This window comes from Leuresthes tenuis, unplaced genomic scaffold (genome assembly GCF_036924035.1).
Source record: "Leuresthes tenuis unplaced genomic scaffold, fLeuTen1.0.hap1 SCAF_5, whole genome shotgun sequence".
Classification (NCBI taxonomy): domain Eukaryota; kingdom Metazoa; phylum Chordata; class Actinopteri; order Atheriniformes; family Atherinopsidae; genus Leuresthes; species Leuresthes tenuis.
Genome location: NW_027325359.1, coordinates 15,721,100 through 15,863,018, shown reverse-complemented (window position 1 = coordinate 15,863,018; position 141,919 = coordinate 15,721,100). Strand labels below are relative to the sequence as shown.

The window sequence follows — 141,919 nt, the reverse complement described above, 5'->3', positions numbered from 1 at the left end:
TTATCTGCAGTGGCTGAACGCATAGCCAGCATATCGCCTTACAGTGAAATGATCAGGAGGGAACCACAAATGGATCATGGTAAGTTGGCAGTGTTCTTCAACAGCAGCTTATAGCAGAGAAGGAGTTGATCCTGTGACAGAATATAAAAAGAATCTCTAAATACACTCTCTCATTTTAAAGCCTCCTAAGCCAGGTCCTTCACAGCCATTATTCACGACCATGACACACATCTGACTTCATTTACAGCCCTTATATGTAAATTATATTGTAGAAAAAAATAGAAAACAACAAAATCCCGACCAAACTGGTCGAGTTCTTTGAAATGATCTTATTTGTATGAACTTAGGTGACTGTTTTTTCTCCTTTTCCACCTTAAATCAGAATTACATTGCTATAAGAACATCTATACACATGTTGGAGGTACACGCAGCCTGTGTCTGTTTGACAGATCAGTCAGTATAATATATTTAGTGTTTTTTTCCCCCAAAATTTAATGGATTCTAGCCTTTTTTTATCAGATAACATGGTTGGCTGGGTAGAATAAGTTTGCACGCTGGAAGGCTACAGAAAAAGCAAAAGGGCTGATGGAAACACAGTGACACTGTAGGACCTGCTTCTCATTCTTCTGCTGACAAAGCACTGGCGTCCTACTTCCATTCACTTTTTCCCCTCAACCAGAAAGCCAAAACAGGCTTTTTAAGTAACTTTGTGGTCTGATGCTCCTGTATTGCCAAGTACGTTGGTGTCCAGCTGAGCAGCCTCTCTAGAAATGTGTCGGTACATAAATTTGTGTCATTTGCCCATTAAAAGCATATGATGGAATTGCACTGATTGATTTTTGGATGTGTTGTATGTCTTCTATTTTAAGCCTTGAATATTCTGCCTAGTAAAAATGTCTTTCATTTGTCTCAAACATCTTTCCCCAAATCTGAGGAAATTTTTCAAATGTCCATGGTTACACAAACAAAGTGACAATGTAGGACAAAGACAAATTAAAGACACCACTCCTGTTTAAATGTGTTTAAGTACTTCAGTTTCCTCCATCTATCCCAACAGCCCAAAACTCTCTCTGTCTCTTTATCATCACAATGGCAGATACACTTTTTTCCCTCCAGACTTTTCATCCACACTGACAAACGACTGCATGTCCACGTCCACACAAACTCACATCACACAGACCAAGCTCACCCAGCACCCGTTTGCAACTTTGCTGATTTGACATAAACGGCTCAGAGAGTCTGCAGGCAAACAAGCCCGGACACATCACCTCGCTCAATTTTGCTTTCAGGCTTCGTGCACCAAGTCTTCCGATCATTTGCACCAGGTGAGGATGTAGATGGATTAAAGAAAATTTCATGAAATTCCCAATCTGCCAGAAAGGATCACATCAAGAAGCAAACTCTTACTCTTATTTTCCACTTCTTGCCTAATCTTTTTCTCTCCGGTCTGCTTAACTTTTTTTCTCTGCTTCGCCCTCCGCGTCTGTCCCTGAGGTGTGACTTTTATTAAAAACACATGTGGTGATTTGGCCTTTCATATCATTTTTAATTCATAGTCCCTGCAGAGAACACCTGGGAAGGTTTTAAGATTGACAGGTCACAGTAAAAGTGGAGCAAATATGCGTATACATGGAGTGGGGGGAAGAGGTCACCAAAAGAGTGACATTTGTGCCATCTGAGAAAATCTCAGTGAATTTTTAACTTGCCTCGCTTTCGCTGCAGAAAGTTACTGTGGACGCACAATTGTGTGGCGTGATGTTGCTACCCAGATCTTTTTGGAACGTACTGCCAAACCATGTTGCTACGCAGACATTCTGTGATTGAAAAGTACACTGACAAATAAACAACTATCAGACACAGAAGTAATGCAGTGGAAAAGTCTACAACATAGATCATGCTTGAACCACATATTAATTTACCAGGAGGATCAGATGATGAAATATACACAAATAGATTTCAGGTGCTTTCCTTTGTTCCTGTTAGGGATTATCAGAATGTCTGCTTATTGTGCCAAAGTACAGTGTGAAATATCTTTAAGAGCTTCAAGTTATACAACTCTAACAGCAGTCAAACCCAACTTGTAATAAAAAGATAAATAATTCCTTTAATCTTTATCTTTTGCTTTGCTATTAATCTTTTTTTTTTTAGCTCATGAACCAGGAGCACATTTCTTGAAATGGATTCTGCGGCTTTTCTTTAATCAGATTTATTTCAATATCATTGAATTCTTTCTGCCAATGATTGCATAAACAGCCGCATTTTAACATGCTAGCAGAGCTCTCCACAGATCCTGTGAGCGGTGCTTTGGGACATGTTTGTCCCTTCTGCATCAGCATCTCTAGTTATCCTGTTTTTTGTGTGAAATCTAATTTAATCTCCGTAATTGATTGTTATTCATCACTGCTATTGGTTTACATCTCGTTTGGTGACCACATCTGCGGTGCTTACGATGCCATCTGTTTGGCTTTGAGGAAAATCCAGTTAACCGCCATGTGGCACCTATTCCCTGCTGAAATACCCGCACGAGGCTCCAATGACCTGGTCATCCAGAACAGAGCGACTCCTGCCCTCCGGCTCATTAGTGCGTTCCTGGCCGGAAGCTTGTGTGCGTGGATAGGAGTGCAGGAGCGGGGGCAGGTGCTCAGCTCTAATTTGACCCCATACATGCATCTTCCCTCATTTTTGAGGAAAAAAAACCCAAAACATTTGAATATAAGTTCTATATATTCATGTCTCCAGTTTTGTTTAAATCTGGGGTGTGGGGTGATAAAACACAATCACAAATCTCACACTAAACCATATCACTCCACTAAGTTTTCACATATAGAAACTAAACAGGCAAACGAAAAAAGAAAAAAAAAAGCTGTGGCGACGAAAAGCTGAATTGTCATTGAGGGCTGGTGCTCATAGCAGAGACACTGACATGATAATAGGCCCTCTGTGCTGTGCTTCATGGCCTGTAGTTTTACAGCTAGGAGAGGAGGCCTTTTACTGTCTGGTAACCCAGCATCAACAGATGTGTTTACACAGCCTTTATAACCTGTCATTAACGAGCTGTCAGCATGTGTGTGTGGAAACAATTGAAGGTTTACCTCGGAGATGTTGGCTGAAGCCACAACTTACAGAAGGTTTGAACTGTGGATTTGACTCTTTTTTTCTTTTTCTTTTTTTATTTCATTGACAGAAAAAGGAGGTCAATTGTGACAATACCGTCATGGAGGGAATTTTATGTTGCTTCAACATTTTAGAAGATTACCTCTCTAAATAAGACTGATGGTGTCACCCCTGATCAAGAAGTACTAAATCGAAAACCTGTTGAGGTGGGTTCATTTTCCATCCTTGCATTAAACATATCTTTTGCAATGACCTTGCAAAACATTTGTTTTTGTTGCTTTTTCTACAAATGCTGCATGTTGCGATACACAATATGAAAAACAGCTTTTCAGCGTGAAAAACTGTTCATTTTCCCCCACAAACTGGTTAGATAGCAAAAAAGATGGCTTAAAGTAACCCCTCCCCCAAAAAGGAAAATTGGGGGGGTGGCATACATTGTTTTGCTAATATATCCATCCATCCATTTTCTATACCGACAGTCCGTTAATCGGGTAGCGGGTGGGCTGGAGCCTATCCCAGCAGTCATCAGGCGAAAGGCGGGGTACACCTTGGACAGGTCGCCAGTCCATCGCAGTTGCTAATATATGTTTTCGATAAAAATATTCCTTAATATTCTCGCTTTCTCTTATTTTGCCTTTTTTTTTTAAACTTATGCTCTTTAGAGGAGGAATTTACTCCTCAGAAGAAAAAAGTTTGCATATTTGTCTAATCCAGACAGACATCTGAAATGTAATAACAGCAAGGTTTTATGGGGTTTTTGCACTATATATCCCTATTGTAAAGTGACATATTCATTTACCAGAACATAAATTTGTTCACTTTATTGTTGGGCCAAGATTTCGTAACGACTAAACAGAGCTAAGTAAATATTTCCCCTTTTCAGGTCTTCATAGTCAGCTAACTGGCTTACTGACAGTAATTTAATCTTTACTGGACAGACGTGAGACCAATAAAATTAACCCAAAATGTGACAGGAAATAATGTGTAGACGAGAAATGATCTAGGCAGTGGAAAAACTAAAAACGTAAAAGTCATGAGCAAAGCAAACTGGAAGAGAAAAAACAAGAGCTGCAAGAGGACAAAAATAGTTCCAAAAAGAGAAGTGAAATTATGACTATGGATTCATAAAGAGGGAACTTAATGACTTTGCTATATTGCTGCATTCAGCTGCACAACAGTTAACTGCTTCCTTCGCTCTCTTAGCAGAATAAGCTTAGGACTTATCTCTTACAAATACAAATACCAACATCAAAATCTTCTTTGTTAGAAATTTGAATGTGGTTTAACAGACAGAAATGATTTTCACCCTCTTTACTAGCCAACATCATTGTATTCAGAGAACATAAACAAAACGGATGTCAGCAACACACTGAAAATGTTTACATGTGTCACATCGCCCTTCATTTGGAACTGGACATAATGACTGGTGCAGTTTTACAAGCAGAGCCTGTGTTCAGTCTTGTTGTATAAAAGATTTCAGCAGCTCGACAGGCCATGATAGTTGTTGCTGTTGTTTGATTCTTCGCTTTGTAACGTGCCACACATTTTGTATACATGTTCACAGTCTTTCTGTCCTTCTGAACTTGTGGGCTTGTGTCCAGTGAACTCAACGGTGTTTCTGTGCAGAGCTGACATGTGGCTTCCTCCTTGTCTAATACAGTTTCAGATTGCATTTCTGAATGAAGTAGTGGACACCTGTAGCAACATCGAAGGACTTGAAGGTACCGTACATCAAACCAGGGTTTCTGGCCTGAGCCTTGACACATAATTTTCACAGACTTCATGAATCTTTTCATAATATTATGCACTGCAAGAATTGGGAGGTATTAGATATCTTTTTGAAACCTATTCATAATTCTCTGACCAGTTTTTACACAAAGTGGTGAGCAATGACCCATCCTTGCTTGAAAAGACTTAATGTTCCTTTTATACCCAATCTTGACACCCTCACCTTTCACCAGTTACTCTACCGATTGCAGACTCTTCCAGATAGATGTTAACTTGTATATTCTACATAACTTTTCCGTCTTTCTCTACCTTTCTCTCAACTTCTTTTGAGTGTTTTACTGGCATCAAGTTCTAAGTTTATTTGGTGATTGAAGACACTGAAAATGATTTTTTTGTTTGTTTTGTTTATCTCTGTTAAATGAAGTTTCAAACCAATAAAACACTTATTGATTTTAGCTTTCATCGCATTTTCAAAAGATTTCTCAACCTTTGTGGGCATGGTGTTCATTCCACAAACATGCTTTCATATTTCTCTGTATGTGCTTGGAGAAGATCTGACAATAGAAAATGCAGAGGAAAATAACTGGAGAGGCCACGCAAAAGACTAAACGTGTCTGTTTATTTTCTGCCTGTCCAGAGTTTGTTGCTGTTTCTGCTTGGCTGCAGTCGAAGCTTTGGAGAGGTCCACAGCTGCAGGCTGTTGTGTACCATACAGACCACTGCAATTAGACCACTGCAGAGCATGTCAGCCAAGCAAACAGCAACAGTGGATACTTCAGGGAGTGTGTGTGTGTCTGTTCTGTTACATTGTGTTTGGTTATGGACAGCTGCCAACGGAGAGATCGGTGCGGGAGGGGAGGGCTGGTTGGATATCAGTGTGCTCTGGCTCTGCACCAAAAGACTCCTCTGTTTTTCTCAGCTGGCGATAATAGATGGAGAGGACAGACAAGGAGAAAGGAAAAAAAAAAAATAAAGCGAGACTAGGGAAAGAGAAAAATATGGTCATGTTAAAGGGAAAAGAGGGAGATAAGAGAAGCAAAGAATGCAAGAAACATAAAGCATGGTCCTGAATAACTAACGGAAAGAGGAGGAGGAAAAAGACAATAGCAAAATATAAGGTATAAGAGTAGGGATGCGTAGAATTAAAAGAAATGACAAGTGATACTGACTAGGAAATGACAGGCACAGGAAAAGTCAAGAGAAAGTGAACAAGAAGAAGGAACAATAAGAAGAAGAAGTTGCAGTATGAAGGAGTATGGCCAGATGTGAAAGTTAATTGGAGTCTGTGTCCTCAATAAAGAGTCTTTCATTTTAATTTAATCTCGTAAATTGTTTTAATGTTTCCAACAATCAATGAACAGGTTCAGCTGACTGAATTTATTCCAAAAGTTGGACACACCATCTCCTGTGACCTCTTGTCTGTGTTGTAGTTACATTCAGTGCTGTTTTCAGTTAAGACTTTTAAGAAAGAGACGTCACCAACAAATAGCCCCTCAGTAATCTAAGAGTAGAACGATGCTGGTGCACAAGCGTCAAAGCTTGCAATGTTCAATAATGCCTTTTTACAGTTCTAGAAACCACAAATATGTGTCATCTCAACGTTTCTCATGTTGCTATTCTATGTTCTTTGAGGAGCATGCCATTTTCTGCACGACTGTGCCAACACATCAGTCCAGCTTTGAAAGTCAAAGGGATGGCGTAGGTTATGGTGCAGACAACACATACCTTCTACACTGAAGTAAGCTTTAGGGATTGGTTCTGTTGCACAATGGCCACGTGAACATTTGACTGCAGAGACGTATAGGATCTTTTCAATTACAAACAAGCAAAATGGTCCACATAGGGAGGTTTGAAGGGTGGTTGGGACATTAATTGCAAGTATTTCATTCTAGAAATCCCAGTTAGAGGGCAGGGTGAAATCTTTGTGTGTGAGGGCGTGTGTTTTTCCCACTCAGTTTCACTCTAAAAACTGTGGTTTGGGTCACTTATGAGTGCCATGTTAAACCAGCCTTTTTTTACACTTGTTATCAGTGATGTTAGTTTAAGTTGAGGCACAAGCAGTATTGAAAAAATGTGATGAAAAGATGATGGCTTTGGATAAAATCTTCTCTTTCACAATGTTAGCCCTGCAAAAAAGTGGACCAGATCACCTGGATCCGTTTTTTTTATCAGTTCCCAGAGTCAGAACCAGATATGGAGAAGCTGCATTCAGCTTCTATGCTCCACATGTCTGGAACAAACTCCCAGAAAGCCTCAGATCAGCTGAAACACTCAGTGTATTTAAGTCCAGGTTGAAGACACATCTATTTTCAGCTGCTTTTGAATAAAGCTCCAAATAAGCTTGAGTTTCAAAACGGAATCATATTTTAACTACTGATTTTATCTTTCACATATATATTTTTATTCTGATTTTATCTATTGTTCATATTTCTTTCTTTTGTTTAAATTTTAAATCATGCTTTTATTTCTTGTGTTTTAATGTCTTTGTAAAGCACTTTGAACCTTGTTAAAGTTCAAAGTTCACCTTGTCCTTGAATTGTGCTATACAAATAAACTTGCCTTGCCTTGCCTTGCCTTGCCTTGCCTTGCCTTGCCTTGCCTTGCCTTGCCTTGCCTTGCCTTGCCTTGCCTTGCCTTGCCTTGCCTTCCGTGCCAGAATTTGATGCTCAAGGTTACAGAGCATCTGACAATGTGAAGCCAAAGGTTTGCTTAACCAGCAGGTCTTGTGAAGTCGATGTTAACTTCAAGGAACACTTGCACTTAAAGCAGCTGATGAAAAGTGACCCATGCAGGCATGAGCAAAGACTTTTGCACTTTCACTCTTGGTAGGAAACACACACTAATGCACAAACATATGTGGTGTCTCAGTGCGTCAGAGGGTAGCATGTTAGCGTCATGTTCGCTTATCAAAGCTGTACCGCACTTGCAGTCGTAAAGAATTACAACATAAGAGACCATGCATTACCTCCACAACGACACACACACCCACACACACACACACATGCAGCACTGGACCTATCATTCTCATTTGTGGCTTTGATCGCTCCGACCACAAATCCAGCTGGGGTGGTGTTTATAGTGTGTAGTTGTCGCCTCTGTGTGACTTTAGAGTGGAAGAGGTGGGCGTTGCACCAAGAGACACAACTTCCAACTTCATAAAGATCAGCCAAGCGCAATTAGTTGTGTTTTGACACTCCGGCACAGCTACACAACGGCCCCCAGCTTTTTCATGTAGATCTCTCTGTCTGTCTAAAGGAGGGAAGCAGCCATGGATCCTAATTGAGGCCCACATCTGACAGAGGCCTCCTCACTGATGTCAGAGACTAGCCCAGATGTGAGGCTGTGGGCAGATGAAAGAGTTCTTTTTTTTTTTTCCATTCGCAGTGCAAGGAGCAAGGGGTGGTTTTGTAGAAGAAGCGATAAAAGATCAGGGGATAATTCTAAGCTTAATGGTTTGATAACACTGATCTCTCTGTGTTTTAAACAGAATCACAATTCAAACAAAGAGCGGATGGGAGGGAGGCAGAAAAAAGAGGCCGGTCAAGTTTGTTGTTGTTCAGTTTGAAGTTTTCTGTTGATGATAAGAGCCCCCTCTGATCATGAGGCCTTCTTGGTGAACTATTCAGGCAGCAGCTCATTATGGCCATCTGATAAAAAAAAAAAAAAGAGCAAAACAAAAAGCTGATTTGTGTTTTCATGACAAAAGATAAACACACAATATCTTAATCCCAGTGGGTTTGTTTGCTTACTTTGCTTGCCTCCCCTCATGGCTGAGCCGCAAGTGTCTCTTAAGGCTGATAGTGTTCCTTCTGAGGCTTTAAAATCCTAACACTCTCCCTCTTTGTTGAGGGAATCCAGTGAAAGGAGTGAAAATCCTCTTGGACGCAGTAGAAGCAGGGATTGGAACTGTTAGTGAGACTTAGAAGCCTCTCAGCTACTCATGAGTGAAACCTTCTGATCCACGGTGAAAAGACATTATTTGTTCCCTCGCCGGTTTTCTGAAGGGAATATAGAGGGTGAGACAGTTACTATGATAGATTAAGTGTCTTGTGTAGAGCATCTGCACTTTTTGTCTTCGTCATTTACAAGTGCAATATGCAAAGGCTGTTACTTTAAAAACTATTTGACAGTCGACAAAAATTCTGAACATGTTTTTAAGAGTCTATGGTTCTAATACATAGATACCATTTGTATTAACAAAAGAAAACAATGTTTTTTTTCGACGACTCGGGAGGTTTGACAGAAAAATACAAACCATTCTGAAATGGAAACTATTGCAGCAGATTTATGGATGACATTCAGCTCCAGGGGAAAGCAAACCTTTTTCCAGCTATATACCAAATATCTGAGAGAGACAAGAAAAGCTAGAAGGCTATAGTTAGCAGTTTAAGCGGTCATTGCTGGAAGTGTCGTACAGTGCCGCAGATTTATGACAACAACACTCAATAACGTGTGTGAGCCACATGGAATCATCACTTATGTCGCATTGCCACATATGAGATATAAATCTGATGTCGGACCACATACTGAAGTGACAAAAATTTGATTTCTGTGTCCACAGAGCCCGGAAAATGCTCATATAGGAGTCACATCAACAGAAAAAATCTGATTCAAGTCACTTCAGCCTGATGATGTGAACATAGCTTGACATAATGCAATGTTAGTTCGAGGACTGGAGGTGTGGTTATCTTACTCATGCAGCTCCGCACCAGTAATGCAAGACTCTTTGGGTTGTGCACCAACTTCTTTGTTTCCATTTTGTTCATGTGAAAGTATTGACAGTAGAGATAAGGCTTACAGAGATTTTCAGCACTCTTGCTGCTGCAGCTCAGCCTGCAGGTTTTCTGCGCTGCTTTTTTTGTTTCTGTCCCCAAGTTGTGTCGCAGTGTACAAGACACATCTTAACATAAAAAGATGAAAATAAAAATGAAAGATGAAAATGAAAAGACACTCTTCTAACTGATAGATTTTTTTTTTCATTCTTAGAAGAAACTCAGCCTGATTTAATTCATTCTTTGAGATTAGTGAAAGATCAATTGGCACGTTCACTTACAGAGCAAACCCTCTCCACAAAGAGTTTCTACTTGCAGCTGTGCTGTATTTTCATACTTGTTTGTTATTTTATTTTACTTTGATTTAGTTCTTCACATTTTCTGTGGTTACCCTGGATAAGGTTGCACTTCAGTATTCAGTTGTGAACTGCATCCCTGCTCTGCTGCCTTCTCACAAGTTCAGCGTTTACACTGGAATCAGTCCTGGTGTACCATCAAAGACGAGGTAGGTTTAGTTAGATCTTTAATAGGTTAATATATATATATATATTTCTATTTTATGTGATAGGATGACAGTTGACTCTGGTTTCCTCCCTCCGTCCAAAAACATGCATGTTAGGTTAATTGGTGTCTCTAAAAAATTGTCCTTAGGAGTGAGTGTGAGCGTGTGTGGTTGTTTGTCCCGTTTGTCTCTGTGAGGCCCTGTGATGGACTGGCGACCTGTCCAGGGTGTACCCTGCCTCTCGCCCGATGACCGCAGGGATAGGCCCCAGTCCCCCCCGCGACCCGACCGACGGATTAAGCGGGTATAGAAAATGGATGGATGGAGGTTGACAGTTGCTCAATAAGCTTAACCAGTGAAAACAAGCCAGGTTTGAATTCAACAGCAAAGCAAATCTTAACCATTCTCCTGAAAAAAGAAAGACAAATCAGACACAGTTCCATTTCATTAATTAAATCCAGTTTTATTTATTCACCAAAATCACAACAGATGTTTTCTCACAGCGCTACAAAGATACAGTCTAATTCAAGCCAATTATAATCCAATTCATTGGAATAAAATTGTGATCCAATAACATCAAATTTATCAAAATCCAAATTAGTCAAATTTATACAATGCCAATTGGAAAAATGGTTGCCCAGCTAAGGAAACCAAGATATTGCACTAAGACTTCTCTCCGATTCAGACCCCCATGTTGAGCATGCACAAGGCAATGGTGGAAATGCAGGGAAGAAAAAACTCCCTTTTAACAGGAAGAAACCTCCAGCTGAACCAGATTCAGGAAGGGCGGCCATCTGTCTCGCCCAGTAGGGGGTTGAGAGAACAAGAAAGAGGGGTCAAAAAGCACAATAACCAAGGATACCTGTTCGAAGCGAAAGAAAGAAAAAAAAGTAGTTGTCCTAACCGGAAATAAACTTTAATGAGGAAGATGCGGTGGATATCCACAAGATGAAACTCTTCTTCACGAATGACTTTAATATCTGTGAATAGCCGGGATATCTGGGAAGATGCCAGTCACTCAGAACTGACTCAGAGCAAGAACAGGTAATGAGTCACTTAATTTGAACCTTTACCAGGTCTGACACAGTTTGCAAAGTTGTTTCCATTCCCTCTAATGTGAATCCTGTCCGCTTAAAACAAGCCAAACAAACTTCAAACAAATGCTAACTTTTTGCTCAGTAGTGGAAGTTTGCTTTCATTTCTATTGTTTCCATTCACCATTTTTTATCTAAATCTTTTAAATACAAATGAAAAAAAACCAACTTATTTTTGTGACCTGTGTTGTGTGCTTCAGTCGTTCAAGTTCAACTTCTTGTATGTGTCTTCTTGTATGGCCTTCTGTAAGCCCACTGTAGCAAAGTATGACCTTGGAGCTTTTTAGAATCCATTAGCCGCTGATGGTTTGGTGCTCACTGCAGGAAGGGTGTGTGCTTCAAATTTGCCAGCTAATGGTCATTTAGTTTTACAGTTGTGTCCCCTGTGTACATTTACATCAGCGTTTATGGATGCTTAAATGTTAACAAAATGAGTGTCTTGTTTTCGTGTAATGTTGTGGAGAAGCTGGTCTGTCACTGGTGAATCACTAGAAAAGTTTAACTCTGTGTGAAGACACAAACTTTCATTGTGTGGTTGTGAATAGAGGTTTTGATCACTGTGTGAGCCTTTCCATTTGTGATTGGTCGCTTGTGTTTTTGCCTCACTGAGTCTTGGGAATCTAATAGCTTGTTGTGGTATTCAGCCATTTAAGTTGTAGTGACAACTGTTCACTTTTAATTTGGATTATTTGTTGAAACTTGTTTGGTGTGAGTAACTCATTTGGTTTGTGGCTGTTGTGCCGTATGTTGTATTGTTCACATCTTGCTGCTTTTTGTGTTTTTAGATCCTCATAATCAAGTGCATCCATTTATGTTTGGATAAGTCCTGATCATCAAGTACAGATAACAGACGGGGAAATGTTAAAGTGCCGTATTAGAGGCTTGGAATGATCATATTTTGGAGGCAATGGTTGTATGTGAGATATAACTCAGAGAACAAAACAAAAATCACCACCTCTAATTAAGAAAGGGTTAAGCTACTTCATTTTGTGTAGTTCTGGTATGGGAGCACCTGAGAAACTGTTGAGTTATTTTGTTATTTAATCAGCGTGATTGACTGGAAAGATATAGGAGCGATAGGAGGACAAAGACATAGGATCAAAACTTTCATTCATTCAGTAATTAATTTTCTATACTTAATTCAACCTATTCAGGGTCGTGGAGTGGCTGGAACCTATCCCATCTACCATTAGATCGTTTTTTATCCAGCAAGCAGGGTAAAGCCTGGACAGTTTGCCTGTCCACAACAGGGCTGGATCTATATTCTATTCTGCTACAAGACGTTTCCTGCGTTGAGTACAGTTACAATGGATCTCAACCATTGTGATCCATTGATTCATTGTGCGGTGAGTGAAATAATTTCAGAAATACAAATCTGGTTCTTTAAATCTTATTTTCCCTCAGTCCTCCCCTTCTCCATCGCTTCATGAGACCCAAAGAGTCCCATCCTATATCTCAGCTACCTGCTAACTCTGTTCATCCCCCACCATCAGTTTCCAGACTCCGGGGGTCTTGTTCTATCCCCTTCCTTATTCATATATCATATTCATATCATTGGAGTCTAATCATCAAACATCAAACTGTTTTAAATTAGTTCTCCATACATCAGTAACATCAGTAACAGTACATCCATCCTTAGAGCTATGATCATTTCTGTGTCTGACACAGATTTAAGTACCCTTTGAGTCAGCATTAAAACATGAATACAAACAAATCATAATAAAAGTCTAGTCAGTATCTCTGGACTCTCTCATAGCAGAAACAACATCATCTCACCAATTTCTACACATTGCACCTTTAACAAAGATCTTGTTCACCATGTAATCAGCTGTAATCAGACATGTTGAGGCCAAAAAATATATCCACTTTATTAAGAGGATAAGAGTTTAGTTAAAACTAAAAAAAGAAATATGTACATGTATATATATATATCTTGATATATATATCAAAGTGATCAGGTCCCACTATATAAAGCTATATAAAACATGTTATATACAAACTGAGCAGTTCTTTGGTCATAATTTCCACAAGAGATAAGACTTGACTTGCAAAGTGAAGGGCTGTGACCTTGACAGCAGAGGCATATAAATACTCAAATGATCATACTGGTTCCAGCTGACTCTTTACTGTACTCAACACTCAAAAGTGATCACACAAGAAATGTTGGTTATAATCATGCATAAATGCAGAGAGTATGTGCATAACTACAGCAGTTGTGCTCAGTTGAAGATGAACCCTTGCGCAATAGAACTTTGAACTTTTTCATAACCAATTCAGTGATGGCTAGAACTATGAGTGTAAGACTCAGGAGACAATAAGGACGCTGCTTTGCCAAAAGGCAGGAGAGGACACATCTCACAGGAAGAAGAAATATAGAGTTAAACTTGAAAATGAGGATGAAACATTCGTCTTCCACTGGTCTCAACCCTTTACTTCTTCCAGCAGTCACATGGGGGCATACTTGAACCGACAGAGTGCTCCATTTAACCCAGTCTGGCCTGCTGCGAGACACACATTCACACGTGCGTACACACACACACACACACGCACACACACACACGGCTTCACTCACAGAGGCCTTGGACATTCACGCTCACTCAGGGAGACACCCCCTCTCTTTTGAAAATACACAATCGCCATTCACTCTGTAAAATCCACACACACCACGTCCTGTCTGCATGGGTACGCTTTATCAACACACACGCGCTCCTGCTCACGCACACACACTCTTACCAACATGCACACTTCAGCGAGGGCCCCCTCGCCTTATTGCCTCTCCATTTGGCTGGTGTCATTTAGTCCACAGTTTTTTGCTGCTGGCTGACAGAAAGCTGCTCTGAGCTGGTGGTGCTGTTAGGCCACATGATGGAAGCCTTGTCCTGACTTGTTCAAGACTGAATTCATGACCTGACACATTAGCAAGCATTTATATATTAGATTGAAATATCTCTCCAGTAATTTAATAGAATATTATGGTGCGTTTTTTTTTTATTGATGTAGCTACAGTGAAGTGATTTTGAATTTCAAAGCCATGTGTTTTTAGCTGGCTTGCTGATGCTACATACAAGTCTACATTCAACAATTGAATAGTTTTTTTTAGAGTTGATGGGCGTGGTGACTGTGCCACTGAGGTCATGACTTCTCGAGGCTAAATTTACTGCTGCTGGAGGCCTGAATAGTCACCTTAATAGAAAGAGATGCCTCCTTTTTACCACAATGTAAAGGATTTGGACTTTGTTTGGAGGAGCCTGCAACAGTGGGACCTAAAAGGCTAAAGGCCAACAGCCAAAAGGTTGCAGGATTCTGGATAAATGATGGCATGAGTGTAACCTAAACTGAGCTGTGGACACCGGGACAGGTCCATCCTGAAGCTCTTCTCACTTGCCAACATAGATTCTAAAAAGTGCGACTGCTTCCAACCCATTCTGATTACCCTCTTTTTTTCTTTATAAGTTTGAGCCAAAGCAAATTATATACAAGCAAGCTTTTTGGATGTTGCATCATTGGTCTTTGTCCTGAGAAAGTCTGTCTCTAAATACAAACTAAAAACAAGTCAGCAATCTTGTTCCATCCAAGACTGCTCTGAGCCGCATTTATTGTGTTCTCTGTGTGCACATGCAGGCGCACACGAAACTGAGAAAACCATCTCATTATGGTTATAGGAACTGGACCACACACATAAGCACATGTGGTGAACACACACCTGAGCCACGCTTGGCTCAGTGGGTGGCAGGGTACTGGCCAGATTTCAGCCCATCAGACAGAACAGAAACATACAGCAAGATGTGGAAGGACACGTCGCATATTCAGGAGCTTCAAGACTGAGAGATAATAAATAGCATCTGACGAATGATACATGCTGGTGCCGTCCACTGACCTCTCTAATGTGGTTTTAAATGTCCTTTTATTATATTCTGTTGAATAGTTCTGTGTTTGCTCCTTTAATGTTTTTACCCTTTACACCCAAAATTTAGACAAGTAGTATATTACTTATACATATATATATATATATATATATATATATATATATATATATATATATATATATATATATATATATATATCACTTATAAGCCTCTATTGTCCAAATATACACACAACTCGTGTAATTTGGGAATATGATCTATAAAAAAAATGAACCCTTTGTTCTCTGAAGAAGAACAATAACGCAATGAAATCAAACAAAAATAAACCTTCATTTATCTATTTGTTTACTTTGTCTGACATGTAACATTTGACATACTGGAGATCACTTATAACCAAATTGTTTATTTAGAGAAGAAGCCTTCGAGTCTGCAATATCAAGTCTAATACAGTTTATTCGCCATGTGTGCTTTTTATAGTATGTATCCTAATATCAATTGGCCAGCGGCATACGTAAATCAATAAGTCTTTCTCTGAAATAAGCTCTCCCACTTTTTAGTTTATGAAAGTAAACTTAAGATTTTTTTCAGTGTAAAAGCAGTCAAATGTGAGCACCCAACTTATTTACATCTAAGTTTAATTTTGCACCACAGCTATACTTTAAACTATACAACCAGTTTAAATGTTTTTTCTACCTGTATGTTTCCTTTAACTGAACAAAACCTCATAATCATAGTTCACTATTTATGCATTAATTTGCCACTTTAAAGTATATATCTAGGTTTCTTTTAATGTTCTTTGTTTATATGTTTTTTAAGCTTATCTCGAGGTATCTCGAGGTTCTCAAGAAGTGTAACAATAGAAGACATGATAATAGATCTTGTGGGAAGATGTGAAGATTCCACTACAGAAGGTTGCATAGATAGAGAACTTGTGACATATCTGTCATGTGTTATCCCTGAGAAAAGTGCGCTCGGACTGGTTTTCTGCACTGACTTGCTTCCAGAGCATGAAAACGAGCAAGTTTGTGCATATTTGTATGAAGTGTAATTTTATATTATTCTTAGATTTGATGAAAAGAATGAAGAACTAGAGGATGAAGACTACAACAGATGGGAGTTTTACACAAGCCTCGCCCCAGCCGTTATTTTTAAACTAAATGCCACTAGTAGCTATTTGACTAATATATGACACATTTTTTCTTTTGCAGTGTGTGATGAGAAGAAACTGGTTAATATCGCTTTGTCTCTTTTAATCTTTTTACATTTGGGAACCACTACTTTATACATGTGCCATTAGAGTATGCCACACTTATTTTGGTTCCATTTCAATAAGCTACAGAGCAAAACAGGACCCAGTCATCATGACATTACTCAAATCAAATGATGCTGGTTCTGGCCCCAGTGCCCCTCTCAAATCACTTTCTAGGAATGGTTGATGGATCACAGCAAAGTTCTGTGGGGTGGGGGGGGTTGGAAGCTAGAAAGTGTGTTGTGGGGGGTGAATCTGGAGGACACATAGGAAAAGGGGGCTGCCCGTGGTATCTGGGAGCAGATGGCGTGCCTCTCCCTGTCTCTCTTTTTGGTGACGTCCACTGGGAATTGGAGAGGCCTTTAAGCATTCCTTTAGAGGCCAGAGACAGATAAGTGAGTTATGCAGTTCGCCACCATCTGGGCTCAGACAACGCCTGGCCCGCAGCTGACAAGTGTGTGTACGTGTATGTGTATACTATAGTAATAGTAGTGGGGAGGGGTAGGAGCATGTTTCCATAGCGATAGGTCCTATTCCTGGAGAGAGCTCTCTGCATATACACTTGCACCCTCCTCCACGGTGGTGTGCCGTCATTGTTAACTTGGGATGCTGACTTTGGGAATGTTTTTTTTTTTTTTTTACGTCTTTTTTTTTTTTTTTTTTGTCCACCGTCATTGTCGACAAATTCGGCCCATTCTTGTGCAGCTGACAGTGTCTTCATGGAACATAGCATCTGTTGAGAAACAGAGGGAGGGGGCGAGGGATGATGGCAGGACACCACGTTAGGTTTGCCAATTTTCCTGTTCCCATCGTTAAAGGCTTTGTGTGCATTGTGAGATGCAGCAGTGCACTGCCAGGTCTGATCTGTGCTTAACCTGCTGTACATCCAACTCTTGATCCTTTCCTTTTACACAGAACAACACTGTTCAAATCTTTGCGAGTGGGGTAAGATTTTTTTTTTCTTTCTTGCAATATATTTTGTACTTACCTTGTTATTAAAAAAAACATTTTAGGAAAATAACGCCACTAAAATCATTCCTACGTCCAGCACCACAGTCAACTCAATCACAGTTAGGCCTGACAAAACAGGCTTATGACTGAAGTGACGAAAGAAATATGAAACACTGCAGGGTACGAATGTGGAAACAGTTCATATTTTTACTTATGACACATACAACCAGCACACTGTATGAGTGATTACTCAGCAGAGCAGATGTCATTCTCAAGTGTTTCCTTTAACAAGCCACAAAATCCTCATATGTTGGTCAGCAGCTGGCTATTTTTATTTTTTTTTTAAATTTTGAGTTGCATTCAGTCAATAAGTTGACAGCATTTTGCTAAAAACCCATTTGTTACTTTCTCGGTTGGTCGAGACAAAAACATCACACAGTAAAGGATAGAAAATGATCATGTTAGAGCTTAAATAAACTGTTTTAAAAGCACAAAAATTATCTTTATGAATGCCACTTTGCATATTCTTCAAATGTAATTCTTGGTAGCTTTGAACCTGCATGAGAAAACAACAGATGGAGTTATTATTTGGGGAAGAGGACAGTCTTGTAAAAGATTGACGTTTTCTCATTCATGAATTCACAGCTATGTTCAACCTCAGTATTTCCCGGCAAAGTCTGCAGTAACGTGGCCAGCAAACCATATTTGGAAGCTGAAGAGATGCTGGTGGGAGAAGTTGTCAAAAGTTATCCGCCACATACAGCAAACTAACCCCAGAGGAGTCGAACACTATTGACTTTACCAGATTAGATATTTTCCCTCCAGTGCCAAAGTTGAAATTGCTTTTTGCTTGAATGAACTTGTAACTTGAAATGATGAGCAAATGCTTCACAAGAAACATGAACCCAGTCAGGTATGTGATCGAGCTTTAATTAGAACACTCTAATTTTTTCAAAGGACCAAGCCTGATTTGAGATTTGACATGACTGCCAAACAAACACCAACTTGGAGTATGAAATTATAAGCCTGAGCAACACAATTCTACTACAAATGGTGACGCCATAAACACTGGAGACGTTTGTGAGCCTTACAACTACATGCTTCTGACTCATTTTGAATGACTTACTTTTGTTGTGCACATTCCTGGGCCTGGGACTAATCTAGAGCGTCTAGCTGAGATACAGCAGTTCATGACTTTGGGTTCCAGCCCTGCACCACACTGTTTTTGCTCTAAGGTCATTTGATATTTCCTTTCTTTGGGCTTTTGATGGCGTCTTTGTGGCCTCTTCAACATGACAACAAATTCATGTGTATGGCTGCTCATTTGCAAGGCTCAAACGGAGATTTGTTTTTATGACAGCGGGGTTACATCCTACAACTGTAGGGGAAGCTAAAGAGCAAAAATTAGCAAAATTCTCTTGTATTGCTTTAAACCTCTGAAAAGTGACAATTTGATGGTGATGCTCATTGAAACAAATATAAGTCTGACTTAACCTGAAAGCAACCACAATGAAGTTTTTTCTAATTTATGTAACTGAAAAGTGCTTTTTTTATTTTTGTTATTTTAAAAGACAAATTAATCAGAAGCCTGAGCTGTCAATTTGCTAGTTGATCTATGTTTCAACCCTTACCTACGGTCACGAGCTGTGGACAGTGACCAGAAGAATGAGATCGCGATTACAAGTGGTGAAAATGATCTTCCTCCGAAGGGTTGCTAAGCTCATCTCTAGGGAAAGGGTGAAGAAATGGGTGAGGAGCTCAGTCGTCCAGGAGGAGCTCTGATTAGAATAGCTGCTTCTCTGCATCAAAAGCAGCCAGTTGAGGTGACTTGTGCAACTTGGTCAGGACGCCTCCTCAGTGAGGTGTTTTGGACATGTCCCACCTGGAGGAGGTGACTGGGGAAAAGGAGGTTGCACCTGTTGCAGACTGTTGCACCCATGACCCGGACCTGAAGCGTCAGGAAAAGGATGGATGGATGGATGGATGGATGGATGGATGGATGGATGGATGGATGGATGGATGGATGGATGGATGGATGGATGGATGGATGGATGGATGGATGGATGGATGGATGGATGGATGGATATTTCATTAGTCTTTAATGTCTCGCTGGACTGAGGCAAAGAAGTGAAAATAAACATAATAATGGCTGCCTTTGGTGAAAAATGTTTACGAAGACTGTTGCTTGGTCTGAAATTGACCATAACTGAAGCTTTCTTAGAGCAACCTGAATCTCAGTTGATACCTCCAATTCCCTGACAAACACACTAACTTTGCAAGGCTTTGTCAAGCTTGTAATCATCTTGTTGCTGTTCATGTTCTTGATATTTGCATGACTCAACAAAACCTGTTGGGACCCTACTTCATAAACTACATTGACAGAAGAGATTCCCCAACCAATGGGCAGTCAAAACATTTGGCACTTACTTTCAAAGGGTATTCCAATGATTTAAACAGTTCCCCCAGAGACACATTTGAAAAGTAATTCCTAGCCAATATACCAACATGTGAGATTTCCGAACAAGTTACTTATTTGAGACAGACATCTAGACTTTCTGAAATGTGAAACTTATTACGGTAGGCCATCTAAACCTGGTAATCGCCCAAATTATCATTTCAAAACTATTTTGAATGATATAATTCAATATTATGGAACTTCTCTTCTAAAATCCTGTACACTGATAATTGCATGGTCCCACACTTCGAATAACCTTTCAATTTCAATTTGAAATATTTTCATTTTTGCTAAGGTTCTGTTGGCATTCAGATGCCCTACTCTAGTACAGGGCCGTAACTGAAGATAAGCTGCATCTCAGCTGCATCTCAGCTCCTCGATACATTGCTTTCCACAAACACAGTGTAGGCTGAATACCCACTCTGTAAGTACAAAACCCCAAAACACACACTGAGACTGTATCCCTTCCTCGGCTCTTTCAAAGCAGCCTTCCAACAAATTACCTGCCTCTGCTTTTCCCTTCCCAGCCAACTGGTCATCCACCCCCGTATCCATCCATACACTTTAATGCATGTTTGTTTGCATTAATTCATATGAGTGTGTCTCATAGCAGGCTGTTCCTTCTGTATAATTGCCGACTGTGTATTAGTGCATTGGCTCTGCCCTGCGTGGAGACCAAAAGATGTTGCTAATCCGCCAGGTCAAGCAGCCAGCAGTGACTGAATTCAACCCCAGGACCACAGCCACAAATTAGGACAGGCTGACAAGGCCCTGAGGCGTTCTGGGTATTGTTGTGAGTTGCCAACAGGCCTCTAAAGCTTCAGCTCCTGTGTGAAAAAAAACAGGAAAGGTGAAGATTAATAGCAGCTCGCTGACCTCAGAGTATTGCTATCTATCTATATTGCCACCAGACACTTTCTGACTGTGCACAAACAAGAACACCCACACATGTCCACAAGTCCACAAGTTCTGGCACAAAACCCAGGACTGATCAAAACATTAAGATTTTTTCAGCATTTCTCGGCCTGCAAAAAAAGAAAAAAAGAACAACATAAAAGGTAGGAGGAGGATTACAGATGCCACTGTTTTGCAGTTATGCAGTTTTTTATTGTATTATATATGGCTTCTCTTACTTTAAGACTCCCACCCCCACCCCCAACCCCCGCAAAAAAAAAAGCCAACATAAAAGAAAAGCTGAAGATTACAGATGCCAGTTAAAAACATCCATTCCTAAACATGATGCTGGAAAAAGCAAGGATCTGAGAGCTGGCAAGATGAGCCTGGATTCAGCCACTCCTGGATGCTCTGCAGCCTGATGAATGATGGTTCTTTGTTGTGTGTCCCATAAAGGCTGCTGTGGCCATCCCCTTTCATGGGACCTGGAGAGCAAATGTGAGGCATGAATGGCATTAGTCCGAGTCAGTGCACACATAGCAGTGTAGCCAGCCCTGAAAACACAGCCTGCTAGCCCTCCTCCTCGAGTTTTATGAGCCAAGATGATTGAGGGAGAAGAAATCTGTTCTGCCAATAGTGAGGGACAGGGAGGAGAGCAGCGAGGAAGAAGAGGCGTCACAGAGATGGATGGATAGACAGATAAAGCAGAGACAGCAGCCGCTCAACAGAAGACTCTCGTCCTGAGGAAGAAGAGTTGTGAAGGGGAACAGGTTTGCCTCTGAGCCACTGAAAAGGATTCACACAAAGGGAGAAGGGGAAGAATGGAGGTGGAGGACTCTGACTGTCAGGACTGGCGCTGGGATAGAGTTAGATCTCATTTCTCAAGTGTCATCGCACTATCTGCGTCTCCTCCTCTCTCCTGTCTGACCAATTACGGCACAATGAGGCAGACCTGTTCCTGCAGAGCTGCATGTGGTTCTCTGATTGAAAAGCAACCACGCTCGAGGAATGTCGTGTGAGACACAACTTTTCTATGAGTTAGAGTGAGCTCCTTCAGCTCGCCCGAACACGATTTCCTCTGAATGCTTACACGAGTCCCATAATTATAAGTGAGTCACCTGCTTTCTGTCTCAGCATCACCCTGAAAGATGAACGGTTTACTCCCGTGACAACAGTCTCGATTTCAGCTTCTCTGAAAGCGGCTCTCAGTAATTAAGCTGATAGTTTGTTGATACGCGCAGATGTTGCTTTAAATGTCAAATGCTGCATCAGAAGTACACACAGTCTCAAGCCACCCCTCAATCAGGAAATAATTGTTGTTTCTGAAACATGAAAGGTGAGATCAGACGGAACCAGCACCAACCAGTCCTGACTACTTGCTGGGTGATGCTCGAGCAAGCTATACGAAAAGCTAACACAAGCACGGTGGGGAAGCCAGTCAGTGTGTTTTTTTCTGCTTATTAAAATGTCAGATGTTACATGTTCTTTTTATGGCTCTGACAACATGAAATGAGATTCTGTAAGCCCTTTTTTCCCAAAGATGTTAAACTATGACAGAGGTGGATTCAGTTTGTTTGGAGACACTGAAGTGTCCCATCGAAAATAAGGCTAATGCAAGCTGACATGTCTGATAAGTCCTTTTTTTTTTCTTGTGTTTTCTCACAAGAAAGACGAGATTCCCCATGGCGGTCGTTGGTCCTGTATGACTGAGACAGTAGCTGAGATAGTTCTTCTCCTGGGAGAGACCACTCTCACACAGGATGTGAGTTCTCTTTATCCCTGCTCTTGAAATGGAGAAAAGCAGCTGGGTTTTCCACTAACCTTTTTATGAATACTGATGGTACTCCAGCTCTTTATCTGGGAGACACCATAAGTATGATCGGGCATTTTGGTAAATTCATTTTTACTAACGTGATCTCTCTCTACCATTCTCATTTGCTGTTCATGCTGTCACGGAAAAAGCAGCAAGCAATGCCGCAAGCAGTCCAGCAGCAAGCTATCTGTATTTCTAGTCTGTGTGGCTCAAAAAGACACAGGGAAGCAGTCTTTTCCCAGGAACAGCCACCTTTCAAGTGATGACTCCCAAGCTGACTGTGAATTTTGCCCAGGCAGACAAGCCCATGCAGCTGCATCGATGCGAGCTAAGTGCAAGTGGTTACTACATATTAAGTCAAAAGCCAACAATACTGGTGCTCAGTAAGTGAGTTACCAGCCCTGATCTTTATTTTTCACTGTTTGTTCTTTACAATATGAATGTAGCAGCGGGAGTTTTTCATAGAAGGAGGAGACTTTGAGGAATTGCTGTGAGGCTGAGATTGTGGGTGAAGCTCATTAGCATACTCAGAGATTCACACTCTTGATGAGGAAGAAGTCATGTTTCGTGCAGTATTAAGGCCATGAAGGGTTATTCCATGGCAAAAACTCTTCAGGAAAAATGATAAGTTGATAGGGGATCAGGAACTGCTGAAGCAGACCTTTAAATTACTTATTTGCTTAGCTGAACACAACACTGGTTCATCCCTGAAGTCAGGTGCCTTCATTATTCATAAGTCAGTGCTGAGTGGCTTATCAGACAAAAACTAAACAAAAAAGGTTCCTCTGAAAATGTCCTGGTACAAGGACTGGAATAAAAATTTGATTAGCCAATGTCCAAAGAAAAACTCTGAAAGATCTTCAAAGACTCCTTGGAAGCAAAATATAAGGAAATAAGGGGTGTCTCAAGACTTTTGCACCATAGTATATAATATCAGAGCTAATATTTAACAGTAACTATCTAGTAGTAGCTCTGATGAAGCATTCTCCTAACATCCAAGATCTGAAGGAATTCAGTATTCAAATAGCACCACTGGCTGCACTGGTGTGTGTCCTGTAGGAATGCAACACCCTCCATATGTTGATGGGATCGATCCATGGTGTCAGAGACCAGAGAACTAAAGCTCCCGAGCTGTCAGCCCGAAAGATCACCTCTGCAGTTTGAAGGCTTGTCAACATGAGCAACTCCAACTAATTTTGATTGTTTAGCATTGAGTCAGAAAAATATTTTTTTACAAAAAGCCGCTGCTTTCCATGATACCATGACGCCGGCACTTAAAACTCTTGCGTTATAAATCATTAGTTTCACCTCAACGTGTGGTGCTACCGTCACGGGAGCTAATAAAAGAAACAAGAAATGAACTGATCGCTTGACTTCATGTCACATCTAATTAATAAAGCGCAATGATATGACATAGATTTAGCTAATATCATTAACAATGGCTCCATTTAGATGTGTCAGTGCAACAGCAGTGGCATTGTATTGTGCCTGCTGAACTGTCATGGCTTATTGTGACACTCTTAATAGAAATGAGCTAGCCATGACGTTATTAGTTACACCTGCTTCTCCTGCAAGACAAGTTAAGTTGGAAGTCTTAAGGGAACAAAGAAGTCTGCATCTGTGTGTAAGTGGTGTGACCAGAACAGCTATGAGTAACTTTGATTGTACTTGAAACAAAAAGTTGACAACATGCTCTTTTTTTTAAAAAAAATTAAAAAATTCTAAACAAGGTTTATGTTGATTGAAAGTGTTGTTGGAGCTTAGTGCTTATTGGCATCAAGGGGGAAAAAAAGAGAGAATATGGAGATGAAAGAATCCCCAAACCAAAGTTCCTTATTTCAAAATATCTTTATTTAAGCCTCTTGCCCAAAAATGTATTTGCCATTTGTCCATTAAGGATAATTCTGATTAAATATCTATATTTTGAAGGGCCTTGGTTTTGAGAATCTCCATCTTGTCTCTACACTTTGGATATTTTGGACTTTACTCTTGTTTAATGTAGATGGTGGAAAGTGTGCTGTTTTGGCACCAGACGGCGCTGACCTTTTCACCTTTTAAGGGGTAAACAAGAGGGCCCATAGAATGTAGAAATCCTTTAATTGGCACTATTCGCACTCAGACATGTTCCACTTTAAGTCAGTGTGTGTTGTCTTGTCAGGTTTTGACATATCTGGGACATACCACATAGTCACAGGAACTTTGTAGTGTTTTGTACGTAATTTAATGTATTTCAGGGGTGTTCGAGAGGTTAGCTGTGATTTACTTTTTTTTTTACGTTTTTCTCAGTTAAGATATTGAAAAACATGTTTCGTGTCCATGTTGGGAACCTGGAAGGCTTAATAACTCAAACAGTTACAGCCTGATATGTCTTTCAGTGTACCTACATTGATTTCAGTATATTCTTGTAAGCATTTCATTTTTTTTTTAAAAACATCTTGAGTGGTGTTTAGCCTAACTATGTATTCTTCAGTATATAACCCAAACCATACAAAATAATTTTATGTAACATGTTCTCCAATTTGTACAAAACGGCCAAATAGGTTGTGTGTTTAAACCCTTAAATATGACCAAAATTACATCTTTTCACAGGAGGGAAGTAAGATTCATGTGAACATTTCCACCTAGAAGAAAACATCATTCTCAAGTACTCTTAGGTAGCTGGGATTCGATGGTGTGGTTCTGTAAAACCTTTTAAATCATTAATTTCCCTTTAGCTGTGGGATATATTTTTTAAACCACTGTGTGGTGTTTTTGGTTGTTATGTTTTGTTTTTGTTGGGTTGAGGCATTAGCATAACTTGGTTAGGTTCAGAAAGCAGTTGTAGTTAGACCTAAAATATATTAATTTCACAACTTGACCTTCGCTCTGCTGGTTTTACTTTACTTTTAAAATCTAAAGGATGAGAAAGTAGTAGAAAAGTGAAAGAATGTCCTCCTACTGTCATATAAGTTTTTGTAGCTAGCATTTTCATTGTTGACTTCACACAGGCTAATGTAAAACACAACAAGAGGTGTCTCAATTCTGTCTCTTCTTCTTCTTTTTTAAAAATCAAACGTGTAACACTTTTGAGGCTTTCACACAGTAGAAATTTGATATGTTTTTAGCCTTAATTGTGAAACTGCTACAATTCTTGCTGTGGACCAAGTATTAGCTTACAGGTACTAGCTTCATTATGCTAACTATTTCACTGCATTATGCTAGCTATTCTGCTATGTGAACTGTTATGTTAATTGTAAAGAAATTAGATTGTTGTAGTCCCCACCTGAACAAAAAACCAAACATTCGGTCTAAAATTGACAGCTATTTATTTATTTTACATTTCTAGACTGAACAGGCCTACTTTACTTGGCCTTCCAGTCTTACGCAAGCTATTTTGTGTTCACTAATGCAGGCTAGACTGAAAGTGCGCCATCACGTTGTGAAACTGTTGTAAAGGCTCTGGCTTTTCTTGTGCGCAACATTAAATCCGATCCCCTTGATGCGTAGGGTGAGCAAAGTGAATTAGAGATTGAGGTGGAAGGCTGACTCACTCCCCCTCCGACCGAGACCAAAGTCGAGATGCAAAGAAAGAAAGAAAAAAGAGGAGACACAGAAAGAAGATATTTGAAAAGCTGCCACGAGTTCCCTGTCACACCGCCTCCTGCGTGGATTGAGCCTGCTCTTTGTTATCCAAAGGCATGAATACTGAGTGGATGTAAAGCGGAAAAAAAGCCCAGAAGAAGATAAAAAAAAAGAGAGAGAGAGAGCAGTGGTGGCACGTCTGCATTTAGAAGCCAAAGTAAAAGTTATTTGATCTACAGATTATCTTCAGCGGGCTAATTCCCTTATTGCGGGATTGGATGGTCCAGAATTTCGTTTTTGTGACCCTTTAATCAAAATTATAAGAGGAATGTGCACGTGACACCGGCACAAGTTTTACATTATTACTTTAGTCCCAAATGAATCAGGTTAATTCGATGGAAGTCTCTTTTGTTGATGTTGATTTGATACCATTAGTTAGTGTTCCATGAATTGGCTCGGGTTTTGATAACCCAACATCTCTGCCTCTTTCTGTCGATTCTGTTGACTTCGACTGAATTATATCCGTCTTATTTGATCAAACACACACACGCACACACTTACACACACACACTTCATTTGCGGGTACAGCCGCTCTGTCTGCAAACTCCACTCATTCACATTCAAACCCTTGAGGAGGACAGGTGTCCAACAAGCCGATGGCAACCCACCAAAATACACCACCCACACACGTACGAAAACACGCACGCGCACACACACACACGTCACTTTCGTCAATGGTGATCCACGGACGCAGACTTCAACCAAGCTCAAACAGAGTTTGGCCTATTAGAATCATTTTAATTGCCACAAATCACCCAAAACTGCATTCTTTAATTGATAAAAGTCAATAATTGTCCCAGAGAAGCAACACACACACACACACACACACACACGTGAAAGAGGCGTTTCGTAAAGCCTATGGTTCCGAGAGGCCCGAGCAAGAGGAGGTCAGAGTCTGCAATGAAAAAATCACATCACGCACATGGGCGACATCATAATATCATTAATTCATTATCACTCATTATTTTTGGGGGGGGTTTGTTGTTGTTTGCTGTTGATACAAAAATCCAGCTGCAAACTCCAGTTGCATCATCACGGAGCCTGATGCTACCTTGTGGATATCAAAACTCCAGCGACACGGACGGACCTGCAGGCTGTTGGCGCTTCATCACCAACTCATTTATGTTTGCTCTGCAGCTCCTAAACACACACAGACCTGGGCTCATGCTTCCTTCCATTCGTCTCGCTATAGGTTTAAGGAAAAAAAAAAAATGTTTTTTTTTTTCCTGAGCCGCTGGGGGCGGGGGTGCAAAGAGGGTCAGGGAGCTTTAACTCGGTGACAAAGCCTCATTTGCAGGTCAATGCGATGGCACACTCGCCTCTCCTCTCCATCCAGCTCGCCTTTGTTCCCTGTCGCCTGCGCCGATGCCAGATGGTCATGGAAAATGCTAATTCCCCCCCACCCCACATACACACACACACACACACACCCCTGGCTGATTTTCCTCCTTTCTATATTTAATTGCAGTCTTTGCAGGCTGTCTCGTAATTGCGTGTTTTGAGTGGAAAATGTGTTCTGTCCAATCATATTTTTGGTTGCTACATGTGTTCAGACCCCCTGAACGCATCACTGTTTGGAGGAGACAGTGGTGCGTTTCTGTTTGATTTTTATTAGACGTCAATTCTCTCTATTTGTGCCAAAAACGGTACTTTATTTGCTTATCTTCTTTGGTCATAGAGAAATATCAAGAGGCCCGGGTCAGATTTAGGCCTGTCATGTCTTTCTTTTCCCAATCAAATGTCATTTCTATGTCTGGAAATCTACAGACCTGCTACATCTTGACAGCTTTAAGAAGAAGACAAACGTTTTGGTTTTCAAACTTAAAATGTGACATACCAACGGAAAGGTGTATCAATATAAGCAGACATATATAAAAAGCACATCTGTGCGTTTGATGGAGAAGAAACACTTTTCTGTTAGTTTTATTGATGTTCAATGTCATTCCTAAACGCTGCTCACCAACAAAAAAACGTGTAGCCTCGTCCACGTTTTTTTTCCTTCTTACCCCTTTAAAACTGATATAGAGACATTGTGCTATCTGATTAAATAGATGCTAATTTTGTTGATGACGGAGACAAATGAAACTGTGGATGCGAGTTAAAGGTCAGATGGGGTCTACAGGGGCCCATGAGACTGATTCTCTCCATCAGCAGCTGCTTGTTGAATGATATTCTATTGTAGAGGGCCTTTTAATGAGGTCTGCATGCTGGCTGTCATCTCTTTCCTTCATGTCCATCATACTTATAACGGGGCTAAATTAAGTTATAATTGTCATACGGACCATTCTGTGGAGCCAGTTGGACCTTCGAGACTCCACCCAATCAGAAACGAGTGTAGAAGCACATATTTGAAAGATGTTTTTCCAGATATGTTGAGTAAAATAATTTACAGGACATTTATCATAGCAAAGGCCAAAAAATATTCAATTTTTTCCCTCTGTTTAGAGAGAAGCTTACCAGTTGGTTTTCAGGCCTTAACCTCTGACCTTTCCCAGAATGGCTCCAATTGAATCCCTTTTTGAGAAAGTGAATACAGCTTTAAGTTCTATTTACTGGGACAAATTTTATATAGTTACACAGCTGCAAAGACAAATAGGGGAAGATGACCCGTTTAGCACTACAGGGGGACTGAAGCCCCCCGAATGTGTCCAGTCTCCAACATAGCAGAGACTTCATTAAAGTAACACGTAAACAGCTGTTGTCTTTAACATGTAAACTATTGAGAATTTAAAACTGAGCTGAATGGCGTCCCGGCTCCCCCTGGGCATATGGGCGTTAATTAGCTGGATATAGCCATAGATTAATTATAATATTTTTTTCGCCCATTGGTATCAATGGAGCAGCCAGACAAAGTGTCTTTTGTTCCCCGATGCAGGACATTCTGTGGCTGACTGAATAGGTCTTGGCTATGTCTACATGGATTTGCCATATGGCAACAAAAAGGAAAGAATGGAGCCGGAGAGCGCTTTGTGTTGGAAATCAGAACAATCTCCCGTCACAGCTTATGGCTGCGCAGAACCGACAAAGTCACTCTACCCATCAAAAGTCTCCAATTTTTTTTTTTTCATCTAAACACTCATGTCAGGACAGTCGAGGCCATCCAAAGGCGTGGAGGAACTCGTGGATGAGGATGAGACGTGTTTGTTTTGTGCGCGCACACACAGGCGGCGGCGCAGGCCCCGCGCGCATTCACGCGCCACGTTTGGCTTCTTTCAATTAAGGGTAAACTTGCAAGTATGACCTGTTGAATGGTTTGTTTCAATAGGCGAGGACAATTACAAAGACTAGTAGTTTTCTTTTTCCAGCTCTGGCAGGTGGCCTCCACGCCCGGTGTATCTGCGTGCGGCGGGGTAAACAGTATGCGTGTGTGTGTGTGTGTGTGTGTGTGTGTGTGTAAGTGAGTGGGTCTTTAGAGGGCTTGTTGAGTGCGGGTGGATGTGGGGGTGTCTTCGTGGCGGACAAAGCGGAGATCCAAAGGCAGCTGCTGCTTCTTTAGAAGGGGCGAAAAGGGCCTTTAAATCCGAGCCTATATCCCGCAGCTGCCATCAAGGTTGCGCTTCTGAATGCGTCTTTTACCCCAGCAAGGTCTGAGTATGCGTAAAGTTCAGGAAAACCTCTCTAAATAACGGCCTAAAACCAAAAGGAGAAGGGTTTTGGTTTCATTATGCTGCTGTTGGTGCCGGACTGCGGAGTCTGAGACACCACGAACACGTCAAAAGCCTCACATCACATCACAGTTTCGGTTGTCTTTTAGCCTTAAAAAGAATAAAGTACCTGGAAAACCAGACCACAAAAAAAAAACCAAAAAACAGGCAACGAATCTTAAAGCTGAAGTGAAAGATATGTTTTATTCCCATTTTTAAACAAGACATAATTAGGGCACTTGGATGAAAAACAAACGGCTCAGAGACACAAAGAAACCTATTTTTTTTTTCAAGTGTGTACAACTATGGGGAAGCTACATGATTGCAAAAATATCAAATATCAAATAATAATAATAATAATGTAAATAATAAGATAAAAATAAAGACATGCCCTCTGGCTAAATCAACAAGGCATCTGACAAATAAACAGAAACTTAAATAGAAAACAACACAAATAACTTATAAGTTAGAATAAACTTAAAAAATATACATTTTACAGAAAAAACAAGAAAAAAAACGGAACAGAAATAAACATTTATATGCTATTGTCTCTATAAAGCTGTACACTTTTGGCCAGTGTATTCTTTAAAAGAAATCTTTTTTTTTTAGGATTGCACAGATGTTAAAACATTTAACACTGTCGAGTGGCTGTATGCAAAAGCAACAATGAATGCTACATTTGTACTGGATAGAAGTCATTAGGCGGATTTTTCTCTCTCTCTCTTTTTTTTCTCAATTTCTTTTTGTTTCACCAGCACCTCTTCTCTCTCTCTTCCATTCGCAAACCCAAACCGTTCAGTCCTGAGAGTCCGGTCCGGCGTTCGGTCCGCGCTCCGCCGGGGAGCGCCGAGCCGCGGCCGACCTGTCGGGACTTCTTTGTCCCACACCGTCCCCCCAGCTCTCCAGAAATCCTCATTTTCCAAAAAAAAAAAAAAACGCGCAGGGAAATAGTGCAAAAAAAAAAAAGAAGAAGAAGGGGAAAAAAAACACCTGAGGAGGAAATGGAAAAACAAGAGTTGTGAGGAACAGCCATGGCAGAGAAAAAGCCTGTGAGTCAGCTCTCTGAGGAAACAGGAGACGGAGCTCCGGGCAGCGGCAGGCGTCACCCTTTACCCGAGCGTTTTCCCGCCACATCGTGACGCACGTCTCCCCCTCCCCCAACCGCTGCTGTTACTACAGCTACTACTATCACTACTACTGCGATTTCACCACCACAAACGCCACCCCCGCCCAGATAAGACTGTCTGGCTCGCGTAATCCCGAGCAATTCCGAACATGACAGAGACCATTTGGAAAACAGTGATAGTGAATGGAGTTGACGTCCAAAAATGGAACACAGTTCTAACGGTCTACCTGAATTAGAAAAAACAAAACGAACGTTCATTTATATATATACAGGCTATATATACCTTCAACGGATCCTCTTTCGCGGAGTTTGTTCCAGCGGGATTGGAGACTTGGAAAGGTGGCAAGAAGCGCTCATGTCATTCGATTTTCTATCAGCAGCCCTCTTTCGTTTCACGAAGAAGTCTGTGTGAAATGAGAAGAAGAAGAAAAAAAAAAGATCAGTTAACCTTCTGAACAGATTTCAGGAGAAATGAAGATGCGCACGTAACGCAGCGGCTTGTGAGGGGATATTTAAAGAAAAATCTTAGATGGAGCCGCTCTGAAACCAAAGGCTGACTCTATCCCAGATGAGATTTAAAATGCCCTTTAATCACCTGGGATGTGCGTGTTGCTGTCAGCAGGAGCAGTCGTCTTGTGTCTAACACACGGAGCCTGTGTTTGAGTCCCTGAGTTGAGTTTGTCTGTGCGGTTCTCCTGGTTCACCTCCACCGGACAGGGACCGCTGCTGCTTTCGGGGGCCGCTAAACGCTCCAGTACATCCGCTTGGGGGGTCTCCGGGAGCGGAGAGTCCGAGGAGGGCCTCTGCTTCACGGGCGTCGCCGGCACTCGGCTCCTCTCGTTCGGCGCGGACTCCTGATAAAACGCCGGGGTCTTATCCACGGGCACCTCCTCCCACTCGTAATCCCCGTCCAGGGGTGTGTTGGCCTCGAAATTAAAGTTCCATCTCTGCTGGTCCCGGTCAGAAATCTCCCGCAGCTTGGCTTTCACATCCCGACTCAACTCGTCGTGATCCACCGGTCCGAAGAGGTTGCGGCAGACGCTGGTGCGCCTGTGGAGAGGGAAGGTCCTCCGAGCCACCAGCCTCTCCAGCGCACTGCACGATAACTGGACGTGGGACATCTCCAAAACGATCACCAAAAAAAACAACCAAACAATTACTAAAGGGGGACCCACTGTCCGATTCCTAATTTGACAGAATTGAAGTGTTGTTGTGTTGTGGGAGTATGAGTGCGTGTCTCCTCTCCTGTCTCTCTCGGGTCCCTTCCCCTCACAGCTGTGTTTAAATGTACCTTGAGTGGCGAGCACCGGCATATATAACCTCCCAACGTGTCGTGACGTTCTCATTGGTCGCCTCCAGGGTCCAACCCTCCCCAAACACACAGACAACCCCCACCCTGATTTTCCCATCAAATCTGTGTCCTTTTGGGTACGAGCCGAGCAGAGCGAGGTGTTTTGCTTTCTGTCCCGGAGTCAAAACGTCGGGGATAAAACCGTGGACTTTCCCGGAGTCACGGGGAAGGTGTTTGGGGGCTGAGCAGAAGGTCACCTGGGGAAGAATTTGAATTCGATCCTCTCATTCGTCTCATCGCAGTTATAATGATCTTGCTCGTCCGATCACGGATGCTCAAGGAGTTGATTCTACATTCAACTCTCTTCAGTTGTAATATTTGATCTCAGTCAGGGGCAATCCTAATCTCTTGTTTTTGTTTCCACAGGTTTGACCTCTCGACGTTCCTAAGCGGAACTGCAGGTAGCCCAAATCCACATCATTTACCGCCCAGTTATTTCTTTCCTCTGTCCTTTTTATCACAGTATTATCGTTGATGAGCTCCAATTAGGAAATCGCAGGAACTTTTAGAAAGAGTTGTTTTGGTTGGGAAATAGTACTGGTCATTAATAACAAAAACAAAAACAAAAAAACAAATGAAATAAAAATGCTTTGTTGCATTTAAACCCAACTGTTCAATCTGAATAGATGCACAACGTGCAGTAAAGTGGTGGACATACATCTGATAATATAACTGCTATCAGTCGGTTACCATTAAAGTGCGTGTGCGCGTACTGCCTTTACGCGTCATTTTATATTCCCAGAACAATAGCCAGTTTTAATTTTGAATGGTGCTTGCGGAATCTGTTCTCCTCGGAGCCGAACCGTCTGGGGAGACAGACAACGCCTTGTGCAGGAGATGGTTGGTGCACAGCGACCCTTAGCGGTTTATAACTGAAACTGCAGCTTGGAGCAGCTTCAACGACCGGCCACTGATGTCATTCGTGTGGCTACTTTTCTACTTAGTTGAAGTAAAGTATAAGGGCTTTGTTTCTTATTTTGCCATATGCTCATTTGCGAATGGAGTAACATAGTCGTTGGTAATATTTGCCCATCAATACAGCGGAGGCGGTAGCAGGTTTGGAGTATAATTAATGTTAATTAAAGGACCGTTCAAAGTCTTTAAAGACATCAATGACAACCCACTCATGTAACACACTAAAGTTGCATAGGAGTCACTTGGTCGGGTTGTAGGTTGAGTGTCATTTACATATGGGGGCCAGGAGAGTCACTACAAGAGAAGGATAGATGGAAGGAGAGATGTTTCTGTGTGTAGCTGCTTATTTTAACTGACCACGTGACTCTTTTATGGCGTTGCAACAAAGCTGCCCTGATTCTACTTCACTTAAATGAATGGGCGAGGGCTCACAAGATATGATGTATTCAATTTTCACAACGAGTTATAAACAAGTTGATGAACTTGATTTTCCAAGAAAATATTCATTTGCACATAAGACGTAATTTCCTTTTCTTCTTTTTAAAAAAAATATGTAATGGCTAAAGCACATTTTCTTCATTGTGTGAAGTGGGATGTACATCTACTCATGTGCTGTTATTAAGTACAACGTTTAGATACATGTTCATAGTCTTTTCATGCTTCTTAGGCCCAAAATACATCTGTGTGTTCAGAGAATATAAACCGAGCAGAGCTCTTATGTACAAAGACTCAGGTCAGCTGGTCCAGTCCAGAGTCCAGACTTTTCCAAACAAGTGGAACAAACTGCCAGTCGAGATTAAACTTTCACCAAATATAGACATTTTTAATCCAGGTTAAAAACATTTATTTTTTCATGTGTCTATGCATGAAATCTGCACGGTATCTTTTAACTTATCTAGACTGTTGCTTGTTTTTGATCATTTTAATTCATTTTAATTATTTTATTTGTTTCTCTTTATATTGTTTTACGTATTTTCAATGCTTCTTCCACTCCCTGCTGCAAAACATTTATTTTATGTAAGGCACTATGAATGGTTTTGTACATGATAAATACAAATAAATTTGACTTGACTTGACTATTTTCTTACTTCATCTCAGAGGCAAACATTGTATCAACCAGTTATCTGAGCTGACATTCATAGAAACAAGAATTTCTTCAAATTAATATTAGAGATTAAAATACATTACATTTCCTGCAATTTTAATTGCAGTTCACAGGAAGTTGATATTATGGTTTGGGTTAGGGTACAGTGGCTAAAGGGTAGGTTAATAGCTACATAAACAATAGCAAATAGCATGAAATGGTAAAATATAGTGTAAAAATACAATGCAGGCTGTCATCCTCTCACAGTGCTTAGAATGAAAAGACATCCAAATTACAAAAACAGCAGGCCATGTGGAACCAAAACGCTGATATCGACAGTAGTGCCACAGCTAAGCTAGCCAAACCAACATTAGCTTAGCTTGCTTATAGACTAGTGTTAATGTCAGCAATTGTTGTTTTCCTAAAGATAATAGATAATATTTATAGTTTTGAACATTTTTGTTTTTAAGTAAATGAACCTCTTCAATTACATCAACAACAGAACATGAATTACTTTAAAAAAAAAAAGGAATTCAAACTGTTTAGCAAGCTCTCACCATTTTATTTTTATATTTTATTTTAAAGCAAGATGCAACGAGTGGTGGGTAATTAAGTCATTTAATATAATGTGAATTAATGAACCATTGTTCAGTTCTTCCCTACTTAGTTTATGGTTTACTTTGCGTTTGAGCTCTACACAGATTGAAATCTTACAGTGGAGTGATGGTGTCCAGAGAGGTGGGAATAATCCTACATTTATTCATACAGCTTGTTCATCAAAAGATAGACTTTTGCTTAGCCTATAAATAATGACATTTAATGACATTTTGTTGACCCAAAAAGTAGGCAGGTAGGAATTATACATTGTCACCTCCTGTTTGATGCGTAACATTAGCATTAGCATCAGTATGAAATCAATGTCCTGAATCTCATGCTCAATTCTGACCAGTCAATCCAAATATAAGAACAATAGAATAAATTAACTTGGAGCACAATACTGAATCTGATACACATCCGATAGGATTTAGAAGTGGGTGTACTCTGTGAGGTGAAAAATAAATTTGGGTATAGTCCGTATACCAACACGGAGCCTGCACAGCATCACTGCTGAACCTCGTGCAGTCCACTTAACAAACTGAATTCAGTTCTATGGAAACTTATAAACAGAGTTCTTCCACAGCAGAGATTTCATACTTTTTTTTTACATATTCAAGTAAAGAATTGTAGTGCCACCTCCTCCACTGTTGAGCGTTGCTGTTTGTCATTACAATGAAACCTTTTTTGGGGGGGGGGAACAGAGCAGGGCAAAACGTGAGACAAACACATTCACTTCAGAGAGTCAGGGATCTGACTCCCTCTGATGGTGACTAGTACTTACTGAAATCAATCCATTTTTATAACCAAAAGCTGTGTTAATCATTTAAAAAAATCCATCACGATCAGATTTGATCCATCTATTTGTTATTCATACGACATTTTACTAATTAAGTACTAAACATTATCTTGCCGTGGATCACAGATAATGATGAATAGACTGAGTGACTGAGTTTGATGACAAGTGCCTTTGTTCTAACCTTGCACATAAAACTGCTCAAATAGACATTTATCTCCTTTTTACTCCCCTTCAAGGTAGTTACTGATTTACTGGAGGGGGGGACTTCTGTTCCTTGGGCATACTTATAAAACAGATACTATCAGCTGGTGGTTTGAAGGCCATGAAAATGCAGGGAGAGAGTCTGCACTCACTATTTTTCAAAGGAGGCGCGATTTTGCCGCTTTCATCAGGATAGCAGGTTTGGGCAGTGAGCAAGTACGATGATCTCTGACCTGTCTGACAAATGCTGGGGTATGATTCTTTCATCTTTAACATGCGCACACATGCCCATGTACACTCATGCTTAAGGTGGCTTAACTCGTGCTTTGAAATAAATGAAAATATCCAGAGGGCTCAGTTCCAGTTGAAAGCAACCCACAGGCTAGCCAGACTTCAGACAGAAAACCAATTGATGCAGTGGACAGAGAGCAAAAACAGGTTTAGAAGTGTGTGAGGGTGCTCTTGTCAACGGCTTGAAAATAATAACGAGAGTATGAAAAAATAAACTGAAATGCATTTAAAAAGCAAATTTAAATTGAAAATGAAACGTTGAACTGAAAGCCTGTCTCAGGAGTACTTTTTTTGGATTGATTTGCTCTTTTTATTTGATTTAAAGGTTCATTTTTCTATCGATCACCCTGAAATGACCAACTAAAAAATAACGTGTATTTATTAAGTAGGCCCTTTATGATATGAAAAACAAAAGAATAACAGAAAACATGTACAAAAGAGGAAACAATGCTCGAATTTCATAGATATTATTTGTCTACTTGGTAATTATCCTTGTTTTTTTGTGTTTCTGACATCTTGTGCTCTTTTTTTCAGAAGTTGAATCTGTTGGGAGTTGCTGTTTTTGGCCCGTAAAGACATTAAAGGCCATTTTCCAGGCGTTGCTATCCATCCCCTCCCCCACATAGACCCCTCACCTGAACAAACTGATTCTTTTGATGTTGTGGAGGAGCTGTAGGCATGACTGCTGGGCCTTTTAGAAGCGGAATAAATGGTCATTTGATCCCACAGTCTCAAGTGAGACCATAAAACTGTCCTCTCTGCATGCCGCCTATAAGATTGAAGAAAACAGACAATGCTGGGGTGGTTTCCTTTATAGGTTAACCACTAAATCCAACCAAATGGATGTACTCCAACAAATGCTATACAATGTGACTGTGTTTCAACATTTCAGCTGTTGTAAGAAACAGATTTATCTACATTAATGATATGCAGAATCTTGTAAATGTACAGTCATGGGATAAGGTGACCCCTCTTAAAAGCCTAAAACGTTATGTGTCAGGAAAGAATAAAATATAAAATAATATTTTAATGCACAGCTAGCTTAAGGTCCCACCACAGCATTTAAATCAGACTGAAGTCTGGACGTTGACTTGAACGTTGCAGCTCCTTCATACTTTTGTTTTTCAGTCATTCTGTTGTAGATTTGCTTGTAGATTTATACTTTTTCAGTGTTTTTTCTAATTGTTCTGTCATAAACTTTAACATATAACATGCTAATTAAGGCCTGTAGAGTCTGAGATGTAGCTCCTGGGTTTTTTGGCTGGTTCTCTGAGCATTATCCAGTCTGACCTTGGAGTGAACTTGCTGGGACGTCCACTCAGGGGAACACTAGTGTTTTTCACTTGTCAAGGAGCTTGAAAAAAGTTTATCTTAGTTCTGTTTAGTTTATCGAACAGGAACCATGCACAGCAGCATTAATCACAGAGGAAAATATGCTTCGTACCAGATTGTAGCTCTCTGAGCTAATGCCCATCTGAAACATTTGTTACACATGGAACTGTTAGCCCGATTCTTTCATTGGAAGCCCAAGAACAAGCCGGAGAAATCTTTAGTTCAAAGACAAAGTATTTATGTCACAGGTAAAGTATGGAAGCGCTGGAGTCGAAGTGACAAAGCTCTCGCAGAAAATCCCTCAGCTCGAGCCCCGATCTGGAAATAGTTCATATTTATCGTCTTCACATTTATCTCACAGAGGTTGGACTTACATGCGACCGAGTATAATTGGCCAATTCAACCACTGTCATGTTCTTGGAATGAGATAAACAACGTATGTGAGTGTTGTTTTAGGTGTGTATCTAAAGATATAGAAGCTTCATCTGTCCCAGTTATTTAGTCCAGTAAAATAGTGAAGAAAACACAGTGAAAAAATACAGTGTAGTAATAGTAGTCATAGAAGTGAGTGTGACTTTACCCTTTTTAATAATGATAATGGCTAATCGATGATGGATTCCCCAGCGAATCTGGGAAACCCGGCCAATAACTGTTAATTGTAAAGCGCTTTCCTTCAAAGTGCTGTACAACAAAAAGAGAAAGCAAACACTGAACATTAAAGCAAATCAGTAAAAAGATAAAAACAGTTCATTAAAATACAAAAATGAATTAAAACAAGATAAACAGGTTAAAAGAGTGTCACATTAGTGCCATATTTTTAACCCCCTGCTTCCTTCAGTCCCCTGTAAAGTGCAGCATAACAGAATGTGACAGCAGACATACACATATTTTCACTTCTGTTGGGAGCTTGTTCCATTATATTATTGTTTTAAATGAGAACACTGATTGTCCTAGTGCTTGTTTTCTTTTGGGTATGGCACACTGCTCATTGGATGTGGATCGTGTTATTCTGCTCATCTGTTCAGATGTAAGTTGGACTTTTTGATTGGTGGACTCTGTCATATTATTCATTATCTTGAAAAGTAAACTTGCATATTCAATGTAACTTTCAATTGTGTTTGGTGAGTATTTGACGTCGTGTTTTCCTATCCAGGACCCTAAGTGCTTGTTTATAGAGTGGCTCCAGCAGTTTGATGGTTGTCTTATTTGCCTGTGACCAACATGACCGAATGATAAATGAGACAGAATCATTGCCTTCATGTAGGTTTTGGCTCCCTCTGTTGTCACTGAGTTTCTTATACATCTGAAGTTGGACAAATTAAATTTTACCGTATGACAGACCTTTTTAATATGGTTTTTGAACCTGAGCTTAGACTCTGAAATAATGCCCAAGTATCTGAACTCATCTACATTTGTCATTTTTTCTCCCATAACAGTTATGGTGGGATAGGTTTTGTGATTTTGTTTGCTCGAGAGGAACGTTGCTGCTGTTTTTCCCACTTTTAATGTCAAACGAGAGTCACAACTTGCTGACAACTTGGCTGCCACTTGTTCTGGGTCCTTCCAGATTTTTGCAGATTTTTTTTGAGGTGCATGGCATCGAGTCCATGGATATCCTTAGCTCTGGAATTCAACAGGGATGAGAGAACTTTGTTAACCTTTAAACTCATTTGAGGGTTTGAGACTGAGGGAAGTTTTGTGGTCTGTTACAATTTAATGAAAATGTTTGTTTTTAAAATTCTTATCCAGTCCACAAGGACGGAGTTAAAAAGATACTCATTAAAGTGTTATACTGTAACCGGACAATCACTTGGATTTTTTTTCCATTTCTATTTTTATTTGTGTGGCCTTGTTTGCTGTCATACCTTACCTGAGAGTTTATCTGTGTTTTTCCATAATTTCCTTTTGCCTCTTCAATTATTTATTTAAAGAGGCAAAAGAGCTATTTACTTTAGCTGCCTTAAATTGCAATGTGACCTTATTCCTGTAATCTTTTCGTATATGAGACAATCTGACTTTAAGGATTTTTTTAAGTCCCTTTTCTTCATCAAACCCAAAAAATATTCATTAAATTAGGGTAAATTCTACTTTGCTCCATTTCTGAGGGGCATTGTTTTTTTTTATTTTTGTCAAACCCATTTTCACAGGCCTCTCCGGATTGTTTTTCCCCAAGGTCAAATCCATCCAATTTCATTGTTTAAATGAGCTACACTTTCCCTTGACATGAATGGAATTTTCATTTTCCATGTTGTATTTATTTTTATATCGCGTTGCAGATAAAGTTAAATTACGACCGGGCATACCAGTTATTAAGTCATAGATTTTTGGTATGCGATCTGTAAATATTAGGTCCAATAAGGTTTGAGATGAGTTAGTTATTCTCATTGGGCTGTTTATTAGTTGCATCGTTTGAAATTTAGCCGTAAGATTCGTCAAGTCTTCTATCAAGCTAGTTTACATTGAAGTCCTGCCTTCGGGGATTAATTCCCACTGCCATATCTTCTGAGGACTTCTGATAAGTGATCAAAGAATATATTTTGGCAGTAGAAAAAGGCCTCATAACCTTTCGCAGAATGATAGGTACAATTGCTTCTCTACAATGATTACTGATATCTTTCCTCCCTGGCACTGTGTTGCACAAACCTGAATGCTTTGGACCAGCAAACTGACGAAACTTTTATAGAGTTGGTCACACTTGCTGATGATCAATTAATCCCAAGCACCTGGCTGCTTCCAATCTCTTTGATTTTGTGAGTGCAGTATGAGCAGACTTAGTTTTTAAAATGCTGCTTCTGCATTTTGGCTTAGGTTTTTTGTGGATAAATAACAACACAGTGTAATAGTCACATGCTTATCTGAGGTTGCAATTATCTCATTCCAGGATCTGGCAAGAGCCACTTGATTTTTATCAGTAATGACAACAGCAAGGCCACACGTACATGGAGAGTAAAAGAGAGAAAAGAGAGGAGAGGTACAACATGGGAGCTCCCCCTGCAGTGTAGGCCTATGGCAGCATAACTATGGGATGTTTCAGGGTCACCTGAGTCATCCCTAACTATAAGCTTTGTCAAAAAGGACAGTTTAAAGCCTAATTTTAAAGGTACAGAGGGTGTCTGCTACTCGAACACATACTGGCAGCTGTCTCCACAAAAAAGGGGCCTGATAACTGAAGGCTCTGCCTCCCATTCTGCTTTTAGAAACTCTGGGAACCACAAGCAAACCTGCAGTCAGAGAGCAGAGTGCTCTGTTGGGAAAATGTCCAACTATGAGATTTTTATGATCAAATTGAGTTTGGCCATAAAGAGCTTCATACATGAAGGGAAGAAATTTAAATCCGATTCTGGATTGAATGGGGAGCCAATGAAGAGAAGCTAAAGTTGGGGAATTATGATCTCTCCTGATAGTTCTCGTCAGCACTCTCACTGAAGCATTTTTGGATCAGCTGGAGACTTTCAGAGAATTTTTGAGACAGCCAAATGAGAAAGAAATATTGGGCTGTCAGTATACATTGATATATCAATCAATTATATGAAGATTTTACAAAGTCAGCTAATTTTGGCCTGTATATAAAAGAGGTCCTGCCATGTTCATAAGACTTTAACAGAATCAGATTGCATTATCCGCTGTATGCACATAACTTGTACTGTTCATCTCAAGACTTTACAGCTGATTGCTTTTGTCTTGATGACTGCTGAACTCATTATGAACTCTACCTCTTCTATTAGGTGCAAGAGACATTTAAAGTTCTGTCATTTCCATCCCAGTTTTGTGTCTTTTGAAGTCATATTATAAGAATAAATACAAAAGTAATTGTAAAGCAGTGTGCTATCCGCCAAATCAGATGGGCTGTCTATCAAAAGAATGTTCTTTGAAAACGCAATTAATGTCTTCAAAGGATCAGCATTGCTTTGTACTTGGACGCCAAGTGTCTTAAATGTAAATCAGTAAACATTATAAACCGAGTTTGGATGAATTCCTAAAGCCACAAGCCATTTATCTACCTTTCTGAAAGCAAAAGTTTATGATCCGCTGTGGTTGCATGCAGAGAGGGGCACCGAGTGCGACAATACCAATCACACACACTCACTTTTCTTTCTCATTCTTTGTCTTTTTCCCAAAACACAGCCGTAAGCTGATCCCAAAGCAACGGGTAAATAAAACCCATATGACTGAGAAGCCAAAAAAAGTCAACTGAATCTGTGCTAAATAAAAGGCTAATGTATAGAGACTGATTAAAGTAACTGCACACATGTATTAGCTTCCACTCAGTTACAGGTTATGGTCTTTGAATGTAAAACATAGCTTTGCAAAGGCCTCAGATCAATGTGGTGGAAGTCAACTTTTTCTCTGAGCTACATACATAAAAAAAAAAAGAAATGTTGTTCAAATTGAAAATATCTGTGAAGAGAGAACCTTTTTTATTTAATCTCTGCCCCAGGTTACACAAGACAGAGATAAATGTGTGTCTTCAAAGGGGTTTTCCCAGATTTTTAGAGAATTTAAGAATCGTGTAGAATCTCCTGATTAAATCTCAAACAAAACTTGATGTTGAAGTCATTGCTAAGGGTGCTTTTGCTCGACAATGCAAAGCTATTTTAATGTGCCTGTAAATGTTGCCAAGGATCATAGTGTTCATGTATTCTCAGGTTTGCAGACTGATCCATCTGTTGAGAACTTTTGTGAGTTCCACATCAAATGGCGTTAGAAGCCTTAATCTAATCTCTAGATCTCTTTGGTGAATAAACTGTGTAATTTTAGAGGTATGATGCTGAAACAAGTCAGAAAAAGCCTCTGAAAAGGATTTTATGATACATAAAAAAACTTTATTACTGGTATATAATTTCCTTCTTCAAGTTTTGACGATTTAGTTATTTGACAAATGATTATTTATTCGACCATAATTCTTACAAATTACTTTTCCTTTCTGAAAAATACTTAGCATTTTCATTCTTTACAACACAGCACCATCTTTACTTACCTTATCTACTTATTTGTTTATTTATTTGTCTTTGTTTGGTATACTTTTTATTCATATACTATTTATATGTTCATTAAAAAAATAATTTAATTCATTTCATGTTCTCTTTTTTAATTATTATTATTCATTTAATGTTCTCTGTGTGAGAAGGAGGCGGAAGTGACGTCAACCAAATTACCCAATTACATCCATGCACAAAAACATGTTGCCAGAACAGCGTGCTCTTACAGTTTGTAACAAACTAACAAGCCCCCTATTGTTGAATTACAAGTATTGAACCGACTGCTGACGAGGAATTTCAAAACTTTATAATTTTCTCACCAACAACGTGTATTAATATACGGTCCTTAAACCCGCCAGAAAGGTCAGGCTGTCAATACTCTGCTACTCCTACAATTAGTAGCTAAAGGTAGATTTCCGCGTTTAAGAGTTTGCTTTCAAAATAAAACATTTTCCTATTGTGACCATATGACGATGTTTTATTTTGAAGGAAGTAGGCCGGAAGCACGTGCTACACAAGCTATTGACTTGCCAATATGATTATATGTGTTGACTGTACGGTCGGGCGATAGTCACCCTGAGGTGGTCACTCTGTTTGAGCTTTCAGTAGCGGCTGTGTTATATAGTTAGCCTTTAAACACATTTCTCAAGTAGTGAAGCCAGATTTGAGATGTTTGGACTAATGTAGCGGTAGCAGCTCTCGAGCTCATCCGAACGGCAGCCAGTAATCCCATAAAATCGGCTGGTAAGTGATGTTAGCTCAATTTTATAGGCAGCGAATGGCATGACATTGTGCTGACAACTTCTCCCTGTAATTGGTTAAACGCTGTCTTGCATGATGGTGGTCTCATGTCGGTTAGTTAATTAATAACAAGCTTGTCAGTTAACTTAGCCCTGTAGGCAAGGTCAAACTGACAAAGAATTGTCTGCTACAGATAGCTAACGCGGTTAAGCAAGCTGTCTGACACGAGGCTACGCGCTCATTGCCGTGAAGATACTGTCATTTGTTAACTACCTAATCCGCTTCAGTTAAATATCCCCAAAGTGAACGTGTCAGTGGTCGCCATTTCTGACACACGACACTCTAGCCCCAACTCTTTATTTAGAAATGTTCTGATATAACTATGCGATATAAAAGAAAACAAGTATGAGTTATATGTCGAATCTGCACGTCTGTCTGGTTTCTGTGTGTATGTGCTTATCGGTGGAGGGCAGGTCAACGGCAGAAATAACTGCGGGACGTGATTTTCAGGTTGTTCTCCTCCCTGTTATCGTCCTTAGTAACGTTCATTTCCTCCGACCACCCCAGGATGCTGACAGCCTCTTGGGTGGGGCTGACGCGGATGACAGAGGAGGGGTAGAGCTCAGGGATATACCAAAACCCGCGCAGGATCGTTTTTGAAGCGCTTTGGGGCGGTTGGTCGGTAAAGCCATGACTAAGCCCGACTCGAGGAAAGTCGGCGCGTCCGCGAGCAGCGCCGCCGGCAAGTGCGCCACCGCCGCATCCGCTGCCGAGCAGGTCAACAATGGCTCGGTGGATCTCGATTGTCCGGAGCAGAGCACAGCCATCACAGCCAAGATGATAAAGCAGACCTCGAGGGAGAGCATGCACCGGAGGAACACGGAGTGCGAGGTATATGACGACGGGACCAACACCTTTTTCTGGTGAGTTGCTTCTGATTGTGTCAGTGCAGGTCTGAGCTCCCGCAGAGGGGGATCCACGTGTGTGTTGTCAGCAGGGTGCGTTACATGAATCAAGGTTGTCTGAAAGACAGACCCAAGTGGCCTCCATTAAATGCAACCACAACAAAAAAAAAGCATCCTTGTTACAAACCTGTAAATGTACTCTGATTCATACATGGTTACATCTCCCATCCGACACAGCAGGTTGTTGACAGGACACCAGTCGGCCTTATTCGTGACAGACTTGAAGTCAAAGCAGATGACAGGTCCTTGCGCTGAACTATAGGGCTGAACTCTGAGTGCGCGTTCCCTGATACAACTACACAATGAGTGAGTGTGTTGATATGTGCAGGATTCAGATGTCACAGGAGCGTAGGCAGCCTGTCTGGAAAAGCGACATTCCCTTCTGCAGCCGTCTTTTGATTTATTGCTCCAACCTGTCGCTGCTGTAGTATTTGGGCCCAGAGTTGGTGCGTGTGTGTGTGTTTAGTCTCTGCTAAGTGCGATCAAGGAGAGTCAATAAGACTCTCGGCCAATCTGTGGTTGGCAGCAGAGGAGAATGGTCCACCTAAAGAGAAACGGAACAAGAATTTCTCATTACTGTGTTGCGGCTTTGACATCCGTCTTTTATGTCTGTTTGGGGAAATAATCGCGAGAATCCTGCAATGTAAGGCCAACCCATTTATATGAATTTGGACTAACATCTGCATCCAGGATTATTGTAACATTTTTCAACAAATACTGACCAACCTTCTGTTTTTGTACCGATTTGTTGCTCAGCTCTCCAAATGACCAACCCAGGGCTTTGACTTTTATGTTGTTGTGGCTTAGCTGTTTGGCTTCAGTAGTGGGAACTCCCACTTTGGTTAGAACAGGATCTTATAGTTGGGGATGGCTCTCTGGCTGTATAATTCATAAATGCATGAAACAAGGATAGGAGAGAGGAAACATACCACTGAAAACATGTAGCATTTGACATTACAGTGATCTTTGAGACTACATTAGACTATCTCTGCCTGTATTCTTAAACGGTAAATGGTTGCCTGAAACTAGAAGCTTGTTTTTTTTTTTTTTTATTATTATTATTATTTGGATGCTCAACCACAAGCACACAGATGCTGTTAGTTCTAATCTCACTTGCTCAGGACGGGCATTTCTACAGTGTCTTTTCTCTCCCGGTGTTGTTTGGTTGTCAGGCAAGGGAGAAGTTAGGCCCTCCCTTCAGTCTCCTGCTGAACAGGTTGGAGAAGGAGGTGGAACAGGGAGAAAATGCTAATGACACACGTCGTCATGACTCAGCCTCTAAGCTCAAGGGCTGGCAGAGGGGGGGTGTATTCTTCAGTTTGAAGGATGGCAGCGGTGACCTTAATGGAGAAAAAACAGCTCTCCAAACTGACGCTATACGTCAGTATCAATAAGCTTTAAATGATGACGGTAATAAAATGAATCATATGTGATGTTACCTTTTTTTTTTTTTAAACATTTGTTTTATCGCAGTGTCCCTGAGTGAACCAAACCTGGATGCCTGCCATTTTCTAAGCTGAAACGATCAATTTTTGGACATCAGGGCTGTAAAGCAACAGCACAGCACAGCTCAGTCTGTGGACATTTGCAGCTTTTTCTCTCGTGTTCAGTGCAGTCCCTGTATCCCCCCCCCCCACAAAAATAGTGTCTTTTCAACCAAATATGACACATTTAGGCCTTTCTTTGTAGGTCGCATTGAGAATCTGTTTTCATACTGTTTGCCTTTGAAGTCCAGAGAGTATCAGTAGCTGGAAAAACGAAAACTTTGCCATCACAGATGAAGAAACTCTCAAATAAATTATTCCAGTGGAATGCGATTAAAGGTCAAGGCTTGTTTGCTGCCGTGAGGTTATAACAACCTATAGCCCATGTCAATGTCAAATTCAAGTTCAGCTTGTGCCCAAGTGTTCTCAATGATAACAGGTAGATTAATCGCCTGTCATCACCATAAAACTCACACAAAAACCACTGTTTTATCCTAACTGCCTACCTATGTTTACTGATGTTAGGCTGTGTTAAAGCTCTTTGATTAAAGTGCTCTGAGCACAATGGCACACACCAATATTCCTAACCTCTCTCCCACTGTGACCTTGGAGAACATCATCATCATCATCATCTTTACTTCCTGTAGTCTTTTTCTCACTTTCTTCCTCTACACCAGCACTTACAGTTTTTCCCTCCATCTGTTCCCTTCTCCGGCAGGCGAGCCCACACGGTGACGGTGCTCTTCATTCTGACTTGCGCTCTGGTCTACGTCACGCTGCTGGAGGAGACTCCTCAGGACACAGCGTACAACACTAAAAGGTACGTTTGTCTGTGTCGACTCTGAGCAGCTATTTCGAGGGCGAAAGAAAGTTCGCTTCAACCTCTGGAGCCGCTTGATCGGACTGTTTTGTGTTACGATTCTTCAGCAGAGAAAAGTCGCAAGTTGATGCGTTTCCCTCGCCTCACTTTGAAGCTTTCACCTTGAGAAATGATCATTGAAGTTGTTTTTAGGCGTTAAGCCAGCTCAGAGACTTGTTGCTCTTTGACGTGCACGATGCAGGGAAACTGCAGGTGTCGACGTGTCACACTTTCATTCAGAACCCAATGACTAGGTCACATAGCAGAATTAGCCAAACAGAAGGCAGTTGTGGTTTTTTTTTTTTTTTAAATCTCACATTGAACACTGATTTGGCACGAAGCCACAGCACCGCGTGAGTGGCAGAAGTCATTGTTCGCGTTTCCCTTCAACTTGCCTTCAGGTGTGAGCTTATTAAAAAGCAAACATTCAATGAACACACCGTCTGATTAGATTTAGTTATAGTAAGTCATTTTGTTTCTCATTCTAGTGAATGAGATGAACCACAGATACTGGGATGAATGCCAAACGACTGATTCAGTTTCCTTTGTTTGTGCCAACACCAGCGGTGACGTACAGGTAGTGTCGCTTTCGTGCAGCAGAATTAATTTGGAGCAGGACGTGCCTCTTTCTTGTGAGACGTTTCAGAAGTTAAACATTTTAAGCTGCCTAAAACCTTTGTCACATGCAGATAAGTGCGATTCCAGTCAGTCGTGGCTGTTTTTAGTTTGAGCCTAAATGGATATGAGGGGGAAACCCTTGTGGCTGTAGCTGCTAATTGTGCAGATCAGATATCATGGTGCACCGCGGCTTCTCGCATCAGACCGCTTTTTATTTCCCTAAAGATTAATTTGCTCCTGTGCGGCGGTAGCTGCGTGTTGAGATGGTCGAGGAAAGTCAAGCTGTGTGTTTGAGTGTTTGTGTGTGATTCTAAGTTGTGTGTGTGTGTGTGAGGGGTTGCGGAAGGTTCTTAACGGGATTTGCTGCAGTCAGCACAGTCGGGCTCGTCAGGATAAAGACCTTAGAGCCCCTGGTCGGCGAGTTCACTCGGATGCACACGTGCATGATCTGAATTTTGCTCATGCACTAGGATTTTACACTCGAGCCGCGCTCGGCGTCGTCTTTTACCCATTCATTACAAGGCGGTGTCTTAAGCCTGCATACGCTGTTTATGTGGAAGTTCAGAGCAGTGTCCTTGTCTGATCACCTGCTTGGCAGATCTGTACACAGCAGTGATGATGGGCAACAAGGCTCGGATTAGCCCCATCTCTTTGTAAGCTCTGAGGAAAATGTAATAAGGTATAAATTCATGGGGAGCAGCTGAGCCAGATCTTCAGATTTGACTTGAATTAAATTATACGCCATGACTTTGCTGCTGCTCCTCTGTAGCTTTGTTTTAACCTCTGTTGAACCGCACAACTCCTTAAGAAAGTTCGTATGGGATTACAAAGGCCTGGAGGTTTTTTCAGTCCACGTGGAATAAAGTCATTTGCATGTGTAGAATACCGTGGGCTTAAATACTGTGTCTGTGTTTGTAATTGTGCTGCTGCAGGGGCATTGTGGCCAGCATCCTGGTGTTCCTGTGTTTTGGGGTGACCCAAGCCAAAGACGGACCCTTCAGCAGACCACACCCAGGTACGGAAAGCACATTAGCTGCCCAAATAAAACGAGTCCCGTTTAAAATGTCTCCATCTATACAGTTGGCTGTCTAATGTAGGATTAAATGCCCCACATAAGTTGAATTTCATGTTTTGAATCATTCAAGCTGTTAAAGTGCCATTTTACTCCACTCTGACCCTTGTTAAAAAATGCTGAAACAGCTGAAATGCATCTATGAAAGGCTTAAAGCATTGAAAGGAGCCCAGTTAACTTCAATATTGATAGCGCCTTTACTGTCTGCTGTTATAGTAGCTGACTATAGACTTCATATAGCAAGCTATTATCAACTTTTAAGGTGGTATTGATTATCACTTCAGTTTTTTCCTGAGGAGAAGCCTAAGGCCTAAGTGCTGCTACAACAACTTCGGTCAATGGCAACATTTGAGAATGACCTTCTATGAAATATGAATACATGAAACTGGATAGCTAAATGTAATTGTTAAATTAAAAGGAAACATCCAAGTGCACTAAAGCTACTGTTGAAAGCAGGTGGAGAGTTTGAAGTTGGGCTGAACGATATGGAAAAATAATCTAATTGCGATTAGATTTATTTTTATTTCTTTAAATATTGCAATTTAATAAGCGATTTCCCCCCCCCCCCCCCCAAGTTCCTTGTCTTTTGTATTTTTCAACAAATATAGGGATCATATCTTTCTGTTATAGTAGACAAACTCATTGCTTGCATTTTATTTTCTACAGCTCCGTTATAGCAACCTGGCTAAAACATGTCCGGGGTGGCATGCTGTACCGGTTATCCACTGTATTAATTAAGCCTGTAAACCCAGACTTGGTCACCGTGGTGATGGGCATCATGTCAAAACTCCGTTATTGCTCGAGTAATTTGTTTGTGCCGTTTTGACACAAAGTTTCATATGTAGTCACGCTTTCCAACATTTCGGTTAACAAGCCCTGGCGGGTGCTGTGTTGATGCTGTGATGCGCTGCGAGTCGCCATTTATGGTGTTTGATTTTTTTATTTTTTTTTTATTTTATTTTTTAAATGCTGAAACAAGTCTGTCATGGTAGCAACAGTAGCAAGACTTGTTTTGCACAATACCTGGCGCTGTGACTTAAATCTGCAACTAGAAAATCTAATTTTTTTCACATCGCGATTTAATGGCAAATGCAATTAAACGTTCAGCCCTATTTGAAGTTCAGCCAAAGTCTTTAAGAGAGTCAGATAAACGCCAGTAAACAATGAAGACGATCCAAGGGTTTCTCCCGGCTTATAGCGTCATATTTAGGGGGAAAAAAGTCAAATTCAAGCGTGTCATTCCAAACCAGCTAAACACATAGAATATCCCATCAGTCGGGGAGCAGCATAATGCTGCAGAAAAGCTTTGTTGCTCATGATTTTCATCCAACTTTATGCTCGCAGTACCCCCAATTTGTTAAAGATTGCTGAATCTGTTGTATGTCTCAGTACCCGATACAGCTGTTAGCTCTACTTTGATGTGCCTGCATATAAACGGTTGTTAAGGTCAGCTGCAGTTGGCCATTGCTTACAGTCGAAGTGGAGCTGTGTCCTTCAGTGAGACATGCCTGAGAAAGGAGCGGAAAGAACTATGCCACACATGTGATATTTGCCATTTGTGCGGGATTTGACAGTACATAAATGATATAATCTTTGTCCAGTCACAGTTTTCTCATAACACCATGTTGTTTTGGATTGGAGGAGTTGAAAAGATTGATATATGCTTGTTTATCCTCAATAGTTTGACTCAGTCCTGCAGCTCTTTAGGCCGTCGTAGCCACAGAGGAGGAAGCTTTGGACAGTTAGTTTGACCTGTCAGATTCCTCTGAACAGCTGATCATATGTTAAATAAACTCACCTCCGCTGTGCTTGCCGCACCGTTTATGTGACTGCAGTCGTTCACACTTTTTGACGGGTTGAAAGTGGGTATTTATGTAAAGTAACGTGGATTAGGTCGGACTTTGTCAGATCGCCGTCTCAAAATGTCACGGAAAAGCGCCAGAGGGCTAATTCGCACGAGACATCGATGTTGGGCAGGACTCGCTTCGTAGCTGCACTGCAGGAGCTCATTAAAATGCAAGTGGAAGGAGAAGGTTTGGCCTTTGGAAGTCCTGACACAGCAAAAACTGCTCATTTTTAAAGACATCTGTCGATATTTTTATTTATTTGTTTATTTTTTCTCTCTCCACCAAAACTGAAACGCAATGCCAGTCCGTGCAGAAGTCTTCGAGGTGGTTTTTAACTGCCTTTTGAACAGATTTTCTATGTGTCGAGTGCACCAGCTTGGCGATTGAAAAGACTTTGCTTTACAGTAGTTGTCAGTCAGGGTTTTTAACCAGAGCATTCATGCAGAAGTGATCACAATAACTCATTCCAGAGGGAATGAAGGAGGGAGGTAAAGAGGAACAATAACAAGGTGTGAAGAGTAGCTGCATATAGAGGGCCGGGCGTTGCCACTCGAGATTTTGGGTTGCCGATCCTGCATTACCTGCACTGTGTTGCCATAGTGACGTCGCTGAAGACAATGGCTCTCCGTTTGTGTGTTTATATAGACGGACTGCATCACCTGACCTGTTTAGCGAGTCGCGTGGGTTCTGGTGTTGTTCAGCTCGTTGCACAGCGGTTGCCACTCGACAGATTTGCATCCTGGGAAAAAGTCCCTGAGGAGTGTTAACAGATCTGAATGCTGGATCTCCCGCTGAGCCTCACGCTGGGAGAGCCTCAACATCTGAGCTCATACATGTGAATTCAGACAGGGATGCAGTGGTGGCAGTAGTTTAATTTAGAACAGTTATCTGGGACTTTAGCTTTGAGGGTGTGGTTTCAAATAATGCTACTGTATGTATGGTTGCTTTGATAGAAAGTGAGGTTTTCTGCATCAATGCTTTATTTATTGCAGTGTTCGTTTAAGTACAACGAGACGCGCAAAAAGTCACGAAACATGTTTGATGTTCGCTCACATCTTCTGTAACTCGTGGCTCTCTCCCCGCAGCGTACTGGCGGTTCTGGCTGTGTGTAACTGTCGTCTACGAGCTGTTCCTGATCTTCATCCTGTTTCAGGTGTGACACTCTGGCTAAAACCCTTTCGTACACGCTATGAAGCAGAGATACTTCATACCGCCCTTTAACACTGAACTCGTTGTACAGACGGTGCACGATGGACGACAGTTCATGAAGTACATTGACCCCAAGTTAGGCGTACCCCTGCCTGAGCGCGACTATGGAGGAAACTGCCTCATGTACGACCCAGGAAACACCACCGACCCTTTCCACAACGTCTGGGTGAGTAAACTGATCAGATTTGAGTTCTTGTGTTTGATCCTGACAGCGGGAGTGTTTGCATGGATCCGTTTTTAAACTTCTTTTTAACTTAAAACTTGATGCTTTATTCAGTTTGCATTTGGACACATTTTGTTAAAAAGAAGAAAAAAGGAAAAACTACGTAGCAACACCTTCCAATGAATCACATTTTTACCATCCCATCCTGCAGCTATGATGTTTGGCACTTTGTTCCAATTATTGCTAACAGAGAAGTGACCCAGATCTGAAATAATTTGGCTTCCTAAGAAAAGACTGTGGAGCCACCCTCTCTCTTTGACAGTAGTTTAACTTTCCTGTCACTTGCAGTTTTGCACACGCTCGCAGCTCGTTTTGCGTGTGCGCCGACTGGCCGCAGAAGCTGGCAGTTTGCCTCTGCTACAATGACCCAGACCCTGATCACAGCTTCGCCGACTGGGTCAAACCGCTACTTTGCCCAGTGGGTTATGGCCAGTGCAAGTAAAAAGGCTTCTCAAAATGGCCGCATATGTACAAATAAACTTCACTTGTATTGGTTTGGAGGTTTTATTTTGAAGAAAAAGGATTTTTTTTTTCTCGTCCTGAAGTATGTGACCATTCACAGCGAAGAAGTGTTTTTAGATGCGTTTTCTTTCCGTATGCTATGATGCCCAGCTCAGTTTTCTGCTCCGTGACCCAGTGCTGAATGTGTTCATCTCTGCTCTGGATGAATGTGAACTAGATGTGGTACTTTATTGGAACATGGAGGCCCTCTTTTTTTTTTTTTTTTAACTTTCCAAAGACTAAGAATCCAGACCATGTTGAGGACACATGCTGTGTGCACATTAACAAGCACAAATGCTATTTTGGTCCACATAGGTGCAGCAGTGCAGACGGGAGTGAACTGGATTCTGCCGTATACCAGAGACTATGGTGTTAATAAATACACCCTCAGGCAGTACTCATTACTCTGAGAACTGACTTGAAATGGGAGGAAAATTAAATGATTTGGCACATGTCAAATCAAAGGCTGCATGTTCATTAACATAATTATCCTGCTGCCTTCCAGATGGATCCAGGGATCTGATAAACTCAAGGAGAAGCTTGCAAATGTGGACAGCACAACACTTCTATCTATAAATGTTTAGAATCGGATGCATTCATTGGCTCCAGGGTGTTTGATTCAAAGTATTTCAATACCTTTTTTCTTTTTAGTTAGACTTTTGGTGCTAAAGTAACTTGCAAAATACCACATCGATATTTTAAAAGAGTTCAAAGTCCGTAAATCTGTCAGAGGACAGCTTGCTCTCGTCTTTCTCAGTTTGCGTCATGTTTTTACTGCGTCATTCAGCAGTTGACTAAGAGCCCGTTTATAATTGGACAGGTTTCTGTCTTCGCAGATGGGTATGTTCTCAGCTTAGACAGACAGACGTGCAGTCATCCAAAAGGCTAACAGCACAGAAGCTTTGAAGATGACTTTTAATGCGTTGGGCAAATACGTTTTTATGACAGTTATCTTGAGTTTGGAAAAGTGCCAAGTCAGCAAATAGCAAAACTGCACAGGCGAACAACAGTGACAGCAACTGCACTGGACCATCTTCATTGTTTAACTCTTAGTTTCACCCCATCACAAAGCAGATCTTTGTCTAATTTGACTTTGTATTTTTCACAGCATAGCTAAAGCTAAAGGTCCAACAACAGCACGAACATAACCAAGAGCAGCCCACTGCTCAGATTGTTCCACACATTTCTGATACTGCCCCCAAGTGACAACAAGACTCTGCAGACATGCCTCTGCACAGCACCAACGCAGAGAGCCCGTAGCATTATTTTTGGATCACAAGGGACTCGCAATGCAGTTCTAGTCGTTTTCATATCTAAAGTTTAGTGTTATGATGCAACACATGTGAAAGTGAGCTGCTTACCGCAGGGCACTTCTGTGTTAGGTCAGAATTTTATACAGACTGAAGCCAAGCAACACTTCATGGTGTTAATTAGACATTTGTTTGTTCAACAGGACAAGATGGATGGCTTTGTACCAGCTCACTTCCTGGGATGGTATATCAAGGTAGGTTTAGAATTGGCTATGAAGACAGATTCTACTTACTGACCAGTAAGTAAGAATCTGCTTTAAAGCACATAAATCAGAAACTGCGTGCTCATGTAAATGCCACATTGCAAATAAACAGTGAGTTTCTATCTCTGTTATTTTGCTGACCTCCTCAGACTCTGATGATTCGGGACTGGTGGATGTGTATGATAATCAGTGTCATGTTTGAGTTCCTGGAATACAGCCTGGAGCACCAGTTACCCAACTTCTCAGAGTGCTGGTGGGACCATGTGAGTACAATTATTCCTGCTCACACCCTTCTACGCAACAGACCAGCGACAAGACACTCGGGTTAAGAATTAGCAGCACTTCTGCAAGCTGTTTGAATGGAAATCATTAAGACATCTGCTCTTTAAGCTCTACAGTTGTGTCTTTAAGTCCCCTTTGTCTCTCTCTGTATGCTGTTAGATATGAATAAGCTGCAGGAAGTAGACCTCGATAAACAGAAGGTGACTCCTGCTGTCTTTGTTTGAATGTGAACATATTGGAAATGAATTCCTGTGAGTCGCCATGGGAACAGACATAAACTGCAGTTTCTCGAATCAAGGAGTTATGACACTTAACTGTAGAGGTTAAAAAAAAAAAAAAGCTCTTTTCACGGGCTGTTTTGCAGGGAAGATGGGTGATGTGTTTCCTTTAAAGGATAACTATGGATAACTCTGAACTTCTAATGTATAAGTGTATGGATTTGGAATGCAAAAGTCTTGATCCATCCCTCATTTCTCCATATTTTGCTTCCAAGGAGACAGATATTCTTGTGACTATAGTTCCGCAGGCTTTCTGAAGGTCTCTGTTTATTTAACTCTTTCAGTCCAGTCGTTGTACCAAGAAGCCGTTCTTAGGGAAGGGAAACGGGGAGTGAAGGCTGAGGAATGCCAGTAGACTCAGGAAGTAGACTGAAAATCAGTGAGTGATGAATCCTCCCCAGAAGCAGTGTGGGCTCATCTTACCAGAGAACGGAACATAAAAGCAGACAACATCCAAAGAAGAGCTTTGCAATGTCCTTCAAGTAGCCTGAAGACGACTTAAAGAAATGACAGGAAAGCTTGACTGAGGACGGTTCAGGCTGTGTTGAAGACGAAGTCGTAATTTATGCTTCTCCGTCATTTCAACGCGGGTACCTAAGGGCTGTGATTGGTCCGCTCGGAACGTAATTTCCGGCAGGTGCCTTTTCCGGTCTTAATGGCTGTATACGGCCATTAAGAAACTAGTTGACATTCGTTGTGAATTCACAGCCAGTGTTGTAAATTCACCCGTTCCCAGCCTCGGCCGGTCGTACAGACCGCCTCCGCAAAACGTCATCTCTGCCGCCTGCGCTTCAACATTTGCAATTTAAGTCTTTGGTCTTTAATATTGATGAGCTCCAACTGCGAATACAGCTGCTCCACTTGGGTTGCCATTGTTTACTGTTGTTTACTGTTGTTAACTGTTGTTAACTGTTGTTAACTGTGACCGGAAGAAACAGCAAGGATTCGGCCATAACCCCTGAAACCACACTAACACACACCCCCCTACCGGCATGGTGAATTGCAGAGCAACGCGTTCCCTGACGCACAACTTCGAATGCTCAATGAAGGCGTTCTGGAAGAGTATAAATGAAGCTGAAATGCATCAACTCTGTTTTTTCCTATTGTACATAGATGCATTTCAATTTATGTTTGCACGTTTTACTAAAGCACTTTAATTCAATTCAATTCAATTCAGTTTTATTTATATAGCGCCAGATTACAACAATTGTCATCTCAAGGCACTTAAGTAATATAGTCCAATTCAAGCCAATTGGAATTCAATTCATTGTAATCATAATCCAATTAATTCATATAGAGCCAATTCAAAAAATTAATATCCTAGCTAAGGAAACCAACAGATTGCACCGAAACTTGTCTTCAGTCCAATCTCCCGTCCTGAGCATGCCTGTGGCGACATACTTATTTCCTTTTTTCCTGGCAATATATACCGAAATCATGGGGGCTTAAAGTTTTTACACAGGGCTGTAGATAACTGAGAAAATGAGCAGCCCCATAAGCGAAAAGTTAAGGTGTCTCAAAGGAGAAAGATGCACACACACGGTTATAGTTTAGCTGGTTTTCTTTCTTTTTTCAAGGTAATTAAAATCCATGTTCTTAAAAGGATGATATAGTGCTGTCCCTATAGACCACAACAAATCTGACGGAGGAGTGAGGGAGGTGTAAGTCGAGCTTAATCACATGATCCTGAGAAAAGGTCTCATCACTTACAAATGTGGAAGTGCATTATAGTTGTGAAGGAGCACTGCGGGACCTCCTTCACCCTTTTAATAACATTGTTTTCTCCATTCAGTGGATCATGGATGTGTTGGTGTGCAACGGTTTGGGGATCTACTGTGGAATGAAGACCCTGGCTTGGTTGTCGATGAAGCCGTATCAGTGGCAGGGCCTCTGGAACATTCACACATACAAGTACGTCTTTCTGCGAGCTGAAGGATGCAGACGGTTCCCCAATTCTAATATTTTTCTGTCTAACTGCTCCGTACTCGCTGTCTTGATGGCTCCGTTTTTCCGCTCTTCACCTCACAGGGGGAAGATAAAGCGCATAGCATTCCAGTTCACGCCGTACAGCTGGGTGAAGTTCGAGTGGAGGCCGGCGTCAAACCTTCGTCGCTGGCTCGCCGTGTTGGGCATCATCTTTACGGTAAGACCATCCTGCTTTTACTGATTTGAAAAGAATGCTTCGGCTTATTCTCCTCTTCAGTTTAGACGTGTAACCTTTTTTTTTTATATTTTTTTTATATCCTCTCCCATCAGTTCCTTTTGGCCGAGCTGAACACCTTCTACCTGAAGTTTGTGTTGTGGATGCCTCCTGAGCACTACCTGGTGCTGCTCCGCCTCGTCTTTTTTGTCAACGTTGGGGGCGTGGCCATGCGGGAGATCTACGACTTCATGGAGGACCCGTGAGTAGCAGAATTGAGTTGTTTTGATTTCTTTCTTTTTCTTTTTCATGACACTGCGTCGTTTCACTTTCCAACAGGAAGTTCCACAAGAAGCTGGGCCAGCAGGCGTGGCTGGTGGCAGCCATCACGGTGACGGAGTTTCTAATAGTGGTCAAGTATGACCCCAACACCATCATGCTGCCCATCCCCTTCTTCATCATGCAGTGTTGGTTCTTAGGAATCTTCCTCATACTAATCTGGACCATGTGGCGGTTCTTTATCCGGTAAGAAGGGGTTTTGGTTTAATATTTAAACCACGTTAACTATTTCCAGCTGGAGGAGATCAGCTAAGACTGAGCAGTGGGCCTGAGTTTGGCCAAACTCAAATGATGTTTCATTTGACCCAGGTGTCTTTGGAAATGAGTAGTGTTGTACGAAGGCTTGTCATTTCCCTTTGGCCACTGAGTGTTAAAAAGACTGTGGGCTTAATGGCCTGGGACTGCTCAGAAAGGTGTCCAAACTAATGAAAAGCTCCATTTGTACCAACAGATTCAGAAAGCAGTTGCATAGAAACATCTGGAAACCTGATTTTTGGCCAATCCGTGTTCCAACAGATTCTTTGGTGGGTCGCAGAGGTGTTGGCAGCCATGTTGAATGTTTTGCCACTCAGGGGCGTGCCTCGATAGAAGGCTTAATCTCAAAGCCCTACACTGTGCACATGCACAAGCTAAGCGGGGTAAAAAGTGATAGCAGACACGGAGGAATCCTATAAGCTTCATATCTGTTCTCTTCTCCCCCCTTTTCTCCTTCCCTCCCTCACATCTCCTTCCTGCTCATGCTCAGCAGTAACGCAGTAGTGTCTCTATCTTCAGAGGTAGGTATAGGAAAAAGATGCCTTGCCACACCCACTTCCTTCCATATGCAGTTTTCTTTTCTTCTTCTCTAGCACATCACCGTTTTAATAGTTGACATCACGACACCTCGTGAATCCACGTCCCGTTTGACACTTTCTTGCTGTGGTGAATGTATTCTACTCATTTCCCTTCACGTTCTTTTTTTTTTTGATGCAGAGGAAATCCTCTTTGTTGAAGTGAGACAGGAGAATGAAACCCAGAGGAGCTGTTAACACACACACACACACACACACACACACACACACACACAGTGTGTTAGCCAGCATGCCAGCTCTTCTAAAATGTTTAGACCACCAGCACCTCCGTCCTGTCAGTGCATCAAACACACCAGATAATAAAGCATGTGGGCTCTCAGCCTTCCTTGGAAGACTGTAACAAATATATTGTGAGAACCTTGTAGGAAGTACAGGCAAAGTGGCTTTAACTGATGGGGCTGCATGCACTTGAACTTGTATCAAACCTTGCTGTAGTGCACATTAGTCACAGCTATTAGAAGTGGATATCCGAGTCCCAGTGAGGTTAAGGTCTGGACTCTGTGGTGGCCAATCTGTGTGGGGAAACGTTGTCTTATGCTCCCTGACCCCCTCTTTCACAATCTCAGCCCGATGAGTTCAGGCAGTGTATTTCCCTTCAGCACTGTTGTGAATTACTGTTGGACTAAACCTGATTTAAAATACATGGGTTTGACGTCGGCCTCGCGTCACTGCATTCCTCCCGGCCACGTCCTGTCATTCTTCAGCGTGAAAGTGTTAAAGAGCTGGACGCGCCGGGTGTGACGCTTGATGCTCGACTTTTAGGATTTCTGTTTATCTTGTTTATAAAAGTATCGCTTCAACACATCTATCTGCTGCTTATTAGAAAGCAAAGCAGGGTATCAACATAGAAAATGTTTTTTTTTTTTTTTCTGAAGGAATAACTGTGTTTAGTGAAATGTAAATAATGATGCATTTGATAATAATCTGCATAGCAACAGGTAGCTGTGGAGCTCTGGGATGGACAGGAAAACTGAAGTCCTTCTGGAAACGAACACATTGAGCCGTAAAAGTTAGTGGAACGGAAAGGAGCTGGAGCAGAAGTCTTCCCAAGGGGGAACTAATAATTGTGCGTCTCTTTTTCCTTCGACCCCTCCCACAGTGACATCACACTCCGCTACAAAGAGACCCGCCGGCGTAAACAGGAAGCGCCCGTGGACTGGGACCGGCCTCTGGGCAACGGCAGCACAGCAACCCCGTCCGGGCGGAGCAAACTAAACGGCAGCTCTGAAACGCTGCGGCAGAGGAAGTCCTGAGAGGAAGGCGCTCCGCCACACCGCGACTGAAGGGGGAGGAGCGAGGTTTGATGGGAAACGGTGTGGGGAATAAAGTGGGGAGGGGGGGTTACACAACAACAAAGACAAACGTAGAGATGGACACACTGGCTGTGCAGACTGTTCTCGTGCCTCCATGAACTGAGCGGGCGATGGCAGACGGGCAGTTTTCACTTGGTTTCATACTACAGGGATTTACCTCATTCTGGCTTTTTTTTGTTTGTTTAACACAAATGAAAGGTTTTCTTTCTTCTGTTATTTATGTTTTGAACGGTGGGGGATTTAAGGGGGGGAGGGGAAAATTTAAAAAAAAAGGTCAATCATAGAGGTGGAATAGACTTAAGGAGGGTTACAGATTATTCGCTCGAGATCGGCAACAGTTTCCATTTTCTCAGCTGCACTTTGATGAAAAAGAGAAAACGGAAACACTCCGTCAGGAACACATCCACCGCTGTAAATATGGCTGTTCGTTGTTGTGCTGTGGCTCCCGTGCCGCTTAGAAAAGAGTAGAGAGAGTATTCAAAGCAGCGTTTTTTTGTTTTTTTGCTGTTGTAACGACTCACCTGGGTTCTGTTCATCGACCACCGCGAAGCAATATTCAGTATGAGCCCGGGGGGTTTTCTTTTTAGCTCGGTCAACAATAAGCTCGGTTTGGACGGCACTCGGTGATGGTGATGGTTTACAGCATGATTTCCTGGGAGTGCCGAGGCTCGGTCTGACAGAGAGGAAAAACGGGCCAAAGCCCTTCACTCCTCTCAGGTTACGTTATTGTAAAGAAGAGTTTGTTAAAAGTTTAAAAAAAACAAGGAAAAAAAAAACAGAAATAGAAAAAAAAAAACTAAATCGAGATGTACCATATCCTTTTTATTTAACTGGTGATATACGTAAGTGGGATGTAGTTGGGTCACGGTTTTGCTTCGGAAGCATAATAATACGGTGGATATAAACACGAGATTGTGCTGGAGTTCCTTTTTGTGAAACCTGCTGCAGCAGTCTGAAGAACACATCCTCGACAATCACACTGACAGGAAGTTGATTGGTTGTGCTCTCAAGGAGAGACGCGTACACACACACACACACACACACACACACACACGATGGTTCACAGTAACAAAAGGCAGAGATCTGGATCTTCCTCCTTCAGAACGGCATTAAAACCAAGGCCGGGTTTAGCTCATTTCCTCGCACCACGATGTGATTTTATTTATTTATTTTTTCATAGCCGATTCCTTCATGCCAAAAAATGTGTGAAATCTTTCGTATTTCAGGCCGTGCGTTGGCTGAATGGACGACAACAAAAAGAGTTGAAAGGAGAGAAATATGACTTTAAGATGCGTTTTGGGTTGGGAAGAGAATCGGCCCTTCTGGCTTCGTAGGGATCGCTACGTTTCACACACACAATCGGCCAAAGCCATAAACGCCACCCAGACCTACGTCAGATCGCTGCTGTTAAACCCCATTTTGGTCCTTTTACGCGACACCTCGGAGCCATCGGGGCGACTACAGAAGATCAACCGGAGGCCAGAACGATGGCGCCGAGTTCAGTTCAGTCACAAAATTTCAGTTTGGTCGGTTTGCTTTTGATTTCTGTGGGTTAAAAAAGAGAAAAAGACATTTCTAAATGCAGAGCTGTCATTATTCATCAGATAACAAAGAGGCAACTCTTTTGTTGATTATTCTTTCTTCAAGCCAAACATTCTCCGACTGTCCAGGTGGTGAATTTGATGCTTCTGTGTCCTGGTTTGGGTTTGGGACAGTCGGACTGACGTAACACTGAATATGAATGTAAATTGTTTTATGCGACCAACAAAAAAAGAAGATTAGTTAAGATATTAATCTGCAGAATAATCCGTTATCTCTGGCTCTAGTTCAGTGTTCCAAATAATTTTGTTGTAGGGCAAAAAAAAAGAAAAAAAGCTTTAAATCGTCATGAATAAACAGCAAAAGTTAACGTCATGCTGAACAACTGTTACCAAAAAAAACTTCAGGCTTTGTCCTGCGGCTTGTCGGGGATCAGCTGCAGGTTTCTGTGTTGCTCATCGTGCTCCAGTGACTCTTTCTTTCGTAGCTGCTGGGAAAAGTAGACAACATCTGTGAATCTAGCTCCAGATGTTCCTGTTGTGAGTGGGGCTGACATTAATGACACTACAGTAGTTTTCTGGTGAATGTAATCCAGCAGTCTGTGGTTCCAAAGTGAGGGTTTGGTCAACTGGGATTTTCATTTTGCCAAACACTAAACTGACATTTGAGGTTTATTCTCATACAAATCCTGCTATTGTCAGATTTTGCCCCCCCTCCTTTTTTTTTCTTCCTATTTTTTGGTGGAATTGATCTCTTTGCTCATTTAAAGTTCTAAATGTTATGTCAAAGCGTGGATTTGTCATCCTGTGCCGTGCTAATTCACTCGATGGAGTTGGTTTTATTCCTTCTTCTTCTATGGTAGGTTTTCGAACTGTGCCGGAGGTTTACGGTCGCACCTGGCCTCACGCGCTGGATTGGCTAATTTGCTTTGGTTTGAAATTGCTAAAAAGTTTAAACCAATGCGAGTCTTGAATTTGCACATCGACCCTGATTTCCCTAAACGGAGCAGGGAACGAAGTAGGAGGAAGCCTAAAGAGACGGCTGGAGCTTTATCCGTTTTGTTTGGGATGTCTGTGTAGTACCATTTATAGCCACACGGGGGCGGTAAATGTCCTGTTCGGTCATGATTGACAACTTGCTGTACAGTAAATGCCATTTTCAACTTGGTTTGTGTAAATGTGAACATGCTAAGGATGATATATGCTGCTGCTCCACATGATTTTATAATGTTTCCAATAAAAACTGAAAACCTACATTCTGCTGCGTCTGCTTGGTCAACATGTCGGGTAAAGATGAGCCTCTGCGTCGCTTTCCTGCAGGATTTCCTAGAGATGATGGTAGTTGGCAGTGGATCTTTTTGCGTTTTTCTTCCCAAATCAAGCAGTTTACTTTATAAACATGTGGAGGTTTTAATAAGAAAACAACTTGCTTGCTGAAACATAAATACAATTTATTTTCTTTTTTTAATTCAATTTCATGTGAAGCATTCAAGTAAGACACTTATTGAGGTCACCTGAACAAATGAAAGCTCATAAGTGAAAAGGAAATTCTGAATATTTACACCTGACCTCTAACCAGATGAGACGTTTCCTAAATTCCAATTACAGGAATGTTTGAGGGTTTCAGGAAGTAATTTGCTTTCGTGACCGCAGAAGAATGTAGTCGGTCTCCACACATAAAAATAACTTGCTTCCTTTGTGTCAGAACAAAGTATTAGCCTGCCAAAGTCAATGAAGTTCCACTTTTATTGCATAGTGTAATCCATCCTTAAGATTTCTGGGGGACTTTAACACATTAAACTGATAATAAACTTGCATAGCACGGTAACCGCAGGTATCTTCCTGAAGATCATTATGGGATGGAGATTGCTTCCCGGCTCATGGTGCATTCACGGTTAACTGTCTGCGTCCCGAAGCATCCGGAGTGACTTCAAAGATTATCAGAAAACATTCGTACAAATGCAAAGCAGTGCACATTAAAGCGAGTAAGAAACTGCAAGTGGAAAAAGACATGTTCAAAATACACAAGAGGAATCATTTCATCAAAACAGAATAACAGAAACATTAGATCTTCAAAGACGGGCTGCTTAGAAAATATTTGGTGCCTGAGAAATTAAGATGTGCCGCAGCCTCTTTGGATTAAGGTTAAAAAGATCAGAGCCAGGTTGATATTAAAGATAAAAGGCATCGTGTGACTGCATGTAAATTCAAGGTGGAATAAGGTCTAAGAGGACAAAGTTCAAATGTGCAAAACTGTGCTTTGTTGCATCCTAAAAATTGGCCACTTTTTTTCCCTGTCGGGGTGCGAGAATAAGTCCTTCAAGTCAAATCTTACCTGAACAAACCTTTCCAAAGAATATGAAAATTGGTATTTAAAATCTGTATCGGATTCATTTTTAAGTAACTCGGATTCTGGTTGGTGACCATCCAATAGCTGCCTATTTTACGGGTAAAAAATAGAAAATATTCTTGTATAAAATAACTATTTTCAACGCATAAAAGTAGCTTTTGCGAGTGCTATGATCTGACCAGTTTGAAGCCCTGCCCTGTGTCCAGTATGGCAGGTGGAAACCAGCTGAGTTTGAATCTCCTGAGACATCGCAGGCAGAAGCTGCAGATCCACAGCAAGTTCAGGCTGCCGCACCACAACGCCATCTGGACCACCGGGTAGGTCAGCCGAGGGAAATACAAGCGCCAGTGATCGGTGACGTCACTTCCTGTGGGCAGATGCAGGGTGTAGTCGCTCCAGTGTTTGGAGATGCCGTAGGTGGCTGAGACCGCCCTGCTCTTCTCCGACCACTGGATGTTGCTGTTTGCGTTGCAGTTGTACTCCACCCACTGAGCGGTGAAGTCTCCAAGCTGCGGGGGGTCCTGCAGCTCCACGTCCGTCACTCTGGCGAGCGTCGCTCCGGCGAGCGTCGCTCCCTGCACGGCGGCGTAGAGGCCCTCCGCTTTGCAAACCTCCTTCACCCACGGCGCACAGTTCTCGCAGTCGAGCACCACGATGAGGCGAGAACAGAAGCTGCCGTTCTTCTCCCTCCACCACTCCAAGATCTGATCCAGACGAAGAACGTCTCCTCCTGATCACAAATGCACAAATCAGCCAATTCCAGATCACACGTGAAACATCAAACTTTTAATCACATTCGAATGAATAACCAAGAACCAGAGCGGATTCAACTTGGCGCCCCTCTCACCTGCCAGCGCCCACTCTCCAGTGCGGTGTGTGTGGCCGCTGTAGAAGATCACATAAGTGTCGTGGCGAGGCCCGTCCGCTGTGCGCAGCTCCAGGAAGGATTTGATCTTGGCCTGCAGAGCCTCCAGGGTCATCCCGCTTGTGGAGTAGTCGCAGCCGAAATTTTCAATCAGGTGGTGGGCGAAGAAACGCTGCACGTTGTTCAGCATGTTTGTAGACCGCCGGTTCAGCTCTTGCACCTGGCCCGGAGGCAGCAGCGTGGGCTGACCGTCGGGGCTGAAGGAGGAAGAGAGAAACACGGTGTCATAAGAGTGGGGGCTTTCCCTTTCGCTGTGCCGTACTGAAGAGTAGTTTACCTGCAGTAGTTGGTGGGGATGACCACTGCGTAACCCACGCAGGTGCCTCCCAGACTGTTCCCGAGCTCGTAGAAAAGTCCGTGGAACAGAGACTCCAGGGGCAGGATGAGCAGAAACGCGCTCACAAAGATACTGCTGGACGCCTGGACGAGCACATTCAGAGTCAACGAGATACTAACACGTGCAAATAAACCTGCTGTGACAGGAAAGCTGGCAACAAAAGTCAATAATATGCTTCTTTGTAGCTGTAAAAGAGATTTAACTATTTTACTGTACTGTTCAAGGTTGTCCAATCCAAAGAGGCGCACTCTCTATCTGCCTCATGATCAATGAGCCCCACTCATACCTCAGAAATAGAAAATGTTAAACCAAAGTAGTGGTTTCCCCTACCTGCCAACACAGAGCAGCAACACCGACCGTGGACGCCAGCGTGAAGATCACCAGCCGCTCGGAGATGAGGCAGAAATGCCTCATACCCTTTGAGGCCATAACCTTGTCCAGACTGCTGTCATCTGGCCCCTGGTACGAGCACAACCTCTGGCAGTCATTGAGCTTGGTGTGGAAACCCCACACAGTGATGACAAACACCACGTGGCAAATGGCCCAGAAGAGCACACACACCACAAAGCCTGGGATCGACAGGTACCACTGGTCCATGTGTGTTAGTTTCCGCGCGGCCAGGACGACGAAAGCCACCTCCACCACCAAGAGAGGCAGGAGGGACAGGCGGCGCCACAGACCCCTCCACATCAGAAAGTGCTGCCAGCGCTCGGTCACAGAGAGGCCGCTGAAGTAGAAATCCAGCAGAGGGTCGCAGATGAGCTGGCTGAAGAAGCAGGAGAGGGCGAACGGGTTGGTGGTGATGTTCAGAGACTTAAAGAACAGCTCGCCGGTGATGGCAGCGAAGCAAACTAAGTTGGGAAGAGCGAGGACCGTCTTCATCCGGAGGGCAACCATGACCGTGGCCAACGCCACGACCAGCACCATCACGCTCAGGGACTTCTGGATGAGCAGAACCATGCTGGCTGCGGCAAAGCCCACCAGCTCCAGCCGCTCTGCTGAGGTGAGGATGGCAGGACGGTACCTGGTACATCCGAGCAGCCTCTCCAGGAAGGCCCACAGCGTCCTCAGAGCCACGCTGGCCAGCAGCAAATAGTTGGCCGCCTGCTCCTTGACATCGCTCTCCAGGGCTGGTGAGTGAAGGAAACAGAGGAGACCCAGCAAAAAGCCGTACCACAGGTGGAGGAGGTTGAGGCTGACTCGCTCCATGTTGAAGTGGTAGTAGAGTATACTCGCTATTCCCAGAACAAACAGAGCTAAGACAAAAATAAAAAGAAGCGCGGGCTCCGCCGAGCTCTCCCACCGCGCATAGAGACCCAAACAGAGAGCCACGAGCAGGTTCACACCAGACAGGTAGCCGAGCCACCTGACTGACGACCACATACTAACCTCTCCGTTGACCTCCTCCAGCCGGGTCATTGCTGCGTGGAGGCAGTGACTGACACAGTACCGTAGAAAACGACACATTTTCATACGAACTGTTAAAAGCAAAGCAAAACAAACCAAACAACTTTAAGCAGTTATACTGTATTCTTTGTCCGTTACGACATTTAAAATCCCGCGAGACACAAACTTCAGCTCAGCTAGCATACTTGTGAAAAGTAGCTAGCTTAACTAACGCACAGCTCCGCATCTCTGCGCCGGTCACCGCTACCGGTCACAATCGTTCACATCTTGAAAGTCGTCGTTCGCCTTCGTCTGGTGCGCAATACGGTTAAAGGGTTTCACAGAGAACGTCGTGAGAAAAGCTGTCAGAGGTGCGCAAAAAAAACCATCAGTTCAAAAAGTTTGTTCCGTCAAAACTTCAAGTCAGATGACGGCCGCCATGATTACGCTTTGACTACGGCAGATGACGAGGGTCATTAATGATTTAAAGGGGCGGAAGCAGAGTCGCTACTTTGAATTCACGTTTCGCCTCAATTAAAAATAAAAGTAACTTTAAATGACACGTTAAAATGTGATTAAATTGATTTAAAGGCTCAAAACATTCAACAAAAACGAGTCAGTGCATTTAATGTACTTTCTAAGAAAAAAGTTTATATGAAAACTTTAGCTATAAAATAAGACAAGCTTGAATTATTTTGTTTTCATTAACTAAATTAAATATTACCTTATGTATTGAATAGCATTAGATTTCGCAGGTGTGAATATTAGCGGGTTCTGAACGTGCATCACACAGTATGATGAACCCTGAAGTCAGATATAATTGTTTTGAAACTCAATTTTCCACCCAAAATGTTAATCCCATCAGGATTATTACTCTAAACTAACCATCAGTAGCAGTTTAGTATTAGTTTTCTCTCAATGTTTAGTGGATGCTGAGCACTTACTTTGAGCTTTGCAGGTTAAAAAAAAAAGAAAAGAAAAAAGCAACTGGTGAGGCTCAAAGAGAAAAACAGAAACATGAAAATTCATTATGAGGGACAAACGTTTATTTCAAAACATTTTTTTGGGACAGAGACCTAAGAGTTGCAGGATTCCATTAAAACTTTAGTCACAGGAATCTCTGATGTGGACTGGGAGTGTTGGGCGAGTTGGCCTGGCACAACCCTTACTTGTTGCAGTTCTAGATTTAGAAGGGGACCTGGGATGAAAATAGCCATTGCCTCACACTGTGGGGTCAGCAGTGCTGATTTTGTGCTTAAAATGAAAGGACAGCATTTCAGGGTTACAGTTCAATCGCCGAGAACACGAACTGCGCTTCCTTAATCAACACAGCCAATAAAATTTAAAAAAAAACTATTATGTTGCTTCCCAACAAAGAACAAAGTGTCCACGTGAAATGCATTACATACCGCCTGGCTCATTTAGAATGAAGGCCGATCAGTCAGTGATTGCTCCGTCTCTGTAGTCACAACACCTTTATAAAAACCATACGTTGTACATACAGCCATGTTGAGAATAAAGTAACAAAGTAAAACGCACAAACACAAATCTTACATTTACATTCATTTATAAAAAGAGAAATGCAACCATTCTAAAAGCACACGTTGTTCTGCATTATTGAAGATGATAGTGACGAATCATGCAAACTGCCAAAAGAAACACTGGAAGACAAATCACAAAACACATTCTTTCAAAGCCTGAATATTGTGTGGTACTGCGATTGTTTTTTTTTGTTTTTTTTTTTTGGATATTTTCATCTGTATTTTCTGCACTAGCTGAAACCGATATGGAAATGGAAAAAAAAAAAACACGCAGAAACACGGCAGCCGCCAGATGTTTTCCCGTTCGGTCGACGCGAGAAAGGAGAACTGGTCAGTTTTTGTGCGGTTTGGCCCAAGAAGATCGATACCGGCTTATTAAAAATTGGTACGACCGCTTTTCATCCAGGGGCAAAAGAAATATGAGCAAGGCACCTTTATACTGAACGGTATTGTTTTGTGGGCCCTTCACCGGCTGGAAAGCCGCCGTCATGAGAAAATAGTTCCTCATTCTGAGACACACTTTGGAATCAGTTCGAAAATTACCCGGACAAAAAAAAAAAAAAACAAACTAACAAAAAAAAAAAAAAAAAAAAAAAAAAAACAAGTTCGCTCCTTCAGTGTCACACGACACGAAAAAAAAACTAGCCCATGTGTCCTCAGATCTGTCCTCCCTCACTGGTTCAATTTGTGCAAATCCCTTCAGTCGCTCGGGAAACTTCGGACAGTGGGGGGTCAGACTCGGGTCTGGGACTGTATGTTCAGTCAGAGTTCTAAGACTGTCAAAAAGAAGCCCATTTATTGTGCCACCGACTTGCAACGTTGCATCTTTTTCCAAGCTATTAAAAAAAAAAAAAAAGAAAAGAAAAGAGAAAACTATTGGAACTCTAACATAACTGTTATCAGCAAGGCCGATGAGAAGAGCTTAAAAATATACTTATTTTGCACTCGTACCGCGTCACACGACAGGTAAACAGTTACATTTTCACATTAGTAAACCTAATAACACTCCTACTGTATGGTTCTGATTAAAATGCTACAAATACCACTTTATTGGAAAAGATACGATCCGAATCATTCGGAGGATGTCGAGTTAAAACGGCGTTGCCACACTTTACGCTGGACAAACGCCACTGTTTGACTAAGAATATATAGATATAGATATATATCCAAAAACAATCAACATTTTTTTTTTTTTTTTTTAAAATCAATTTTTTTTTTTTTGGTTGTCTTCGTCTTGGAAAACTAAATGCACATGAAGAATTTTCAGAAAGTCTAGCTGCATGAATGTGACAGAAGAAGCAAGCGTACCAGTCAAATCATTCCATCTCAGTCTCTCCAGTGCAATTTAAACTCTCGCCAGACTGCTTGTTGTTGCTGTATTTGGCTTTTGTACTGAGCAGCCAGCGACACTAGCTTATTCAAACAGAGACCGAGTGCAGAATGCAGATGAGCTGACTTGTAATTATTGAGAGCTGGGAACTGGGAGATCAGGGGTTTAAAAAACACGGAGCAGGGGGGAGTTCTGGATATCTGAAGGGCGTTCGCGTTCCGAATCTTAAAAAAAGTTCTAGCGATTTATCAAAATATATCCATCTTAGTGTGTGTGTGGATGTGTGTGCGTGTGTGTGTGTGTGTGTGTACTCTCTGCAGAGTGTGGATATGACAAAATAATCTGTAAACTTCTCTCTTTCACACTGTGCAAACTGCATTTTTTTTTCTTTGATGAGAGGAGGAGGAGGAGGAGGAGGAGAAGAGGGAGAAGAATGCAGCAGGTTAAAAATTTGGCAGCGCAGCAGAAGAAGGGGGAGGAGACCGTTGGGTAGAGAAAGGCTGGGGAGGGAGGGAGGGAGGGAGTTGGGTGCTGGTTCAGCCTAACTCTGAAGCAGAATGGGATCCTCCAGCTCATGAAAGCCAGGCACAGAGCCGCTCTGGCTCTCCCCAGAATCGGAATCGTACGGGGTGTCCGGTAGCTCCGTGAAGCCCCAAGCCAGCTGGTCATCTTCGAACTCGGAGCGCACCTGCGCCTGCATGTCGGCATAGTCTTCCTCCTCGTTCGAGTCCTGAGGGATGTAGAGCATCTCGGGATAGTTACACGACACCAGATCGCTGGTGGTGGCCAGAGACACCTTACGGAAGGCGATGAGATGCATGTGGGAATACTTGACGTATTTGTAGCGCTTGAAGCCCAGCGACTCCACCGCCACCCGCCAGCTGCGCATCATGAGGGCGTGGCGGTTTTGGTGGGAGGAGTCGGGCGTGATGATGAGCAGGAGCCCGTGCAGCTCCAGCAGCTCGTGGGCCTTCTTGCAGCAGATCCAGCGCTGGTATGGAGAGGGGAAGTAGGAGAGGAGCAGGGAGAAGACCACCACGTGGAACAGCTGAGCTGGCAGAGCATCGATGGGGTTGTGGAGCTGGCGGAGGAAGGCATCTATTGCGTCGCCTGCCAGCTGGAGCGGCTGCTGGAGCTGAAGGTTGAGGAAGTCGCACTTGTACACGCTCTGAAAAGGCGAATAAATCACAACAAATTCAGATGAGAGCAACAGAACCCAGAACCACTGTAACTGCATTCATTTGGTTGCAGAACAGTTGCTTCGTCTTTGCCTTCTGCTGAATTTATGCACACAGATCACCTAACCAAGACACCGACAGCCTTATGAGTCATTTCTGGTGTCGTTTGCGCTTCATGTTGCAAGCGCTCAGCACCCAGGCAGGAAACGCCGTGCATCTTATTCACATTAACAAGGAACAGAAAAAAAAAACACAAACACATTTTCAGCACAACACAGGAGCACTCGCACCTCCACTGCAGGCACTATGTCAATACCAACTGTGAGGAACTCATCGAACTTCAAGAAAGGGTTGAAGCAGCTTCCCACATCCAGAAGGCGGATTTTCCCCAGCTGTGCGATCGAACTGTTACAGAAACAATGAGAAACAGCAGAGGGAGGAGCTTACCGTCAAACCAGGGCAAAAACGATATGGACGTACTTTAGCTAGCTTACATTCTAATAACAATTACATTTAAACATTTGTAACAATGACAGAGTGTTTATCATTTATAAGGGACATAAAGACAAAAACCCACCTGGGGATGGTGCTGTGTGCTTGGGCACTTACAGATCCTGCAGTCAGACCCATGGCTAGAGTGGCACTTTTCTCATCTTTTTCTAACATTCTTTTCATTCCACCATCCAAGAAATACTCCTGACAGACGCTGAGGAAGTGGAATCAACACGTTAATCCAACCTTACTGCTAAACAAAGCTAGAATAGAGTCAGACGCACATTCTGCAGGTTCTGATTCTGTCAGATTCTAATGGAAGTTGTCTTGAGGATGTGTGAAGTGGGCTGCACCTGCGACACCATTCGATGCGGCCTTCCCCTTCGCACTTCTTGGTCCAGTGGCTGTCGGCAAGATTCTTCATGGCGAGGGCGTACTCGCTCAGCGTCTGCTCATCCTCGCAGTGCTCGCGCCAGATCTTGTCAAAGTCGCCCACTGAGAAAAAGAAAACTACAATCAGGGCAGAGCTGACCAAAAAAAAACCCCAGTTAATCACAGACTTCACAACTTGGAGGACCTCAGACTTTATCAGGAAGCTTAAGCCACTTAACATCGTGCTAAAATCTTCATTAAGTCTGAAAACTCTTTCATACTCAACCTACTTGCCAGCTTCGGTTGTCCGCTTCAGCCTCAAAACATGATTAAACTTCTCTCGAAAAACCTGCTTCCACACAGCCTGCAAAGTTCCCACATCTCTGCCAACACAGAGGCAGCACTGTTCCCAGAAAAATCCACCTCGTGCGGCCACCCCACAGAGAAAATAATGTCCACAAAACTTCCCATCAATACATCTCCAGCGCTGCTCAGAAGCCTGTGGCGAAAGCAAACAATGCTGATAGGGGGAGAAATCCCATGACCAGGAGGAAAAACTCTTTATCTGATTTGCAGAAATGAAAGGACAACAAGAGGAGCGGTGGTGGTAAACAAGCAGTGCTCTGAAAGCATGACCGCCGTGATTCAATGCCAAGCCTTCCTGATCATGCTTTACTTATTAACCAATCATGAGGTCCGCTTCGGGAAGACTTCTCTCAGCCGTTTCTAGTCGGCCAAAACAACCGGTCTTTCTTGTGCCAAATATTTTCTGATGGAATATGATTTACTCGACAGATAAAGACAATCCAAGCTTATTTTATAAGCACTCTGGTGTTGGTGTAGGGATTTAAAAGGGTGGGAAAAGTTTGCACAAAAACAAGACTTCTGTGTGCATTAGTTATCGTGCGACAGTGGAGAATGTGGCCACATTTACCAGCTCAGTCAGGCATTCATGCGAGACATAACCAAATGAAACAAGAAAACTGAAATGAATCCCATCTTGCTGACAATCTGATAGAGTGACGAAATCACCCAGAAGCTTAGGCGTCTCCCACTCATACGCTCCCCAGCGGGGCCAAGCATTTATTTAGGAATATAAAAGCGAGTTAGTAAAACAGTGACGGCTTTAAACCAGAATCTTCAAGAGAGAGTTCAGACGTGGAGCGAATCCCCGGGTCAGCGCTGTAAAGAGAGATGTGGCTTCTCTTCACCGATCAGTGAGAACGTCGAACGCTCCGGCTTCTTTTTATTTTTGTCTTAGCTCTGTTTGTTCTGGGAATAGCGAGTATACTCTACTACCACTTCAAAAAAAAGGGTTTTTCCACAGTTCCCATTTTTCGTCACAGCATAAGACTTTTTTTTTTTCCACTCAGGAAAGACGGTTAAAGCAACATTCAGGGGTTTTCTTATTGTTACTCTTATTGTTTCTGATGAGGCTTCATCGAGCAATAGATGGATCACCTGAAGGTCCAGACGCATTTCTCATTACTGGAACTTTCCTGTTAGAGACTGTTCATCTGCAATAGTTTTTTTTTTTTAGGCACGACACTTCTTCTTTTGTCCTGCCAAGTTAAGATGAGTCACTCTGCCAGTGGGGAAATAGTATTTGATGTCTGTCAAACTGTGCAACTCATACACAGTTTGACGAGGATGGGGGGGTGTTGTTGTTGTGACAGTCTGGTTGTTAAAAAAAGTTGCCAAGCTGTCCGTTATGTGTAGAAACGTCACTTGTTCACCCTGTTCACTGAGTTTGGTGTCTTTTTTTTTTAATATTATGATGGAATGTTTCATAGGTCAGTGTCAAGTAGCTCAACAAACAAACGCGTTCCGCTGAAAATGCCAGGGTACGAGGACTGAAAACAAGTGAAAAAGCAGCCAGTGTCCAAAGAAAACCTTGCAAAGGCCCTCAGAAAGCGTGGCAAACGATTGCTCAAGACCTCTTTAAAAGATTTCAAGGAGGTGTGGCTGGTTGGAGGCAAAAAATACCATAAAAATAAGGGGTGGCTCAGTAATCTATCCATTTAACATATCTGATTGTACCTTCTCATTGAGGCCAGCGTTTTAAAATCAATGAGCAGATGAAATAACAGATTTGCAGAATTCCTGCATGAGGGCGAGTTACCCTGAATAAAATGCATTCATTTAAATAAATATCAATCATCCTGTCCTGGCAGCATATCAGTCACCATCTTTAGACAACATCCTGGCAAAAGTTCAGACTCAACCACTTGTGTCTCAATCTAGTGCAAATGGCCAGCTTCTGCCTCAGCTTGCCATGACTCACCATGCATCATATCCAACCCCGCAGTTTAACATGTCATCAGTTTCTGCTCCGAGGTCAATTTGCAGATGTAAGGGGCCTAGTGTCTGTCACCAAACTGCGTTCATTGTAGGAATAAAATGCACCAGTGGATCTTTGGGGCCCTCTCTTCTAAATTTCAGAACGCAGATATGCCGATTCACTTACTCAGCTCTGATTGGCAGCATTACACAGAAGTAAAAGTGATCTGGTTGTAAAAGTTGAGATCAGTGTTTGCTGTCAACACACACTTATCTCTTACTGGCAAAAGAAAGTCATTCATTGTCAACAGATAAGTTACTTCAATGTCTTTCATTAGTAACCTATTAAAGTCTGTGATGGCCCTGTTAAGATGATAGATAATACGTGTTTACAATACGCAAACAATAACTATTTCAATGCATGTAACGTTAGAGCGCTTTAAAGGCCCTGCATGCCCAAAGCAGCCCTGGCTGCTGTCGACTGCAGTCTGCTGCCACAACAGCTAACCGACCTAAAAACAAGACCGTTAGCTTGCAGTGGCAATAACACTGAGAGCACATTAACTTTCCTTTGCTGGTGTGGTTGTAGAGGACAATTTTGCAGGTATTGTTAATTCAGAATTTTCAAGCTAACGTCAAGGATTAGCCAGTGGGTTTCAGGGCCATAGAGACAGAGGAACCCAAAGAGACTACTTACCCTCTCTGTATTTCCTGCGCAGTTTCCTGTGGACGTTTTTGACGACCCCTGACAGCACGTCCTGCTCCTTTTTGCACGGCACTTCACTGGGAATTGACACACAGAACATCTCCAGGAGGTTTTCCGTCTCTCCTGTCTCGACATTGTCCCTGGGGTTCATCGTACCACCGACGCAGCCTCCGCCAGCCGCTTCCCCTTTTCCAACCTGCAACCCGACCGGCGAACCAGTTTACCGGCCAACAACACGCAACTCGATTGGCTGGTTTTGGCAGTTATGCCATAGAACCGCCTCCTGTCCAATCACAGGCGTAGTACCGTGCTCCAGTCTGAGTGCGTGCCGTGAAGCATTCACATGCGATTGTAAATCCCATAACTCTTACCGTCGTAAATAACAGAACAAAGGCACAATACTGTTAAAACAATTCCATTTTTATGATTTCATATTTTCTGCTATTATTTTTGCATTCACATGGCTGTGAAGACAAACATATCAGAATACATTTATACCTTTTTAACCTTAAAAGGTAAACGGTGCCAACTTACCTGCGTTAGTAAGCGTGACTAAACACATTCATGCTACCAACCAGCAGCTGGGGTTTCTACTTGCAATACAGTCAAGTTCTAAAACATGTCCAGACAAGTGTTTTATACAACCTACAATGGTTTGGCATGATTTCAACGGCACAGTGTGGCCTCTGCCTGTGCGAGTGATATAATCTGCTTTGGTCAAGCAATTAGATGCCCCCCAAATTGGTAATATTTCCAAATAGCATTACTTTGAGTTTCTGAATCTACTGTAAAAAACAAAAACAAACAAAAAAAAAACTGAATATCTTGTAAATAGAGTTTGTTAAGTTCTAACTCGCCTTTTTTTTTGTTTGTTTTTTTGTCGAAAAAGCTTTGGCAGTGCTATTAATAGGGAATAGAGTGAGAAGCTAATATAGACATTTTAGACAGAATCAAGTAAGATACTAGTGATAACTTTATATTAGATGTCTTTGGAAATGCTCTGGAGTTGCCAGATACAAAGCAATCCAGTCTGGTATGTGCCCAACTCCAACAATCTGCAGATGTCAAAAGAGTAGAGAACATTGTCGCTTGCCAAGAAATTTGTCAGACACTTTTTACAAGAGAGCACAGCATTTTTGCTGTAAGTTTAAAAGAAGGAAGCTAAAGCTAAATGAGAATAATGACCTGAGTTAAAGTCCAGCAGTGAGAGTTTTACTTTGCAGTAAGATTTATCTAATTACACTTTCATGGGTGTGCATTAATCACACCAAATCTGGTTATATAGTGCCACCCAATGGTGTCATGGCTAATTTTCCCTCTGTAGACACATTAACAAAGGCTTATTTTCACTGTATTTTTTCTTTTCATATTTTACAAAAGTCTTGAGGATAAATCACTCCATAAGCCTGCTGCTGACGATTTTTGATCCAGTTCTTGTGTCATTTGGTGTACTTCAGCCTTTTCTAACTGTTTCCTTTCCTTAAGAATGGCTTCTGGACAACTACCTGATGGAAACATCTGATGAGTCTGCAGTGAACAGTCGATGGATCAAGAGCCACACGCATCTCAGCTCCCGTGTCAGGATTTTTTCTTGTTTCTTAAGGACGTCACTTTGAGATACTTTTCTTTTCTCCTCCACTTGTCCAGTTTCCTTGTATATTTCAGGGACACACTGCACACCATGCTGACATATTCCATTTTTGACTGATGCTTCTTTGGAAATCCCCTTGTTGGACAAAAATGTAATCTGATTTTTGTTAAAGTGCATTGTCTTTGACATTCCACATGGTTGTGCCTGAAGAAAAAGGAACAAATGAACAAATTGAACTACAAAATCCCTGAAAACACCATTTAAATTCACTCTTTTGGAGTTATTTGTAGACACAATATTTATGCTGGAATGTTTCATACTTATGAAGTGTTAAGTGACCTAACAAATTGTCAGGTACAAAAACTTAAACTGAAAATAAGTGAAAAAGCAGCCAATGTTCAAAGAAAAACTTTCAGAAAGTCTGAAGAAGTATTGCTCCAGAACTATTTAAGAGGTTACAAGGAAGTCCGTCTCCTTGGAAACAAAGTACAAAGACGTCAGAGGTGGCTTAAGATGCAGCACTGTAGTTAGTTGCATGACCTCTGAACAGTGACATTTGTCAAATAGATTAACAGAGTTGATTTTATAGGGGTTCAGTTCTTGGAACAGAGCAACTATTTTTTGTCCTGATTCAAAGTAGAGTTTGTGTAAAGCGAGCACAACCGTGGTCGTGTTCAAAGCTGCTGTTCAGACTGTAGTTATAAATTGTTTTAAACCCCCTGACAGTTTGAAAGTATTCCTCTCTCCCAAAATAACACCCAGCTCATGATGGCTGCTGGGCTGTTTATTTAGCTGCAGATATGCTACACGTTGTTTTAATTCTATTCATTTGAATTTTATTTTGCTCATAAAGAAAAGCAGGTCATTACATTAACATAAGTATGATATGCTTTTAGAAGCTTGTGCTTTTTTAAGCGAGCCGCTACATGTCTCTGAAATACATTCCGTTGTCTGGACTCGATATATATTACTTCTCTCCAGTAATAACTCCTTTATTAAGAGGTCAGATAGCTGTCAGTGTGGATGTGAAGACAGTTTTCTGGCTGCCGTCCGAGGTGTTAAACATTGTAGTCAATGCAACAGGTGCAGGGTTCAGCCAGCATGCTCTGATGAGTCCTAGCCAAAATAAACTCCACCCTCACAAATGATAAATAATTATTATTCCTCTGGTGGCTTCTGTAGTAAAAGCAACACCTGGATTGAATACCAGGGTTATTCCCACATGTTTCAAAAGAAAGAGAACCACATAAATATGCCGACAAAAGGTATTTGTTGCTAAACGTCAGATCAGATGAGTATTAAACACACGCGAAAAGTGAAGTCACTGGGCTCCAGTTTGACATGACCTGTTTATGAGGGTTATAATTTGAATTTGAACAAGTGCATATTATTCATTGCACAGACTGATATCTCTCTCTGTATGTCTTTAAATAAAAAAAAAAAGAGAGAGATAAATCCTAACATTGGATGGCCCTGAACCTGACTGCAGCTGTGTTAAGCTCAAACAGCTAAAAGCCTCAATCGAAAACAGAGGGCATGATCTTTCATGATCTCTCCTCACCCTCATTTATACTAAGACTAAACCACTCGGGATTGTAGTTGAGCATTTGTCAGAAAATGACCAGTTAAACTGTTGTGTTGCTGGAATATGTGAGAAACAGATACAGACTCCTCACAAGATTTCTCTGCTATTCATACCAGCTGTACATTGGAAAGTAGTCTTGCATTCCTTTCAGGAGATAGATAAGAAGCTGAGCCAGTAGCGGGATAATCCAAACTATTTCCCTCAAATAGCTCTTCCTTCAGCAGGAGTTGTTCTTGTGTAGGAACTGAATGTAAAACCCTGGATTTGTCACCTAAACAGCAAGAACAGAACATTTTAACACTTCTCTGGGTCAGCTTGATGCCAAACATATTTTTAAACTGATAACCACTGATAACAACATACTTGATTTGATCAGAATGCAGTCTGAGGTGAATAATAGAAAAAAAGAGCATTTCTACATACCGGAAAGCCATACCCACACAGCAGGTCACTCTGGTTTGTGTGTTCCTGCAAAGTTTCAGCATATGACCACAGATCAGTGGCATACCACTGAAAACACGCACCTTTCTTTTCTCATTCGCAGACAAACCTGTACTGACCTGCAGAGTCAAGTTCATCCAGTTTTTCTTGATTTAATGCCACTTTTAAGGAAGAAATTTGGAAACAAAATATGAAATTGGCTTAAATGCAGTCAAAATGTTTACAATCAACAGCTTCTGCTCCAGTTTTCCATCAGACTCATTTAACTTGTTATTTTGCAGTTTACTCTGGTCGTATGTGCAACGCTGTGTCATATAAAGTCCATACTCAGTATGCAGAATATGCAGAAGCCCATGTTAATGCACATTCTGTTATTTGATTAGAAGCAGCAATGCACTGATGTGTGAGCATCGTTTTAATGTTGAAGCTACTTTACATTCTGTTAGGCAGGTATGTCATGCATATATATATATATATGTTATAATGTATGTTTTGATTATGTTTTCCAATAATGATTTTATTAGAAAAATCATTATTGTTTGTAGGTTTTAGCTTGCAGCTTCTAAGAAATGGCGGCTTGGCTCACCCTTGTGGATAGAGAGGTTGTTTCAGACAACTCCCACCAGGAGGAAGGCTTGGGGCATACTCAGGATTTGATGGCGAGATTCTGGGCTGCAGGTTGACTGTTGCCCCCCTTGACTATTTTCCCACAGAGTCAGAAAATGGATGAATGGATTTTAATCTGAAGAGTAGCTAGTAACTAAAGATGAAGAATAAAGTCAGCATAATTAAGTCAAATTTTTCCAAGTACAAGGTAAGAAAAAAAAAACATACTTGAGGTACAAGTATCTCTAAATGGCTCCTTTCTCACGTACTTTACATGAGTAAATGACCCACATAAGTATTTCTCAGTTATGCAGTTTATTAACTTCATTGTTATGAAAACACAAAAGTCTACAATTTTTTTCTCTTTTATGACAACCACACGTACAGCACACACTTGGCTTTCACTTACACCTCAAAACGTATTAAAGAGCTTCAGAGCTGATCAGTGTTCCACGGGATGCTGCTGAGGTGGCACGATTTCTTATGCATAAGAGAGCATTAAGACAAAGGTCTATACTCTTGACAACAGAGACTAAACATCCTCCCATAGGGAATATACAACATATATGTGTCATATATAATTTATAATGCCCATCATGTGGTGTTTTATGATCTTGTGAATGCATCAACCATTACTAATAAGGAAAATACACATTGTTTATGAGGCTTGCACAATCTGTACTCAGAACCCCCAGAAGTCCATTGGAGCCACACCTTAAACAGATTTGAACTACTTCATTCAATCTGCTTTGCTGTTGTTTTTAACTGGTTGCCTCTCTCCTTGACAGCAGAGCCAAATCAAAGATATCAAGTAGAGCCCAAGACAGGCGAGAAAATCATAATGGTGTGCCACAACTAGAAATATCACTAAGAGAGAGGCGTATAACAATGTTTTTGAGATATTGCTGCAGGAAAAAGTTTCTTTCCACCACGAAATCTTCTGGCCGCTGCCTTCCTGTCCAGTTAACTCTGAAGGAGCTTCTGCGGCTGCCGTCCTCACGTCGTCCTGATTCTCAGAGCTGCCGAAGTGCTGTTCTTCATCTAGGGACTCGCTGATGGACGGCATGGGCGTTGAAGACGGTTTGCCTCTGCTTATGGAGGGCCTTCTGCTCGCAGCAACACCTGCACCTTTGATCCTGTCTCTATGGGCCTGTGCTGGTGCACCAACAGCCCTCAGACAGTGCATATACAACTCCACCTCGTCATCTGAGTCTGACTCTGCTGAGGCGCTGTCGTGACTTGTTGGGTCACCTTCAAGCTCACATGCTGAAACGCACACGTCTCCCTCTAAAGCAGGGTGTTCCTTGTCGGCTTTTGGTCGGTCGTGTGTAACATCAGCATCACTTAGAAAACCTGCCTCTTTTTGTGGATGTTGCCCCTCACTTGTATCTTCTTTGTCAACATCCAGTATATTGCTCACCAGAGCAGATAAACCATCTGTAACCCTGTTTTGTGCTGTGTCTGACCCCTCTTCAGAATAACCCACTTCATCGTCTCTGTGCTCTATTTCCATGTATGAGTGTGCATCTGCTGTCTCCGCCTCTCCTGCTTCATCAACTATGATCTCCTCTTTATAATCAGAATTCTGCTCCTCTTTGTTTTCCTGGTTTAGCTCTGTCTGATCCTCCTGCTCCACACCTGCTTCACCTTTATAGTTCAAGTCTATTTCCATTTTTTTCTCTATTTCTATCCCCTCTTCATCTTGGACAATACTGACCTTCTGTATCTCTGCAAAGTGCTTCTTTTGCTGCATCTCTGTTTCCTCCGGTCCCTCTTTTTGGTCTATTTCAGACATTTCTTCTGCACCAACTATCTCATCTGTGCTTGTGACTTGAGCATACTCCAATTCAGCATCTTTAACAGCAATAATCTCCTCAATTTCTGCCTCTTTTTTCATCTCCTTGTCTTCTAACCCCACTATGTTGTCCATCATGTCCTCTTTCTCTCCTCCAACTAACATCTTCACCACAAATTCCCCAACTTTTTTCTTCTCTGTCTCCACTAATTCCGTGTGCGCTGCCTTTGCATTTATTAGCTCCATTTCCTCTTCGTATGCTAATATGTTATTTTCCTCTTCTTCAACCATCATTTCCCAATTTTTCACCTCATTTATACCTGCTGAATACAAATCTTCTTCTTCTTTTGAGGCAGCTGCTTCGATTTCACAATGCTCTGTCTTTTTCACAGTGATTTCATCTTTGAGTTGTTCCAACATGCCAGCCTGACTGTGGTAGCTCATCCCTTCTTTTGTCGGAAATTCAGCTGCTTTATGAGTTAGCTTTATATCACCAGAGTGCTTTATTTCATCTTCGTGTGACACGAGCGTTTCTTCATCTTCTTCCTCCTTGTTGCTAGTTTCCTCCTGAGTTTCTGAAGATGTTTCAGGTGTCATTAATTCCTCTCTCTCTGGCTCACCAGAAACGAGACTAATCACGCTACCGCTTGTAAACGTGTCCTCGATGTGACTGGAATTTGAATCCTTCAACCTTTCTAGCTGTTTATCCTCATTCAAAGATGATCTGCTTTTTGATGTAGGCACAGTTTTGCCAGTGTCATGGTTATGGTTCACCTCTGCACACTCACAGCTGTCTACATGAGTTACCGTTTGTGCACATGTCTGCTGTGGTGACTTAGCCCAGCTTTGTCCAAGGAGGTCATGGGTTAGCTTCTCTTCCTGTGATTCTCCCTGGAAATGGACACCGTCACTAAATATTTGTGGATTCAACAGATTTGTTTCATTTACAGTGTCAAGACGTTCTAATGGGTCTCCTGAAAAAGTCTGTGGACCTTGAGATGGATTTGTAGAACTCTGGTCTGGCTTCTTTATGATGTCTACTGGATTCTGCACAGTTTCTGCACTGCTCAGGATGTAATTTATTTCTTTAGAAGTAGAACTGCTTGATGTGGCATTCAAGCTTTCATGGTCAGATTCCCCATCATCAGCCATATTTTCCATCACTTTGCTACTGTTTCTATTAGTTTCTGTTGGATCAATGCTTTCAGTCAGTCTTCTTTCAGAGATAGGATTGATGTTCCCAGGAGCAACAGGATTTTCCTCATCATCTGCATTCAGGCCTTCACTTCTCACCCTGCCAAACACCTGATGATACAACGGAGCCACCACAGTTCCGAATGTGAAGCTGCTGGCTTGGCTAACAAGGCTGTCACTGCTCTCTGCTGCTGTGCTGTTTGCACTAGCATAGCTCGTGCTTTGATTCTCAGTGATATTTTGCTGATCCCCCTGTGCAGGTTTATCAGCTGAGCTTAGCGGGTTGTCTGGGATATCTGTGACACTCTCAAGTTGTGCTAATGTGGCCGGGTCAGATTTCTCTTGCTCTTTGGGCTCATGTGCTACACCACGGAGAGCTTCAAAAACAAACTCAGAACATTCTGCTTCGCTGTTCCCCCCAGAAAATGACTGCACATCCGCATGTTTTTCCCCTGAGATCCCTTCTAGAGTTGCCTGTTTTATTTCTGGAAGTGATTCATCTCTGTCAGAGTCATTCGCTCCTCCGTCCCTTTGAGCAAAGTAGTCCTTGACTTTGGCCATCCGCGTAGCTTTCCTCTGCCTTCTTCGGTTGCTGTTCTGTCTGTTCTCCACCTGTCCATCAACAATGATAAATCAGTTCCAACGTATTCATACAACAGTTATGTTGCATTAAGGAAAGGAAGTGCAAGTCACATAATAACACGCTGAGATCAGAAAACATCTCGTCTGCTGACATGGCAGCAGGCATGACATAATACCAGACCCACGAGGAAGTGTAAACAGAGCACAAAATGTTCCTTTGGTGCTCAATGATTTATGTTATGATTCTGGCATGTAAGCTCCAGTCATGTGACATTCACAGAGAAAGCTCAGCTCAAGATTGCTGTTCCTCAGTTGTCATAAAGCTCCCTTCATAGGTCATACTAATTTAAAGTTATCAAGTCAAGAATAACTTTGCACCTCGTAAAACGTTTTACGGTGTCAAATCCAAGAGTTTTTGTTCTAACTATAATTGTTTGAATTAACTTTTCAGACATAAAAAAATATTATAAAATACGAGCACAATCTGCAGATACAGTTCTGCTGCAGTCCCAAATTTAGGACTTTTCTGAGTGTAACTTACCAGTAACTTCCGTCTCTGGTCGTCCGATGTTCTTGATGGACCAACAGAAGCTTTCTTAGCTTTTGTACTGTCTACTTCCTCTCCTTTGTTAGACACATGTGGAGAAAGGAAATACTGTGCAGTTAGAGCATGGCTGCAAAAAGTGTGTGAACTTTCACAATGAAGACATCTTAAATAAAGATTCACCTGTTGACGCATATTGGGCTTCCTCAGATGAACTGTTTTCCACAGCGGAGACGTTCTGACTGTGAATCAATAAAATTCAGATCAGTCAAGGATTTATTTGTTTTTCTGCCTTCTAACGTTTTATAGAAATATCAGCAGTGAACAAGCCACAAAACTGGACAATTTGAGAGTAGTTGCATTGACACATTTGGTTAGAGGATGTCCAAAACGTTGCTGATTGTGTGTATCATTTTGCCTTTCACAAAGTGAATTAGTCACACATTAGCAACAAAAACAAGAGATCTTTTCCACCATTTGTGAGAAACTTTTGATGTTAGACTTAGAGATAATGTAGACCTCAATTAGACCCCACCTGAATAAAGTTGAGTAGTGAAGTTATCCTTTGCTCTACATTTAGGATTAATGTTGATAGATGCCTCTTTGCAACAGCAAGGCAAACAGTTCAAGACTATACTCAGAAAAACAGAGATAATTTGGGTCAAATTTCAAACTTAGGTTAAACAGTACTCAATTATTTGTTGCATGAAGTTGGGAAATTTTTCTAAAATGCATTAAATAACTAAATTGATAGTCTGTTTAAACCTTTATTTAACAGACACAAGTCCAAATAAAGGGATTTTTCAGTCTCTTCACTGATTAACTTAATTTTAAAAAGAAATCAAAAATTTGATGCAGCAGCAGACCAAAAATATTTGGCAAAGATGCTGAGAAAGAAAACAAATTGTAAAACGCATACAAGAGACATAAAAGTTGTAAAAGTATACAAGAGATAGTAACACAACTTTGGAAGATTCTACAATCAGCAGATTCACTAGTTAGGGTGCCAGGATTAGGTATAAAAGTTAGGTCTTTCTAAGCAAGGATGGGTAGTGGCTCACCACTTTGTGCCAAACTCACTCGGAGAATCATCAAAAAGTTCCAGATGACTGACTTCAGAAGATTACAAAGAACTCTCAACATCTACAGCGCGTACATCGTAAAGTGAAAAGATCACCTTTGAAAAAAACATTTCGACTCAACACAGACTGCCGCTGCGTCCAGAAGCCGTATTACGCAAGCATATATGTGAAAGAAATGTTGCAGAACTCGAGTTCATCTCAGATGAAGAAATAGACAGTGGCACATGTTCTGTGGTCAGAGAAAGTCTGGTCATCTGGTTCTTAGTACCAAACATAAAAAAAGACCATCTATCAGTGTCATGCTATCAGTAAAAGGTTCAAAAGTCAGTGTCTGTGATAGTATGAGGGTGCATCATGTCACCAAGACATGAGTGACTTACATATGTGCAAAAATAACTTTGATCCAGAGACATGAATTGGAATTTTGGAGTGACATATGCTATCATCAAGGAGACATCTTCTCCTAGGAGTATTTCAGCAAGACAATAACGGAACGGCATGATTTACATCAGCGTGGCTTCATAGATGCATGTGTGTGTTTGACAGGCCTGCCTGCGGTCCAAATCTGTGTCCTAATGAAAAATGATGGCATCTTATCATGAAGAGAAGGATCAGACACCAACAACCACAGACCGTTGAGCAGCTGAACAGACACAGATTTCTCCGGCTAAACTACGACAATAAGTATTCTCAGTTAAAAGAAAGGGTGATGACCTTCATTGAGTAAGTTGCAGGTGTCAAACTTTAGATTTGTTTAAATCCTTTCGCTTTAATTAATTAACAAATTATGGATTTGAGTTTTTAATGCATTTTGTAAAATATTCCAATTTTTTGGGGAAATGATGTTGGAGGTCAAACATAAGAATTTTTACCATCTCCTCTTATACAACAAACACGATGAACAGTTTTCCCATAAATGTGCAATGTGCAAGAACGATTAAATAAACTTAGCTCATAACCTTACCTGACAATCTTTAGGCAGCTTTTCTTGTTCACATTTTCCTTCTGTGGTTTCTCCTCTTTCATTCTGTGGTGACAGAAGAGCACGTAGTTCCTGTTGTTATTGTTAGACCAGAATGTCCCCACGGGAGTTTCATACCGCAGGCAAAAGTCAACTCTGACTCCCTGCTCCCCGAATGGAGGAACTAAGGTGAGCTTGAATGAAAAGCAGTCCATCACACCATCACTGGAACCGGGGATGTACTCTGCCAGGAGGTCAAAGTGGGTGGACCATTTGTCCAAAGTGGTTCTGATGTACACTGCCTTACTGTAGGAAATGTTAAGGACACGGATCATTCCTTTTAGTATTGTGGTCCCTGGAAGTAGTTTGATTGTCTCCAGCTCTACTTTCTGCTCCAGGACTTTGGCGAGCAGCTCCTCAGATGACAGCGGAAGAGAAAAAGTAAAAGGTGAGAGGAAGTATTCCTCTGCATCTTTAGCTTTACCCTCAGGAGCATCATATCCTGGCAGTTTGGGAATATCCCATGTGTCAAACTCCTTTACTTGCACTAGGCTGAGGCCTTTGGCATCTGCAAAGGACACTCTTCTGGAGCCACAGGGTGGAGGCTCAGGCTCAGAGTCTTCATCACTGATAGAGCTCTTTCTCCGTGGGAGAGGAGAGGATTTGGGCCTGATGCCGATGACCACTTCACCCTCATCGTCGTCCACATCCAAGGAGCTGAAGCTCGGGACCGCTAACAGGTTACAGGCCTCAGAAAGCCTTGGCTGTCCCGCATACTCCATGAAGCTGTCTGTGAGAGTCAGCGGGAAACTGCAGCACTGCTGTTTCTGGCAACTGACATTCAACATGCTCTGACTTAACAGATGGAGTCGAGTTACAGATGACATTGTTGCAAGGGCCAACACTATAAATAGGCCAGAGGGGACATAAAGTATGTACAGTAGTTTAAGTTCAGAAATGAATATATCAACCTCTTGCTTCTTTGAGACAGACTGTTTGTGTTATATACAGTAATCTGAATTGTAGGTTGCTAACTAATTTTCTTTCTGTTTCAGCACCCCAGTTTTTAAAGTTTTGTGAGAATCTTTCTTGTGTAACTGTCCAAATTGCTCTCAGGAGAGTTCAAATGTTCGCATGAAACTGACCACAGTTTGTAGCTTCTGGCCCACAACTGACCATCCCATATCCCATATTAGGCCTCCAAAATAATTCCATTTGACCATTCTCTGATGGTGCAACAACTGAAAAAGCTCGATAGTGAGACACAACCAAACAAAAGATTCAGATTCTTTTATCTGTTGATCCCATACCAGAATTTATCTGCAGATACCAGAATACACAGTTTCCGGTGAGCTGTTTCCTGCATTTATCTTTCAACTGTGACAAAGAAGTGTATCCAACCCAAAGTGGTTTGGCCCTAATCAGAGTGGGTAAATAAAATGCATACCTTAACAGTGAGTAAGAATCTTGTATCTTAACTGAAGAATGGTGAGCACTGCCCTCGATTGGACGAGAATATTATAAAAGCATGAAGAGGCTGGCAGGGTGTATAATCTGTCACAGAGAGGATGTGATGAGACTTGGATGAAGCTGGGAAAATAAACAATGGAGGAAGGAAGACAAGAATTAACTGAGACTTTATACATTAAAGAAGAAGAATCAGGACATGACTTCACAGCACCATCTGAGGCAGAGGAGAGTGGTGAAAGTGCAACTACGACACGTGATGAGAGCCTCCTCGCCAGCCCAGTCCATCCTGCTGATACCATGATGACGTTCTCCTCTAAGGACATGCAGCGCTCTTTAAAACCAATGCTCTCTTACATTGCCCTGATTGCCAAAGTCATCCTTTCCTCCCCGTCCCAGAAACTCAACCTGGGCTCCATCTACAGAGCAATGGAGGAGCAATTTCCCCACCTCAAGAGTCGGGGTCCCGGCTGGAGGAACAGCGTCCGCCACAACTTGTCCGTGAATGACTGCTTTGTGAAGGTGAGCCGTTGTGAGGACGGTCGCGGCCATTACTGGGGTGTCCACCCAGCTCACCTGAAAGACTTCCAGCATGGGAACTTCAGGCAGTACAGGAATACCAGAGGGAGGAGGAGGAGGGAGCGGAATGAGAGCGTGACTTGGATGGAGACCAGTTGCCTGCTTGGAAGGTTCTCTGGGAATAGATCTGAGTCTCAGTTTTGGGTGGAGGCACAATGCCCTCTGCAGGATCCAAGGAGGAAGCAGACTTCTTCGGCCTGGATCAGTCCATGCTATCAGCCTTGGAGCATCAGTGTGGGCCTACTGCAGCTCCCCAGCTGGATGAGAAATGACTGTTTTTTAGAGAAGTTGTCAGACTCATCTGGCAAAGCTACAGCTGGGAGGGAGTGCAGCTGTCAACATCTGACATTCAGACATCACTGGTGGGAGAATTACCCAGTACAGAAAGACATGACCGAATTATATGGCAGTAGAGTTGTTATGTCATCAGTGCAGCCATTCAGGTTTCCTTGCAGTTGGTGCATGTGTCCGGTCATGAATGAGTTAATGAATCCATTAGCTTACAAGATGAGATTTTAGTTTTTCTTGTCTTTTTACACAGGAACAATATATGACTTTTTCACTCCAATATAACAAAAGGGAAGATAAATGCTAATCCAGTAGGTGGCAGAAAGTTGCCTTGGTAACAATATACAATATACAGATAGATCTGCTCTCAGATTCGTCCCTCTTCAGGATATTTTCATTATAGCACAGAGATCTCTTTGGCCTCTTTACCCAATTAAATGCACAGTATTAATTCACATATTCACGTTGGGGATCGTTTCATCTTTTTTCTTTCACCATGTATCTATAGAAAAAAAGAAACCAGGACATGATCAATGATCAGAGCTGTATGTTGAAAAGGAGAAAAGATGCCAACAGATGGAAATTATGAAACAGCATAAAACGCATGAGAGATCAGTGGTTATAAATAAAAGATGATTAGGCAGAATTGTGCAAAGTTTGATGTTGTTTGTCAGTGCGGACGGTTGAACATCTACACTCCAGGGTGTACTGCATTTATCCACAGCCTAAATTAAAACACTTTTATTTGTTTCTAATAGGTACACTGATGTGCTTTTCAACTAAAAAGTGCAGGTATCGCTGTAAAGAGCTCTTTGATAACGGTTTGACAGCTGTGTAGCTGTTTTTTTTTTGTTGTTGTTCAAAACTCCCAAGTACTGCATATCTAAATAAAGTCACAGACAGCTATACTCGTCCTCTTTAACAGATAAAGACTTTTTTTGTTGTTGTTGAGAACCATAAATCATCTGTTTTGTTGTTGCTTGATTATTTGACTATAAACAAGGGAAAATAATGCCTCCATGCAACATGCATCATTACACTCACTGTGCCAGTGAAGCTACTTCTGAAACACTTTCATACGCTTGCTTTTCATATCTTGAGAACTGCTATTCTTGCCGTCATGTTGAGTGAGTGACACAGCGACTCCTCCCCCTCAGGTAGAAACATAACTCCATTATCTCCCTTCCTCAGTCCAAACCTGCTTGACTTGGAGACACCAACTCTGCCTGCCTACTCTGAATTCAAGTATCCATGTTCACGGTATGTAGGTTTGATATATTTCTGACGTAAATGAAAGTTCAGGTCTTTCCTTTATGTGCTTAGATTTAACACCTACATTTTAGTTTCTTTTTCCTTTTCCTTTCCTTATTTTATTATTTCCTTTCCTTATTTTATTATTATTTTAGTATTATTGTACAGTTATATTTCAGCTCTAGAGCATGTGATGTTTTTCACCACTTGGTCTCAACTTTGTGCTCTTGTAGATAAAAAAAAACCATCTGTGGTAAAAAAAAATTAAAAAACAAGAGAAAAATACCTGCACTGTATGTCAAATAATAATAATAATATTAATAGCCACAAACTGAATGATAGAAGTTCTTAAAAATACAGTAATTGTCACATTAATGTTACATTGTCAATAACATTTGAGTGTATACTGAATATTCCTTTTAGAAGTTACTTTTATGTGCTGAAATACTGGAATGATGCATTTTTTTCTATTTCCATTCACATGCAATTAGATTCCTACACCAGAATCAAGGATGTACTAAGTGTCTGAACAGTCTTTGTTTATTCAAAATATATCTGAAATGCATTTGATGCCTTACTAAATATTCATCTTTTGTTCCATTTGTGCACCTCATTTCTGTGATGCGTTTCGAAATAAAAAGTGGAGAACGAAACAAAGTGTAAACTTTTCTTTTTGCTCTGTATTTTTGTGCAAAACGTAGAAATTCCACCGGGATGTGAAACGCTATCTTTGAGTCTTACAGCTTATTTACTGTTGGCTGTGTTCTTTTAGGAGCTGAGCAGAGATGCCTGAGTCTCCTCTCAGCCCCACGGCAGCCCGTCAAACCCCAGCCAGCAGCCTCCTCAGTCACTCAGACAACAGAACCGAGAAAACAGCTAATGGAGACTCCTGCAGTGGAGTGAGTGGTGAAAACTGGCAGAACCTTCTTCACAAACAGGTGAGTTCATCCTGCTACTGCACTCATCCTCTTTATAAGTAGCCAATATAGGAATATTTAGCTAACACACTTCAGGAGAAATACTTCCCATAGCTCTATTTTGAATCTCCTCCGACTGCACACTAAACCAGGAGACTGTGGCTGTGTTGACAGTAGCAGATTCCGTATGAGATCTGACCTGAGTTGGGAGTTGACATGCAGAATTATTGTTTGTCCTTCATTATTAGTTTGCGAGTTAGTGCCAGGGAGGAATAATCGAGCACAGACATAGGTCAAACAGATGCAAGGGAGAGGCAAATAAGCATGGCCCAACACAATTTTATGGTTGTCTCTTGCATTTCTGTCGCTGGTAGTCTTAATCTGCTGGATGATCCAAACAGCCACAGTAATGAACGCATGGCCAGCATTGTTTCCTTCAGTCTGTTCTCTCATCTCACGGGTTTTGTTCCGTCCCTTTCCCCTAATTCACTCTCTGAGTGTGTACTGTGCGACTACTTCTCAGTGCAGACTAAGATGATGACTTGTTTTGTTACTGTCAGTTAACGTATTAAGTACAAACCCTGCAAACATTAATCATGATACAAATGAAAATCTAATTGGAATTATTTTAACTTATGTAGGATCATTCCATTTGTAAGGATTTAAAACTGAGAGAACCTTGACATAACAAACTGAAAAGGCTTGCAGGTTGAAAGTTACGGCGTTAAAAAAAAGAAGAATTTAATGCATTCCTACACAGTTTAAAGCATTATGCCTGCTGTGCCGCAGTTCTTTATCTGTTATGCTATCGACTTTATAGTTGTCTTATCATTCTGGTCGAAGCTCGGGTGACATTTGTCTCAACAGACCTGATGATAAAAATGACAGTGTTTGAGTGTTCTCTGTTGGATTTGTAATAGATCTTCAACAAACAGTTACTGGTAACACCTGTGCCATTATTTTTATGATTGTTTTTTGTTTTTTTTTATTGTTTGCAGTTCATATGAAAGGGTTTATTGTTTCTTAATGCTGTCATGGCAATTGTGACTGTCACTTTGTGACTGCAAGAGGCGATAATCACTCTGTTATTTGTTACTCAGTCCCTAACAGTGCAGATCAGTTATTATTCCATGAGTGTTTGCCTTTATTAATACCCATACACTTCTATTAGGAGGCACAACAAGCATGAAATTGTGTTGCTAATAACGTCCGCCTATCTCCCATCTCATTTGGGGTCAGTGACACAATCAAGCATGATGATGTTCACAAAAGGTTGACAACACTGTTGTGTAATTGGAAAGATTTCCTCTGGATGGTTATTACTGTTTATCACCTGCCACTCTTGACTTCCCTCTGTAGATTGTCGCACTTTTTAATTGTGTCCTTCTTCTTCTTAAAGGTCTTCCTGGCTATGATGACTCCTCAGCAGATGCAGCAGCTTCTGTCCCCCAACCAGCTGCAGGCTGTGATCCAGCAGAAGCAGCAAGCCCTTCTGCTCCAGCAGGTATCTATACACAGCTGAGCTTATGAGTTCTGCTAATAATGCTACCAACAGGGCTGGGGCAGATCACTCAGAAATGTAGTCAGTTACTAAATTACCATATTTATACATCATATTTGTAATATTCGTAATTTGTAATGTAACAACATTGTCTAATCAAAAACCCTCTTAGATTTGGTCTCTTTAAATGCCTTCAATGCTAATAAAGTGCATTAATTAAAGTGGGTCACTCCTCAGGTGTACTGTTCTTCTTCTACACCATGTGTAACATGAGGCTTTTAATAAAAAAAAAAAAGTTTACTTTTAAGATAATACATTTTAAAGTTGTAAAAGAAATCATGCTACAGTGTGAAATTAAATGAAATTTGATTATGGTCACTTATCTGTACTTTTTACATGTTCCCAATTACTTCCATACTGCCTCTGATGCACTGCACTTACTGTACTGAAGATAGTCTTCTTTTTTTCCGATATAAAAAGGTTGTTGGTCAAAAATGTTTCCAACAACCCCCCCCAAAAAGGCCAGCATATGGTAATTTTGAGTTGAAATTTTGTATTGTTTGCTAGTTAGCCTTAGCTAACTAATTCAATGACAGAATATTGCGCAGGAGCTCAAAGCTGTCAAGTTAATAAGATTCTTCTCTTGGATGCTAACGCCAAAGTAAAGAATACAATAACTTATACTATTACTTCCATGTAACTCATGTTGGTTAACGATTTGATTATCTAACCTCACAAGTTTAGTTATATATTTGCACAAAGAGACACGAATACATCACCATGAATCTTCCCTAGTTAATATATTAGGAACCCAATCCATTGTACAATTATGATAGAGTATGTCATATGATTATAAGTAATAATTATTTCTACCGGAAATGTCAAAGATTTATATATATTAATTTGTTTTATCATACTGTATATAAAAATATTCTGTCAACTATATATATATATAAAAAAAAATTATTTATTTTATAATAAATTGTATAATAAATGATAAACTATATTTAAAGTCATCTGAAGACATATTTCATGATATTGAATATTCCTTTCTAGCCAGGACTGTGTATAGAAGTGCAACTGAGGTGGAGATTTCTGCATCAGATGAAGCTTGTTTTGAATATATGAGAGTTATGGACAGTAAAACTGCATGATCAATTACTATAAACTCCAAACTAACTGCTAAAATATTACATTAACAAATAGATTTAACAATTATACACAAAACTTCAAATCAAGTTGATCATTCTTTATTCGTGAGTATTTTAAAATCTGTGTGAATATTCAAATGAAGCATAAACACTTAATAGTAAGCATTTAAAGTCAAAGTCAAATTTATTTGTATAGCACAATTCACGTATAAAACAATTCAAAGTGCTGTACATAAAATAAAAGCATTGCAGCAGGGAGCAGAAAAAGCATTACAAATATATAAAAGATATGTATTTAAAGACATATATGTAATAATCACACACTAATCTTTTTTTTTCCCTTTCTTTTTTTTAGCAACACCTGAAAGAGTTTTACAAGAAACAACAAGAACAGATCCAATTACTTCAACAGCAGTCCAGCAAAAAAGTCAAGGTAACTGCTTTTCTTTTTTCTTCCTAACAAACTTAAAAAAGCCTGAAAAACCTCACACCCACACGCCCTCCCCATCAAACGCACACATCATAGAACAAACACGTGGTCTCAGTTTTGGACAGTGCCCTAATATTAATGATGATTATATGATGCTGACATAAAATTAAAAGCACTTTGGACAGAAAAATCCAGAGAAGAAATAAAACATCCATCCTCTGTGTCACCTGCTTTGAGAACGAGGCGTTTACTTGAGATGTGGATTCGGGTTTTTGTGTTTTTTTAAAATGTGAGAGTCAACACTCTCAGCACTTGACAAACTGTTCTGTCTGTGGACTTGGTTGATAGAGTCCAACAGTTGTGGAAATGATGATATACGGTCATTTGAAAGGTTTCAATCATGTCAAAAGCCCACAGCAAAGCTTTTGCCCTGTTTCCGCCAGGCCCCTGCACAGCAGCTCATGCTGCAGCAGCTCCTCCATCTCCAGCAGCAGCAGCAGCAGCAGCTCCTCTGGGCACAGAAGCCAACGCCGTCCTCACCAGCTCTCCCGCCAGGTCACTCCTCCTTGCATTTAACACCACGGATTGCTGTGTCTTCCCACAGCATTTTTCGATGCAGTGCTACCCTCAGCTTGTTGTGTTTTTTAACAAGAACCTATGCTCTCGATGTTTCCTTCATTGATACACAAACAGAAACATATCACCACCTTACACGATTTTTCTCGTTTCCATGGTTTAGTCTGTCTCAGCCCTGCCGAAATGCAGCAGACATGCAAAGAGCTCACATGTGGAATGACTGAGGAGAAACCCAAAGCGAACAGCAATCAGGGCTTGTCTGCTCAGAGAGTAATTTCAGCAGAAGTCACCGGGAGACGGACCGGCGACCAGCAGTCTCCAACTTCTCGCAGGGTAGAATGGTGAGATCTATCAGTGTGTGCTGTAAACACATCGCAGCGCTCAAACGATGGTGCCTTTTAGTGAACATCAAAGACCTGTCATCTGCAGACATTTTCTCTCTCCCAAGGTGTGGGTGGGGAGGCGTTTGCTTTTGAATAATCACTTTTAATTCCCCTCGGGACGTCGCATTTTGTGTTGTTTCTTTGCTTTGTGTTCCGCCACCTGAGGTGGTTCAGCAAAGCAAAAGTTTACATGACTACAGTACATGTCCCAAATCAAAAGTAAATACATCTCCGTTTATTTCGCAGCGCTCCCTTCCACCTTTCGATGTCATTTCACGCTACCTGAAAAGAAAAGAAAACTCTCTAATGTGTGTTTTATTGTTGTTTTGTTGTCTGGCTGCTGTGGTTTTTAATCATGGTCGACCTTTCTCTCTCCCTCTCTTCCTCCTCATACAGCACTGGGAAAGGCGATCGAGCTGCTTCTCACGGTCTCTTTGTCCACGGTGTGTGTAATTGGCCTGGTTGCGAGTCAGTCTGTGAAAACTTTGCCCAGTTCATCAGGTCGGTTTTGAATCCATCCGAGCATTCTACTTCCCTTTTCTCAGGCATAAATGAAATGGTGTTTGCAGAGTCCTCTGGATAAAATTCATTCTATCTGTAGCCCAACTAATCAAAACAAGATAAAAAAGGGAAAAACACTCTAAGCCAAAGTTTGTTGGCTCTAAGCTAAAGTCTTAGTTCCTGTGAGACTCTTGGGGTCTTTTGTCTTTATGACGTTTAGGTCAGGGGACAGACAGCATGTGCTTCTCGAAGTTGTCAATTCTAAGGATAATTACGATGCTGCAGAAGCTTTGGTCATTTAATCTTTCATAGATGGATTGATGCTCAACTTTGGTAACTTTGACATTTCTTCCCTGGAATGTTCCTTGTGCCACTGATTGCTAAACAAGCCCAAAGTGTGATCAATCCACCCCGGCGCAAAAGCTTTAGAGAGATTTCCTTTGTTGGAATTTTGCTCATTGCAGCCAAAACTTTTATCATCTTTCAAAAATACTCCCAGCTTCTTCAGATGTTCTTTTGCAGTTGCGAGCAGCTTTGGAAATCAGTTCTTCCTCTACTCACTTAAACATGTGCAGTGAAGTCTGATGCGGCACACCGGAGCTGTCGTCACCTGCAAAGAAGACACCTGAAGATATTTCTGCGATGTCTTTTACAGCTCCTTTGGCAGAGAGAGGAGAGACATTCATTTATTACCCCTGCATGTGTTTCAGGCACATAAGCAGTGAGCACACTCTGGATGACAGAAGCGCAGCCCAGTGCAGAGTCCAGATGCAAATAGTTCAGCAGCTGGAGCTTCAGGTAGGCAGGAGCATGAATGTGTGCCATTAGTCATAATGTGACCTGCACTCTACAAACCTGAAAATGTCATTTCAAAAATGACATGATACATCTTTTAAAACAATTGTAACCGTGTTTTCTTTTTATAACTATTTCTAATGCTCTCATTTAGAGGATTCAGCCAAATTTCAAATTAAAATGTGTTCGGCAAACCCCATTTGAGGCTTATATTTAAAGACCTAATTCTGCGATAGTTTTACAATATCAGTCTAAGGTACTGAATGCATTCTTATAGTAAATGTTCTCTGCAGTTCTCTGCCAGCACTGCCTCTTTGCTGATGCATGTCCAGTTCATGGCCTTCCATTTCAATAATCTGTCTTCTGTGTTTTTCATGTGACACCATTCCCACTGATTCCCCCTTCATTCCTTTATCTCCACAAACAGCTCTGCAAAGAACGGGAGCGCCTGCAAGCGATGATGGCTCACCTTCATCTTCCTTCCTTAGAGGCTCAGTCGCCACAATCTGATGCAGCCGCTGACCCTCGTGGCCCACAGGTAGATGGGCGCAGTGATAGCCGAGTAAATGAGCCGTAAGAGTTCTGCTCTTATAGATCTGGAAGAAAAACTCTGAATAAGCGGGGAAAATAACTCGTGCCTGGCGGACTCCTCATCTTTCCAGCTCTGAAAAAGATACTGTAACACTGTAATTGACCAGGGGAACTCTTACAGTTGAATGAGCTGCAAAAGAACTACTTTCTTACAAACAAAAACACGCTTGCATGAAAAGAAGGTCTGACACTTTTGAACCCATGAAGGTAAATTGCAGCAGATCACAAATGCATTTTTTAAAAAGTTTTGGCACATTTATCCTATAACTTTTATATAAGTTTTACCCTCATCCTTTGTGGAGCTCTCCATCCTGTCTGAGCGTGATTTTCCTTTCGGTGCCCAGCTGTTTGCACCAGATGGGTGCCGTTGTGTTTTCAGACAGCAGACATGCTCCGAGAATGTGTGACGCTAATCGTTTGTTAATCTTGCAAATATTGCACCCTAATCACAACACTCACCAAACAATTTCACCCTGTAATTAACAATAATTGGCTCCCTTCTTATTGCAATATTAGTGGAATCACCTCTGAGGACGCGAAGCAAATCGCTTCGTCACACTCTGTTCCAAATGCCGCACTCTGTTTTGTTCCTCTGTCAGTCTTTTCAGTCCTCCTGCTCCTTTGTTAACTTGGATCGTTTGCTCTCAGCTCAGCCCCGTGGCAGTCACCAACACAATGAGACAGCCAAACCCTGCCCAAGTGTCCCCCCAACCTCTGGACTCTGTCAACGCTGCATCTCAGGGTTGTGAAGAAGAGTCTCCAACTCGTGCACTGTGCTCTGGGGCCATAAGACGCCGCCATCACCCTTTGGTCTTCTCTCTGTCTTCAGGTAAAGCCAGTAGTGTGGTTATGTTTGCATGTGTTCACTCAGTAGCTGCTGGCAGACGTTTCAATCCCTCTGTTTTGTCTCTGTTTCAGAAAATGAGTATGAGCTGTACAAGAACACGGATATCAGGCCACCTTTCACCTATGCAACACTGATTCGACAGGTACGTTCGGAAGGGAATAAACGCTTTTCCTCAGAAAATTTGAAACATTATAAAAACACGGCATCCACACATTTTGACAGTTATTAGCAGTCCGCCACAAAGACTAAGGAATAATCTGTCCCCATTTTCCTAGTTTCAGCTATGAAAAATGCCAAAGGCAGTGCGACAGGCCTAAAAAAGTAGTTTTTGCACCAACAACGTGATTCCCAAAGAGCTGGAAGCTTGTCATAGCTCAGCATGCTGTGCTGTGAGTCCTTAAGAATGAAAGAACTGGACAAGTGGAAGACAAAAGAAGAAGCGTCAGGCCTAAAAAAAAAACAGCAGATGAACAATATCTGCAAGTGATGAGGTTAAGAAAAAGGGAAAAATCCAGCAAACATCTGAAAAATGACCTGAGACCTTCAGTTGATCCATCTATCGATCACTGAAGCCTCGTCAGAAATGGTCTGCATGGAGGAAGGGCGCCTGTCAAAGAAGTCAATTTGATTGTCATTTAAGTTAAGTCAGCTGTTCAGTCTGATGTGGCCACATATTTCCTGCTTTTCTCAGCTTCCAAAACAGGAAACTAAACGGGTCATTCACACCCAAAAGGACATTTGAATCTGTTAACTTGGGCTTTGGTATGCTATGATAGGCCTCTGCTTTTTCATTTGGTTTTATTTCATTAACAACTAACAAATTATTGATTATAATATAAAGTTATTTAGCATATTATTGAGAAATTAAAAGATATCTTAGAAGCAGCCCTACAGCTGTTAACACAATAAAGGATGTTAAATAATGAATGTCAAATTATCATTTAAAATAATTGATTGCCAAAATACTAAATAATCCAGTTAAACATAAGAAGATTGGAGTGTGCAGCCTTACATGCCTTTAGTTTCATCCCGTTACGTGTTCCGGTTTGTTCATGTCCTCTCCAATCCACAGGCTATTATGGAAGCATCGGGCACGCAGCTAACGCTCAATGAGATATACAACTGGTTCACGAGGACGTTTGCTTATTTCAGACGCAACGCCGCCACTTGGAAGGTACACGCGCCTGCAGATAATTCCCTGTGAACTCCACTGTGTGTCAAACCTGATTTACGCAGCATGCATTCAGTAATGTGCCTTTCGCTCTGACTCAGAACGCCGTTCGCCACAACCTGAGCCTGCACAAGTGCTTTGTGCGCGTGGAGAACGTAAAAGGTGCGGTATGGACGGTGGACGAGGAGGAATACCAGAGGAGGAGATCCCAAAAGGTCACGGGGTAGAGTAGATCTTTCATGCTACTCTCTGCCCTCAGGCTTCCTGTTTGTGTTTTAGTTGAAACTGAATTATATTTAAGACATTCATGTAAGGCTGTTTCATACCAAACTGTGCAATTTACTAATTAAATCCAAAATACAAATAGATTGTCAAATCTCTACATTATGAGGTAAAATGCACAACAACGTGAAGAATGAGTGCGTTTGAAATACTTGTTTTTGGTTTGATAAACAAGAATGTTTAATGATTTGCAAGAACTGGGTAAACTTGGTCAAACTGAAACCCACAAATCCTTCAATAGTCAAGGCAGATGAGGGTTATGCCAACACCATATTCCAGTGTCTTAACACAGACCAAAATGGGGTCTTTATAGCATCTACTCCATTTGTTTTCTGAGTAAACAGTTCTGTGAACAGATGAATCTACCTGTACTGACTGAGGTAAAACTATCAAAGGCTGACTGATCTCTCCTCATACATTTGGCTGTTTGCCAAGCGGTGTGCCTGCCGAACATAATCGGCGCAGTGATTTGTCTCGTCTGTTTTTCTGCAGAAACCCTTCACTGATGAAAACCGTGTCCTCGGATCCGACTTTTGGGTCCACCCTGTGTGCCACCTTACAGGTGACTTGTCGCGTTTCAGGAAACCTTCAGATCAGAAGCGTTCTCATTGCAGGGATTTAAACCGGTGCCTGTTCTGGATCAATGCGCCGTGCTGTGATGGCCGGTTTATTGTAAAGGATCAGAATTAGTAGAAATTATCGTTTTCTCGACTCGTTTCTTTTTCAAAATACGTTGCTACGAGATGATGTTTCACAACATTGTTCACAGTTTTCTACATTGCTTCTGCTTATTAATGCTTGGGATTAGGCCTTACAAACACATGGTTTAGAATTCGTCATTCATTCCCACTGTAGACTCTGCTTTACAGTAAAACAGCACACTTGGAATATATTGCCATTGTACTTATAAAGCTTTTCTTTGGCACTGGTGGTCTTTTTTCAGGAGAGTGGGCAGCTACGCAGCAAAGTGTTTTTTTGTGGATGTTTTGTGACATTTTAGAGGTGTAGATCTATCACGTGCTTCCTGGTAAACTTTTGGCTGATTTCTGATCTTATTTTCTTTGCAGGCTGCGCTGCCTCGGTGCAAGAAGGAGAGTGTGAGCAGAAACTTCAGGAGTCAAATCCAGGAGAACAGAGCAGCAGATGGCAAAAGCCACAGAAACCAAAACTTCTCTCCCCGAGCGCAGCAGTGAGTTGTGTTTCTTATGAACTCTAATGTTTGAATTATTGATTGAGCCAAAGAATAAAAGAAGTTTGTTTACCACTTCTTTCAGGCAACTTTTCCTTAAGGCTGAAGAGCTGAGTGTGACTGACCAAGAGTGTCTGCTGCCGACGATGAAACCAGTCAGTCTGCAGCGTGGCGTGACTGGAAATGATGAGGAGCAATTATTCGACTTTGAATGATTCGTGGCAGTCAACACAATTAGATATCATCAAGAAGCAAAGTAAGACTTCATTGACCATCCAGGGACCACGTGTCACAGGCCTTGAGCAGTCCACTTTGTCTGTTACATTTCAATCTTCCGACAGCAGAGGAATGAGACCACAGCTGTGGGGAAATGCTTTCATCCATCATCAGAAACAACGTGCCAGAACACGAGGCCCATTAAGTGAAGGGGTAGACAAACTGACCATTCCACTTACTCATCTCCCTCATTACAATAATCAAGCCTGCTCCCCTGATTCTCTTGAGGAAGTGAAGAAGAGGACTTCCTGCACAGCTTTGATTGGCAGAAAACCAGTGATGCAGCAGTGTATTGGTGTAAGAGGAAATATATATATATATATATATATATATAAGTGTGTATACATGATCTAAAAGCCACATGTTGTACAGTGCCACCTGTAGTCATGACAGTAAAATCTTTTCTCAGCACTTAAATCACAGATGGAGTTGGACACAAGGGGAAAAATACTGTCAGCACAGACAAAGCCCTCTTCCTGTTGGGTTCTGAGTAACTACATGAAGGTCAAAGTAAAGGATTTCTTTCATTTGTTGTGATGGTCTATGTGTAATAGAAGAAAGCAGAAAGAGTTTCACAAGAGTATTGCGGCTAAGATGGAAACGTGTCATTGTAATTGTTGAAAATGTGCACAGTGTGCTGTTCCTCGGTTTTCTTCATGAGAACGGTTTTACTGTTTTGTAATATAAAGATGATATTTGCAGAGGATGCAACATCCAGCGCTTAGGCTTAACCGTCCCAGTCGTGTGTTTCCAGTGTAATATTTCGAGTGTTATTAAAGTTTGACTATTTAGAATAATTACAGACCACATACAACTTTCTGTATAGGATGTTTTTGTCAGCAGGTGTGTTCAACTAAACTGTTTAATAAATATATGAAAACCTGTGTAATTATTGCACGCAGCGTCGATTCAAAATCAAATGAAGTTCATTCATAAAGCACTTTTCAAACAGCCGTAGTGGAGCAAAGTGCTGTAAATAACATCAATGTGCAACAATAGCAGCAAAAAGAATAGAGCAGAGCAAACAGTGATACTGATGGTCATTAATACAGCAGAACAGGATGAATTTAACTGACAGCTGGAGACCGTTCCACAGCTTCATAGCCAGACCTACAAATGCACGATCTCCCTTACAAACTAACAGCAAAAAGCTGTTGTTCTGAGGTTCAAAGAGGTCCAGAGTTTAGGTAAAGACACGGAAAGGTTTAAAAACAAGCCAAAGATACCAATTCTGTATTTGGTGTCCTGTAGTTGTGAGTCAAGTGGACGGCTCAGGGAAACCAGCCATGTTGAGCCACAGAGTCATTTTTTTTTGTCCTCAAAATAAACATTTGTGTGGCTGAATAGTTTACAGTTAGATACATATACAGATTACCTAAATATGCGCATCGTATGTACTCCTTATCTGAATCTATACGAGAAAAATCATTCGACTCAGGTGTGTTCCTGACTGTGTATCGTTTCATGCCATCAAATCCCAACACTGAGTGAGATCAAAGACAAGATGAAATCTGCTTTACTTTCTGAGTTTACGTCCCATGCATCACAGTTCTGGTTCTGTCTAAAACGTTGGCAGAAAAAAGGCAGACTGTTTTAATGTACCATCATTTACATATTTGTTACATATTTCTTTTTCGCTTGCTCTTAAGGATCATTCAGATCGGCTCTTCTGTAAATGAATGCCTTCAGTGAGTAAAAACACTCGAACCGCAACTAAATAAACGAACAAACCGTCCAAACTGCTTCCCGCCGTCTCATCTACTGATGCACACCTTGAAGGGGATGCTGCGTCTCTTAACTTCACAACCACATACAGAACAAAAGAGTTTTCAGCTCCCTGTTTTGACTGATGTCAGTAATTGTCTTTGCTGATAACGTGTTAGCTTTTGTTTTGCTGTTGCCTCTCAGGGCTCCCTTTGATTCGCCGTCAGCCTCCAAGATGACATTTCCCTCTGATTGCCACTCCACGCGGCGTGCTTGCTGACTGAGAGCTAGCATGGTGCTAGACAACCTCAGCAGCTGCGCTTGTGTTTGGCTTTGATGTGCCGTGAGCTCACTGCCAGGCAGGCAAGCCAACATGTTTTTCACTGTAGCACTTTTGACAGGACTTAGTCAACAGCCGCTCCGGAAGGGCTGGTCTGTGTTTATCCATGTTGACGATGCTCCTGCCCATGTGATGAATCAGTTCTTCAAGTTCTCAGCTCACACTGGGAGAAAAAACATCTTTGCATATAAAAATCTCAATATCACACACAGCAACATTATTCCTTATTTTGGGGATTTTTGGCTTAACCACAACACTTTAACACTAATGTGACAAGTTGACAGTCTTTGCTTATATCGTTCTTACAGATATTCCCTTTGTTTGTTTACAGCTTGTGCTCCCTGACAATGTCCTGTCCCAAACCCTTGCAGAGAAAAAGAGTAATTGCTTGGATAAGCGTCGTGAAAAGTCAGAATGACTGAATTCCCTGAACTACAAAAAGCATTTAGATGATCCTCACGAGTCCACGCAAATGAACTGACGTGACATAACCAGATTGTTTTGATATTCTGATTCTCTTGATATGGTAGGAACGTTTGAAGGTGATGTCTGAAGTGAAAATACGCCACCAAAAACAAAGGACTTTCATGTCAGTAAATGAAACATGCTAACAGAAACTGTGTGAGAAGAAGTTTATAAGAATCCAGCAACTTGTAACCACGGTTTTGTGTCCAGTAATGTCTGCAAGCAGGAAACCTGTCTATTTAACATGTGAACTTTGTAATTAGATTACTGTGTTTGATACGATAACTTTGGTAGCAGAACCTTTTAGAAGCGTGTCGCTCTTTTTGCAACAGCAGATTTCAGCTTTCTTCGAAGGGTTTCAGTTGATGTTGGACATGTGCTTTGGGTTGTTTTCCTGCTGACGGACCCGAGATTTTCATCACAAACTAAGTTTCTTTAGACTGGGCAACATCTGACTTTAAAGTGCCTTTGGCCGTCTTATGGGTTTTTAATTTTTTTTTGAGGTTGTCAATTGCTGAATTGATCGAGGCATCAAAGCACCTCCACAGCAAGATGACACCTCTAGCGCGGTTTACTGAAGGAAGGGAGTTCTTTTCCTCGAGTCCTCAGTGTTATGTACCGTCAGAGCTCTTCTTTGATTTCCTCTCCCCACAGAGCACCTCACTTTCACTCGCATCCTCCTTGGTCTTTGCTCCTGGATTCATACTCGAATCAGTCCATTGTCTGGACTTCACTCCACCACTCCAAAAAGCCTGAGGCTTTTTAAATGTTTTGTGTGGCACTTCTTTATTTATTTCATCAACAGTTGGCACAAAGATTTAAGACTTGTCTCTTAGAGTTACTCCTCAACAGGAAGCGACTTAACAGTTTGACGACTGACACGTGACCTGACCTGCTGCAACATGGATTTTAAAGTATATGAGGTATTCACTTTTCTTTTTGTAGCTTTTGGAGTTTAGTTTTTTGATAGAGGCAGGCATTTCTCATGCTCAGACGGCTGCTTGCGTGAAGCTAAATCTCTGTTCATGTTTTTGTGTTGTTGTTTAATAACTTATCTCGGCAAATATTTGAATATTCTGACTTTATATCTGAAGAAATATTTTCTACTTCAGATAAAGAAGGAGTCCCCTATTTTTGACCATTCAGCTGACCAATCAAAGCAGACTGAGCCTTAAAGGGACGGGAGCTGAAACAACCCTTTTCAGACAGACCAGCAAAGTACGCGATAAGAAAAAAGAATGTTTTTATGCCCATCAGTAAAACAGGTAAAACCCATTCTAGTACACCCTTGAAATTAAATTATGAGTATGATATGGGCTCTTTAATACTTCTATCCTGTAATGTGTGAGTGGTTTGTATTAGGGTGTGTTTGAAAGAGAGCGACTGAGTTTGCATACATAAAATATGCAGCTAACACACTCGTGGGATATGTGTCTCCACCGTGCCAGATGACTAAAAGCAGAAATGAAAAGGCAACCTAAAGTCACATACCCAGGCCTCAGCTAACTGTGCTGTTCTCTGACCAGCCTGGTGAGAGTGGCCACTCAAAGATTTGCTTTGAAAGGGGGTGTTATTAAGTCACTGTACAATAACGAAGCACACAGCACATCTCACAGTCTCCTGAGTGATGACTCATACCAGCATGCTGGGTGTTGTTGGAGATTTCCTGACCCCGAGGTGCAGGCAGAAGCAGGACAATGAAGACGGCGCTCGCATGAACAAAGCGCAAGAAAGCAGCAGCAGCAGCAGCTGAGCAGTCATGTGTGTCCGACATGTTGCCAGGAGAACATTTACCTGTGGAAGAGAGGGAGAAAACGAGCAACCCGACCGACGGCAAGTACTGATGATCTTACCGAAAATAAGTTATAAAGGAGTTTGTTCCATTAGTCGGAGAAAAAGCCTCTTGTTTCCAGGCTTAAACTAGTGGTCGAAATCATGGTATTTTGTGCTGCTGTTCATCAGTGATAAAGTTTTCTGTTTCTTTAGTGTTTGTCCACCTCGTGTCATTAAAGGCAAACAGTAAAGCTACCGAGACCTAATGAAAGGATCTTGAGAGACTGAAAGTTGTGTGAGCACCTCAAAGCATTTTCTATTACAAAAGTCTATCATTTTCTGGACTAACATTTTCTTTTTAGTCCAACTTTTTAGATCATTTTTGACGTCAGAGTTTGAAGTGTAGCAATACTGTAGAGCTGACACGGAACTGTGGCAATAAAAAAACAAACACTGATATCATATTAAAGCTTCACAGGCTAGTCTGTTGACAAAGATATACTTAGATACATATAAATACACCATAAAGACTTAATGGTGATTTTTTTTCTTTTTCTTATTGACATATTCAGTATGTAAAAATACCCAAGCCCCAATCAATTTTGCTCTCGTAAATTGAAGAAATAATGTTTGTAAAAAAAAAAAAGATAAATATTTTGATTCATTGGCTCAGTGCTGCTTTATCGAATGTTGTCACGGAAACAACCATGAACAGTAACTCTTTTCTTTTAGCAAAAATCTACATCTACATCACTACATGCTAAAATGTTTTCAATAAAGCTTAGTATTTGCTTGAAGATATTGTCACTTTTTATTTAAAACTAATCTAGTTGCAGATATTTGATATAATTATGAGGCAGTCGGGGTAGAACTTTTGGAAAAATGCAAACAGAATGCTTCCTCCCTTGATATCAAGCTAGCTTCAGCACCACTCTCTCAACACAATAGTAAGTGTTATGGCTATGCTGACATCCTGTTCCAAATACCATCAAAACACTGCAATAATTTTTTTTAAAAGTCAGAATTTTCTGTTTTAGAATACAGAAGCCTGCATATAAAGCATATAAGCCTTATAAAAAAAAAGCCATATAGAGTAAGAACTCAGACGTGACGTGCAAGTTTGGGAAACTTTACAGCAAAGTCCCCAAAATATGGTGAGGGAGGAGTTTCTGCCACAACATTTTGCTAAACATAGCAAAGGAGACATAAATATCACTTTTCCCTTATCTTGTAAATGTTCATTCATAAAATCCAGCTCCTCAGCTAACATGACTTTCAATTAATGTCCCCCAAGGTAACGAGTCTTTAAAATCAGCCGAGGAAATCCTTTCAGCGTGTGACCCTGTCAGCAGAGGAAATACCAGGCCCACTGACCTCATCAGCAGTAAGTGGAAACCATGAGACCTACACGGCAAACAATACAGCCAGCAAAGCTTTGCTGTTGTTAATATCATGAAGCTTTACTCAAATGAAGCAGAGTTACTGGGAGGGAACGTAAGAAGAAGCAGGGCTCCAACTGACCTGCTTTACTTTAAATTGTGCTTAATTGGTGGACGTAGCAAATTACAATGAATCAAACTGGAAACAATGTTAGATGAAAACCTCTCATTTAGCTTGACAGTTCACAGCCACTGTCTATATGATCAATTCGGCCATGAGTCTGAATGTGCAAACATTCGTTCCATCAGTTTTTCTGTTGGTGTGTGATAACTTATCCAACCACAGCAAACGCAGACAACTTTCAAGGTGACCAAGCAACCTGTCACCATATTCAGACTCCATTTTTCATGCTGAGTTCTGGGAAACATCCTGTGCAAATATAGTAATAGCACAGTTTGAATCTCTATTAGGAGTACTGAATTTAAACAGAAAAATAGAATTTTTAAAAAATTCAAACACATATATACATATATTTATATGTGACTTAAGCAAAAGAAGTAGATCATTATGAAGGGGAAAATAAAACTTCTCCCAACAGCTGTGATGGACCTTAAAGTGAAGACAAATGGCTGAATTGTAAAACTGACTTTTTGTGTCACAGCTCACCTGTCCAAGATGTAAAAAATGTTCTTAAAAGTACACTATTTTGCCAAAAGTATTCACTCACCCATCCTCATAATTAAATGCAGGTGTTCCAATCACTTCCATGGCCACAGGTGTATAAATCCAAGCACCTAGGCATGCAGACTGCTTCTGCGTCGGATGCAGTGGTGTAAAGCACGCCGCCACTGGACTCTAGAGCAGTGGAGACGCCTTCTCTGGAGTGATGAATCACGCTTCTCCATCTGGCAATCTGATGGAGGAGTCTGGGTTTGGCGGTTGTCAGGGGAACGGTACTTGTCTGACTGCATTGTGCCACGTATAAAGTTTGGTGGAGGAGGGATTATGGTGTGGGATTGTATTTCAGGAGCTGGGCTCAGCCCCTTAGTTCCAGTGAAAGGAACTCTGAATGCTTCAGCATACCAAGAGATTTTGGACAGTTTCATGCTCCCAACTTTGTGGAAACAGTTTGGGGATGTTCCCCTTCCTGTTCCAACGTGACTGCGCACCAGTGCACAAAGCAAGGTCCATAAAGACATGGATGAGCGTGTGTTTGGTGTGGAAGAACTTGACTGGCCTGCACAGAGTCCTGACCTCAACCCGATAGAACACCTTTGGGATGAATTAGACCCGAGACTGCGAGCCAGGCCTTCTCGTCCAACATCAGTGTCTGACTTCACAGTTTCTCGAAGAATGGTGAAAAATTCCCATAAACACACTCCTAAACCTTGTGGAAAGTTTGCTCAGAAGAGTTGAAGCTGTTATAGTTGCAAAGGGTGGGCCGACGCCATATTAAACCCCATGGATAAAGAATGTGATGTCTCTTAAGTTCATATGTGTGTAAAGGCAGATGAGCGAATACTTTTGGCAAAAAAGTGTGTCTGCTCATAAAGTGATATATTTATCTGTTATTGTGTTACATTATGTTTTCTGGGGATCATCAGACTGACCTGATAAAATTGGATCCTTTGTAAAAAAAAAAAAAAGCAAGGCTAAAAATTTGTAAATATCAATAAGTTCGAAAGAGTTGCATATGCTAGTGATATTGCCCACGTTAGTGCCATTAAAAGCAGATATTTTTAGGCAGAACACATTGTTAGGAAGGTTTTATTAGACTCAAAGTTACATAATGTAATGAATTGTCAATGTTAGTGATCCACTCCTCCGCAATCAAAATCTTCAAAACATTAAGGACCATCTTTGCTTTTCTTGTTCTGCCGTAATGAATCCTAATGATTTCTCCATTTCTGTGTGACGTGCTCAGCTCAGCCTCAGTCTGCCGCACCTCCTCTAACGAAAGCCTCGCAGGGGGCAGCAGCACTCAAGAAGCCTCAGCATGACTTTCTCAAACCCACATGCCCACGATGCGGTCTCACAGTCCCAGACCAAAGACCACACCCCGTGTCACCCAGCCTGAGTCAGCGGCAGGGCTCGAGCTCCTCAGTGCACGGCGGCGGCGGCAACAAGAGGAGCAGGAACAAGAGCAGTGCGGCTGGATCCCACCAAACCGCTGCTGCACCCGCTGGTACGCTCATAAATACAGCTCACATCCACAGACTGAATAAATGGGGCTTTGCAATGTGTACTAAACCTGGACTCCAGGCTGGAGGCCCTGAACTCACACTTCAATATAGCATTTCTTCTCCATCCAATGAGAAAATCTTGTCCGTTGTGGCTTTCGCTCTCAGCCCAGATCAAGGAGATTAGAGCAGAAACTTCACCAACGCTGTTCCGCTGTTGACGTGCTGTGTGTTCTCTCACTAAAACCACATTTATAGTCGATCTTCTGTCAGTTTGCTGCTGAAAAATGAGAGGAAAATCTGTTGTTAACGTCCAGGTTAATTGTCCAGGTGTGGCTTTGGTCTGACATTTTGCTTTTACAACTTTTGGGACGGGCTGCTGTAGTTTTTCACCTGAGAGGCGAAGCGGTAGGGTGCCCGACACAGAGCAGGGGGTCACTGCCCATTTGAAAGCACCGGAAGTGTAGAATATTTCCCCCCAGCTGGTCTATGGTTCTTTTGTCTTTTCGTGATTTTATTTCTTAAAATCCCAACTGATCGCCAAGACGAGAGTGAATTCAAGTCGGGGTTAGATTAATTGGGTTCATCTGTATCTATTTGTATAAAGCCTTTTCTTTATTTTTAGATGCCACAAAAGACTATAAATCTTTCTATGGCAATGAAGCTCTTGAAAGTTTCCCAGGAGGAACGGGCCTCTCCTTGTTTATCAGTGTGTTCACGTTATAATCACCATGAATCTATGCATATCATCAATTCCAGCAGCCACACGCAATGCTCCTCTGTCAGCTACACACAGGTATTGCATGAGTTATATGTGGTGGGTGCATCATTTGAGCAGCTGAGCAGGAAAATATTGAACCCCGCTCCACAGGGAATTCTGCCAAACTCCTTTTCATTTACTTCCCCGAGTAAACAGGATAAAACGGCTCCATTTGCATGAGCTCATGCGCTGCCTGGTCCTTGTGGGGATGGAAAACGGCGGCATGGCAACAAAACAACGGGGTGTGATCCAGGAGGAGCCCTTATAGCACAACTGTGAGGTTAATGCACGCAGTTTCATCTGCACCTAATTTGGGCAGAAGAGCAATTATCATGTGACAGCTTCCTCCTAGTTGTTGTTCATCGCTGGAAGCCTCTGTAGCCCTTTTTTTTTTTATTATTATTTTCCCTCGAGGACAGAACAAAGCTCTGTGATTAAGTAAACACAATCACACTTGATCACTGCAGCAGAATATTCTCTCTTTTAACTTCCAGTTGGCACCACAAACAAACATGCAGGAGATTAATTTAGGGTTAATAGAGTGGTTAATCCCCGTTTTTGATCACTCGTGACAGGACTTCAGAACTCACTGCTGTTTTGTGAACTCGTGTACGTGCTGCAAAATCACTTTTCTGCCTTGTTTTTCCTCATGGTGATGCCTACAGACTCGTGTTTCCACCTGCTGCTGGCGTGCCTGTGGTGTCAGTGTTCCGTGCTCCTCGTGGGCCTGTTGGAGACCTGCTTCTCCTGCCTTCAGGGGCTCTGCTCCTCCTGCTGCCACGCCTGCGCCCGCTGCTGCTCGGCTATCCAGGAGGCCCCTGTGGAGGAGTTCAACTGCAACGCACACTGTCACTCGGTTTTGTTCGAGTCCTGCTGCGAGCCAACCGAGTGCCTCGAGTTTTGTCTGGAGTGCTGCGAGATCTGCCATCGCAGCTAGGACTCTGAGAACAACTGACGATTAAAATGAACGTGGGAATAATCAGCAGCTAAACTCCACTGGCTGCCCAAATCAAATGGAAATCAGGAAAGTCTTCCATCGGAGTGACAGCAGAGTCTGCTTCCTGCTATCCAAACTCAGTCATGCAAGCTTAAGCTCCTTCTTGACCACTTTATTCCTCTCAGTGGCACTGTCATCCCTATGCACAAGGAACAACAGACTGATTTCATTTTGTTTTCATTTTCCATGACTGTTGAACAGCTCCCAGTCGCCATCAAAGCAGGCGCATCCCTCTCTACCTTCAAGAATCTTTTGAGGAGTCATCTTTTCCAAGAGCACCTCCTCTCCTAACACATCTAAATCCTTCAAACAAAAAAAAAAAACCCTAACCTGCATTTACTTTGCACTTTTAAACCTGTTCTATTTGTACTCGCTTGTAAGTCGATTTGGCTGAATAACTAAATGTCAGCGTAACAGAAGAACCTCTGTTCCTTGTAGAAATGTGCAGTCTAACATATAACACCAAACCACAACACTGAGGGGGAGATTGATGTGTCGCAATCATCTTCAGTGAAGGGAAGTCTCCATATTTCCTCAGCAGCTGGTCAAAAAGGCTCAACATTTACGGGAATTGTTCAGCACAGAACCGGTGCCAATGAGCTGTTAGCTTACGGCAGCAGCCTCACTGGAAACAATAGAACATCATTTGGCTTGGCTGTGTACAAAGTTAAAGGGGATCTTTGTACATGCCTGATCTGATCTGATTCTGTTCTCAAAGTGTCACTTGATGAACTCTTAAGCGTGCTGGCAGGCGTATTTTCTAACTTTGGACAGAAACAAAGTTTTTTTTCTCTACAATCACACACCAATGAGCGCATTGCGGGCAATGTTCAATGACACTGACATACCAGAGACTGGATAGCTGACCTTCTGGTTGACGACCACTCTACCCACTCAGCCGTGACAAATAACGGTGAACGGAAGGATTTCCGTTGTTAGGGATAACGCGTTTTACTACTTAAGGGTTGCAACTGCCGTCATGTCACACGTGACCTTCAGAAAACAAGTTATGGATACAGTGCCTGCTCACAATTTACAGCCATGCATACAACCACTGCTCATTCTCACCTCAGTATGCAAGATTATTTCTGGGATATTAGATTTAACAACCCCTTCTTCACTTCTGTCAATTTTTTTTATTACATTTTCACGGCTCTTTTTTTTTTTCCTTATTTGTACATGAAGTTGCAATTAATGACTTTGACCCAGCAAGGCCCCGAACAAGAGAAGTGTAGCGTCTTCGCTCGGCTTCGCACGGTTTCTGATGTTGTAAGATTACAGGTTTGACTTTTTCCCGCAACGACTCTTTGCGGCTGAGGAACGGGGCAATGCAAAGCTTGTCAGCTCCTTTCTTGAATCCCTTTTTCCTATTTGTCAAATAAAGCACTTAGAACATGAAAAGGATGTTTACTGTCTCCAGATCTCAGAAGATCTGAGCCAGCTCTGTTCAAGCTGCAGCGCGGGATGACAGCAGAGAGGCAGAGTAAACAGCCAAAAATACAACAAAGTGGCGATAAAGACAACGCTGTCAATCTGTCTTACAGAGCCAAGAGGCTCATTTAAATCATGTTAGAGCAACTGAGCATCTCTTTTGCCCACGACGCATTTAGACTCGTAGTAACAAGAAACAGAGGCGATGTCTAATTCAGGGCACGGCGAGCATGTGCCATGAAATAAACACTCAGGTTTGTTCCACTTGTGCCCTTCAGTTTGTTCTATCCTTTATCCAAAGCTGATGTCTTAAATCTTACATTAAAAGCATTCCAACACACTACAGCCACACACTGTTTTTAAATGGCTTTACATCCATCACCACGAGCCTTTGTGTCTCACTCAGCACCAAAACATTAACGCTGATAGTTTGAACATGCTTTGAAGCATAAAAAAAGCTCATAAAACACCACGTTGTTTACAACAGAACACAGAAAACGTGTTGGAAAAGGGTTGAAAGTGAGACTTTGTAATATTTGGTGCAACGCATCTGAAAAAGGTTGGGGCGGTGGGCTGGAAAAGTCAGTCGTAAAAAGAAACAGCTGGAGGAACATGTTGCAACTAAATAGGTTGATTGGTAACAGGTCAGCAACATGACTGGGTATAAAACAAAGAGCACCTGAGAGAGGCAGAGTCTGAGGACACAGCTGACCGGGGGCTCACACCAAAAGCGTTGTGAGCGACCACAGCCGCTCACGTCGCTCATGCCGCTCACAACCCGCCGCTTGTACTTCTTCTGCTGCCGAAAGCGGCCAGAGAAGCCGGAAGCGGCCAAAGGGGCGGGGCTTATATGTATAGCAACTAGCATATATATATATATAATAATCCATCCATACATCGGTTCCCTCTTTCACCATGGATCGTACTCTTGGCAGCCTTCTTTGTGTTTGCACTCTGCCCTTTTCCGCTTTTTTCCACCTTTTTTTCCGCCTTTTTTCCGCCTTCTACTCAGCGCTCACTTCAAAAGCCATCATCTCTGATCAGTGCTGAAAGGTATGTACAGGTTTTAGAGTGACATACCTTCATACGACGCCGTTTTCAGAGAAGGCCTTGCATATTTCAGCAAGACAATATCAAACTAGACTTTGCGTCTGTTACAACAGCCTGGCTTCACAGTAGAAGGGTCCATGTGGTGTTCTGACAGCCCTGCAGTCCAGAGCTTTCACCAACAGATCAGCTAGAATCCTACAACAGACAAGAATGGGACAACATTCTTCTCCTAAAGGAGAACTAACCTCACTAAAGTACACATCGATTTTGAAGCTTCATTCGACATTTGCTGCACATGACCACCGCTCACCTGTCCTCCACTTGTTATCGCCTCAGTCTTTAGCGTCACGCTTTTGTTTCGAGTAACAAAGTTTGATTTGCACACAGGATCGTTGTGTTGACAACCTCACGGTGCGTCAGAGGCTTGATGTTTCAAACCAACGCCTTTGTTTTCCTGAACAGTCGTCGGACAGGTAGTCTGAGACAACAGGACTGGGCATCACAGATAGAAGGTGACCCAGGGAGGAGCAGATTTCTTTAAACGAAAAAAAAAAAACCCACAACAAGTCTTTCAACACGCCTTTATTCAGAGTCGTCTGTTTGTATTCTCGCCTGCTTCCAAGGCTTCATGACAATGCTTGTAACCTCCTCAATCAAAACAAAGTTTACGAGTGGTGTGTGAAGTGGCGTCGATTGAAAAAGAGGGGAAATAATAACACCTAATAGTCAATCTGTCAGATGTGCCCATCTGCTAAAGGAAAGGAAACCAAAATAAATGTAACCAGATTTGAATATCTAACATTCAAGGCTGACGCACAGAGGACGGATCAAAGGCAGCAGAGACACTCCAGGGGGGGGGGGGGGGGGGGGGCAATCATAAACACATTGTCTCATTTTAATAAGTGAGGGAAACGGTTTCTAAACCAGTGCATACCATCACGTTTCATGTGACTGGGAGCGCGTGAGGAGGGGGGAGCGGTGGAGAACATCAAAACGTAGCTAATGAGGGCTGGGGTTAAAAAAGCAGAAAGTATCGATGGCAAGCCGCGTCTGTATTTTTAATGTGAGAAACGGAGAATCTCAAAGAGGCGGCTGCAGCTTTAAAGCACGAGAGGTCAGCTCTGAATACGCACGCCACTCAACTGAATCTGATAAACCGCGCGCTCACCAGTCCTCTCCCGCCTGTGTTCACTGTAAAAGCACGAAGATCTAAACCTTCAGTTACTGTAAATGAGAAGTCGGAGTAGTTCCCCGAACGTATTCTATAGCCTCATCTTAAAGGCACAATAAGTAACAGCTACCATCAAATCGCCGTCTTACATCGTTTAAGACAGCAAAGTAGCACCAGCACACAGGTCCATTTGTGAGAATGCTCCGGAGCAGGCAGTCCAAAGGGACTTGACTGCAAAGTTCACACATTCTCGTTGTGCTGGTATCGTTTATCTTTTGCCATTTTGATTTGGTTTTACTTCTTTGTATTGTTTTTGAAAGCATTCGACAGAAGCCAGATGTTTCAAGTGAAGGGAAAAGAAAGGTGATCTGAACTGTCTTTTGTTGTAAAAAAAAAAAAAAGTTCAACTGTTTCAGCGCCTTTTTTCTTTTTCTTACTCTGAAACATTTGAACAACACAATTTCGCCAGGTGGAGAATCATTCCTAGAGCTTTTCTACATACTTTTTTTAAGAGTACTGATACGCTTTAACTGGGCCTACCGATCTTCTATGTATCTTTAACCTTTGTCTTCTGATGACTGAATGTTTATGTGAGTCAATCAACACGTTTTCTTTTATTTGACTGATTGAATTCTTTCTGGAAAAACTTGGCTAAGGTTGTGAGTTTAAACTATCTTTTCAAAGTGCAACAACACTAAAAAATCTATTTAATAGAGAAGATACCGAATGGGATCCTTTTTATTGTCGCTGCGGAACATTTTGCAACATTTGACAGCGAGACGCCGTCGGTTCACCTGTAACTTTCCTTTCTACCCATTTTATAGAAGGAAAAGAAAATGTAAGGAGCTTGGATTTACCTGATTTTTTTCCCCTCTCTTACGTTTTCTTAAGAGTTTATGTGCATTTATTTTGTGTTCAATGTGGACGTTTAACACAAACAACACTCTTAAGTACAGCTTACTGCAGATGTGTAAAATGCATCCAGCATGATGTCTCTCACAGATCTGCCGACTTGTGATTGGATGCCTATGCAGTCCCACTGGGAGAAAAAGAAGATAAAAGATCCCTCTCTCTGTTCCGACAGGTTCAGATGTCACCAGTACAGAATGATGAGCAACAATGACTCCTCTCGTAAAGCATTAGATTAAGTGGTTTAATATAGATGCAAATTGATACGATTTTAATTACATTTTACATAAAAACAATATAATCAGAATACAAACTTTCACGCTGTTGGAGTGAATGGGATCTCATTATATCGTAGTCAGTCTCATTTTGTTACAGTATTTAAGGAATAATGAAAAACAAACACACATTTTCGTGGCCCTTTACGTCAAGCCCACCGAAAGCTGAAATGACACTCGTACAAATGTGGTCACCCTGTTTTCTTTCGCCGGAGAACGGCTCCAGCTCGTCCTTATTCAAGTATATCTTGTTCATGAAGTAAACGAATAAATAAAATACCGAGGATGACACAATACTACAAGTAAGACTAAGACAGATAATTGCACCATCTGATGGCAAGTAACGAATGCGGTATCTTGGCAAAAGTAAGGATAAATACAAATACTTAGAAATACAAATTTAGCAACACCGACATTCACAAATAAAAGTCAAAATCACAACATAATCCAGAAAAATCAAATACTTTTGAGGTTGTTTCTAATTGTACCCATCCAATACATACATAAATATATGTATTCATATGTGTATATATATGTGTGTGTGTGTGTGTGTCACCCTTTGCTCCTGAGTGGATAAGTGCAATGTGCATTATATATGCTTTTTACATGAAAGAGGACACAAAAAGATGTACAAAGTATGATTCTTGGTGTTGGCTTTAAAGTTTTAATGGCTGAATTCCAACCTTTTGAAGGCAAGCAGCTGTAACGTGTCGTCAGATCCTATTGTTCTTCTTCAGTACCTCCAAATACTGCTGCGTTGCCCTGCTCAGAGGGTCCAGCTCCACTCTCGAAGCGGAGCCCACGGGGGACATACGGGCCGAGGCAGCATCCAGCTCCGCTGTGGCTGAGGAAGCAAAAGAAACACCACGGTTACCGTCTGCATGCAGCCACTGCGTCGCGCTCCAACACGAGCAGGACGGGTGCCACGCTCCCAGCTTCAGAGGACTCACCGTTGCTTAATTCCTTTGATATGTTCCTATCCAACTCGCTCTGCATCTAGGAGGGGGGAAAAAAAAGAGGAAAAGCGGTTTTAATATACGATCTTACAAGCAGGGAAAACAATAGCGTCTTCAAAGTGAGGATATGCACATTCAAGGTGAGAGACTGAAATGAAATTTCAACAACACCACCACCACTATGGAAAACACTAAAATGGAGAAACACTTTGACACGAAACACAGCAGCTCACGGCAAACATGCAAGCTCTGTCTTAGTGTGAAGCTGTGCGTTGTTCTGCAGGCTGCCTTTTTTAAAATCGCACCACAGGCATTATGTGTCATTCTAGTGGTGAGCGTGTGACTCGGGTTTGATTCCTGGATGGATAACAGGCATCACGGTCAAAATGAAGTCACGTGAAGTCAATTCAAATGCTCTTTAGGGAGTAAATAAATTCATCTTATATACTGTATCAGTGCAAATAGATGTGAAGAAAATAAGTCAAAGCTACAGTTAAACTATTATCATATAATTACTGCATTCAAAATGTCATTTGTTGTGGTTTGGTGCTTGGACTTTTAGGGACTATTTCACCAGAAAATGTCTACATGATTCTTAATCATTGTAAGTTTTTAAAATCAATTATTATGTAGTTGCAGATAACTCATTTGACAGTGGAAGGTCACACTTTTTGTTCGATAACTTGAAATTCGACAATTGTGCACATTTCTCGATGAAAGCTCAGTGGATTTAAACTGACTTTTCATCGTATGAACCCTGAACATCAGAGCCATAAATGTCGACCCAGTAGTAAGATAAAGGACAGCGGCAGCCAGTCAGACACTGAACTAAACACACCTACACACCTGGTTATGAGTCTGGCTGAAGAGAGGAGAGGTGAGAGACAGACTTTTGAGCTAGAAGCTAAAAGAGTGAGAAATACAAGACAGGTTAGAAGTAAAGTACTAATATGAAGACTAGAGACACACAAAGTGCAGGAGGAAGAAACAAAAAGAAAAAAGGGAGAAGAAATCATTTACTTCTGTGGGCGTTCTAGTTTGTTTTTCCACTGTCTGAAGTACTTGATGCAGAAACAGTGAACTAACTTGTGTATAAAAAGCAATGGTTTTCAACAGAACTCCACCAGTTACACAGTACCGACACAGAAAACACGATGCAAATGGCTTAACAAAAAAAGAATGTAATCCACATAAAGAATAATAATTAGTCATCTCCGTAACTGAATGAGCAAACGTGGGATTAAACACAGCAAACCTTGGCCAGATAGTCCTCCACCCTGCTGTTCTGCCCCTCAGTCACAGGGCTGATGAGGGAAAGCCCCAGGCCAAAACTCCTGTTTAGGGGTCCGAGTGAGGCCCCGTAATTTGCCGGCGAACCCAAAGTGCCCAGGTCCAGCGAGGGCCCAACAAGGCTCCCGTTTGCAATGTTGCTGGTGATAAGTGACCTGCTGCGCTCGCTTAGCAACTTTGAATTGGCTTCCCCGAGCCGACTGTTGGCCCTGTGGATGGAATATAGCAGATTACCACCATATGTCAGATCACCCTTCTGTTTAAAAGAACTCATTATTCCCAAACAATCCACTTTTAAAGAGTTGAGGTTCAGCTCGTTCTAACCTCTCCAGTTTAGCAGACAGGGACTTGCGGAGGTGAAGCTCCTCTGTGTAGAGTTGCCGGTATCGCTCCAGCTCTGTGCGCGTGGAGTCTCTTTGGTTAAGGCTGTCCTGCTGGGTGGTGCGGGACCGGCCCAATTCTCCCTCCAGCTCCCGAATCTTCTGCTCCAGCTGCGAGCGCAGGTTAGCCTCGTTGGCAGCTTTAATCTGATCTAGTGCTTCTTGGGAGGCTGCCTGCGACTGAGCGAAACATACAGTCATTAGAGTTTAGAGTTTAGAGACGTTACGGTGAGCGCAGGCACATAATCGAGCAAGTTTCTGGGAGAAGCTAGCAAAAGCAAGGTGGAGCGGCAAGTTGGTGTGTTTTCCTCTGGTTGCTAAAATGACAGATGAGACATGTTTATGACTGTGACAGCATGAAGATGCAGGAGGATTCCATTTATGTGGAGACACTGCAGTATCAAACATACCAGAGAGGACACGGGCCTGCAGTCTTCTTTTTTTTTTTTTTTTTTAGAGAGTAATTTCACAAATTTGTCCCATAAACAGTTTGGTCTGCCACTAAACAAATTACAACATGTGGCGCTGTTCCCACCATTTACCTGAGAGAGACTACGAGTACAAGTCCATTTTCTGTCTCTATGACAGGACTGAAAGCCGCTGGGACTCCACTGCCCCAGTGTGGCTGAACCTCAGGAGAATGGTCAGCCAAAACTAACCCGTTCATGTCAAGACCAAAGACAAATTAAATAAGAAGGGCTGCTATTTCTCACTCACCGAGCACCAGAATCATAGATTTTTCTACAAAGCAGGAATCAGCCACTTGTATTCTTCACTTCTAGCGACACGCTGACTGAGCACTAACCCTAACCCCAACCCTAACCTAACAGAATAACATTGACTTCAGGGCAAGCTACTTTTTTATCACCTAATCACCAAAACATTGGACACTGGACTAAAGCCTGGATTTGATCAACCAAGGGGCCCCCCACAAGTGAGAACGTATGGTGATAAACAGCTGAAACGTTCACTGATCTTGTGGTACACCACTGATGAATCAGTCCTGAAATTGTGTAAAGAAACTAGCTTAGCTACCTTCATAGTGTGGAAATACATTTGGCATCTCCAGACTAACAGCGCTAGTAACCTTAAACCCAGGACCACAACATAGATGAACAAAACTATGAAGAGGGAGACATCGCTTACAGAGCTATTGGGTTTGTATAAGTCCATAATGCTTTTAATGTTACTTTTGCTCTGTTCTACATCTTTGATGGTACAGGAGGGTGCTAGGAGGACAAGAAGAACTTCAAAGCACGGGTTGTCTACAGTATAATGTGAATGAAGACTATATTTGACTGAATAAAGAAAATAAAAAATGAGTTGGAAATGGAAGAATTAAGTGTAATAAAACCACTCTGCGACTGGGAACACTAGTGGATCAACTGTGTCATTACAACATACACCAGCAAGAATCTGAACAGGGACTTACACAGCTTTCTTTCTTTCTACAGGGTATACAGCTGCTGTATACCCTGTAGTCTTACATATTACTTTTGGCCTCAGCTACTGTTGGACATTTCTAACACTCGGCTACCACCCGTTTCAAGAGTAAACTCCTGAGACCTATACTTTTGAACATTCATATATCACTTTCATGAGTTTTTGGAATTTTGAAGCGACAATATAAAAACTAGCAGACTGTTACAGATAATTACATACTCACAGTCTTACGCAAGTCAGTTAAAACACTTAACCACCACCTTCACGAGTAACAGCTAATAATAAACACATATTTACAACATATTGACCTAACTGAACCGCTATTTTCTCTTTTTGCACCATTCTGCAGGACATTTCCAGGCTTCACAACGGTTAGCTTTTATCAGAATTGAAGGATGGTGTATTGGATCAGGGTTCTAGCACTAAGCTCTCAGAATAATCTTCTTAACTCTGCTAGTATGTTGAATGCGATCCACAACTATATTTCAGGGTAATCTCAGTTCAAATGTTTCACTATTATAAGGGGATCAGGACTTTTTACACCAGTGGGCTAACTGAGTCATTACACTGGCAGATATTAGTTAATATTATTAAGAGACATTATGATATACTATTCTCCAATTTCCCTCAATGGGGAATGAAGAAAGCATTTTTCTATTCTGTTAAGAATTGGAGCCGTTACTTTCATGGTCATTAAATCACCCGGTTTATCTAGTACGAACTGTATTAATCATTAATAGAGTTAGAGCCCTGCACAAATCACACGGGGTTAGCACTTAGATACCAGGAAAATGCGTTTACTCGTTACAACACAGCAACCATTGCAGGGGACTTTCTGACCTATGGGGACATGACGGTCCCGGGTGTCACACAGCCACATAGTTTGGTGGCCGTTCATGAAGTTGTGTTTCATAATATTATTCTCTATTTTCTACAAATGGGGATTATACCCTATTATCAGCACTGTACTATTCCCTCATTTGCTCCGCAGGGGGTTATAATCTTCCTAGACGGAATGAACTTCCACTGATGTCATTATTTAAGCAGGTTCATTTTGGGCCACTTTGCTAATACCAAGGTCTCTGAACAACCTGATTATCTCGCTTAATTCCTAGAATACACTCCTTGATTACCGCCTAGTGTAATTTCAGTATGGATAATTGACCTTTACAAGATCACTAGGACTTTTTACACTAGTGGATCAACCGAGTTATTACACGTGAGATTAGTGAAAAGCCAAACATGGCTTTATGCGAACTCACAGCCCAACTGTTCTTGGATAACTAGACTCTAATTTGACAATTGGATAAGCCGGGTTATGGTATTTCTGAATAATGTCTGCAAAGTGTCTATGAATGCATTACTTCATCCCAAACAGGAACACCATGCCCTCTTCCCTTATCCTTCACTTCCCATAGTGCCTAAACTTAAGGTCACAGGACCATAGCCCCAACCATAAGTCCCCCTCCATGCAAAAATTAGAGAAATCAATTTTGTTCAGTTTTAATAACTTTTCCCAAATTAATATATTTTTACCCCAAATTGAACCACCTACTCCTCATCTGTATGCCTTTCCCTTCCATTTACCCTTACCCTAAGGTCACAGGATCATAGCCCTAACCTTAAGTCCCTCCCCCTTGCTCCACCACAGGAAAATTGATTTTCACAATTCCAACAATTTTCCCTACAGTTAACTTTTTTGCCCTAAATTTGACCATCTGCTCGCCATTTTTATGCCCTCCCCTTCCATTTACCCTTACCCCAAGGTCACAGGACCATGCCCTAACACCTAAGTCTCCCAGAAACATTTCTTATACAGTTCCTACCTCATTTCTTTCCAACATCTGTCTCCTTCTCAAATCCCCCCCCCCCCTTTCCTATCGGACCCGCAGCACACCACACTTCAAAAACATAGCCCACCCTTCTCTCCTTCTTCCCCCCTCCTCCTAGCAGCACATAACATACACGCATAAGGACCCTGGGTCTATTGCACCCACATTTCAACACAACTCAAATTGGACGGAGTTTCCCACGGCCTCCTGAGTTACTCCAAGACCATGCCACTACACGCAGCAATTCCCAGCCAGATCACGAGTTGTAGCGTGGTCTCTACACCAAACTCCATGGTAACCAACTGGTTGCGTAGGAGGGAGACCAATGAGTAAAAACTCTTCAAACCTAACCCGGGGTCTGGCAAAGTGATGCAGATGGAAGTCTTTCCCTGGGAGAGACAGCGCTCTCACACAGAACAGTGACTCCTCTCTCCACAACTCTCAAATTTGACCTGAAAAAAATAGCTGAGTTTGCCTCAAAGGTTATTATGAAGATTCACGCTATTTAAGCCATCTGTCAGAGACACACCATGACTTATGGGAGGGCATGTTTTCTCCCGATTTGCAACTCTCTTCAACGATCTCTTCAGAATGAATGAGATCTGCACAGTAAGCCCATAGTTCTGCCGCTCAGTGAGTGCGAGTTCTCAGTCCTGATCACTTTTTTTTCACTGCCGCTTGTTCTTGTTGAAATTAAGGTAGCAGAGGGACTTTTGCAGTTTTGAAAGAGACTTTGAGGAAAAACTGACATGTGGCTGAGATGTGGGTGGAGCTTACCAGCCTATTCATTGATCTCTTTCCATTTTCAGGAAAAAAAAAAAAAAAAAAAGAGTTGTTAGATGATCCGTTTTTTCTCTCTATTCTTTTTTACCTGGAGGAAGAGGTTGACCTGCTCCAGTTTATGTTGTATCTCTTGCCGGGCTCTCTCCTCTGCCTCGCGGCGGTACTGCTCCACCTGACTTTGCTCCACCTGAGCGGTCTCCATTCGACGTCTCAGGTCCAGTACCTCCTCCTCCAACTGCCTCTTGCTCCTTTCCAGCTGATCATTACTACGGCTCAAGCTCTTCAGAGAGGCCAACTGATCCTTAAGCTCCCCGTTCAGTTTTTCTAGCTGGCTGCGACGAGATGTTTCCACCTCCAGCTGCCCCTGCAGATCATCCACCTAAAGACAGAGGAAATGTTTAAAAACGCTGAGGCAGGATATTGCATGTGAGGGACTGAATGGGGAAAGTTTAGAATGTGGTTGAATGTACCATTACAAGTAATCCTTTAAGTAGCGGTTTAAATCCAAGCAATTTTGCCGCATTATATTGACAAACCTTGTCTTTTATTCTTCCAAAGGCACCCTCGGCCTGATGGTGTCTGCCCTGTTCTATCCGAAGACTGTTCAGAGGAGATCCAAACTCTGCTCCACTAGCATCTTGATCCCGCAGTTTCTTCTTTGCAGTCTTCAGTAAAGTGCGCAGCCTTCAACACAAATCAACAAAAGTTCACTTCACACACAAAAAGCAAATATCCTAAATAAACTAAACTAAAAGGAATGAATGTAGACAAACCAGAACCATTATTGCAAACAGCAAAAGCTGCATTAAAATATATGGTGCATAAACCACTGTTAGTTTTATGTAGACTACAGTGCAAAAGGCTTGAACTAAGCCTCATTTCTTTATGTTTTGCTGAAAAGAGCCAGACTTATGATGTTATTACATGGTCTTGAGCAATAACCCTTCAGGCTTTCTGAACATGTTTCAAGGTTTTTCTTTGGACATTGGCTGTTTTTTCACTTATTTCAAACATCAGTCCTTGTTTGTTTGTTTGTGAGGTCACTTAACGCTGACATGTGACTCATCCAAGCACAAACAAGCCTCTAAATCAAAGGATGAACCAGTTTTGTGCCAACACCCGAAAGACAATTTAGCAAAGAACCAATTTCAAAATTGTATCTTTAGACAAATCGTTACTAGCAGCTTTGTAAAGACACATGATTTGTTCCCATAACTTTAGTCGCTGTGAAAAATCCCAAAGCATTTTTGCACCAACAGGGCGATTTCCAAAGAGCTATTAGCTGAAAACCTTCTCAGAATGGTGTGCAGTGTCCTTAAAAAATTGAGGAAACTAGAGAAGTGGAGGACAAAAGAAGTTGCATCCCCCCCAAAAAATGAAAGTGATGTCCCTAAGAAATGAAAAAAAAGGACCCGAGATATGCATCTGGATTTTCTGTTGATCCATCTACTGTTCACTGAAGCCATTCTTAAGGAAGGGAAACAGGGAGAAAAGGCTGAGGTATGACAAATAAGTGGACAGAAAATCAGCAGCAACAGGTCTCATGGAGACAGGAATCCTCCCCAGAGTCCAGACTCTGTGTGTGGGATCATCTTGACAGAGAACGGAACAAAGGGCAGCCAAAGAAGAGCTTTGGGATGTCCTTCAAGAATCCTGGAGAACTATTCCCAAGGACTACTTAAAGAAATGACAAGAACCTTTGTCTAAGAGGGTTTAAGCTGTGTTGAAGTTGAAGGCTGTGTCTTCCAAAGGTCTTTCGAGCTTATTAGAATTGTAAAAACTATATTTTTCTTTATCTTAATTACAGTATAATTACGGTAATTTATATGGAAATGATGGGTGGCTCAAGACTTTTGCACTGTACTGTCATTCCTAACAACATAAGGGGAATCAAACCAGGCACAAGAATAAGAATATACATATATAAATACATATAAATAAATAATTATAAATACACAAACACCCAGAGATACATTCTAAATACATAGTTGTGTTGGGAATTTATAGAAGCACAACCTTTACAAAGGATACAGACACTGGAGTGCCAAGGTCATATAAACCAGGAAAGACTGTTCTACTGGATCTTAGGTGTGTCTATGTAGTAGGGGGCACTGCCACAGGTCACAGGGGGGAGTTTAGGAGTCACCTGTACATTTCTTTTTGAAGCTCTGTGTTTCTCTTCATCTCTTGATCAAGACGAGTGTCGACAGCCCTCTTCTGCTCTGTGGTTTTCTTGGCTTTCTTCTTTTCAATCTCCATCTGGAACACATGGCAGCAAACTTTTGAGACCCAAATCATCAGGACAATGCAAATCCTAAGAGTGGCCCGCGTGGGAGGGAAACGCCATGATCACCTGGGTGCTCAGTTCCCCCTTTTCCTTCTCCAGCTCCGCCAATCGCAGTCCCATCTTCGAGCGGCTCTTCAGCTCCTCCTCCCACAGGGCCTGAGAGTCCTGGGCTGTATGAGACAGCACGCTTTGTTTCTGGACCTGCAAAGAGGATGAAAAACGCAGAAGGTCAACAATCGAATAAATAATCAAGAGAACAACTTTTGAAAAGAATCATTTTTGAGTGTTTTTCTCCTTGTCTGTTTAATCTCATCTCTGATTCATTTTGCTTTGTTTGGGGATAAATCAAAAAAGAAAAAAGACTAGAGCAAGGAGATGGAAATAATCTGATCATTTCATTGTGAGGAAAACAACACAGGCCACCAACCTCTCTATTAAGTTGCTCTTCCAAAGTCATCTTACTGCTTTGGAGATTTGTTACCAAGTCCTCCAAACGTCCACGGACCTACAGAAAGATGAAAAGATTTGTGAATAAACAAATAATACAGTTTTTGTTTAGTTTTGGTTGCTGCTGTTAAATTTCCCAATTGTGATTTTTAAAAAAAAGAAAAAAAGCATATTAAAAGGAAGTGACATGCATCACAGAGCTCCAGACACTAAGACAAGAATGAAAGGAAGACACCACGGGCAAAGAGAAAGAAGATTAAGGGAGAAAAAAGACATATTTCCATCACCAAGAGAAACCTAAACCAACACAAAGATATTTCTTCCTCCGTATGTTTCATCTAGTAGGTGGTGCTAAAAGACCACAAAGCCGAGATGCAACTCACCCCACCAAGAGCATCATTTTATTATTCTTTCTATTCATATCAATGAATTCAAAAAAGAATAACCCCCACACAGAGAAGCTAAACCTACGTCCACAATACTAACCCCTCCTCCAGGTGAGCAGTCAGTTAGCTGGAAAAAGATCGAATAGCTTAAAACATGTTAACCACTTTCATTATATAGAGTCACTTATTCGAGTCGGGATATTGCTCAGCTGTAAAAAGGTAGATCACTGAGAACCAGTGGGATCCAGTAAGTGAGTTAGGGTTTTTTAGTACTCACTGTGGCAGCTTCCTGAGCCCCTTTCTGAAGAGCATCAATTTTGTTAGACTGCTGCTTTGCAGCAGCTTCCAGTCTGGCATTTTCAATCTCCAGCCTAACGAGACAGCACATTTACACTCAGCATCACAGACGATCGCACCGTGTTGACATCAAAACATAACCAGGCTCATGGCTGAAAGTGTTTTCGCTAAAGAATAGTGAACGTGGGATTATTTTACTCGGAAAAAATGTGCTTGTCCCACAAAGGTTGACGTGATTCTTTTTACTGGACTTTTGTGTGTATGCAGTATCTAATCACTTTGAATTGTTTTGTACATGAAATGTGCCATACAAATAAATTAATACAACATCCTTTGAGTAATTTGACACTCATTTGTGTGAGGACAGCACGTGTTTGCGCATACTTTTGCACAGCTTCCTCCAGCTGTTTGATGGTGATATCGGAAGCTGCAGAGGCAGACAGCGCCTCCTGGAGTTTCTGAGCAGTGGCGGACAGTTCTTTTTCCCTGTCATCCAAACTGCTCTTCAGACTGTTGATACGTCTCTCCGCCTGCATATATTCATCTTCGCTCTCCTCAAGCTACGTGACACAGACAGAACATCAAGCTCAGCCAAGCTAATGACAACACAAGTCATCTCTGCTTATGACCAACATTTTCTATTACCTACTGATTTTTAACTAATTCAATCTCAGCAAACCTTAAGGTTTTCATTACTTGCTAATCTTTTACATCTAATCTCAGAGGAGTGATGAGATTATGCTGCCACAAGGTGTCACTGTGTCCTGCCATTACCTTTCCTTTGAGCCTGTCCAAGTCTTTGAGGAGCCGAGCCTTCTCTTCCTCCAGCTCATTACGATAGCGTGTGTTGACCTCCAGGGAAGCTTCGCTCATTGACAGCTTCTTGAGAGAGTCAGCGAGCTCCTGCTGCAGCTGTCTCAGGCCAGTCTGTGCAGATAAAGCAAGAGAAGGCAGGGGCTGCTTAGATATAAATGGAGATCCTTAGGTGGCCTGAGGAATGAAGTCTAAAATTGGGTGTGGTGAAAGAAGTTGGGTAATCTGCTTACCCTGGACAGTTCTAATCTTACCTCTCTTTCATTCTTCTCTTCCTCCAACTTGTAGATCTGGTCACGGAGGTCAGCAGCCTTATTGGCAAGCTCCTTATTTCTCTCCTCAACGAGCTGATTCCTTTCCTCACAGTCGGAGCGCAGCTTGGACAGAATGTCACTGAAGCGCTCTTGTGCATCCGTTACAGCACGCTCCTTTGCAACACCTTTGTTTTGGGCCTCTTCTAACTGTTGCCGTAGTAACATGGCCTCGCTCTGGGCTTGGGCTAGCCGTTCTTGCGTCGCTTCTTGGCGAGCTCCGGCGCGGCTGCCCAACTCCCTCTCGGCCTGCAGAGCGCCTTCTAGCTCCTTAGCGCGTGCGGCACCCTGGTCCCGCTCCCGCTGGAGGACGTCGAGCAGCAGGCCCTTTTCGGTGAGCTGCAGCGTGACCCGATGAACTTCATTCTCCAGGCTATTTGCACGAGCTTCTGCCTTGGCCAGCTTCTGGGACAGGCTGCTGACTGCCTCTCGTTGACTGGCTGCTTCACCTTTAGGAAGAAACGGTCTAAGTTAGGCCAAAAAAAGATGATTAGACAAAGAAATGCCCCAAAAACCAGAAGGTTTCCTTGAACTGGACAGCTGCTGCAGCCCACAGCAGGAAGCAGCACAGGGGACACTTAATCTGTCTCATGGTTAAGAATGATACAGGCTCTGTGTTTTACATGTTGAGATCTTAAAATCTTAAGCTTGGAGCTGTCTTGGCATTACTTCTGTAACTAACCAGTAAGTCTGTCTTTGAGACGCTGGTGGTCTTCCTTCTCCCGGAGCAGAGTTTTCTCTGTCTCAGAGTGAGCTGCCAGGCGAAGCTCCGCCTCCTTTACGGCTCCAGCCAGTCGGCTGCGAGTCGAATCAACCTCTGCCTCTAGTGCATCACGAGTCTGACGCTCGTTTTCCAGCCGATTTGTTGTTATTGCCAGCTCAGACTTCAGGGTGGTCAGCTGGTTATTGCAGCTGAAGACAGTTTGGGTCACGGCTTCGTTGCTGAGTTTGAGATCTCGTCGAACATCTTCGAGCTGTTCCTTAAGGGCCTCGTTCTCCTCCAGAAGGTGGCTCTCTCTGAGACTGCTGTTCGCCTGTGACCGTTCAAGGTCTGTCCTCAGCATGGTCAGCTGCTCCTGTAAGGCAGAGGTCTGCTGAAGAAGCTCCCTCTCCCTGTCGCTGGCCTCAGTGAGCTGAGACAAAGCCTACGAGCGTCAGGAAATACCAAGTTAACGTAGCCTGGAGTGTACAGGTGTTCTCTCTTATGCATTATTAGTTCCCAGAATTTAAAAACAATCATCCTTCAACAGCATTTAACTTTTTTGATGGTTCCTTAAACTTTAAAAAAAATAAAAAAATCTTAAGAACAAGACAGGAAAACAACAAAATCAACAAAAACAAAGGGACAGTAACACACATGAATAAACATTTGAAATTCGTCAATATCACAGAATCGGTGGGAAACAGCAACACTCAGCTGCTGTTTGAAAAGCACAGCTTCTTGTAAGGCAGGTGACACAAGCCCATTATTCAGGTCATCACAGCATTTTGTGCTGTGATGACCGATGCGTCACATCGCCCAGACGGCCTCAGGTACATCATTAAATTACATGGCCAAAAAAAAGCTGACTGACATACCACCATAGAGACACAGCTCGCCTAACTTAGGAAAGAAGAAGAAGCACGTAGCAGTACAGTAGAGCTTATGTGTGCACTGAGCCAGCATTTTGAGTGCATGTGTGCACATCTGTTCCAGTACTTTAATAAATATGGAACTACACTGCTGTCTCTAAGGTAACCAGAACAAACAAAAAAAAACACTGTTATGTGCCCGACAACATCAGTTAACGGCTACCAACAACAACAAGCCTCACAGTAACAGATCAGATATGTGATATTTGATTTACTACAAGGTTGATATTTATTTGCTCAGTTAGATGTGGCACCAGTTCTGTGCTTAGAAACACCAACCATGTGGGCACTAACTGGTGGTATCCATCAGACTGTAACTGGTATTACGCAAAAGCACTACTTAAGCGATTATATGCACGTTTCTTGCAAAGTTGTTAATGATTTGTCAGATTTTGAGATTTCCATCAACCTGAAAATCTAAACTTGTGGATGAAAGCCCGACTACTGACTCGCTGTTCGAGTCATGTTTTTACTAACTTCCATGTTGAAATATCAGTGGTCGGTGCAGCGAAACTACATGGCCGAAACGGCAAGCGATTGGCTGCCCCATTAATCGGTCGACCACTTGTTGGAATTACCTCGTTGCTTTTGCTCATGCTTCTTTTGTTCTCCTCCTCCATCTCCTGCTGCTTTCGGAGATGGCTGCTGAGCAGATTTTCCTGCAGAGTCCGCGCACTGCGCTCCTGAGCCAGCAGTCTCTGGGTCTCACCGTGGTCCTCTTCAAGCTGGGTGTTAAAACATATAACCCGGAAAATGATTAATCCCATACGGACAAAACTCAATCACTTAAAAAAAAAAAACTCATTTGTGGAAATACATATGGCAAATGACCACAACGGGACATAAAAGCTCCATTTACATTAAAACAGTCTGTTTATGTAGAAAAAAAAGAGAAGAAGAAAAGAACTGCACACATTAGACGGGTAAATGAAAATGTACTTGTTTCATGTTGCTGATCAGCGTTCTCATCTCCAGCTCCAGGTTTCTGAGTGTGAGCTCCACCTTCTGTCTCTCCTGAACCTCCACCTGATGCTGCTCCTCCGTCTTCCTCAGCTTATCTCTGGTAGTGTCGTACATCATGTTGGCATTGCGACGATTCTCCTGCTCCTGTTTCAGCTGAAACCTACGCCGAACAAAAAGCAGAAATTACAGGTCGTCAAACCAAAAACACATTGAAAAAGGAAAATCTACAAAACAAGCAAGCACAGAAAACATTCCGCGCAGAAAATTGAATGTAAAAGATGAGGCTACGGGCGGTTGGCTCACTTGAGGTTTGTGACTTCTGTCTGTAGCTCCAACTGGTTGCGCTCCAACACAGACTTAATGTCTTTGACTTCCTCCAGCGAGGACTTGAACTCCACCCTCTCTATTTCCAACTGGCTCACCTTGTCTGCCAGGTAACCGTGGCGACTTCTCGCCTTTTGGATGGAGCGCTCGTATTCATGGAAAATGTTCTGCAGCTTTGCGATGCTTGTCGAGTCTGTGGGATAAAACACGTTAGTCTGTAACAAAGTCTTTCACGCCCCACTGTGTCAAGAAAATGTAAGATTTTAGTTTAAAACAAACAAAGAAAAAAAAAACCCTATGTATCTGAAAAAGCTGAATCAGCACCCAAAGTAGCTGAATCCAGCTTCTGAATGAGGAGGGATGCGTGACGGTAGCCTGAAGTGGGTGAGTCCATGTCATCTGTGGCTGTGTCCGACGACTGAGTGAGTTCATCGAAATCTTCTGCCATGTCCATTTCTTCAGAGTTCTGAGCACGGAAACAAAATGTGACCTTAGCAATTTCCACTTTCCTATTTTGGTATTCAAACTTCCCTCCAGTCCACCCAGAAGCTGACAAAGTTTGTGCTTTACCTTCCTTTTCTGTCGTCCGCTCGTTGACATCCTGAGCAGAGCAAACGGGGGGGAAGGGAAATAAATTACTTGAGAGGCTGGTGTTCATGTTTATGAGCTTTAACGACACAGAAGAGCTGTTGGAAGCGTAATGGTATAATGCAGTATACGATTCAAGTTCTGGAAACCCCGTGGTTAGCCATGCAACTCCCTTAGTGGGGAAAGAATTTAAATAAAGCATCCTGATTATCGCCCACCACCAATATTGTTGAGTTTTGATCAGACTGAACGCACCGTGTATTTCTGCCTTAGTTTGCTCAAGCAAAATTGAACTGCTGTAGTGTTTTAGAGGTTTGTGTTCATAGATGCCGCTTATTAAAAAAACATGATCCCAGAACGTATCGATGACTTCGTTCTTTTTTTCCTCCGTTACTCAAGTTTTTACTCAAACTTGCCGACATCCTTGTTTCCCGCAGAAAGACCCAATGAGCCGACCTCGCTGTGCTATCTATGTAATACACCTTGCGTTCAGACTAATAACATCTTAGGGGTTAGTAAAAGAGAGATAAGTGGCACAAAAGTGGCATACTGCATATATACCTTCCTTCATCGTCCGACACGTCACTTAAAGAGCTATCGTCAAACACAGAGAGAGGATCTCCGTTAACATGTGTGTTGGTCTGAGGGGCTCTGCTGCACCGGGCCCCTCCGACCAGCTCCTGCTGTAAGGTCTCTTCTACAGCTTGCTTCTCTTGTTTCTTGCTATTGCAGCTCCGCCGGACTGGGAGATGCAATTGCACTGGAGCCATGCCGGTGCTATGGAGAGCAATAAACCTGATAGTCAATGAGCTGCGACGTCTACAAGTTGGGGGGGGGGCGTTCAGAGGTTCAGAGAGACCTTGTTAAAGTTCAATAAAAGGACGTTTAGAAAGGGTTCTGTCTGCTGAATGTGAGGAAAAAAAAATACAACCACAGAGAGAGTCTTATGAAATGCTTTAGAGGCCCAGAAATAATTAGTGTGTACAGTAATATCTAAATATAGGATGATTCAGTGGGAACTTTTTTTTACAAATCGCATTTTTATTTTGTTTTTATTTCCGCCGCCCGTAAAAATAAATAAATAAATAAAGCCTAAAAATGCACAAAAGCTCCAAAAAGTAAAACAATGTTTACCTTTTGGCGGCAACAGGCTGCTGGTCTTGATGAATTGCTCCAGCTTGACTTGACAGGCGGCCTGAAGCAGTCTCGGGTTTCTCAGAAACAACTTCCTCCAGTGTTGTCCCACAACTGTCCCGGGGAGCACTTGATTTTTGAACCTCCGCGACAGGCTTTGCGGTTTCTTTGCCGACCTGAAAAGAGAAAAAAGTATTTGACCTGCGACTCACCCAGCTGAGAGAGGCTGTGACCAGCTTTTTAAGATGCATTTTGGAGCAGGCACTTGCACACTCATACATAATTTAGTGTCACCCCTCCCGTCGGAGACCTAACACCTCACTGTTGTTACTCTATTCGACATCTTCTGTTAATTAAAAGCATGAACATTTCCGTGCAACGCAGTGCTTACTGCGGAAGTCTCAACGACGCAGCTGAGACGATAACTGAGTCGAATACGAACAGCAAGCTCTCTGCGGGTTAATGGTTCCATCCAGATCTCTTCAAGGACATTTTTTTAGCATTTCAAAATAGGATGTTAGACATCTCATTCTACAGGACCATTCCAGACATTACTGTGGTGAATTAAAATGTCAAATTGTGCACAGAAAAGTTTTCCATCGTGTTTCCAACACTGAGACACACAGACACTCAAAAGCCTGATTGAAGAGACAGATCCCGCATGTATGAAAACACGAACAAAAAGCACAGCATGCATAAGATGAAGAAGAAGAAGGTCGGGTCTGAAAGAGGGCGGTTACTCGTAACGTCAATGTAAACATGCAAAGTCTGTGCACAATCAGACACTACAAAAGAGCACACGAGACTGAACCTTCGGTAGTTTGGGAGTAGGATGCCAATTTCCATTTTTTGCTCAAAATCTGAACCAAAAGCTTCTTGTGAGTAGTGAAGATATCACTGAAATAAATAAATCTCCACTAAAACGTCTTCGAGGCTGGTTAAAGTGACACAAATATGTATGGGAAAACATAATCAACTCCACAACTACAGAAAAACAACACGGAGAGGACAAATTACTGGCTAACAGAGACAAAGATTAGATCACAGTGTTATGACACAGGCGAGCTAAAAAAATAAAAATAAAAATAAGATGATGAATGGAATGAGAAAAGAGAAAGAGATGCAATCTAGAAGGGACTGTGGGACAGGCGGCCATCTTCTACCTCTTTCCAGAGTTGTGTCTTTTCTTTCTCCAAATTGAGGAAGAAAGTCTTCAGAGTCCCTACCTCCGTTTTAAACCTTTCCACGCCTTCTTCCAGCTCTTCATCAGAGACACCGCAATGTCCCATTTGCGAGGGTGGCCGAGACATGGCTAACTCCTCAAGTTTGGCCTCTGATCTTGTAGCGTTCCTCTCAGCTTCATCTGTGCATTCTATGACTGGGTTCACATGTCGCTTGGCCTCATCTTTCGGATCAATCGCACACAAAGCGTCATCTAAAGTTTTGGTGGAATGATTTATGCTCTCCTTTGCTGCTGTGAGCCGTGGTGAAGCAGAGCCCTGCACAGCCTCAGTAAGAAGATCCGCTTCCTGACAAACGCTGCTGTCACTACAAGGCTGCTGACGGTCCTGCATCCTCTGCTCGCTTAAGGAGTTGTCAGGTGACTCTGCCGCAGAGTCCTCCAGTCCAGACTCTCTCTGCTCAGGTATGGTGAGAAGGACAGTGTTCCTCGCTCTGGCTGTAGGGCGAACAATAACTTCCCCTTCTTCTTCTTCTTCGTCATCACTTGACTCTTCCGCTTCTGAGGTGGACGCAGAAGCGGCCCCTTCCGTGGCATCTTCTGCTGTATGTGTTGATTTAAACAGCTCCCCAAACCTCTCCTTTAATTCACCAGCAACGCTCTTGAAGGTGGACTTCACCTCCTTTTTCTCCACCTCCACCCAGAGCTTCTCATAACGGTTCTCCCATGGAGCATCGTCACCCACACCGACTCGGTCTTCAGGACGGCACTGATCTTTAAAGTCATCCTCCACGTGGCCAGACTCATTCAGAGCTACCTCACATCTATCTACTGCATCATCTTTTTCCTTTGATGGCATGAGGGGACACAGGGAAAACACAGGAGACAAAGACAAAAATGCAAAAACCAGGTTTTGACATAATATTCAAATAATCATGGAGGCATTTCAACTATGATATCTAATACCTCATCTTATGGAAAACTAACTATCTAATACCTCATCTTATGGAAAACTAACTATCTAATACCTCATCTTATGGAAAACTAACTATCTAATACCTCATCTTATGGAAAACTAACTATCTAATACCTCATCTTATGGAAAACTAACTATCTAATACCTCATCTTATGGAAAACTGTTAGCAAGTTAACAATTCATAACACAAAATGCAATTAAATGTTTAATCATTTAGTAAAAAGCTACAACTGACTGGCCTTATTTCTTACCAGCCTAAACAGAGACAGATAAACTGCCGTATCTTTGCTCATGTTTTTGCCACAGTAGGGATTTGTTTTGCCTAAACGAGTTAGTCAGTCTAGCAGCAGCAGCACATCTGACAGCTTCGTCACAACGAGCCATGACTACAATACAAAAAACAGGAGGCATTGCTCTGCTTAGAAGTTTCAATATACAGCATCTTAACATTTGTATTGACAGAGATGAACTTAACCGTCTTTAAAGGAGACCCAACCAGGGAAAGACTTGACAAAGCAACGTCACATAATTACCCAAAAACACGACCTGCTGATGTGTTCTGCGACTGGCAAAAGCACGAGTGCTTCAAAGGATTGACATAAGAAGGCGGGGTTGGTATTTTCTAAAAGCTTCTTACCGCTTGTTCTTGATCATCAAACTCTGCGCTACTTTTAGTGTCTTTTTCCATCAGTGAGAACTCACGGGGACCTGAGGAGGAGACAAGAGGCATTACCTTAAACACAGGGCATCTGCAGAAAATCAAGGCCAGTTTAAAAAACACCAATGAGCTCTACCTGCTTCAACCACCTCTAGAGGCACAGCTAGATTTTGAAGATGGCTGTCAGCTGGAGATGCGTTGCCAGGCGACGTTATCTTGTCTGGTTCCCAGTCCGATTCTGATAGAAAGTGTAAGAAAGAGACAAACGCTCGTAAACAAGTCCGGATGCAGTGTTGGAGAAGCACTGAACATCTTACTAGACTTGCCTTCATCGCTCTCTAGTTTCTGAAGTGCCATCTTCCTCGTGCGAGGTTGGGGTTGGGGGACGGATTTCGAGGGAGTGCTGGGCAGCATCGTGTCAGCACTGATGCTTCTCGGGGGTGTTGTGGCTGCTGCAGGTGCAGCGTCTTCTTCCTCCTCCTCCTTAAGAGAGGAATCGGAGCATTCTGGAAACTCTTTAAGCCCAGGGGAGGCCATTCTGCGGCCAGGCAGGGTCTTCTTACTGGTAGTGCTGGCAGAGTCCCAGTCTGACGCATCTGCACCATTGACACAAGAAACTGTCCGTCAATAAAAGAAATAAAAAATACCCCTGGAGTTGTTGAGGGATAACCATTACAGTCCCGTGCTTTAAGTGCACTCATGGCCACAGAGAAGATCTGGGATGAGCTTCTACATTACTGCACTACTATACAGTATACGGTTCTAGGGAAAACTGTTCTACTCATCTAACTTTGTTTATCTTTACTGACCTGCTTTTCGGGCTTCAAAAAGAGCGATGATAGAAAAAAAAAAAGGGGGGGGGGCAGAAAAGTCAGTGTGTTTTCAGAGAATGTCGTTAATCAAAACAGAAAGAAGCTCTGAAGAGTCTGAAACTGAAGCTTTCACATCACAGATGTTGGGTAATGCTCTGTTTCCCAGCTGTGACACTGTAAAAAGGTGTGTGTGTGTGTGTGTTGGGCATGGTAACAATGAGTCATTAGGTGGCAAACAAACACAAGCAATTAAGGTAATGAAAAGCAGACAAAAATAGAGCGCTGCATGAGAGGCCCAAAGACTCGAGCAGTTAATCAAAGAGGAAAATGCAACATTTCATCTCACCTTCAAAATCGTCAACGTCCCCCAAACCGAGCTCTTCCATCAAGTCTGTCAAATTGAAACAAAGCAGAACCTTACATGCGAAACACTTCTTCGAATGAAGCTCTCTTTTCATTTTTTTTTGGTTCTATTCCGTTTACCTTTCTTTCGGTCAAAACCTCCGTCGAGTTTGCTCAAAACGCTAAGAGGTTCCCATTTCGCCTTCTCATTCTAGCAGAAGAGAGAAACGACATCATTTTCAACCCGACAGGTTTAACAATCCATTTCATCCTCTGTGGCGTAAGAAGCGGATCTCACCTCTTTCTGCGTACTGTCGCCTTCATCGGCGCGCTCCCCTCTGTGATCACCGTCACGGTTGTTTCCAGCTGTGAAAGGACATGTTCGTTACCCTTTTTGACACATCCTCCGTAAAACAGCCAAACGGTACCCTGGTGACGCACGATAAGTTTGCAAGGGCAAGGTGGAAAGCGTTCTCATGCAAATGAGCTTAAGGTTTATTAACATCAACGTACAGCATCAGCCCAGGATGGAGATTCTGGTTACAGTTTTGGGGGTTTTTTTGTGCATAGTTCAGCATTAGCAAAGATTAGTAACATTTTAACGAAAACTTATCAAAAAATGAGCAACATAAGTGGAGCCACTGGTGGTTTAAGTTCCACATATGCAAAAAAAAATGGTGTTCATGGGCAGCAGGCAGGATGGAGCAGTATACGATGCATGCATTCCCTTAGGGTGACCATGGCGTGATGGTGAGGCCTCTGTTATGATTAGTATGAGCCCATGAGTCAAGACTTTCATACCCTCTCCCTGGCTGCCTGTTGGCTTGCCTACACTCCTGCGAGGCTCTAGCTCTGCCATCCTACTGCCTCCCTTCCCTCTTACAAAAGAAGGAATGTAAAACAAGTCTACGAAAGAAAAGCAACACATTGTTGGAAAGTCCGTCTCGTTCCGTATATTCAAGATGACATTTCAACTGAAAACAGGAAGCTTGGACAGTTTTTCAGACAAAATGCACGCATGCACGAACAAGTTAAAGCGCTCTTTGCTGCAGCTATTAAAGGAAAATAAGGTCACCGCTGCGTGGAATGGTGCCTGGGATGATTTGGTTGAATTTAAAACAAAGCAAACCAAGAAAAACCACGGAGGAAGTAGTGAAATGGACATACTTTCTTTAAGCGCTTCTTCATTAGCGGACACCTCGGGATCCTGGATGTGCAAACTTCTCTCTTCACGAGGTAAGGTGGAGTTTTCAGAATGTGACTGAAGAAGAGAAGAAAGTTGCTTGGAAGCCGAGAGGCAAATATCTCATCCTAAGGGGGTTCCCGACTCGTGTCCTTAACGTACCTCGGAGTCCCATGAATCCTGCTCTTCTTCGCCCTTCTCCAGACCCAGCTCAGACAGAAAATCTGTAGGAAAGATGAGGACCGGGTACGATTACAAACTGTACAGCAATGCAGTTGTACAAGCGATGTCCTGGTTTAGCATCTAAAGTCATGGAAGAACATTCTTCTACTTGGCCCACAGAATTACAAATAAATAAATTATCAAATGAAGTAGTTGAAGTGTTATGAAAAAGCTTTTTACAACAAGTACCAATATCAATGCAATCGTTTGGAAATAAATGATGAGAAATTTTGGGCCAAACCCAATTTCCAGAGTTCCAAGACAGAATTTTTCACTTCACAGTATACAAAGGCGTCATCTAAGAGCAAAACATTTTCTTTCTCATCTATTTCAATTATCCAAGTGCCACTACTGTGCTGTTTGCAGAAAACATGTAAACTCAAGAAATTAATTGTGCACTGTTAAGTGTTTGAACACAAAGTGTCCGGCACGGAGGCATCATGGCATTATTCCCTTCTGTGCAATCATTTAGCATGCTGTGCTCACTGGGCTCCCTGCTCTATTGCACGTGTGCATGTGATCACATTTTCTTCTGGGGCTCCAAAAGAATGGAAGATTCTTCAGTTTAAGGTTGAATGTGATCCCAGGAACACAAATGGGGGACGTCATGATGCTACAAACGTCATTCCAAAATGTTCTTCAATGCTTTGGACAAAAGTCTGTCATTTGTCTTTTTGTTTGAACATTTATCTCACAGATACAAGTCCACAGAAATGATTTTCCGTGTCTTAACTAATCAACCTCACTGTATTTAGTAAATACGATAAAAAAAGTTAGCAACACACACTCAACGTTGGGAGAGAGGCAAAGCCAGAGAAGTTTTCAGAATGTACGAGTAACAGCATTCGGGAAGAGATTCTTCAATCAGCAGATTGACTGGTAACAGGTGAGGGTGTCCCCGTTGGGTATAAAAGAAGCCTCAACCAAAAGATTTAAGCGCTAAGAACGGCAACCACCGCTGGGCGTGTGACCTTCAAACCCTGGAGCAACACTGTCTGAGAAACCATCATGATCGATATGGCTGCATGGGCTGGATATTAGTTGCTCAGTGAACACACTGAAAATCCTTTCTATAATCATATATTTTGTTATTTTATCAGAAAAATCTTGACTAAATCTCAGATAGTCACACTTGTTTATCCAAAGCAGTTTTTCAACCAATACTGCAGATCTTTCAGTCTACTCGCCAGCCTTCAGTAAGTGCAGGTTGCAGACAGAGTCCAGATTGATTTTTTTTTTCATTTTTAGCAGAGAAAAAACCCCCCACAAAACATCTCTTACCTCTTTTATTATCCTTAAGGACGTGTGCTTCAGGAACAGGCGAAGTGGCATCAGCAGACTCTGCACTATCTTCAGGCTGATCGTTCTCCTCTGATTCATCGCCCCCCTCCTCTTCCTCAACTTGTTCCTCCTCTTTGTCATCATTATCCTCATCCTCAGTAGAATCTTCTTTCTGTGTAAAAAAAAAAAGGAAATAAAATAAGTAAAACTGCTAAATAAGTCAAACCTACTTACTGAGCTTATGTGTTGCGAACACCTTTAACACCAAAGCACTAACCCAAGGATAAAGGTGTTTATAGAGGCCACACAGTGCTACACTCTACACTGAAAAATGACCTGTTATACCTGAATGTCAGCCTCTTCAACGCCTGTGTTCTCTGCCTCATCAGGTGAGTCTACATCAACATCATCAATGTCAGTCTGAGGTAACACTTCATCAGACTGCGTGTTCACATCTGAATCATTGTCTTCGTCTTTAGCGTGAGGACTTTGGTTTAGATCATCTGACAGCTCTCTTCTTTCAGTGATAATGGCGCTTTTATTTTCAAGCGGTATGTATGCTGTTAACCGAGCCCCATGGTCATCGACTGCGTTGCCACCTCCGCACAGACGCTCATCGTCAGTGTCACCAGAGTCATCCTTCCCATCGAGCCTTTTCACTGTGGAGCTGGCGAAGTCGTACTGCAGATTTAGATGCTCGCTGTCCGAGTCCTCGCTCGACTCCTCGTCTCTGCTCTGACCTCGTTTCTTATCAGTCGCCAACTTTTCCCTCTCTGGCTCGTTATCCTCTGCAGATTCAGCATTTCCATCAACAATAGAACTCTCAACATCGTCTGTCTTTGCCTCTTCTGCTATCTTTTCATGTGTGGCACTCGTTTGCCCCGGCTTCAGTGACAGCAAACTGGTTGGCTCAGAAAGAGGCATCGCCTCCATTGCCCTCTGCTTTTCGGACTCATCGCTTTCATCTTCGTCATCCCAGCTACTATCCTCCTTCTTGTTCTCAGGGTCTGATTTTCCTTCCATTTGTGACGGCTGAGCCGCCGACTCTGTGTCGTCGTCCTGTAGTGTTTGGATGCCGGTTGCGTTTTCATCCTCGGGTACTGTTGAAACTACAGGGGACGGGTCATTTGACTCTTTTTCAATACTTTCTATTTCTTCTTCTTCTTCTTCTTCTTCCATAGAGCTTTTTTGCTGATCCGTGGTTTGGTCTGCTGTAATAACATTTGCCTTTGAAAGTGGCGACACGCCTTCGCATTTGGTGACCAAATCAATATCATTTTGGTCTTTATTTTCAGAAGAATCCCATTCGGATTCATCTGCAGTTGCTACACCTGCTCTGTTTTTGGACAGCGGAGAGCTTGCTGCACTCGGTACCGCAAACGATTTACCTTCATCTGTCACTGGCTTTGGTGAGACACATTTTGTGGATGGCGACGCGGGTGATGAAGAATTCCACGAGGTATCAGGCCCATCTTCATTTGGAGGTACAGGAGTCGGAGAAGGCAGTGAAACAGCTTCCGGCTGCAAATCTTGTGCTTTAACTCCACTTTCCTGCGGAAGAGTCTCACTTTTCGCATCACTCTCCTTGGGTATGTCAGTGTCACTGCCCTCTGGTGATGAGCCCCATGAAGACCTACCTTTCTCTCCTTTGAAAGCGCTTTTGTGTGATCCAGCATCATCTTCTGCATCAGACACGCTGTCTGTGTTTTCTCTAGCAACCTTGGCAAGCACATTTCTTTGATAGGCAATCAAGGTGCTGGAACCAAATCCTTCAGTTTTATTGTCCTCCTCATTATCACTATCATTCCACATGTTGTCACCACTGTTTTGTTTTGTCCAGGAGTCATCGTCATCCTGTTCTTCCTCATTTGCCTCGCATGGTGACTGAGCATCTGTATGAACTATGGGTGGCACAGGGCCTTCTGTGGAACTTTGGTTTGAATTGATTTTTTGATCCGATGACCTTAAACCTTCCCTCCCAAAACTCTCGTCCTCATCAGAGAATTTAGATTCCACCCTAATGGCCGACACAACGCAATCCTCCGCTACATCCAACGTTGCTGGCGTTGCACCAGTGTCTTTTCTAGCGGGGCAGTTGAGCTCGGTTTTGACATTTTTCTTCGAGGCACCGTCACTCTCATGTTCAACTCCAGCAGACGTCTCACTATTGTGACAGACATCGGAACCGGGCATGTTTGGAGGCTCAGAGCTGTCACTATTAAGAACAACAGCAATGGAGGGTTTCTGCAATTCTTCAAAGTCAGTAGCGTCAGCTTTGACGGCAGCCGCACAGCTGTCATCCTCCTCCACAGATTCGTCTTCGTCTTCATTCTCTTCCCCTTCTTCACTTTCTTCATCTTCATCCTCATCCTCTTCGTCCTCGTCTTCATCTTCCTCTCCCTCCTCTTCTTCTTCCTCTTCTTCTTCTTCCTCCTCCTCTTCTTCTTCTTCTTCTTCTTCCTCTTCCTCTTCAGAGTCCTCTCCTGCTGAGCTTCCTTCCGGAGACTCTGACCTTTTATTGCTGCTCGAATGCGGCTCTGAGCACTTCTGTTTCCCTCTTTCGGCTGAACTGTCTGTTTGTTTTCAGCATTTGGGAGAGAAAAAAAAAACATAGAAGGAGAGAAAGCTGTCACAGACATGCAACTGGCAAAGCTCCGACACAAATATTTTACCTGTCTGTATGTTGGAAGAGGAGTGGAAGTCATCCGAGGTGACTTTGAAAGGAAGGGAGGAGGAGGGGGATCTACTGGGTGCGGCAGGGTTTTGCTGGAGGATAAAGCCTTTGGCAGGGAGGGGATTCTCTGGACTCTATTGTCACTCTCTGGCTCTGATTCTGTGTCACTCGAGGATGTGTCAGGTAGTGCAGAGGCTACAGGTCAGGCAGGGATAATAAATTACTACCAAACAGTATCAACTACGGAAATACTGACACTGTAAGTGACAAAGGTTTGAACGATTCTTGGTACCTTTTCCCTTTTTAGATCCAATCATTTTGCTCAGGTTTACTTTTAGTGGTTTCTGAAACACAGAACACAGACTGAAGGTTAGAAAAAAGACAAAAAAAAAACAACTGTAGAAATAAAATCAACGGACATACGGCAAAAATGAGAAGCATCAACCTTTTCAAGTCTTTCAGATTCATCCTCATCCTCCGACGAAGGCCATTCATCAGCAGCACTTTTAGAAACTCTGAGAAAGGAAGAGAATCACGTAAGGCTGGGAGATTGGAAGCAAGTATAAATTGTAGAATGCAGTAAGAAAAATGAGCTTACCGGCTTAATGACTCTGACTGGGAATTGTCCTCAAAATCTGCAACAAGGCCAAAAAACTTATTTCCAATTTATCCTCGTCTGAATTTATTTCAACAACACACGTCATAATCCAATAGTAAAAGTGTCCCGTAGCGAGAGCTCGGAGCGCATCAAAATCTTAAAAAGCAGCATCAGCAAAGAGGACATGGCACCACAATCTAAGCAGCGGGGAATCTGTGTTGTGTGAAAACAGGAGGACTGATATTGATCCTTAGTGATCAATAATCATCTTTAATGGCAAATAAATAACACTCTTCCACTAACTTTGCTCACAAAAAAGTCGATCTAAGTATAGTACCTCCCCCTGCTTCATTTGCTCCATGTTCTAGATCCAGTCAATAGGTTATGCATGAGGAATGAATAAAATAATCAAAGTCAGTAACGAACACATACCGCAATAATAATCACTTTTATTCTCATGTGATGAGAACTGCCTACCATCTTTGTCAGTGGCTGGTCCTCCCAAAGAGAAGCCTGCTTCACCGTCTTGGGAGGGACTGCCCAACATTTTTTTCTTCTTGCTCTGACCTTGACGTGACACCGAAGCCCCATCAGCCCTCTGGGTACCGTGCTCTATTATCAGGAGGGAACAACTGCAAAAGAGACAAGAGGCTCAAAATGTCATAGTCCTGCAAACGCAGAGTTCAAACACCCAAAATACATAAATCACAGCGGAATTATCAGTCGAGGAATATAAGTGCAAAGACAGAAGGAGCTTACGGATGATGTCCGTTCATCACTGCATAGTCATCAGCTGACCATCCTTTGGTATCCTTTACTGTGCTGTCTGCATCATACTGCAACAGCAGCTTCACCATACTGATTTGTCCATTGCCAGCAGCTAACATTAACAGGGACCTGCGGGTAAAAATCAACGGCAACACACCGACTGTAAACAACGAAAAGGAGCTATCATTAAGTGTTTGTGACAGATGGTTTGTTGCTACTCAGTACTGACCTGCGGTCTTGGTCCACAGAATTCACATCAGCCATCTCCTTGAGAAGAAACTCAGCCATCTCGATATGGTCCTCACGGACTGCTACAGTCAATGGTGTGAACCCTTCCTAAATCCCAGATCATATGCAAAAACTTTATTAGCAAGATTTTTGTTGTCTTATATACTCTCAACAGCACATGCATGAGATACATTTAAAAGGTTCACCTTTCTCCAGACATACATTTATAGATTTCAAAGTAGTAAAGAACAGGGGTGACAATGAAGAAATAACAATGAATAAAAGTGTGTTGAAATATTTGTGCAGCAAGAGCCAAGAAGCCTTGATCTACAGCTCGAAGACAAGTAAGTTCGTTAACTTAAAACTGTTTGCTTAGAACTGTTTTGATCGTGTAATGGTACAGTATAACAAATATCCTTCAGAACCTAGCATCTTAACTGAATCCATATTGAAAACACATTTGCTAAACTTCGGTTTAAACAGAGGACAGACCTAATGTTTGGCCAAAGTGTGAGAAGCTGTATAGTGATAAAGAGAGGTACAGGATCACCTTGTTTTGAGCGTTGATTTCAGCCTCGTGCTGCAACAATAATACAGCGGTGGATATAGACGGGATGTTTGCCGCTAAGTGGAGGGCTGTATTGCCATTGATGTCCACCAGGTTAGGCTCGGCATGGTTTTCCAACAATATGCTCACACAGCGCTCATGTTGGCCCTGCACCGCCTGAAAATGTTCCACAAATTTCAGAGACAAGGATTAATACAAATCTGGAAAACATTCCTTGAAGGAATATCTATGAAGTTTTACATTTATGAAAGATTCACTCGGTCTTGGAGTGTCAAGAATCAGGATTACCTTCATTAAGGCGGATCTATTTTGATTGTCGCATAGGTTAAGCTTGGCTTTGCTCTCGACCAGGAACTGCACCACCTCAACATGACCACTGGCACAGGCAATATGAAGTGCAGTTCTGCAACAGGTAGAGTTTCTCAGAATGCAAGCAATAATCTTCTTCCTCAACACTTTACTGAAGAACTTGACATTCTTTATATCATCATGCGTATGGTTCTAATTCAGTCATAGTCACAATCATTAAATTCTCTTCATTACAAGCCATTCTGTAAATTACAACAAGTGCTTACTAAATGTAAATGGTAACTTGATCCTACTGTGAAACTCAAGTTCAACAGAAACAATGGGGTGTACATTTCATTTAGTACTTAACAGCAGTTTAAATTTAAAATGAGACATTCCCAGAAAACAAATGCAAAAAAAAAGTAAATGGTGCATGCATATTGTATACAAATACATGAATGATATCAACAAGAGTAGAATAAATATTGCAAAACTATTATTCATTCTCTACAGAAAACTTGAATGAGGTGCCAACAAGTGCTTCTTACTTACCTATTCTCCTTGTCAAGTTGATTGATGTCATTCTTCTTAGCAAGCTGCTTCAGCTTAGCCAAATCACCCAATAAGGCAGCCTTGTGAACCTTCCCGAGGTCCTTGTCTTTCAGGTCATAGCCAGCAGAAAGCACACTCCCATTGTCAGGGGTACCAAGTGGCTGTTTCTTTTTCTTAGTAAAGCTAAATATCTTCTTCATTGTATATGGCAGCCCAACATTGCCTCTGAACCGTCACTACCTTCCACCTTTCAGCTGCGGGAGGGTCACTACAGGCGTCTCTCCCATCCCTAAAATAAGACGTTCAAAGCGGATTAGAAACCTATATAGTGCTGCGAGCAGTGTTAATTTAAGACTATCACAATTACAGTTCCTCAAACGGTAATAGAAGGCAACGTGGCTGCCGAACATTCACACCCTAGTAGTAGAGTCCACATATCAAGAGGTAATACGCATTCTGTGTGGTATCTTGTTACTGCAGCGCAGTGTTGGGTGACGGCAAAACCTAGCTGTCAAGCTAACAGCAGCTTTTCAGAGGTGCGAACTAGAGCATACCTTACAAAAAGGCGTCCTCTGATATTCTGCAACGATAAAAGCTGGGCTTAAAAACACACGTCAGTGTTTCATTGTTGTATTGGTTTTGGAGCAATTACAATGTATATAACAGTTAACTACGTTAGCTTAGGTCGGTGTTTCAGCGTAGTTAGCGGTGAAGCTTCAGGGTTGTTACCATGGTGACTAACTGTGTAACGATACGTGACACAGTTTTATTTAATAAGATAATGACCAGTACTACCATAGACACAGATGAATAATTTCCCGATGTTAGTAGAAGTTAAAAATAAAGACAAAGTGTTCCAATTATTAAAAAAAAACTAATATTATTTTTCAGATTAACTGTTGCCTAGCAACATTATCTAGCTTCGGATGGCTCGTGCTGCGCCTCCCACGTCGTCACTTCACCAATGATGCAAGCCGCCACATTTAAAATGAACTTGCGGTAGAGCCGAGTACATCAGGGATTGTTGCAATCGTAACACTAATGCAACGCTATAAACGGCTCAAAGATCAAACACGTACGTAGGAGTCTAACATACCTGGAAAACTCTGCTAACTGTATGCTAGTTAGCAAACGCTAAAAACCAGATAGGCAAGATTTAATTGGAGTGCTGACTTAAAGACGAATATAGAATGTTTATATAAATATGCGAGTGTTTAACACCAATTCATGGGAGCCTGTTTGTTATGTGTTGTAACAACAATATGATAAATCAAATACTAACCTGTTGATTGTCGGAGTCAAGACACTTTAATTTCAGAGCTAGCTTCAAGCTAACGAACGTTTGCTCCTAAAGAAAAGGCTTGGGATTGGATGTTCAAGAAGCCAATCAGATGTGAGCCTGAGGGTATTGACTGCTTTGATTGACCAATAGGCGACATCAGTTTATGCAAAAGATTGGTTTACAAGTCACGAAGGGCTGGTTGTGTAATAGCTAAATTTCACCACAGAGTGGGGACATCTTTACATCTAATACTCACAGAACACACTGGGCTACTCCTATAAATGATATATTGTGTATTTATACTTTCATCTCATCCATCCATTTTCTGTACCCGCTTAATATCCGGGTATTAAGCGATACCCACTTAATATCCTTGAGTCTATC

At 42.0% G+C, this 141,919-nt stretch overlaps 8 protein-coding genes across 8 annotated transcripts; 3 read left to right on the top strand and 5 right to left on the bottom strand.

Annotated features, from left to right (window-relative positions):
- Positions 1 to 29,888: 29,888 nt before the first annotated feature.
- cdkn1cb (cyclin dependent kinase inhibitor 1Cb) lies at positions 29,889 to 32,186 on the bottom strand. Its single transcript, XM_072386270.1, has 3 exons — positions 31,425 to 32,186; positions 31,113 to 31,233; positions 29,889 to 30,693 (listed from the first exon to the last, which is right to left on the bottom strand). Exons 1-2 carry the CDS (start codon positions 32,173 to 32,175, stop codon positions 31,115 to 31,117), a joined length of 870 nt encoding a protein of 289 aa, XP_072242371.1. The 5' UTR covers positions 32,176 to 32,186; the 3' UTR covers positions 29,889 to 30,693; positions 31,113 to 31,114.
- A 10,737-nt stretch (positions 32,187 to 42,923) lies between these two features.
- ptdss2 (phosphatidylserine synthase 2) lies at positions 42,924 to 61,402 on the top strand. Its single transcript, XM_072386276.1, has 13 exons — positions 42,924 to 43,119; positions 43,684 to 44,039; positions 46,284 to 46,385; positions 47,975 to 48,057; positions 51,047 to 51,114; positions 51,202 to 51,336; positions 53,348 to 53,398; positions 53,557 to 53,670; positions 55,760 to 55,878; positions 55,996 to 56,110; positions 56,224 to 56,369; positions 56,447 to 56,632; positions 58,397 to 61,402. Exons 2-13 carry the CDS (start codon positions 43,807 to 43,809, stop codon positions 58,548 to 58,550), a joined length of 1,506 nt encoding a protein of 501 aa, XP_072242377.1. The 5' UTR covers positions 42,924 to 43,119; positions 43,684 to 43,806; the 3' UTR covers positions 58,551 to 61,402.
- A 214-nt stretch (positions 61,403 to 61,616) lies between these two features.
- Positions 61,617 to 65,611, bottom strand: tmem168b (transmembrane protein 168b). Its single transcript, XM_072386268.1, has 4 exons — positions 64,091 to 65,611; positions 63,701 to 63,843; positions 63,346 to 63,620; positions 61,617 to 63,228 (listed from the first exon to the last, which is right to left on the bottom strand). The coding sequence occupies exons 1-4, from the start codon at positions 65,231 to 65,233 to the stop codon at positions 62,666 to 62,668; spliced, it is 2,124 nt and encodes a 707-aa protein (XP_072242369.1). The 5' UTR covers positions 65,234 to 65,611; the 3' UTR covers positions 61,617 to 62,665.
- A 742-nt stretch (positions 65,612 to 66,353) lies between these two features.
- samtor (S-adenosylmethionine sensor upstream of mTORC1) lies at positions 66,354 to 73,314 on the bottom strand. The gene is made up of 5 exons (XM_072386267.1): positions 73,037 to 73,314; positions 70,041 to 70,182; positions 69,773 to 69,901; positions 69,486 to 69,600; positions 66,354 to 69,185 (listed from the first exon to the last, which is right to left on the bottom strand). The coding sequence occupies exons 1-5, from the start codon at positions 73,194 to 73,196 to the stop codon at positions 68,559 to 68,561; spliced, it is 1,173 nt and encodes a 390-aa protein (XP_072242368.1). The 5' UTR covers positions 73,197 to 73,314; the 3' UTR covers positions 66,354 to 68,558.
- A 4,262-nt stretch (positions 73,315 to 77,576) lies between these two features.
- ppp1r3ab (protein phosphatase 1, regulatory subunit 3Ab) lies at positions 77,577 to 84,313 on the bottom strand. The gene is made up of 4 exons (XM_072385150.1): positions 83,430 to 84,313; positions 81,548 to 81,625; positions 81,381 to 81,513; positions 77,577 to 80,869 (listed from the first exon to the last, which is right to left on the bottom strand). The coding sequence occupies exons 1-4, from the start codon at positions 84,311 to 84,313 to the stop codon at positions 78,008 to 78,010; spliced, it is 3,957 nt and encodes a 1,318-aa protein (XP_072241251.1). The 3' UTR covers positions 77,577 to 78,007.
- A 5,026-nt stretch (positions 84,314 to 89,339) lies between these two features.
- Positions 89,340 to 97,560, top strand: LOC140306650 (forkhead box protein P2-like). Its single transcript, XM_072385252.1, has 14 exons — positions 89,340 to 89,432; positions 90,936 to 91,013; positions 91,454 to 91,613; positions 91,750 to 91,927; positions 92,366 to 92,470; positions 93,181 to 93,268; positions 93,693 to 93,803; positions 94,505 to 94,685; positions 94,775 to 94,845; positions 95,776 to 95,877; positions 95,976 to 96,097; positions 96,649 to 96,730; positions 97,224 to 97,345; positions 97,431 to 97,560. Exons 1-14 carry the CDS (start codon positions 89,340 to 89,342, stop codon positions 97,558 to 97,560), a joined length of 1,623 nt encoding a protein of 540 aa, XP_072241353.1.
- A 4,342-nt stretch (positions 97,561 to 101,902) lies between these two features.
- Positions 101,903 to 107,187, top strand: LOC140306544 (uncharacterized). The gene is made up of 4 exons (XM_072385149.1): positions 101,903 to 101,963; positions 103,198 to 103,287; positions 105,208 to 105,468; positions 106,889 to 107,187. The coding sequence occupies exons 1-4, from the start codon at positions 101,903 to 101,905 to the stop codon at positions 107,158 to 107,160; spliced, it is 684 nt and encodes a 227-aa protein (XP_072241250.1). The 3' UTR covers positions 107,161 to 107,187.
- A 4,824-nt stretch (positions 107,188 to 112,011) lies between these two features.
- ankrd26 (ankyrin repeat domain containing 26) lies at positions 112,012 to 141,599 on the bottom strand. Its single transcript, XM_072386266.1, has 44 exons — positions 141,536 to 141,599; positions 140,254 to 140,542; positions 139,702 to 139,816; positions 139,396 to 139,569; positions 138,847 to 138,953; positions 138,609 to 138,746; positions 138,327 to 138,481; positions 137,850 to 137,886; positions 137,697 to 137,766; positions 137,544 to 137,595; positions 137,250 to 137,446; positions 134,578 to 134,749; positions 133,237 to 133,298; positions 133,059 to 133,152; positions 132,693 to 132,797; positions 132,190 to 132,257; positions 132,033 to 132,102; positions 131,896 to 131,940; positions 131,064 to 131,333; positions 130,874 to 130,975; positions 130,717 to 130,787; positions 129,149 to 129,949; positions 127,923 to 128,098; positions 127,350 to 127,565; positions 126,771 to 126,801; positions 126,525 to 126,666; positions 126,180 to 126,393; positions 125,853 to 126,036; positions 125,492 to 125,638; positions 123,964 to 124,426; positions 123,225 to 123,730; positions 122,932 to 123,084; positions 122,542 to 122,717; positions 122,138 to 122,231; positions 121,946 to 121,987; positions 121,455 to 121,532; positions 121,094 to 121,228; positions 120,887 to 120,999; positions 119,277 to 119,424; positions 118,829 to 119,119; positions 114,627 to 114,862; positions 114,268 to 114,511; positions 113,007 to 113,052; positions 112,012 to 112,900 (listed from the first exon to the last, which is right to left on the bottom strand). Exons 2-44 carry the CDS (start codon positions 140,451 to 140,453, stop codon positions 112,770 to 112,772), a joined length of 7,071 nt encoding a protein of 2,356 aa, XP_072242367.1. The 5' UTR covers positions 140,454 to 140,542; positions 141,536 to 141,599; the 3' UTR covers positions 112,012 to 112,769.
- Between the last annotated feature and the right edge of the window lie 320 nt (positions 141,600 to 141,919).

Excerpts from the sequence above, each read along its gene's own strand:
- cdkn1cb (XM_072386270.1), bottom strand. The coding sequence starts at position 32,175 with ATGAGAACGTCACGACACGTTGGGAGGTTATATATGCCGGTGCTCGCC. Across the intron at positions 31,234-31,424 it reads CAGCAACACGCACATCCCAG|ACTTCTTCGTGAAACGAAAG; the intron begins GTGATTAAAGGG and ends CATTTCACACAG.
- ptdss2 (XM_072386276.1), top strand. The coding sequence starts at position 43,807 with ATGACTAAGCCCGACTCGAGGAAAGTCGGCGCGTCCGCGAGCAGCGCC. Across the intron at positions 44,040-46,283 it reads GGGACCAACACCTTTTTCTG|GCGAGCCCACACGGTGACGG; the intron begins GTGAGTTGCTTC and ends CTTCTCCGGCAG. Across the intron at positions 56,633-58,396 it reads ATGTGGCGGTTCTTTATCCG|TGACATCACACTCCGCTACA; the intron begins GTAAGAAGGGGT and ends CCCCTCCCACAG.
- tmem168b (XM_072386268.1), bottom strand. The coding sequence starts at position 65,233 with ATGAAAATGTGTCGTTTTCTACGGTACTGTGTCAGTCACTGCCTCCAC. Across the intron at positions 63,621-63,700 it reads ATCCCCACCAACTACTGCAG|CCCCGACGGTCAGCCCACGC; the intron begins GTAAACTACTCT and ends TTCCTCCTTCAG. Across the intron at positions 63,229-63,345 it reads TGGAGAGTGGGCGCTGGCAG|GAGGAGACGTTCTTCGTCTG; the intron begins GTGAGAGGGGCG and ends ATTTGTGATCAG.
- samtor (XM_072386267.1), bottom strand. The coding sequence starts at position 73,196 with ATGAACCCCAGGGACAATGTCGAGACAGGAGAGACGGAAAACCTCCTG. Across the intron at positions 69,902-70,040 it reads CGCATCGAATGGTGTCGCAG|CGTCTGTCAGGAGTATTTCT; the intron begins GTGCAGCCCACT and ends CCACTTCCTCAG. Across the intron at positions 69,186-69,485 it reads ACATAGTGCCTGCAGTGGAG|AGCGTGTACAAGTGCGACTT; the intron begins GTGCGAGTGCTC and ends TCGCCTTTTCAG.
- ppp1r3ab (XM_072385150.1), bottom strand. The coding sequence starts at position 84,313 with ATGTCATCTGTAACTCGACTCCATCTGTTAAGTCAGAGCATGTTGAAT. Across the intron at positions 81,626-83,429 it reads AGCTGCCTAAAGATTGTCAG|TCAGAACGTCTCCGCTGTGG; the intron begins GTAAGGTTATGA and ends ATTGATTCACAG. Across the intron at positions 81,514-81,547 it reads GGTGAATCTTTATTTAAGAT|CCATGCTCTAACTGCACAGT; the intron begins GTCTTCATTGTG and ends CACTTTTTGCAG.
- LOC140306650 (XM_072385252.1), top strand. The coding sequence starts at position 89,340 with ATGATGACTCCTCAGCAGATGCAGCAGCTTCTGTCCCCCAACCAGCTG. Across the intron at positions 92,471-93,180 it reads AACTTTGCCCAGTTCATCAG|GCACATAAGCAGTGAGCACA; the intron begins GTCGGTTTTGAA and ends CATGTGTTTCAG. Across the intron at positions 96,731-97,223 it reads CCTTACAGGTGACTTGTCGC|GCTGCGCTGCCTCGGTGCAA; the intron begins GTTTCAGGAAAC and ends TTTTCTTTGCAG.
- LOC140306544 (XM_072385149.1), top strand. The coding sequence starts at position 101,903 with ATGTTGCCAGGAGAACATTTACCTGTGGAAGAGAGGGAGAAAACGAGC. Across the intron at positions 101,964-103,197 it reads AACGAGCAACCCGACCGACG|GTAACGAGTCTTTAAAATCA; the intron begins GCAAGTACTGAT and ends ATGTCCCCCAAG. Across the intron at positions 103,288-105,207 it reads GCCCACTGACCTCATCAGCA|CTCAGCCTCAGTCTGCCGCA; the intron begins GTAAGTGGAAAC and ends TGACGTGCTCAG.
- ankrd26 (XM_072386266.1), bottom strand. The coding sequence starts at position 140,453 with ATGAAGAAGATATTTAGCTTTACTAAGAAAAAGAAACAGCCACTTGGT. Across the intron at positions 126,394-126,524 it reads GCTGGATTCAGCTACTTTGG|ACTCGACAAGCATCGCAAAG; the intron begins GTGCTGATTCAG and ends TTTATCCCACAG. Across the intron at positions 125,639-125,852 it reads TGATCAGCAACATGAAACAA|CTTGAAGAGGACCACGGTGA; the intron begins GTACATTTTCAT and ends TTTAACACCCAG.